The sequence below is a fragment of the Cupressus sempervirens genome, chromosome 6 (genome assembly GCF_028749045.1).
Source record: "Cupressus sempervirens isolate cs-2001-9-10 chromosome 6, ASM2874904v1, whole genome shotgun sequence".
In the NCBI taxonomy this organism is placed as follows: Eukaryota; Viridiplantae; Streptophyta; class Pinopsida; order Cupressales; family Cupressaceae; genus Cupressus; species Cupressus sempervirens.
In genome coordinates, this window is record NC_143123.1 from 27,748,854 (window position 1) to 27,893,032 (window position 144,179).

The 144,179-nt window shown below is 35.3% G+C and overlaps 1 protein-coding gene across 1 annotated transcript; it reads left to right on the forward strand.

The window, feature by feature from the left end:
• Positions 1–11,021: 11,021 nt before the first annotated feature.
• On the forward strand, positions 11,022–93,232 carry UCH3 (ubiquitin C-terminal hydrolase 3). The gene is made up of 9 exons (XM_089786488.1): positions 11,022–11,118; positions 13,530–13,661; positions 26,396–26,431; positions 26,517–26,622; positions 44,137–44,195; positions 44,309–44,383; positions 44,978–45,035; positions 92,245–92,321; positions 92,875–93,232. Exons 1-9 carry the CDS (start codon positions 11,047–11,049, stop codon positions 92,959–92,961), a joined length of 702 nt encoding a protein of 233 aa, XP_089642614.1. The 5' UTR covers positions 11,022–11,046; the 3' UTR covers positions 92,962–93,232.
• Positions 93,233–144,179: the final 50,947 nt, after the last annotated feature.

The following is a 144,179-nucleotide window of genomic DNA, read 5'->3' on the forward strand; positions in this document are numbered from 1 at the left end:
ATAATAATAAATAAATAAAATTATTAAATAAAAACTAAAGTTATATACTTAAGCGAATGTTTTTATATAAAAAATTATGTAAAATAAAATAAAATATTGAATATGTTTTGGGGCAGGGAAATTAACCCAACCTTGCATATGTTTTATGGCGGCTATTAACGTATGGGGGCCGCCTGCGATTTTAAATCGCACGGCTTCCTCCATAATGGGCGACTGTATTCACAGCGCCATCATTAATTACAAGCATTCAGCAATTTGTAAATCGTTATAAAGTTTTATATAAATTGTTATTATTAAGTTTTTTTTTTAAGTTATATGTGATTTAGTTTATATCAAAATTATTTATTATTATATATTGTTTAGTGTTAATTTCATGCCATTTAATGTATATTAAATATTTAAAAAGGCTTTTAATTTATGAGATGTTAATAAATAATTTTGGATATTATATGGAACTAATAGTTGTTTAATAATGATATATTTAAATGAACAATTATTAATAATGGTTTAATTAAGTAACTTAAATCGTAATCAAATTTTAAACTAAGTTATTATTAAGAGGATATGGGATTATTTTTATTTAATAGTCAATTAATTATTATTTTAATAAATGATTATAATTACTCTTAAGTCATGTTATAATAAGAACAAGATTGGGTTAATTCATAGGGGTCAACTATGAAACTTAGTTACTTGGAACATACATTAAAATGGATATTGGAACTAATTGGAATTAAGGATAAAATCATGATGTGATTACTTCTACTATAAGAACGTGAAAGGGAGTAATTTGTAAGGGTAGACTATGAGTTCTATTTGTTTTTTTAAAAAAATTATGTTCAACTAGAAATGGAAACCTTACATTAACTCAACAGTATATTATCAACCAATTTGAAATATGAGACTATTTACTTGAACTCAACACTGAGACTGAAACCCTCTTGTTTAACTCAAACTATGTGTTTTCTAATTCAACCAAATTGTGGACTGTCATATTATGTGTTCTTTGTACTGTCTATGCTTTGGGAGTTTGGGGGTTGTTTAGTTTGACCAGTCTTAGGTTGTTACCAGAGGCTCGAGGGTTATGTGTTTATGATGTCATGCTGATATCAGTCTCGATCTTTTATACCTGACCTTGGTAATGTGATGCTATGCTCTATGATGAGATGTATTTACTGTTGTTATTGCTTTCCAGTTTCCTTGTGTGAAGCTGAGGTGTATGTATATGAGATACTTGACTTAACCATTTTCGAGTCTCGATCAGTTATATTTGATAACCATTTTTGAGTCATCGATTAGTTATACTTGGGTTGCTTTCCAGTCGCTTTGAGAGGACTGATGCGTTTTGAGTGATTTGTTCTTGATGATGTCTTGTTGTGACACGTTTTGACTTGACTATTTTTGGAGTCTTCGATCAGTATTATGATTTATTATTGGGATACTTTCTGGTTGCTCGTTGGAGAACCATTGGATATTGTGACTTATCATGGATGCCTTTAGTTGCTAATAGAGAACTGTTGTGATCATTATGATTATTATTTGATGCTTATCAGTTGCTCGTCGAGAATTGATGTGGTTATTGTGGATTATATTTATGATGCTTTCCAGTCACTTGTATAGGGCTGAGGTGATTTTGTGATTTGTGATTTCATGAGCCTAGGGTAGGTTATCTATATGTAGTGTCAAGAAGTGGCTTGCAATGGGGGTCGGGGCCCTAAGTGGCTGCCAGGGTAACTCTTTGTAAGTTGTTTTAATAAGTGATAACATTTACACTAAATGAGAGTAAAATGAACCTAACAAGATTAATTGTATGTTCTCTCCCATGACTTGAGTGCTAGTACAGACTAGGATGGGGTAGAGAGAATGCTTGGTTACGACCTTGCATTCCGTAGTATGCCTCGTCAATATGAAAGGATACTAGTGGCCGCAGTGATCACTAGGGACCCGAGATTCCTTAGGGATTGCTCGGGTAACTTCTACGTGACTTTTGCGATGACACTTTCCCGCTTATATAGTAGATTCCTACGTGTGTCTTTGTGGTGCCTCTGGGTCTAGATGTCGATCTGTGTGTTGGAACCCGTTGAGTTAGAATACTTTTAGGATTCCTGGACTTAGAGAGTATTTGTTTTATGTGATTTGGTATCCTAGTTGGGACTTGAGACTATCTCCTCAGCGCGGTGGGAGTGGACCATTTAGGTTCCATGCGGTCGGGTGGTAGTGCTTTTTCACTCTTACCATTTGAGATCCGTCTGTTGCTACCATGTCTGGAGCTTCTTGGTATGCTTGTTTATCATATTTAAATGATTTTGTTTACATATGCTTTATTCTAGTATGTTAGATTTTTTTATGCATATGTTGTAGCATGTTTAGGTGTGACATCCCTATTATGATAGTACTGATGATCTCTTTGGTGGCTTGGGATGTTACACGTGGGGGATGGCTAGGACCCACGATGGTCTAATGATGCTATTGACGGTCGGGAGGAACCACACACTTAGATTAGTTGTGTTTTATGATAGATGGATAGTTGTATTTCATGTTGGATGTTTATATCTTTAGTGATGGATGGATGTATCATGTATGGTATATGGTTTCATTTATTTTACTGTACTTTGTATCATGGATTCTTGGAGGATGATGTATCTTTATTTCTACTTATGTATATTCTTTTAGCCTTTTATACCCTGTGACATGTACAGTGGATAATTGAGCATTCCGAATTAATTTGTCAAGAGGCATTTGGAACAAATGTATATTAAATGGACATTAGACTTTCTTATTATTCTTTCATGTGGATGTGGTAGTTGTTAGATTTAGAATTAATTAAATTTAAATGTGACTCAATGTCATGGGATCCTTAAGGAATGTAACCTGTTATGTATGTTTACAGTTGATTGTATGTTATTGCTTCCGCTACTATTGTGTTGATGTGTACGTTTACTTTCTTACTTTAAAAAAAAAAAATTTTTTGACAAACTTAGTAAAACTTTAGGTTAATTCTTTTGGATCCCTTGGCGGGGCGTTACAGTTCAAAGTTCTCTCTAAGTTGGTAGTTTTGACCGAGTCAAGAAACCTTACTGAGTTGAAGGTGTCTTTTGAGCATTAAAGACCAAATTGAGTGGAGGACAACTTGTCACTGAGCGAACATTTGTATGAAGCATTAATGAAAATCTTAAAAACAATTTTTTTTTAAAAGCAGGAAATTGATCGAATAATTTCACTGCAAATTTTTAGAGCTAAGAGAGAAGAGCAATTTCAGAGCTCCAAGCAATTTGAAGCAATAATTGTTGAAGTTTACTTCCATGTTCAAAGTTCAATTGAGCAAATGTCGTCTTTTAGCGGCAAGGTGAAAAAGGGTTCAAAGATGTTGATTTAAGGAGTTGATTGCAAGGCTCCTACATTCAAGTTAAGTCTAGCCACAACAAAGAACTTAATCCCATCAGAGCGTAGTCACAAATTCTTCCAAAGGTACTCCTTATTCATTATATCTAATCATTTTATCATTATTCAATTCAAGAACTGGCAACCCTAGAAATGAACCAGGCATTCAATGAGCTGTATGTGGATGGTGTTTTAAAACTCGAGCACAAGCATCTAGAAATGAAAGGTTTAACACACATTTTATATATGCTGAGGGATTTCCAACGGAAATGGAGTAGATTCATCTTGAGTCAAGTCTACGACATGAATTTGTGGTTGGATCATCCTATTTTAATAAAAAAGAAGATGATACATAGAATTACTGAATTGTCAATGTTGGACAAGGTGAAGACCACAAAAACCCTAGGTCGGGTTGAATTAGCTAAGAGAACTCTTATTGAGTGGGATGGTAGAGGCATAAAGGTGAATGGAGTAACTAACATGGAAATTAAGTTTGGCATCCATGTTATTGCACACAAGATATACAACTCAAGCTGTTTGAACAATATTTCCTATGAAGTTGTTGACTTGGCTTACAAGGTGGTAAAGAACAATTTATCCTTTGACTTTGCCAAGCTATAGTTGAGCCAATTCAACAAGAACATGGAAAGCATTCAAGTCTCAAAGAATAATCCATGTAAGTTTGGTTCTATATTGACTTGTTTATATTTTTATGTGCAAATTTTTTTCCCTTCAAAAGGAACTATGGTGTGGAGGAAGGATACAATAGTTTTATATCAGATCAATGAGTTTATAGCATAGATGGGAGAAAATTTTGAAAGTATAATGGATAACTATTTTTAATCCTTCAAAGAGAAAATGCAAGGTAGATTTAGAATACCAAGGAAGTTGGTAGAAGATTATGAGCAAGATATTTATTTTCTTGTTGACTGTGACAAGGTCCATATCTAAGTAGTCAGGCCTAGAGTGGCATGGGTCAAACCTCTGGGATATGAGGTCAATATTGATGACACTAAAGACATAATTGAAGCTCTCTTGAATGAGCTAGTAGATCCCAAGGCTCCATATTTTGGAACCTATGAGGAATTAAAGGCTAGAATTGAACTAGAAATCAAGCTTCCCCAAGCAGTAAAAAGAGGAAGAAAGAAGGAAGAAAAGATGCTTAAGGCCACTAAATCTTATAGTTCCCCTCTCTTGATAACTGAAGGACAAGGAGATGACCTTGGTGAAGAAGAAGGAGAGGAAGAAGAATCTGAAGAGGAGGAGCCTCCCAAGAAGAAAGGGAAAGTCATCATAACCAAACCTGCAAAGTCTTCCCTTGCTATGTTCACTAGAAGAGCTCAACAAAACCCAAGAAGAAACTAAAGCTTCAAGAGGATGAAGATGAAGCTAAACAGATAATATTTCAAAATATTTCCCCTACCTTTCTAGAAAGATTGAAAAAATTAGAAGGAGGAGGCATGGCATATTTCAAGTCTCTTAGGTATGACACTAGGAGCGCAGAGGAGAAGAAACAAATAGAGGATACCCTAGTGGCAAAAATGGAAAAATGGAAAAACTCTCCTAATGAGCTAAAAGCACAAGTTCCTGATGTAATTCCGAAGGAAATTGCACCAATATGGGAAAATGCAATAAATGTTGCAAAATACATTAGAGAATAGACCTTGGGACAACTCATATCGAGTCTCAGCGATAAGGAAGTAAATAAATCATTAAAGGAGAATGAAACAAAGCTGACACCGAAATTCAATGCATTACTAATCTTGTTAAAGGATATTGAGTCAGTTGTGAATTCCAACACCATAGCATGGAAGAATATTTATGGGCTGCACAAGCGTATTGATCAGGTTGTGAAAATTGATGATGGAGGTGTTGAAAAAGATGATGAAGAAATTGATGATATTGAAAATATGGAAGGAGATGATGCTGAAGGACAAGAGGATCAAGAAGCTACAAGAGGTGATCTTCTTAACATACAGAGTATTGGAGACTCAGATCCAGAGAAGATAGCGGTAGAGGGAATGTATTCTCTTCCCAATTCTCCTAGCAAAGCCTTAGTGCAACCTAGCTTAGAGAAGGCTTCTACTAATTTGGTTGAGGCAAAAAATACATCACCAAGCACCCAACCTATCTTTAGAGCAACTCTACCAAGTGCTACAATGAGTGAAGTGTCTATCATTGCATCTACCAAGCAGTAGGCTCCAATCATTCCAACATTAGGCATTATCGAGCTATAACAAGGTATTTCAAGCATTCCTACTATTAGTATTTTTACCCCTATATTTTTTGTCGTTTCTACTATTTCAACTATTTTTTCTATATGGAGTGTGTCCACAATAAGTGCAAAGACAGTTGAGGTTAAGCCTCAACCGAGCACACAAGTTAAGAGCAAAGGAAAATAAATTGTTTCTTTTGCTATTTTAATATATAAGGGTAAACAAGAAGAAATTGATTTGAATGAGGAAATTGTTATTCCAAATTGGGATACCTTCGATCTCACTCTTGAAGAAATAGATACCTTAGGTAAACTATGGAAAAAGAGGGCTAAACATAAAAAGCTCAGAGAAGAAAGGAAAAATCAAAATCAAATGCTTAAGGATATAAAAGGAATATTCATTGATGCACTAAGTATTGAGGTTGATGAGAAGCAACTAATTTTGGATCAAATTGTTGAAATTGTTTTAAGTACAATGAGGAGCTCAATGGATAAGAAAAACTTCTACAAAGGGCAGAAATAAAGTTTGAAAACAAAGTTTTGGAGAAGGTAGCACAGAAGATAGCTATTGACCAAGTAGAATTATCTACTATTCTTGTTGCACTTGAAACATCTGTAAATAATGTTGTTTCTCTATTTGTAAAGCTAAGTAATGTATCTAATTTTTCTAAGGAAATAAAGGATAAACTATCCAAGATAGATGAGGTCATGAAGACAAGTGCACATCAGTTGTCACTTGATCCTAATTACAGCTCTACACATTTTGTAAAGATTAGGTACTTGTCAGATCTTCAGGCAAAATTATTAAGGGAAGAATCCAGGATAAGGGCCACACTTGTAGATATTTAAGGCATGATCCTTCTCAACATGGATGCAATGAAAAAACATATTGCAAATGAAAAGACATTGGTCCATGGTAATAATTTCTCCATTGTTGATCATATGATGGAACTTTCAACAGAAGTGCAGATAGCCTTGCATGCATCAAAGGTATTGGAAAAAAATTGGGACAAGACAATGATAATCATTTTGAAGCTACATAGTGATTTCTTGTCACATTTTGGTATTAACTTGTAATTATTTTGCACCTTTGGCATTTATGTCAAAAAGGGGGAGAATATTATTGATAAAAGGGGAGAATATTATCATATTCTAGATATATGTATGGGGGAGTTATAATAAGAAAGGAAACACATGTACATATAACATAAAATATGTCTAAAAAATAAGTTTTGAAAAATAAAAAAATAGAGCAAGAGGTTACCAAGCAGCAGTTGCAAACTTCAGTCAAAACTGAGTTGAAGACCCAGATTGTGAACAAAGGGAGTTTTGACTTATATTTTGAGCATTCAAATTTGTGGTATGATAAGTGTTTTTGTCACTAATGCCAAAGGGGGAGATTGTTGACCTTATGGTCAAATCATTTGTCTATTAGTGACTTAACACTTAGCCAATTGGTTTCATTGCTACCAAGCTTATCATACTTCTAGCAATGTTAACCAAGTGTTTCAATTGCTACCGAGCTGATCAATCAGACTACAGTTCATAATGAGCTTCATAGTATCTAGCGAGCATCTGAGACAAAGTACAGTGTTAATCGAGCTCTGTAGTGTCTACTGAGCTTACAATGTTGATAAAGTGAAGTCAGTGTTGACCAAATTATGCAATGTCAACCGAGTAATTTAGTATCTACCGAGTTTCTTAGTGTTCACCAAGTCATATAGTGTTGATCGAGTTCCTACTACTCAAAGTGATTAGTATGGACTGAGCTTCAACATCAACCAAGTGCCAGAGTCTTCCGAGTGTTGACAGTTTTTGTTGAGTGTTAGAACATCACCAAGTTGTCTTTAGAACCTAAGTTACAATAGAGGGATGACTTAGTGAGTTATGATAAATTTGGTATTATAGCTGACTCTAGAAGGTAATTAAGTGGATTGGTATATATGTAATGTATTATATCATATCCAAAATATAAGTAGAATGTATGTGAATGAGTAAGAAGCAAATGAGTGCGAATTGAAGAAGGCTACAAGTAGTATAAGGAAAAGCAAAGGCTCATCTATCACAATAAGGTGATCATTGGTATTCAAAGGAATCTCATTCAACAAGCTAAGTTGCAGATCAAAGATCAACCACTAATTCATCATAACAGGTGCATCCGTCAAATCCTTTAACAAGGTGGACTTAATCGTCTCATTCCAAATCTCCTAACAAAGTGCATACTTCATTGTACGTTGTAAATCCTTTCACAAGGTGGACCTAACAATCCTTATTGCTCCTAACAGGGTAGATCACCAGAAGTGGTCAATTGTAAGCTTTAATAGGCTAACTTTATACTGCCGTAATAAAGCTTGTGGGTATCATCCCCACCCTAAATTTACTTTCTATTTGGAAGGTTTCCGGGTTACTGATATTGTGTCAAAGTGCTATGAATGTTTTATTTCTTTTAGTCTTTCATGCATGTAATTAGATTAGATTACATGGTGAATGTTTAATCAGTGAATTAAAGTATAAGTTTTATTGGTTCCCGATTCACCCCCCCTCTCAATCACCTAGTCTATACTACATTTCCAACACGTACACCTTTTCAAATTTATTTATTAGGGAGGGCCAACTATGGAGGGAAATTTATTGGTACTCCCAAAGTTTACATTCATATTTTATATTTTGGGGCCAAAATGCCTAAATAACTATATTGTTCACCCTACCCCTACCAATTGATATTGAGAAAAATGTTATAAATAATGGAATGGTTATGAAACTAAGCACAATCAAACATTCAACTAAATACACATTAGGAAAAACTACCAAAGTAGGTCTAAAATAAGTGTGAAATTATAAAGGGATACAATTTAGTACACCACAACTATGAAATTTATCAAGAATACTCTTTCATTGGAAAAACTACAAACTTTCTTCAACCTATGAACTACATGTCATGTCATTTATCAATATCTTCATCACTCATAGGAACCTTTTTTCTTACCTAAACCATTGCATGCTAATGCCACATCATTACAGAAAAATGTATACCACATTTTCTAGTTCTTTATGCACTTTCACAAGTGTTTTTGACCCATTAGAGCCTTTTTACTATTCATTATTACCCCATTTTACAAGCAATCATATTTTTGACATAATTATGAATCATATACTTACTATGATTACAATTCATAATATTTATTTACTTGATGATGATGCATTAATTTACCAATATTATTCTACATCATGTATATGCTTACCTTAAATTTATATATGGCATAATGTTTTTCCATCTTCTACAAATCCTTATATCTAATGAACACAACTAATTAAAAGGGGATATAACTTATTACTAAGAAATTCTTATGTTGATTTTTTAGTGATACTCATAGGTGCTTATCAAGAGAACATGCCAACATTCCTTGTGCATTATTTTATGACCATTGAGCATGGAGAGCATTATCACTATTTTTGTAACTATTTTTTCCTAACCACTTTTCTTCCTTTCTCCCTTGCAGCTATTGATAACAAGATTCATACTCAAATTGATCTTAATTTTGTAATTAGAACTTTTAATCTCATATTTTCTTTCATTTTCTAGGTTCCCACGAAGAGTGCACATCAAAGCATAAATCTACAAATATCAAATTTCATAAGACATGTTACTTTATGTGGCCCCTTGTAGTATCCCTTTATACTTGACTATTGACTTTACATGTCAGTGCTACATACATTGATATACATGATCATCCTAAGATTCATGCAATCCCAAATGAGGGGGCAATTTATGCAATGCACACACCAATAGCATTTTCCATTTATTTTTCACATATTTTGAGAGAATGGATTAGTATATATACATATCAACAAATGACATAGTCTTGTACAAGATCGATCCCCTTCTTGATGATCTTTACTTATCCATTTACACACATTTGAAAACTGTGATCCCATCTTATTTGCATTTACACATATTCCCTTGCATAATCAATATATTGCACCCATGCATGCACCCATCCCTAAACATTCAATTATCCATTCAATTTAAGTTTTTCCATTTCTTTGAGCATTTTTTGCATATGATGACTACGTGATGGATTTAAACCCTAACTTATTAAAATTCAAATTAAAGTTTTGGTCAACTCTTATATGTCCCCTTCATACCAAAGGTTTTTTATACTTATTTGTGTGATTTATTGCTATGAAATTGTATTGAAAGGTATTCAATTGCATCACACCAATCTAGAGAAGTTGCATGGCAAAAAATAATATTTTTATCCTTAATATGAGTTTATTAGGGGTTGACTTCATATAACATACCCACTATAAACATGCCAACAACCCTATTAAGGCACTTCTAAATAAAATTGATCTTGAAAGCATAGAAAAATGTAGAGTAAACAAAGGTAAACTAGGTGAACCAAAGAACATGACTATATTGAAACTAGAGTATTCTATAGATTCACATTCATGAAAATAATCACAATTGTGGAAACAACTCCTCATAAAGTGCATAAACTATTTGGATTCCAAGGTAGAGTATAGATATTAAAAAATAACTTTTAGTCTTTAAATATATAGGATTAGTGCCATATTAAAATTGTTCTTCTTCCTCCTTTTTTTTTTTGATCGGTAAGAGGCTGAAGCCAAGATAAATTATTATGTATTATTATTAATTATTATTTTATTAAGCATAAGTAGATTTGAACCCAAGACCTCTTCGATAAGAGGCTCACAATTTACCATTGTGTTGTAGGCTCTTGCCTCTTCTTCCTCCTAATTAGAAGAATTGTGCATGTAAATTAATTGAATAAAAAATAGCTTTACATTTGAAGAAGGAGAGTAATCTTACATGACACTAGTCCTACATGTTTAAAGACTAAAATTATTGTTCTTTATGTCTATATTCTATTTTAAAACCTAAATAGTGTAGATACTTTTCGAAGAGTCATTTCCATAAATTTGATTCTTTTTCATGAATATAATCTATCCTATAATATATCAAACTGTTTAAATTATTCTAATCATAATAGGCCTAAAACATAAGAGCATGAAATGACTAATATAATGTTGGAAAAAAACTAAATCACTTATATTTAAATATATTCCATCATATAATATATACAAAATGTTGTAAGTTATTCTTCCTTTAAAAAAATATAATAATAATAATAATAATGGGCCTAAAAGAAATCACCTAAATTAAATAAATTATGGTGTGTGATCATTCCCATTTGAATTATCGCAGAGGTAGGCGGGTCCTCGAATAATTCTGCTGAACAGCTTGAGCAAGCTAAGAATATCGTATATATACAAGAAACAAGTATCATTGTCGTTACCCAACCGTTGCCCTCAACAACACCTATCAATCTGTACACATGTCATTCAACGAGAATAGGGAAAGCTATATATATTATTGAAACCGATCGCTACCTATCAATCTATACATACTTTTGTTTTACTCTTAAATGGATTTATCAGAGAGAGAAGGCGGTAAGAGGTGGCTTCCTCTGGAAGCTAATCCTGAAGTCATAAATCAGGTACTTCTTATGATCGTAGGCTTTTTTAACACAAAAAATTCCTGGAAGTTTTCAACGCCACAAATAAAGTTGATTCTTTCCAGAAATACCATTATCATGCAATTGTGACTCATGCCCAGTTCATCTGTGGATGATATTTAAGCAATGGAAAATGGATTTTATCTGGGATAGAAGGAAATTATTCAAGTAGATTGCCCTTTATATTATTCTGTTGGCATCATCTATTTTTATATAGCGGTTTCAGGTGTCTTGATGTTTTATCGGCCTCTGGTTATTCAGCTGGAGACCATGTTGAATTTTTGTTTTCCTTTCCTTTCACTTGGCAAACTCTGTGTAAAGCTTTGGATAGCTATAACACAACGTGGGTTAAGGCTGGATGACCTTAAGATTTGTGAACAAGGTTTATACTCAATGCGCCCAATAAGTTTTTCACCGTAACCTCCCCACGTCTGCATGATTGATAGGTTTCCGGTTGTAGGGAAGGTTTTTCTCAACCAATTTTTTAACATGGTGTTGGATAGTTTTAAACCTTTAATGTGATATAGATATAGAATTAGATTGGACCACATTAATTCTTTTAAAACCAGGCCTCTAACTAATGTTGTGCATAACGATTATCCCTTACCCTCATTGCAACCTTTAAAAGGTTACCAATTGTTGTTTTGCGTTGGGTAAGTTGGATCACATTCATAAGATTTTTTTTTTATGGAGGTACGCCTAGCCTCTTTGGTTAAGAACTGAGGACTGAGGGGTATCCATTCTGCCAAATTCGTCCGGGGCACAATCCGAGTTCATCCCTTTTAGATGTTGGGGGCCTTGCACTCAACAAGACTTATCCCTGGTGGACTCTTTGCGAGCCTTTCAACTTCACCAGTAGACCAAGGGCCATTTCTCATCTATGCCTATTACCGTTAATTCTTTTAGGTGTATTAACATGGGGTAATTCTCAATTCTAATCATAGTTTTTACTTCACCATTGCGCAACTTTGGTATCAAATTGTGGTGAGGGAGGTTTTTCAAACCTGTTTCTTTCTCTTAGGATTGGATCGATTATCATGTCATGGTTACGCCTCTACCCTTTTTGAAATAGATATATTAATTATAGTGGTAAGCTCAACTTTCGGAATTTTAAACACATTTTTCTTGCGGAGAGTAATTTGTATGCTGTAATGGGCCTATTTAAAGACTTTCTGTGAAGTGTATCCTCAAACTCACTAGTGTTGATGAAAGGTAGATGCAATACTTTATCTTGAGTTTAGATTTCGCTCATTCTTCACATTTGTTCCTGGAGATGACAATTATAGAAAAACCCTATGCCTTTTTTTCCCTTGACATCAATTCAAATGCCATCCAAATATCTTTGAGGTGGTTGTGTTTCCATCCATCAAGTTGAAGAAATAAGCATGCACTCAGTAAGTTTTCAAGGAGATCTTTCTCTAGCATTCCCTGTGTAAACACCTCTTCAGTATGCCCAACAATTAAATCTCAGCCTCTTGAATTGAGTTTACATTGGTCAAAATCAGTTCTCTAAAACAAACTCAATCTTTGATTAGATCTCTTTTGGCATCGTAATTTTGAGTTCCATTGGTTATCCTTTGCCTTTATCTTTAAAATTCACCTTTCTTTATCATCGTTTTAATATTTATCTACTTTACATATATACAGATACTTGACATTGGGTTTTATTTTTCAACTGATTACTAAATTGACAATTAAGATGGCATCTTCCGGATTGAGATTTATCCAAAATCCAAATATTAGCAAAATGATTTTTTTAAAGCAAAAAGTGACAGAGCAGTACAATAATATTATTATATAAAAAACTAGTCCGGGGAGCTCCTCAGTGAAAGAACTAGAAAGATTCTATCTTGAATATCTTATGAAAATCTAGACATGAAAATTTTGATAAAATCTTTCATAACTAGATTTTCATAAGATTATGCCTCTTGGCTCGATATTTCAAGGGATGTGCCTCTGACTGCACCTTCCATCTTACATCCACAGGGACACTCGCTACATTCAATAGATGTTGACAGGAATATGTGCCTCATGTATATGATATCTTACATGCTATATAATACAAGTACCAATTGGGTAGAATCTTGACAAAGTTAGTTTAAGGGAACATTGGGTGCAATTGATTTTAAGAACAAGGATGTTTGTTCTTTATTAAAAATAGAATTCTTCCATGTCTGGGATGGAAATGCATAGCTTGGAGTTGTCACAACGGAAATTACCATTGTATTCTTTAGGATTTTTGTGTGTTGAGTGTATGAGAGGCTGAGATGTGGGAACACAACTATTGTTTTCTATAGTTGTTGTATGATTAATTGTGCTAAGTTGCTAACCTATCATAGGAAGGGCTTTGGCATCTGCATAGCTGATTTATTTCTCTTTATTGCATGTTGCAGTTTATGTGGGGCCTTGGAATTCCTGAGGAAGAAGCAGAGTTTTGTGATGTTTATGGTTTCGATGATGAGCTATTGGAAATGGTTCCCAAGCCTGTATTGGCTGTACTCTTCCTTTTTCCACTCAATCAAGCAGTAAGTGGATTTCCATTTCCAGCAATGAGTATTTAAATATGATTCCTATATTATGTGTTTAGCCAATGGCTGGTATTTTGCACATCAATGTCTTTTGAAAGATTCATACTCAAGCCTGAAGCATAAGCATGTTGAGTGAAAAAGCCAGTTTTTTCTGTTTAAATAATTAGTCCAGTTAGTACGATTGTTTGGTACCTGCTGTTTCTGAGGTTAAACGTCACAATATTCTCATTTTTCTAGCTTGCAGAAGCTTATGATGGTCTAAATACTGTTTGGTTGTAAGTGCTTGTCATTAATAAATTTTGAGATGCTCATGTGAACTGTTACTTTATCACACCAACCTCACCACATGTTAGAATATTGTTTATCTGCATCAGTAGAGTGAAATATTATTATAAAATTTCAATATTTTCTCAATATAAATGACATGTTGGATTTTAAGTATGCGGTTAGAAGGAATGGGAATCATGTTTTCTATACGCATGAAAAATGAAAAAGGCAGTTTTTAAGCCTCAAGACTTTCAAAAGATTTACAATATCTTGGTGCCAAATTTTTACAATTATTCTGATTAATGAAATTTTTCTGGGACCAAGAATCTCTCTCTCTCTCTCTCTCTCTCTCTCTCTCTCTCCCTGCCCTATGTGCATCCACAACTCTTTTATCTGTTTTGGACTGCTTTCCATTTCTCTTTGTTTAATGTTTTAGTTGAATCCCTATGTTTTGGTTTCAAAAACTCTTTAAATTCAAATGCAATGTTGTGAAGAGGATTGATTAACTTAAATTGAATAGTTGCAATTTACAATATGAAAGCTTTAACCTTAAATGGAACCTAGGCATGGATTAAGCTAGAAAATGACAAGTGTTCTTAACATTTGCTATGAGACAACATGACCTAAATATACAAAGACACTTTTAAGTTGAGCTTAAGTGCAGTGAAGTAAAAGTGGACCTTGATGGAGCCCAAATTTTTTTTGACCTTCATTAGGGTCTCCATGAAGAAGATGAAGACGATGAAAACACATGCATGACCTGCATAATCATTTTTCAAATCAGAGAAAACATTCATGAGTGATATTATGATTAAGTAAATAGCATGAAGGTAGCATCATCATCTATGGTCATGATTTGAAATGTTAAAGAGGAAAAGTTACTGTTACTATCAGTATCAGCATTAATGTAAAAATAAAAAGGGATTAGTGAATGGAGAGACAACATGTCAGCATATTATCAAGTTCTATTAAAGCACATGTCATGTATAAGGAGGTCATCGATATCCACTGTTGTGTATTAATTCAGTACAAAACAGAGATGGATGCTAATGATTGGTATTATCATGAACAGCCAAAAGGCAATGATATTGTTTTGAGAAGTTAAGTATGGAACATCATGGAACAACATTAGATTACAGTTGTACAGATCAGCCAGCATACCAATCAGAGTCTCATATATCAGATTCAAAATAGCTACAGTTGAAGCCATTATATACAACATTTACTTCATCTGTTCGTATTTACAGAAAGAATATGAATATTTTACTTGATATATATTTGTACCATGATTCCATTATGCTGAAGTACACCAGATATTACAAGTTTGGAAGCATCTGTAATATGAAAAAGAAACCACAGGTATATTGAAGAGCGAATTGTTGATACAAAAATCAGATGAAGACAATACACGTGTAGAGGCTGAAGAAATCACACAGCAAATGAAGGTTCATGCCTTGTCGTGTGCAAATTTTTTGGGAGGAAGTATCAGATTGCTATAAGATGGGAAGACAACTGCTCATCATTAGAGAAATTCTAATTGTCAATAATATCAGGGCTACATTGTATTCTCCTGTTGGTGCTGAATAATGGATATCAGGTTATGACACAACTGTTTAAATTATAACACATCAGCCCCCAAAGACAGACTTTTGTTGGATATATAGTAGATATTATATACAATGATCAACAGCATGTATTAGAGTTAGGTGGCTTTGATTTCATGTGATTTTGATCTCCCGCGGCTATAGTACCTCCAAGAATGATGCCCGACAGATATGGTGTCAAGATGCAAGACGCGTGATAGCAGAACCTTTAGCACCCAATTTTTGCAGGGCTTCCTGAGCAGTGGAGTTGTAATATCCATTATCAATTATTTTAAAATACTTTACCCCTAACAAATGGTTTGTATTCTTTGCAAGTCCATAATGCGTTAAAGGGAGTTTGCTTATGCGATAGGAATTCATATGTGGTGCCACGTAAAGAGACTGATAATTGATAAAACATCTCTGTTTGAAGTTAAATACCTGTTGTATATAGTAAGTGAGAGGAGGATGATAGGCCTGACAATTTAATTGTGAAATATTTAATTGTTTCCGTATTTATGTCTAGTTCGTCTCCATATCACAGGAGTTAAAGTGCATCCTAGACTAGTTTAAAATTGCATCATGTTAAGCATGGATGCTCCATGAAAGATTTTCAAGTTTTCATCATAATTCTCTCAAGGATTTTTCTTGTCTATATACTAATCAAAACAGCAAAGCAAGAGATAAGATTTTTTGGTTAAAAAATAATGAAATTTATTTCTTCTCAAAAGATCCTATTTATAAGGCAAGTGAAAATCCTGAATGGGAGATGAAAAGCAAGCACATGTCATGGGATGATTGTTTCATATGTACTAACGGATCAGATTTTACTAATGAGCGATATGATATCATATTTAGGAAATCCAAAGTGTTGAATGATCAGAATAAGGTATTCGATAGAGGAAAGAAGTGATGTTCACTTTTTTGGGGAGCCTGGGGTCACCCAAATTCACCTTGTATCATGTTAAGCATGGGTGCTCGGTCTGCTCCTCCAATTTGGGGGGCCTGGGGCCACCCAAAGTCACCTTGCATCATGTTAAGCAGGAGTGTCTTTGTTGTGGTTTTATTTCTGGCATAGTTATTTATTTTAAATTTCCGAGTTGAGATATTATTAAGTTGTGTCCATTATAATTATTATTATTTTTAATTCTACAAATGTTTTAATGTTCGAACAAGTGGATGGGTCATTATTGCATTTTAAACTTGATAAACATAGATATTGTGAAATATTTAATTGTTTCCATATTTATGTCTAGTTCGTCTCCATATCACAAGAGTTAAAGTGCATCCTAGACTAGTTTAAAATTGCATTCGTATAATTGATCCATCTCATTTGGATTATTCATTTGTTTATAGTTTAAGTACATTGAACTTTATAAAGTTGTACGTTTCAACTTATAATATTGACTTTGTTTGCCCATTTAATTAAGCACTAGTCTTTATTTTACTCTTGATTCATAATCCACATGCTAGCAATTACTTCATATCTTCCCCTCTGAAGAATTAATATATTCACTTGTTGCATTAATCTGTACTTATTTAAAAAACATTCATATTTTCATTTATTATTATTAATTCATAAATTGCAAGTTTGAGGTTTTCCATAATTCTTGCCATTTGGAAAGCTTTCATTGTATTCATGTTCTAACCAACCTGCTTTAAACATCTTGGATTTAAGGTTGTTGTCCAGGATCAGGTACACCCACCTTGGTTTTGCAGAGCCAGAAGCGCAGGGGATTTGGATCGCATTGATCAATCCCGTCAAGTTGGCCATAACTGGTTGGATATCCCAGCATCGAGTTGGCAAGACTCGTAGGATTCCCATCTGCAGTTTTGGGAACCAATAGACCTAATTAGTTAATTGATGATCAATTAATTAGTTAGCTGACTCTCCTATTTACTTCAACACCCTCCTCAAGGATGAGGTAAAAAACCTAATGGTGAATGCAATAAGGGATGCATGAATAGGTGAAGGGTTGCTTTTGTCACATAAGTTCAATCAGTGCCTCCTCTCCTAGAAGCAGGAAAGTGAGGATATGAATGCCCTAGCTCTTGTGCCATTGATGAAAGTCTGAAGGTAGAATACTATAAATTGTCTCCTCTTAGGAAAAATAGATCCACTGGTGATTGCAAAAGTCACTGCCATATATTGGAAGAAAAGGGAATGTAAACCCAAATCGTGTGAAGATTGATGTAGAACAAGCTTCAAAGGCAGTGATGATGTGCCTATCATAAAAGAGAGATGAATGTCCACAAAATAATCCTTTGAATCTACAATACGAGACTCACAAACAATGATGATGACGTGGCTATCATGAAAGAGAGATGAATGTCCTTAAAAAAATCCTCCAAATCTACAATATTAAACTCACAACAAGGACAAAGTGTCTGCAAGATACGAATTCTTGGTACCTATGTCTACAAGATGAGAATTTTGTGCTGTACTGCATTAATAGGGGCCATTGCTGTGGCGATACTAATCCCTGATTAGGAACAAGAAAAGATGGAGATTGCGTCTTGAGATGATAGGAACAATGAGACAAGCCTCTGAACCATCAGAGCATAATGATGAACACTAGAACAATTCACTTCAACATACAAAACCTATGATATACACAATCCCTTGGAAATAATTCATCATCAAAAGGTATGCAATCTGCATCAAGGGGAATGAGACAATTTGCAGTAGGGTCATTTGGGGATGGAGAGATATGAGGGTTTCTATAAATCTTCTGAAATCTAGTCCAAACTGTGCTATTGTGATCAACACAATCTCTGATATATACAATCCCTTGAAAATAATTCATCATCAAAATGTATGCAATCTGTATCAAGGGGAATGAGACAATCTGCAGTAAGGTCAGTTGGGGATGGAGAGATATGAGGGTTTCTATAGATTTTCCTAAGTCTAGTCCAAAGTGTGGTATTACGATCAACACTATAACAAATATTTTCTACAACATGGACAATTAGTTGGCTGTTGTTATACTAATAATTGTGTTTGGTTCAGCTAAGAGTCCTTTAGGATTAGGCAAAAGGTTAAGCCACTTGAGATGGGTTAGGATGCTGTTTTTCCAAGACATCTAATTATTCTTTTTAATGATGACTACAAAAGGATGTGTAGAACAACCAATGGTACCTCCTCAGATGATAAAATCAAAGACCAGCAGCCTCGATGCATGTAAAGTAGATCAAATGAAGTCATCTCATGCAAACAAATCATTCTCAAGTGCTAAGGTGCCAAGTTGTCCAAGTAAATAACAGAATGTGAAGTTATGAAAATTGGAAAAAAAGTATTTCAGGCAGATTCTGCAAAGAGTCCATGAATACATTTGAAATCCCTTTTAAATTTTGCAAGAATTGCTACAAATTGAGAGACCCTAGGTGAAGATTAAGTGCAACAAAGTAAAAGGGTGACCTTATGAATAAAGAAAAAACTATTGATTGTGCTATGCAGCCTTAAGAAGATAATTAATATAGAAAAGCAACATGTCTTTTGTATTGGTTAATCTTAGTTGGATAATTGCAATGTACAATAATGAATGCTTTTTAAAGCAAAAGGTTTATCTTAGATGAAGCCCTATGTGAGGATTAAGTGTAACAAGGGTGAGGATTAAGTCAAACAAAGTAAAAGGGTGACCCAAATAACTGATTGATGATTTATTATTCCAACAATCCTGAACTGTGCTTCAGAATTATTTTTACTTGTGGTGATTCAGCTATGTTCCTTAGTTCCCCAGTTTCTCAAATTCTCAAATAAGATATTATACCTTTTAAGTTTTTTGATACAAGGTTGCAACTTTCAGGTACACAATAACAATTTATCGCTATAATTCACTTTTCCAAATTATTAAGGGGAATGAGAATCTGCAATAGGATCATTTGGGAAATGGAGGGATATGAGGGTCTTGATGGATCTCCCAAAATCTAGTCCAATGTATGTGGGGACAATCAATGTCCAATACAACACACATAGTGTAATGATTAATCCTATAACAATTCACTTCTACAACATACAAGACCTGCGATATAAGCAAGCTCCTCAGAATAACCTGCATCAAAATGTATGCAATCTTCATCATCAAGAGGAAAGACAATCTGCTGTAGGATTATTTGGGAATGGGATATTAGGGATTTCATGGATCTCCCAAAGTCTAGTCCAAAATGTTCTCAATGTCTGTTATATAGCATTATGATCAATACTAGAACACAACTTTTTTGACATGATCTTATAATCATTGCAAGTTGATATACTCCTTAGTTCTTACCGTGTTTGGTTCAGGTACGAGTCTATAAAGATAAGACAAAAGAGTAAGCCACTTGAGATGGGTCAGGATGTTGTTTTGGTAATACACATAATTATCCTTTCTTGTATGGCCACAAAAGGATGAACTGAAAAACCCATGAATACCTCGTCACATGATAAAATTGAAGACCGATGATCTCAATAGATGTAAAGTAGATCAAATGAGGTCATCTCATGCAAATAGATCATTTCTAGGTACCAATGTGCCAAGATGTTCATGTAATTTAACCAGAATGCGAAATCACAAAAAATTGAAAAACATTACTTGGCGCAGATTTTGAAAAAGTTTCATGGATAGGTTTGAAGAGCTTTGGAATACCTTTCCAACATTGCAAGAATTGCGAAAATTTGAGATACGGTTAAAAATCGTGAGTTTGGAAGCCAAATATGATAATTTAACTTTGACATGTAATTATACCAACAATAAAATTTGATGATGAGACTTGCACCCCTTGCGTGGGGCAGAGCAGATCCAATGAGGAACAGTTAGAGGGAGGACTGCTCCATCCTGATCCATGTGTTTGCATGCAGGGAAAGTTATTCATTCTACTCAGGGGAGTGGATATCAATGGGCTCATTTAGGTAGATCGTCGGCTCTAGTTGCCTTGGCCGACTTAAGCACTTGGAAGTCTGGAATGTTATGGCCCCAGTCCTGTAAGTTTGATGTAGAGTCTAATACCCCCCTCCAGCCCATAGTAGATTTAGATTGAGTAGAGATAGGGGCAATGGGCAAATGTTGATTTCCCCACGTGTGTTAAGCTGTTGGTGAGGGTGTTGGGGTTGGAGTTTAGTGTGGGCATTGACTGAGAGTATGCAAAACAATTTTTTGGCAATATTTGCAAAAATCTGATATTCCCAAATTATATGCAAAACCAACTGTTTGATGATATCTTGTCTGTAAAAAAAACTTTGATACATGCCCAAGTTATAGCTGAAAGGAAAAAACAACTCCTTTGCCACTTACTAGGGCTTGAAGAGGGAAGCAAAGTGCATATGTCAATATCTTAATAAGAATATGCTTCTTTTTTTGTTTGAAATATTCTCTTGATCTTTGAGAAAAAGGCTAGTTTTCTGAAAATGCTAGTTGCCCAAAACTGCTAGATTCTCATAGAATATTCCTTTTTTTTGTTGTCAACTTTTAAAATATTACAAATGTCATTGAGTTGTCAAAAGCAGCTAGAATATGCTAGAAACCAGTTCGTATATTTTATGATGCTCAAAATATTCATTGGGCTTGTCGAAGTGGTTGGAGCTAGTATATTGTTGGTTATTTTGAAATGATTGAAAATTTGTTAGTCAATGATTGACTGATGCCTTGATGGAAAGAATAAAAAATAGAATTTTAATTAAAAATAGAAAATAATAAATTTAAACAATTTTTTTAGTTAAGTTTAATGAATGGTCAGAAGGCATGAGATGAAAAGTCGTGATTCCCTCAAACATGAGTAAAAGGGAGAGGAGAATGTGACTCTTTCAAAGAGTGGTAATTATGAAAGGTTGTGACTATTTCAAAGGGCCAAAATGATGGAAGGATAACTCTTTCAGAGAGTGGTAATTGTAAATGGTTGTGTGACCTTTGGAAAGAGGCAGCATGGTGAAGGGGTGTGGCTCCCTCATACTGGAAGATATAAAAGGGAGAAGGTTTCATTTTTATTTTGGGGCATATAGTATTATTCTTGAAGGCAACCATGAATGTGTTGACCCTTTCAGCAATTATGAATCAAGGCAATCTAATGAAAATGGGAAACTCAGAAGATAAAAGGCAGAGAATATATACAGAAGAAGAGCAGCAAATATGTTAAAGCAAAAAGCATCACTTATCAAAGAAGAAAAGATCAGATCATTGTGTAGCAAGATTAAGATACAATCAATATATTTATATTATTCTACAGCCCCTGTACTTGGCAGTGGATGGTGTATTTGCATGATAATTATTGGATTTTGAGTCTGATGTGGAATATTCCTCCTTGTTATTGATATAAATATTATAATTTTTTAACCTGCTTTCTATCTGTCTATGTATAATATGACACATGACAATTTTCTCAACAATTCTTATCCATTGGGCTATCTCATCTTGGAGGGGATACATGGTACAAACAAAAGGCCAACCCTACATGAAATCCTAAGTTAGATCATGACAAGTCTTTTTGCCCTATGCTATGAGACATGACCTAAATATAGAAAAGCACTCCTAAATTTTGATTGAATGTAATAAAGTAAATAGGGATCTAATTAATTGATTGATGATAAAATTTTTGGACAATCCTGAACTGTACTTCAGATTCATTTTTAGTCATCGTGATTCAGCCTCGTTCCTTAGTTACCCAGATTCTCTAGTGTCAAATAAGACATTCATAATTTATACCTTAACATTTTCTGGTATAAGGCTGGAATTTTGAAGTAATATATTCCTTTAACTCTTCCAAATTATCAAGTCTCAAGTTTGACATTTTATGTTTAGGTATTCTTTGAAATTTGACTTTTTTGTCACGTCTAAAATGAACTTGATCAATCATTCTATACTTGCTTCAAAAAAATTAATGAAGTTTTTCCTGCAAAATTTCTTCATAAACTTGCATAATGTGTAAGAAATTTGTTTTAAATTTTGTCACTTTTTCTCCCTTTTTTGTGAATTTTCCGAAGATATGGTTTAGTTTTGCAACATATTAATTTTTTTGGTAACTGCTGTTGGGTATATTGCAGGCTGCAGCTCTCCAGTTTGATTTATCTGAAGAAGCTACTATCCTTCCACAACCTTTGCAGCTTTTGCTGAAATCTTTTTATAGATATGTTTGTTGGAGCCAAACCCCTATTTTTTAACAAATTTAGTACTTCCACAGCCTATAGTGATCCTGAAAATGTAACTGTGTCAATATTTTCAAATTCAACTTTTTCCCTTTTTCTGATATGTATTACTAAGTGTGATCTGAAATTTTAGTTTTTAAAATCTTGATGCAGTTACACCCAGAAACATTCTAGGCACCCATCTCTTTTGTTGAAGTGGGTTTTGAATAAGTCATCAGTTTTGGTCTTGTTATTGTGAGGTCTTTATGTAAGGCACTCAGATCTTCTGTGAGGCCTGAGGTTTTGCAAAAACCCTATGCAAAAAAATTGAAAGCACCTTGTTCAAATAAATACAGTTTTCACTATAGTTGCCGTAGCTCAAAAAATCCTTTTAGCATAACTATGAAATTGCTCCAATGGAATGCAATATAGTTGTGCACTTATTTATATACTTCCTTGCCCTATTAGAAAACAATGTCACCATTCTACCTCCATATTCATATCCCTCTTTGCCTGTAACAGGGTTATGAATACAGTGTTTACAAGGATTGAAGGATGTAATTGTGGCTAAGATAAACAATGCAAAGGGTGCCAGCTATGGTAGACCACAACTCCTCACACCCATAGGAGAAATTCATTCCCTTTGCCTTTGTGGCAACCTCTGGCCTGCTACTGTAGGTGCAGTAGTCCCTTGAGCTGGCTCCTAATTGGGGACAACTGGTAGACAACTCTGCCTCAGATCTTGGCATGCCCTCTGTTTTCTAGTACAGAGACTCACTGAGACTTGCCAAGAATTGGTAAGTCCTGATCCGGGTGACCCTGAACAAATCTGAGGGGCCCAAACTTTGACTCGGCTGAGACTTGCCAAACTTGCTGAGTCTGAGTGAGTTTGGATGCGGAAACTTGGCGAAAATTGATTTTTTTCTCTGTTTATATCTAAGTTGCTGTATTCGCCCAGAAATCCTGAAATTCGACATTCGATTTGTTGAGATTCATAGTCGGTTTGAATTCTGTTCAAATTCGTCTGATGCCTGTGAAATTCCCTGCATATTCCTTGTTTCGGACCCTGGTCGATTTTTGGGGAATTTGTAGCAAAGGAAGGAACAGGTCTAATGCAAGCAGTTTCCGTTGATTTCGTTCAAGCAAACCCAACTGTGGTAGACACCAAAAGATCATCCCCCTTCGTTTATGCCCTAGAATTTGTAGCAAAGGAAGGAACAGGTCTAATGCAAGCAGTTTCCGTTGATTTCGTTCAAGCAAACCCAACTGTGGTAGACACCAAAAGATCATCCCCCTTCGTTTATGCCCTATCCATCATCAATAAATCTGGTTATACCAATATCTTCTTGATGGGAAATGGAGACTGCCATCTACCCCTGGGTGCTAATAGTAGTGGCTATATCCACAGATCCATCCTTCTTGAACTGGAGAGACCAACCTATCATCCGCTCGTTCATGCAGAGGAAGCTGTAATAGATGATTATATTAATTTTCGATTTATTTAAATTTATGTTGTATTTGTTTAACAATGTTATGGTGTATTTATTTGTTTGACAATATTAAAGCATTTCAGGGTTGTTTAGAAATAAGAGTATTAAAAAATCTATTTATTATATTAATATATTTTTTGATCCGTAGTATATTAATATCTAATATTTTGTATGTTCATTCATTAAATTATTATTTTTATTTATTGTTAGATTACTTTACTTTTATATATATATATATATATATATATATATAAATTAAAACATTAATATTTATTATTTGGTATGTTTATTTATTAATAATTTTATTTCAAATAATTTTATACTTCATATATATATTTATATATATAGATATAGTACGGATGAACCCAAAACGAACCTGAACTCAGCCCCAAAAAAATTTGAACGAATTTCAAACCCGAATGTTGAACCCGCATCCGAACTAGAATTCGGATTCCGAACCGGCAACTTAGGTTTATATCTCAAATTTTTGATGTTTTAAAATTTTTGGGTTTATGATTCCAAAATATATATGAAATGTAACGTTTAACTCCCCATCTTTGTCTCAAGTCAGTCTCATTCTCTTCACTTCAGTAGAATATATACATGAAATAGAACATTGAAGTATAAGTCGGTTATATTTTGGGTATATATTGTCAGGATGTTTCAGAGTGGTTTTGGATTTCTAGGAGTTACAGTGTAAGTTATAAGTTTTAGAAGATCTTATAACTTTTCAGACTTAGTCAGATATCAGTAATCAGCAAGGCTTCTATCAACAGTCTCTCACTTTCTCTGTTTGACTTACTTTATCTTCCTTGAACTCTATACCTATCTCTCTTCTTATCACTCTTCCTCTATCCCTGTTACCTCTCTTTATCTTGTTCTCTCCTCTCCTCCAAGATCTAAACCTATTTCTCTACCTTTCTCACCCTCAGACCCATGCAAGAGGTGCTACAACCAACCTTGTTTTGGTTTTCCCCAAACCCCCATCAAACTATAAGTCTAAGAAAGTAAAAGGTATGTGGTATATTATGATCGTAAAACTCTACATGATACATATCCCATGTTGCAAATCTTTGCATATTTGTAGTTTAAAAAATATTGTGGCTGCTTTATCATCCAGGACCTACATTAAATACATTTGTAGGAAGGATTGTTGCTCTTCTGAGCGGCTGAGCCATAGACTAGTAGTTTTTGTTTTGATATTTGTTTGGAACACTTGATGCCATGGATTTTGTATTCGACGAGTTCTGTATATATTTGAGAATATTTATATATCAGGTGTGCTATTTTCTGAAGCTACAATTTCTGTTTATAGTCTATTCTTACGTGATGGATGTAAAACTTGTGTATGTGATCAAATTAGCTTCTATTCAGGTTTATTTAACAAGGGGTGCATAATAAGTCCTGAATCTTTAAAAATCTCTAAATGATGAGTCTTGCAGAGTTTTGAGTCCCAAGACAGGTTACCATTGCAGAGTTTAGAAATTATAGTTTACATAAAATATATAGTACCCAGTGATTCATGCAGAGACATTATGAACAGATAGAAAAGAACTGACGTGAATTTCACATGGATGCATGCTTCAATTGCATAGTGTCTTCCCATATTCTCTTAGGATTCTTCAAAATGACAATAAAAGCATTTTTCAATCGAATGTTGTTTCGAGTAATGCAAGCCAAATGCAAGAGCACATGTTTTCATTGAGCAGATGTGATACTTATGCAAATGTTGCTTTGCTTGTGAGACGGTGTCCTCTTATCTAACTTGTCATGTTGTTATCTATTCTGAATTCTTGTTTGGGCTTTGGGTTCCAGTGTATACTATGACTTTGGTTTCTAGCAGAGTTTTTCCGTAAGGTTTTGAACATAGGTCTCAATTTTCTGAATTTTTTTGCCACCAGTTAATATTTCTAATAGTACAATCTTTGCAATATGTAACCATATGATCCCTTGGCAAATACAAACATTCTTTATTATTTTCTGAATTGGTGAATTTAAACTTTTATTTGGTCTTTCTGTATTTACTCGAAATTAGTTTGGCAAGGCACTTCATTTCTTTCTGGCGGATGTAAGTGTTTTCTTGTTTTGCTGGAATGTGCAATTGTTTCTTTGGTATTTGAAATATTTAAACGTTCAAGATCTCTTTTGTTATTTATGGGGCACACCTTGCTTTTTTTTGGCATTTTTGGCGTATTACATTCTTGAGTAGATTGTAAGTTGTCAATTGTGTCTATGCAATGATAGGAAATACTGGCAGTAAGTGAGTTCATATTTGATACTGGTTTTTAATGTTCACAGACTGAGGGAACCGAGGGAACTGAGGAAGGACAGAAGGTATTCAAATGCTACCCCATCATATTTCTGTAGACAGAATTTCATAAAGTTTTGGATAGTTAACTATCTTATACTGTAATTACAGGAATCGAGCAGCAATCTGTATTTCATGAAGCAAACTGTTGGGAATGCCTGTGGGACTGTTGGCCTCCTCCATGCTGTGGCCAACATTAGATCAGACGTTCATATGGGTAAGTTTTTAGAATTCTTCAAATATTATGTCTATGTTTAGTCATAATGTCATTTGTTTGTCATTAATAAGCCATATTTTGTCAATGACTGATATTAGATAATGACTTGTGGTGGCCACCACATGTATGCTTATTAAGCTTTCGCTGGAACTACCTAGTCTCAATTGCCATAGACACATCTGAGGGAGAACTGCTTGTCGAAAAGAATTAGTAACAACAATTTGTGGTTTAGTACACCTAAAAAATCTTTCCAGCAATGATATGTAGATATGTATATTAGAATATCTCTCATAATATCTTTCATTATTGTAGATTTTGTATATATTAGATAGTTTCTAATTTTATGATTTTTTCATAATAAAGACATTGTCTTTGTAACTCCCATAAATGGTAGTTTGATCATTCATTTAATTCATTGGTTTTTTTATCAATATTGTATTAGGGCGGGAAAAATAAATTTTCTTCTTTTTAAAATTTGAATGATTTTTTTTTCAGGCTATGAGCTTCTTGACTGAAATTTGAGTCATTTTTAACAGAGAATTGAAACTCGCATTTTGTTGAGGACTCTCAACTTTTTTTGTTTAAAAGAGTTTCACCCACATTTTTCAGACATGCGTTTTGTCCTACCCGAGTCCTTTACTCTGCAAAATCACATCTTCAAATGGTAGTTTTTTTGCATATTCATGGTCTGAAAAGTCACGTTTTCTTTTCACATGTCTATTTGACCTGTTTTTTTCTGAAAAAAATGGGTTGCCCTTGTGTTCATCAACGCTTTATGGTTATTTTCCTACAGAAATTGATCATATTTCCTTCCTTTTTCGGCTCACTTGGTTTCCTTGTTTGCCTGCGATTTGAAGATTTTTGGACCATTTTTTGCTTTTTTCTCTCTACAATGGATTTCTTGTTATTTAGAGCTCGTTTTTATGAGTTCTTAGCTTGTACAACCATCACCTTGGTCATTTATTATTGTAGAGGGTTCTTCTCTCTTTTGCGGACGGTTCTCAATTCGCAAAAGCTTCATTTTCTTAGTATTTGCAAACCTTCTCTTTAGCCAACTAGGCTTTTTCAAAATCCTTTATTTTTTTGTTGAATTCAAATTTAACCTATAGATTACTTTTAGTTTTTTCCAATGATTTTTGGGTCTTTGTCATATTTTTTTGCTTGGGGTTTGTCCTAGCAATGCCTCATCTTTATTTGAAGTCTGTACTTGAATCTACCTTTGTGCAATTGAGTCTGTGCATTGGGCTTTGCACTCTGTATGTTGCCTTTAGATTTTCTTGTTTACAATATGTCGAAAAATGTGTAGACGACTTTTGTAACCAAACATAATGTTTGAAGGCAATCAATGATTCAACACACAAATTACAACATATGAAAGCAACAACTATCTTCAAGTATCTTGTTTCGATGAGCTTATTTTGAGGAAATAGTCTCGTTCTATCGGAGTTGGACAAGATCAGGATAAGTTTGATGAGTGCTTCAGAGAAGTGATCTTGCTTATCAAGTTTTAGCTTTTAGTTATTGATTATGAGTTGCCACAAGTGCTATTCGGCAAGATAGGTGCAAAGATGTGGACTGTTTTGAAGGATCTCAATGAGACATCAGGTAAGTTTTTGTGCACCCTTCTTGAAGAACCAACTATTTTCTATCATGATGGAAGAGTGAATTTCCTTACAGGAGCATCTGACAAAGATAAGGCATATTTGAGTCAGTTAAAGACAATTGGTCAGAAAATGGAGGAAGAATTTTAGGGTAGTCATAACCTTGAAGAGTCCACCTAAATCCTACTACAACTAATGTTGGTTTAAAATTTCGAGACTTGTGCACCAAACAATAGCAGTAGGATTATTGGAAATAATACTTTGGTCTTTCTACCAAGTTTATAAATGCTTCTAAAGTCTTTCTATCAAGTTTCCTTGCATATCCACATTCAACCAAATACTTGATATGCTTACTATTGAACTGTAGACAAGGTATTTTTTAATGGTGAATATTTGTAAATTGGCTAATTTTAGAAATTTTTGGCTAGTAACTTGGCTAATAATTTAAGATTTAACGCAACCTAAATCGCCATATTTTTATGAATTTTAGCTTTAAAATATTTAAAATCGCTCAATAATTTATTTTATTAAAAAATTTATGTTCAAAGATTCGCCATAATATTTGATATATGATTAGATTTGATTTACCTAAATATTGTATATTGTTGGAGAAATTAAAATTAATTCACCAATAATTATCATAATTATTAGTTACTTAAGGGATATATCACCAATGTTTAGTTTTCATTATTGATTTAAAATATAATGTAATGATCCTCATAATAATCTAGGAGTTAAAAAAATATTCGATTTTCATTTTTAATATTCTATATGGTGACTAATGAAATTTCTATTATTATTGAGATTCACCAATATTTTCTGTACAAAAATTATGATTCCAAAATAATCGCCAATATAAATAATATTTAAAATTAAAAATTTGAAAGATTCATGAATAGAAATAATTTTCTTTTTTTCAAAATAGTGAAAGATTTGCCAGTATTTTATATCTTTTTTGGAGGGGGGTTTCTTAAAGAATACCTTGATTGCAGATACATTGGAACTTGAATTATCAAGATGGCACTCACCTAGATAGAGGAGGCCATGGGTAAGCAATGGAGCTCGAGCTTACCTTCTGTATCACACTTGTTGGAATTCTAGAGACTCTTGAATATCATCTTGGGCGTAACTTGCCAGCGTGGGATTTATTGAGACCATATCTCAAGATGGCATTTTTGTCAAACATTTGTAAAGTTCCTTGACAATTTTTGAAGTTTTATCCCTGTTTTTCTGCCTTAGGAATTTTGTCAAACAATTCCCTTGCAGCCTCAGTTTGCTGATGTTTGTTGTTTTGCTATGATTTTTGAATGCCAATGATATTGATGAATACAAATGATTGCAAAATAACTAATTGGAAATCAAAGTGATATGCAACTTCTTTTTATTATTTTCCAAATGCAAGTACATGAAATTCTGATGTAAAATGCACACCTACAGCCAAGAGGTATTTTCCCAAACACTTGGCATGCATCCTATGAATGACTATGCAATGAGACGTTTTTACAAACATTTGGCATACAAACTGAACAGCTGAATTAAGTTGATTTCCCTTCAATACTTCAATGTTTACAATGACTGAATACTTTGGTAACAAAAAAGACATATATTACTTGTCAAATGTATCCATCTACAATTGCCAAATGTAAATACCAAAAGAACCTGGAATAAGTAGCTTAGATGACATGCTTTTTAGCTTTGCTTTTTCGGACTGCTTTTTCAGCTCTGCTTTTTCGCTTTGCTTTTTCGGATTGCTTTTTTGGATCTGCTTTTTCAGACTGCTTTTTCGGCTCTACTTTTTTCGCTTTGCTTTTTTAGATCCGCTGCGAAAACTGAAACCTATCTCCTTGCCAACTAATGTCAAAAATTAGATGCACGGGCTGAACAAAAATTACTAAATATTATCTCCCAATTAATCACAAATGAATTGGCTGAATACCAATTCCTCCACTCCCAACTAGGGTTGATATCTCACAACTGAAATTGGCACCTTAGAGTCTTAAAAAACCCTCAGGCAAGTATGCAAGCACTAAGGCTTTCAGCACAATAGATGAATATGCAACTCAAGATGTGTAAAATGAACCCCCCAAAGGCTCCTTATAAAGATTTCACAAGCAACTCCAAGAAGCTTCTAGAGGAATCTAGCACTTTATTCTTTTAAGTGACTTTTTGATATTTTATTATGTTAGTCACTTTAATATTAAATTAATTAAATATAAAGTTACTTTTTAATATTTCATTATTTAGTAACCTTATAAGTAATTAATTTAATATATCTTTTCCCCCTTATTTCTTCCTTTTTAGCCTCCGGGGAAAATAAAGGCTAAAATAAAATAAGTAGCTGGTGCTTGTCAAAAAGGGGACATTACACATTTGTGTGCCAAGTCAATATTTCACATTTCCTATTGTGCTTCATCTATTAGATCTTGGCGTGCATGCTTGGGAGTCTTCGAACTCAAATGGTCATTGTGCTCTATTCATGCTCTATTTTCAAATTGGCGTTTTGAGAGGAGGCGTTTATGTTGGCAATAGAACAGCATTTTTAAATTCCTCTCCAGCCCACTAGTAAAGATTGCCACTTTTGACTTTGGGTGTCTGCTGTAATTGTGTATAAGGAAGAAAGTTTTAACGATTCTTTTCCTTTGTTCACTGTTACATTTGATATTCATCTATGACCATTTCACTTCATGAGGTGACATCTCATTGGGACACCTCATTGAAAAGCTGGCATGCTCTGACCACACTGCCATGTAATACTTTCACTTGGTTGCATTATTTAAAACAGTTGTATTGCTTCCTCCGCCACTTCACCGGTTTGAAATTTGTCATTAAAAGTCCAGCAAATCAAACTGAACTGCTCACATAATCTTGGCACATTCATGGGCTCACTTATTTTGCATGAATGCCCATTGAAGCTTTCCCTGCCAAACATGGTTGTGCCCACCATAACTACAGCTCCACATATGTTTGAGAATACCTCCAAAAAAGTAATTATAGATTTTTGAAGGTTAATGAGTTCCATCAAAAATATGTATTTTGTGAGGATTGCTTAACTTACAAGGTTAAGCAATCTTTCCATTTTATTTGTGTTCGACTCTTTCATTAACCTCATTTTTAAAAAAAAATAAATTTAAAATTAAAAAGAGGTTTATGAATCACTTGTAAACACACTTTTTTGAAAGATTCATTAAAAAGGGGCTCCTGATTGGCCTTTGATAGACTCTAATTCAGAACTCTTTTTTCAAAAATTCAAATTGCAGGATGGACCTGGGAAACAACCAAGAGAACTTGGAAACTTGACATTTTTATCTCATCGCAAAGTGTAAAAGATGAGGCTTTTGGACATTGGATTCACGAAAGCCATGAAAAAGAATGAAATTACATAGGAAAAAGAAATCCACAGGCGACTTCGGTTGACATGAACTAAAATTTTAAAATTTGATGGGACCTGATACTAGGGCGACAATGTGAAAGCCTCATTTTCTATACATATATCCATTATGTTTTGGTTTTCAATCCATGCCCTAAAATCAATGAGTGATTGTAGCTCTTTCCTCTGAGCACCATATTTCTCTGTGAGGTTCAGAATTGCTTTGAAATCGTCCCTCAAGATGCAGTTGCTGCTAAGACTTCTAACCTCGACACTCATCCAATTCTTATTATGATTTAAAGCTCCTATAACTTTCCTGGGATCCTACAACAATCCCAACTCAGTAGAAGCAACATTTGCACCAACAAAATCCCCCTTCCAGCACCCTATCTTTTTTCTAAAAGCTAGTGACTCAATGTTATTTAACTGTCTCTTGAATCATTATGATTTCTGCATTAGCTGAAAATATACAATGTTTAACGTTCCAGTTTATTACCTTCATTTGTTCAAAGTGCATTTAATGATTTTCTTCCCCTTTTCTTTTGGGATTTTGCAGTCAGGTTTAGGTTTTCCTATATCCAATTTTGATATCCCCAATTTAGTTGTGTTCTCTGAAATCTTACTATTAACATGGTTGCCTTCTGCTAATTCATCTTCTTTGAATTCTTCTGCCAACCCCATCCCTAATTTGGTCTTGATCCAAATTGCGTGCGGCTTCATTCTGTTCTGCCTACCATAATTCCATTAAATCTCTGACCAGCTATTGTTTTTCCAATTGGTATTCCTCAAAATCCTCAAGGGGAAACTCCTTATCACTGTCTAAATCAGATCCTATTGTATCTGTAAATTTCAGTCCTTGCCTAATATCTGTCCAACCTTCTATCTCATCCTTCCCCTCACTAATATCTTTATTATATATATGGGTTTGTGCAGATTTTCTGACTTAGTTGCTCTAATCTCTCAAATTGGGATCTTTCTTTTGTTTCTGTTCTGCATATTCGTTGTGTAGGAAAGCTACAGATTCTTGGTTTGTCCCATTCACCTTAGCTTCTGTTAAAATAAATTGATTATCAAGCTCTACCTAAAAAGCAATTGGGCCTTGTCGAAGTTGCTGTAATGAGACAATTTGGTGGCCTTAATGATTTTTCTTCTCTATTCTAGGCCTCCTATGTTTTTGCCTATCCATCAACTTCACTGTAAATCCCCCTTTATCATTGTTAAAGTTTATCAAAAAACCCGATGTAGTCAGCAACATAGATGGGGGGGGGGGGGCTAACATTTAGATTCCTAGATTTAATCATATTGTCAGTTGGATCATCCAATTTTCTTTCTTTGCTTTGAATTTTGCATCCCTTGCTAACAAATTACCTATTTTGCTGCTGATGATTTCTAGAACATTTGCAAATTGGTATTCTATTGGTAACTATCTAGATTTATCATTTTAGGGTTTTACCAAATGTATAATTCTTGGATTGGAATTAGGGATCCATCTAATGCATTGGAAACTGAATCCTTTAAAAAACCTTAAATTCCCGTGGAGATTCTCCTTTTTAACCTCTGATTTCTTACATATAATTGAAAAAAATGTTATCTTCAAGGGTGAAGACACTTACCCAATTGGGGAACTTTGTTTCCTACCATTCAACCACACGTTCAATGGGCTGACCCTTACGCATGAGGCAAAGATCCCTCAAGCTTTATATTGTTCCCACATTATTTTCAAAGCCACCTCATTTAAAAGACAAGAGTTGACCTTGGGTGAATTATTCCTAGTCGAGCAAAATGGGAGAACCCTTCATTTTGTTGATTGTGTAGGTGCCCTTTTGTACCTAATAGGATTAAGTTAACCCCAGCAGTCGGAATTTGAAGGTTATGAGTAGAAACCCTAGATTGTGTATGGATATGAGAGCTTATGTGATTATGGGCTTCTTGTTTGAAGCTCTCAATAGGAATGAGATTTTTGCCAAGAGCCAATCCCTGCCTCATCCTTTCAGCCATTTGGACATTCTAAGGAATCCTTGACTTCTTGCGTTGTACCAAGTTACATCCATCTCTTGTGTTCCCTTTATAGCGTATATTTTGAGAAAACTTATTTTTATTCATTGGGATTCTTTTAATGCCCAAACTGTAAGTAGGCCAGAGGATTTTTTCTGCATAAACAAGTGCAAAGCTATTTTTGTTTTCTTCCAATTAAATTAATATTTTCTATTAGTTATTATTATTTGATAATAAAAATTTGAAAATAACTTAATAACATTATAAAACAAGGCTTTGCCTTTATAATGTAGTTTATAATGTTAATTATTTAATTTTAGATTTTGAAGTAAAAAATTAATATTTTTTTTTGCAAACAACATACAGATCTATAAGATTTCCACAATCCATTAACATGAGTTATGATTTCTGGATTAGATTGTGTGCAATTTTTTACCATCAAAACTGCACACAATCTAATCTAGAAATCATAACTCACAAAACAACATACAATTATATTCATATTTAATTTTAAGTTTTTAATTAATTTTACATGATATAAATAATAGACACTACTACTACCAATGTTATAGTGGTGTTTAAATTATAAAAACCCCATTCCGCCTCCTTTCTGTTACTTGTTCACCCCCTCTTACATTTACGAGGCCATCAGATCCATGAGATGCAGCAGAGCGGCGGATGAGGAGGAGTTTCAGGCTGAACTCTTCAAGTTTGGTGTCTCGGTTCTAGGCCCCTATCTCTCTATGCTCTTTAATAGAGTGGTTTGCATTGGGTTTCCAGTTTCTTGGTCCAGGCATCCGATTCATCCGATTCACAAGACTGGTCATGACTCTGACCTTGGTAATTATAAGACCATTATGATTGGGCACACGTTTACCAAACATTATGCTATAGCCCTCAATGTTATGTTATCCAGAGAGCTTGATAGGAGAGGTTGTAGAGCTAGAGGGTCGGTTGGTTTTTGGGTTGACTACCAAACAATGGATCGCATTTTCACTTTATTGGCTATTATTGACTAGGCTAGACACAGATTGGCAAACGTTTACTGCTGCTTTGTTGATTTTCGCAAGGCTTTTGATTTTGTTCCTAGGATGGCTCTTTTTCAGAGGCTTCGTGTGATTGGGATTTCAGAGATTTTACTAACTGCTATCATGAGATTATACGAAATTGTGGTGGGTAGATTCAAGACTCCTGAGGGATTCTTAGTTCTGATCCATAGCACCATTGGGGTTAAACAAGGCTGCCCTCTCTCCCCCACTTTGTTTGGTTCGTATATTGACGAGCTTGAGGACTTCCTTATGAAGTCCTCGCTCCTAGATGATAGTTGCTACTTACACTAGGTCTTGATCTCCATTCTTTTTACAAATGATGTGGTTCTTACTTCTTCTCCAGAGAGTTTATAGAGGCTTCTTGATGGTTTGGCTTCATTTTGTGATCAGTGACAACTTGTGGTTAACTTGGGTAAGACTCGGGTTATTGTCTTTAATTGCTTAAAGACCTCTCATCTTCACTTCTTTCAGGTACAACAGATTGAGATTACTTCTTCTTATATGTATCTGGGAGTGAAGTTTTCTGGACCTGCTTCAGTATGAGATTGGCGATATAGTCCAGATGCTTGAGAAACAGTGTTTTAGACACCATTTTCAGGATACCTCATCCAAGTTATCCCTCTTGGACTCCCTTGTTCGGCTGACTGTTCTTTATTGCTCAGTGGTTTGGGGGCCTTCTCTCCTTGTTCTTGATTGGGCCTCGATTGAATGGGTGCAGACATTGCTTTTACGACGTATCATTAGATGTCATAGGTTCACTTCTCATAGTATCATTGTTGTGGAGTTCAGTGCCCATCCCTTTAGTCTTGCAGCCATATTTCATCTGATTTGGTTCCTTCATCGCCTTCATGGTTTTGCAAATTTGGTTGGAGAATGTGATAGATACTCCTACTTGGCGTATTCTTCTTTTGTTGCTATTGCGAGTTTTGATACTAGTTCTCGAGCTCGTTGCTGGTTTGCTTAGGCATCCTCTCTATTGAGTTCAATTGGGATTGATATTGACTGTCTCCCTCCTTATTAGTTCTCGTTGAATGCCCTTGCTCATCTCCTCCCCTCACGACAGGAGTTAAATGAGCATGTCAGATTGGATATCCACAGACAGTACATTATCACCACCTGGACTAACCCTCTTGGTGGCTTACGTCTGAGGATGGCCTTCTACGTTGAGCACTTTTTGGAGATCAGTGATGGGATTATTATTCCTCCTAATTACCTATCTCGACAGTGGTGTCATGCCCTGCTTATCTCTCTGGGGTCCTTTAGAGTTGGTTCTCACCATTTTTGGCCTCAGAGCGACCATCATATTGACAGTGAAGAACAAATTTGTAAGCTGTGTACTTTAGCAGAGGTCAAGACAGAGACTCACTTTATTTTCCATTGCCCTATCTTCTATGAGATCAGAGGGAGATTTTATTGTTTGTTCTAGGACCGTTTTTCTCTTTCAGCTTTCTTCAGTTACAGTGATCAGTGGTGTCTCACACTCTATCTTTAGGAGGCCACCCTGCTCCGTAATAGTACTTTATAGTCACTACTTCCTTACTGGCATATCTCTGATCATCTCGTTACTGCCTTTTTCTCACCCTTGTCTCCTTCACGGGGTGTGAAAAGGCCATTTAGTTCTACCATATCTACTAGTCATTCCAGGTTTGTCAGAGCCCATCGCAGTTTCATACGTCAGCGACACTCCTCCATTAGCTCACAGAGACAGATTGGGGCTCCTGTCCACTCGCAGTCTTATCCTTTTGTGACTGATTTCTTTTTGCCAAGGAAGGACTCCTAGTCTTTGTCTTGGCTTTCCTTTGCACCTCTCTCTTCCTCTTTTTGTTTATTATTGTTCACTTTTCTCGGACACCATTCGGTGCTCCTACTGTTGTCAGCTGTCTTGTCGTAAACTCTCAGTCTCATAGACCTTTTATGGTCTTTTGTTGGACATTAATATTATTATCTTATACTTTTACAACTACTTAGTACTATGGATTGAGTTTGCAATACAAAGCTATTTTATTTATTTTATTATTTTTCCATGTAGAATGTTAGGCAAAAGATAGCGAGGGTTATATCCACTATGGAAGTTGGTTGATTGTGATGAAAATAAGGCTAATTCAAAGTAGTAGAGATTTAGATGTGGATGTCTGATCTATAGATGTACCAACAAAATATGCTTGCAAGAGACCATACATTGGCAACTCAAACCCCAATGGAAGATTATTTGATGTGCAAGGCCGAGATGTGGTTGATGCAACAACTGCATGATTTTTCTATGCGAATGGAATAGTGTTTAATGATACTCTCTCACCTTTCTACAGCAAGATGGTCTAAGCTATCCATAATGCACCCTCAAGGTATAAACCATCTGGGTATAGAAAGCTTCCCACTACTCTAATCAATAAAGAAAAAACTAAATTAGATGAACAAATTGCACCAATGAAAAGAATGTGGGCAACAGAGAGCTGCAGTGTTGTGGTGGCTGGGTAGACAGATTTTGGAAATTGTCCATTACTTAATATCATGGTAACATGCAACGAAGGGCCTTATTTTTTGAAGGCAATAGACTGTTTAGTGCAACAGAAGAATGCAAGATTTCTACATACCCAGCTATATGAGGGCATTAAGGAGGTGGGGGCTACACATGTAGTCCAAGTTGTTACTAATGCTGCCCCTATTTGTAAAGCAACAGACATGTTGGTGCAAAAGGGTACCAGCATACATTTTGGACACTGTTGTGTACATTCATTGAGTAATGCACTCAAAGGCATTGCCAAGTTCCAATGAATTATAGATCTCATAGAAGGGGAGGAAAATATAGATTCTCATTTGCAACCATCAGCACACACAAGCCATCTATCATAATTTTGCCAAGTTGGAACTACTCAAACTTGCTGATAAAATTTTTGCTTCTTACTTCATTCTTCTCGAGTGCCTTTGTGATGTCAAAAGTGCTTTGTGTTCCACAGTTGTTAGTGATGCATGGCAGCTTGGAGACACGTTTACTCAACATGTTTCCTATACACTCACATTCATTATGACATATAAAAGCATCCGTGGTTGCCATCTCTGCCTGCATTCACACTTGTCGCTGCCTTTTCTTTCAAAATTTCCTCACTATCTGTTCAATCCTCCTCTTCAAACTGTTGAGGTTCTAAGGAGAGTGGTAGGAGGTCCAGTTCCATACTTTCCAAGTAGTCTGCCACTTTGGTGGCTTTGCAAATATAGTGGCCAAAATATATGCTAGTGTGCTGGTCTTCTTTGTGAAGCCATTCATTGAGAATTCTTTTAGTGTATCAACATAGATATTCTTGACATGCTTAAGCCTCACATTCTGTCATAATGTCTGAATATAGTTTCTTTTGTCAAGAAAGCTTCACTGAGTAAGTTTCTAAAGCACCAGCAAGAGATATTCTTGACTTGCAAGGCCTTGATAATGAATTAAGGAGTTGCCTTACATAACGATTGCCAAAAACTTCATTTGTAATGTACTCTTAAGATTCCATAAAGTTGGCTGAAGTGTCTGCCCCATTGCCAGAGGTTATTGAATGCTTAAAGCATATGCAAAGGGGAGTTTGAAACATGCAGTCTGTGCCAGCAGTTATTGGTTTACCTCTGCCAGTTCTGTCGAGATATAATTTTTTGCAAGCAGTGCCTAAGCTCCCGATTTAATGTTGCTTCTGTTATTTATTGTTGAACAAACCCATAATTGACAATTTAGTATATCTGGGTTAGAGAATTATTGATTCAAAAATGCCAGATAACATAAAAGAACACAAGTATGAAGATCTTTTCTAGGGGCAAACTCTTATGCTATGTGCATATCATTGGTTTAATGAGAAGTTAGATAGCTTCTAATGTTTATCTATTTGTAATCTATTGTAAATATTAGAATGCTTCTAATATTTAAGTTAGGCTATGGATAACTGTTAGTTTTCTATTAGCTAGAATAGAAAGTTTCTATTCTTTACAATCGTTTCCTAAGGAAACATTGTTTTATTCCTTTTATATATTGAGCTTTCGGTCTCTATTAATATCAAGCAAATATTTACCAAATACTTTGTACTATGGTATTAGAGCAAGGTTGAATATTTTTTTCAAAAATAATAATTTCTTATTGAATTTTTTTGACCTTTATTTTTGAAATTATTCTTTCCTTAATTTATTTGCTTCAAAATACCTAGTTTTGGCTAGGTTTTTTGATACTAGTGTTGCAAATTGTAACTGGAAAACTATTTACGAATTGCATTTTCCTTGATTTGTTCTTGATTCGCGTCTGATATTTTGCCAACCTTCATACGACCTGTTGCAGCGATTTTTCAGTCTCAGATGTGAGGTATTACTTTGTTGCAAACGAAGTTCTTGAAAATCGTGAGCCATTTTTGCAGCTACTTTGAAAAATCCTTTGTGCCTATATTTGCAACAAAACACCATTTTTTGGGTTGGATTCTTCATCTTTTGTGATAGCTAGGCAGGAAACCCCTTTTTGTGGAAGAAATCAGTCATTTTTCTGCCTACAACCACCATTTTTCTTGCAACTTTTTCCTTCCATGGCTGTTGACTAGGGTTTTGTTCAAAAACCCTAATTTTATGGCTCAAAATTTTTTCTGATTTCAAATTCTTGGTGGGTTTTTTGAGAGCTCAATGGGTTTGTCATTAAATTTTTTTGGGTGCTTTGATTTATGTGCTAGCCGATTTGAATATTGACAACATATTCTTTCTGGGTTTTTTCGAGCTCTCTTCTGGTTACCCCTTCAATTTTTTCAGGTCTTCCATTTTTGCCTCAAAGTATGTGCTTTTACAGATTTTCATGCTTTTTCATTGAAAAACTTGCTATGGCATCTTTGACTAAAATTTTGCTTGAGAGCAATTCAAAATTTAATGGTTGAAATAACGCACTTGGAAGTAGCGGATAATAGCAATTTCCAAATATTGGAATAGTGATCGGATTGTTCTAGGTGTTACACAGTGTTCGACTGCCCCAGGTATTGATTAGGATACATGGGATTTGAATAATCAGGAGGCGGTGATGCATATCAAATTATTTGTAGCTCTCTTAGATTCCATCCGACAAGACAACTCTCGAGATATGGGTGCATCTCAAGAATCTTCATGAGACTTCTGACAAAAGTAGAGCTTTCTTTTTGAAGAACACTTTGTTTTCTATTATCATGGATGAGCGAACATCGCTCCAAGCTCACCTGAATAGGATTCAGAAAAACCGTGATCAGATGCTTGTCATTGGTTGCAAGATAGAGGAAGAGGACATTGTGGTCATAACCTAAGGAGTTTACCCAAGTTCTACGAGCATTTTATGGAGACTCTCAACATCACATCTACTGGTGTTGATCTGAAATTCACATATCTCTGCACTCTTCTGCTTTAGCAAGATCAGTGGAAACAACAGTTCCGTAGCAGTTTTAGCTCCACCTTCATAGAGCAAGCCTTTGCTGCTAAATCCTTTTAGAAGGATAAAGGCAAGTCTCAGGAGTCTTCTTAGCAAAAGTCCTTTGCTCTAGCTTCAAAAGGCTCCCGGAAGAAGAATATTCAATGCAACTATTGCCATAAGTTTGATCACATGGAGCTTGAATGTCGGAAACGCTTAGCTACCCAATCTAAGCAATCAAGTTTGCAACCCAAAGCGAACAGTGCAGAGCATACTGAGCAAAACAAATCTTCTTTTTACACCTTCATGGCTAAAAGACCTGCAAATCATGTGAAGTCGTTTGCCTGGTACATTGATTCAAGTGCCTCTCATCATTTAACCCACCCCAGAGACTGTTTTATTGACTACCGGCCTTATTCAAATTCTGTTATTTTTGGTGGCGGAGAAGAGTACACTATTGTCGATAAAGGCAATATTCAAATTGAGTTTGTTGGGAGGAATCTCATTTTCCTTGATGTGTACTACATTCCAAGGATGAAACTAAATTTGCTCTCAGTCTGTCAATTGTTGTGACACTCTCCACAATTGGATGTCACCTTCAATTCACAACAGTGTACCATCACTCATAGGGCAACTCAATCTATTGTTGCAATGGGTCTTAATGATTGTGGTCTTTTTCGACTTACAAATTATGGTGATTCTTGGGACTTAGCTATGACTGCTCAACAGTCTTTTGTTAGCATACTTTGGCATTAGTGGTATGGGCACTTAAATGTGCATTATCGCTCTCAGCTTGCTCGAAATGAGCTTGTCCTCGAATTGCCAGAGATGTGTGTCAGGCTGGGAAGCAACATTGCACACCTTTGACCAATGGCACTACATGGCAAGCTTCTCAGGTACTTCAACTTGTTCATGTTGATATCCATGACCTTATGGCCACTCCTATTCTTGGGTCCAAGTATTTTTGGTTGTTTGTTGATGATTTCAGTAAAAAAATGTGGGTGTATTTTCTTAAAAAGAAAGCAGATGCATTTATTGTATTACAAAATTTTAAACCTTTAGTTTAAAAAGAGTCAGATAAATTGGGAGGGGGGAGGAATTTGTTCTAATGAATTCTCTAGCTTCGTGGATACTCATGGCATCAAATGCCAATTAACCACACCCCACACACCATAGTAGAACCGTGTACTTGAACATGGCTTGATCCATGCTCGAACACAAACATTTTCTGAAGAAGTTCTAGGTAGAAGCAGTTAACACTGTAGTTTATCTTTTGAACTGGTCACACATAGTGGTGGTCAAAGGTAAGACTCCAGAAGAAGCTTGGTCAGGACGTAAGTTTAGAATCAGTCACCTAAAGGTTGTTGGCTCTCTTGCTTTTGTTTGGATCCTTGATGCGTCACTCACCAAGTTGGATGTCAAGAGTCAGAAACTCATGCTTGCTGGATATAGTAGTCTTGACAAAGCCTATCACTTGATTGACACAGAGACATCCCATCTCCTATACAGTCGTGATGTAGTCTTTGATGAGTAGCAAGGACCTTTCATGCCTGTTTCTCCTGTTCTTGGTCTAGCAGACCAACTTATGAAGGCTCATGATTTGGGAGTTTGACTTCCATTAAGTCCACCTGATGGGAGGGTTCCTGTAGCTCCTGCAACTCTAATTATACCAGTGATCCCTGTACAGACATCTCTAACTTCTCTTGCAGGATCACCCAAATTTCTAGATGCTTCACCTGAGTTTGATCCAAATTCTTTTGTTGAGGAACCTAATCATAGAGCATCTCCTAATACTAATGTTGGTCATTCTCCTCTTTGGCCTAAGTGGTGGACTAAGACATTTGTTGATCTTGGTGATGACGAAGTCATTGATGGGAGAACTGCTCAGAAAAGAGCAAACCTACAAAGTTAGTTAACTTTGCTCTTATGACCAACATTCACAATGTGTTTGAACCTCAAACATATTATGAGGTTAAAGGAATTCCAGAGTGGGAACAGGCGATGACATCTGAACACCGGAGCCTGGTGAAGAATAACACCTAGGTTCTTTCTGATCTTCTATCAGGGAAGGAATCCATTGGTTACAAATGGGTTTACAAAATCAAATACAAATCTAATGGTACTTTGGATAAGGACAAAGTTTGTTTAGTTGCAAAAGGCTTTTCTCAGCAACAGGGCATCGATTATGAGGAGACCTTTGCTCCTATAGCAAAGATGAGCACAATTAGATTAGTCCTAGCCATGGTAGCACAATTTGGTTGGAAGGTCCCTCAGATGGACATCAAGAGTGCTTTCCTGAATGGTGATCTCCACGAAGAGGTCTACATGACGCAGCCTCTTGGTTTCAAGGTTGTTGGTAAAGAACATCAGGTTCTCAGGTTAGTGAAAACTCTCTATGGTTTGAAGCAGGCACCTAGGGCATAGTGCGTGAAAATTGATAAGTACCTCAATGATCAAGGCATCCAGAGGAGTTCTTCAAACTCAAATTTGTATATGAAGACTACTAACAATGACATCATTCTTCTAGTCATTTATGTGGATGATTGGATCGTCACTAGTAGTTTGATATCTTTGATTCAGGGAATCAATCAGAGTTTATGCTAGTCTTTTGATTTGACTAACCTTGGGCTCATGCATTATTTCCGAGGTGCTGAGGTTTGGCAACAGTCTTCTGGTATATTCATCTCGCAACCCAAATATACTAGGGCTCTCTTAGGCAAATTCCGCTTGCAAGATTGCAAGTGTGCATGTACTCCCGTGGAGAAAGGTCTCAAGTTATCAGCCAAGTCTAATTCTCCTCCCATTGATGATACCAAATACATGCAACTAGTAGGTAGCCTTGTCTACCTCTCTGCTACTAGGCCCGATATCAACTTCACAGTTAGTTACATCTCATGTTTTATGACAGCTCCTAAGGCTGATCATTAGATGGCGGCAATGCGTGTGCTTCGTTATGTGAAGAGCACTACAAATTATGATTTCTTTACTCTCCGAGTTCTAATCCTAGACTTAGTGGGTTCACAAATTCATATTGGGCACGCTCTGTTGACGATAAAAAGTCAACTTCTAGATATCGGTGTCGTCACATGGACCAGTAAGAAGCAACAGGTCTTTTCTCTCTCCTTTACAGAGGCTGAATACAAAGGGACGGTTAAAGTTGGTTTTGAAGCTGTTTGGCTTCATTGGATGCTTGGGGATATGCAGATGTCACCAGCAGGGCCAACCACTTTGTTTGTTGATAACGAAGGTGTTATCAAATTAGCACGGAATCCAATCTTCTATGAACGAACCAAGCATGTTGATGTTCATTGTCACTACATACGACAGCTAGTTGAAGACGGGACAATAGACTTGTAATATGTTCTTACAATGGATCAGATTGTAGACATTCTCACCAAGCCTCTTTGGCCTTGATAAGTTTGTCAAATTCAGAGGACAGCTTGGTGTTGTGGATAGATTAACCATCAAGGGAGGGTATCACGATAATAGATAGCATCTATTATTAGTTAATGGTTATGTATTTGTAATCTATTGTAAATATTAGAATTTTTCTAATATTTAAATTAGGTTGTAGATAACTGTTAGTTTTATATTAGCTAGAATATAAAGTTTCTGTTCTTTATGATTGTTTCCTAAGGAAACATCGTTTCATTCTTTTGTATATATTGACCTCTCGCTCTCTATTAATAGGAAGCAAATATTTACCAATTACTTCATAATATCCCCTAGTATGGTTCTCACCTTTCATTAATGTATGCTTGCTTTATGCTTAATGCAATATCAGACAGGCTTTTGTGCTTTCAACATCGGATGAAGTTTTCTTGCTTGCTTTCCCTTTATTCAATTTGGTTCATCTTGGTTTAAATTTTTAACTGAGGATAGTGTTTCTAGTTTGCTATTTATTGAACAAAAGAATTTGCTTTCTTATGACTTCTATTGAAAAATATCCTTGCAAAGACTTACTATAATTGTGCCTTATTTAATTGTGCTTGAAGTGTTGCAGTAGAATTTCTATTATGATGAGAAACTCTTGTCCTATGTCTTCCTTCTAATGTGCCATTTCACACATGAGGTGAGAGATATGCTGGGTTTAATTAATTAGAATTTTTTTTTTTGCATTTGCTTGTGCAGTTACTGGATCCTATTTTGATAGATTCTTTACATCGACTGCAAATATGAATGCTGAACAGGTGTGGTAATTCATATATCTCAATCAAAGATTGTTTTGAATCTCTTCTTGCAAGAAATAGTGCTTTTAAATTTTCTTCTGTAGCATCTGAATAAGCACTTTCTGCATTCACAGCGTGCTGAATACCTTGAGAAGGATACAGAATTGGAGGATGCACATTCAGTTGCAGCTTCTGCGGGCGATACTACTGTATGCCATAATTTCCCAGTTTTTGGGGATCTTGATATATTCATGTTTTTCTTTAGCAATTTTGCTGCTATAACTTTACTATGGACGTGAATTTCTTTAAAGGATTTTATATAAAGATAGAACACAGAAGTACAAATCATTTTCTGTCTACTTTTGATAATGTGTTTAAGTTCATTCTTCCTACATGTTGAAATATCTAAATAATCCTATTCTATTTGACATAGCATAAATAGAATTATCTGATGGATTTAATCTGTTGACCGAATAATTTTGTCTTTCTGGTAAACAGAACTGATAATTATATAAGGCATGGATTCTCCATTTATTATAATTTAAAATATCATTTTCTATTTTGGCTTATTAAGGTTGACTGACTAGTGGAGTGCGTTTCTTGTATGTCTGATTTCTTGAACATGCATTTGTAATTTTCAACAATTTAAAAATTTCTCCTGATATGTGAGATTATTCAACATATTTCAATTGCATAGAACTGTCTTTGAAGTTGTGTAACATAGTGTTAATGTTTCTTGTGTAACATCATATGCTTTTCATGTCCTTTTAAATGCATAAATTAATTCAGCTTCAACTCTGCAGGCTCCTGATCTGAGTGTGAATGTGGATTTGCATTTTGTTTGCTTCACTTGTGTAGATGGTAAGTTATTCTTTTTATTTATGCTTATTTTTATTAATCTCTCTGTATCTACATGATTGGTATATTTATAAGATTCTCCCAAAGCAAAATATTTATGAATTCAAGTTGTGACTCTGCTAAAATCCCTGTCGATCTCAATTTATAGAGAGAGCTGTCTTTTAGAAAACTTTTGAAAATTAAAGCTATCTTCGACATGAACTGCTACCATCCTACTGGGCATATGAATATATAAGGTTGCCAATGTTCAATGAAAAAAGCCTCAACAAAATTGTTTATGGATTCTGCCTCCTTGGGTGGTGCATATGGTGTATTTTCAGAACCACAATAACATCAATTCTATATAGTTCTTGGCTGAGAATGAGAAACATCAGAATTGTACAATTTGTAAAATAGGGTGCAACAAATGACTATTTATATTGGTAGAGATATCAGGAATTAGTAAGCTAAAATTCAATTTATCCTAAAGATATCATTTCTGTTCAGATAATAAAATATTATTCCAAATGAATCAAGAACTTTTTTGCATCATTATGCTAATCAGAAAATGCAATTCCCTTGGCCAATTATAGGGCAATTTTTTACCAGATTTAAATATATTTGCTCAAAACCTTATAAACCCTAAATTATGTCAAGTTTTACTAGCTACAATGACTCAGTATTATACTTAAATAGATGAACCTTAATCTTTTCTATTGGCAAACACAAAAGTTTCCTTATTTCATTTCCTAATAAATCAGCTACTCTGTAATGACAGTTTTATTAAGTAGGCTTGTGTTTCTGTTCGCTCGGTCTTTTCTATGTTCATTCCTATTGAAGTTGAGTTATCTCCTGTAGAGATGGAGAATATGCATGTGGGAGAGGCTAGGGTCTGACTTTTTCTTGTGCGTGCTCTCTCCTATTGTTCCTATTGAGGTGGAGGCATCTCATTTTGGGAGAGTTTGGAAGCTGCTTTCAAGGAATCTTTGTTGCTCTCTTTCTGGTCTTTGGCTGTGAGCTGCTTCTGCTCTTTTTATTGGGACTGTTGTTCTGCATGAGAAGGGGGGTTTGGAAGCTTTTCAGAACCCAAATGTCCTGTGATTTTAATGGTTAGTCTTTGTTGTATGCTTGGTTCCTCTTTTGCTGATCCTATTGAGGTGGATGCATCTTCTATTGAGGTGGAGATTGGCTATGCTGGAGAGGTTGATAGTAGCTGTAAAGGGGTTATGCTGCCTTTTTCCTTAAGGTTATCTTAGCCTTTTCAAGACCTACTGGCAAAGTTATGGAAGACTGTTTAAGCCTTTTGTTTTGTGTTTTTGGGAGGTTGTGTTGTTGCAGCTTGTGCTTTTTTTGATTAGTCTCTTCTATGCTGCAACTGATTAGTTGATTGTTGGGCTGCTGTTGGTTTGTGTTCTATCTTTTGTAGCTTTCTGTTTCTGGGCTTTGGATCCCGTCAAAATCTGTTTGTATTGAATTTTGGGGCCTCTTCAGAATCTGTCTTACCGCTAGTAATTGTTTTAGTGATTCTGTATTACAAATGAAGCTAACAATGGATATAGTTAAATTTCAGACTTAAAATATCGTTTCCCAGATCTATCAAAACTTTGGATCTGTCATGTTATTTACAATAGTGATAGCAGAGATGTCAACTTGTTTTCACAAAGAAGGGTAAAATGGCAAAACTTGCTTTCTATTAGTTGAGCATAAAACATATAACATTATATTGCTACAGATGTTAATTTTTATGATCAGGAATGTAAGCAATCAGATAAAACAAAATATATGACAAAAGAACATAAAGTTTATCCTGGGACAACCCTTGTACTGGAGAGGACAAAAAACCAGCTACACCAAAAGATCACTTTATTAAATAATAATAGGAGAATTTACAATGTGCACAAACTGAAGAATAAAATGAATACTCGTCAGAGTCTGCAGATGCTTAACCATCAATACATGGCATTCTCAGAGTCTGCAGATGCTTAACCATCAATACATGGCATTCTCTAAATAATGATATTTAACCCTGCCACAGATATACTTTCACAAGCAATACTCCTGTAATAGCAATGGAAGTTACATACACTGTAATAACTACAACAAACACTCTAGCTAATCTCAGAATAAGAGCCCATGACAATCAATGCTCATGATCATATCATCCCCAATAGACAGTGAATAATCATGCATGATAGACACCGAATGATCACCTACAACAGTCACAGAATACAAGAAGAATACTTCTAACTGTTACCACAATGCCTTAGACTCTACAGAATACTAACTCTTCACTGTGCACTATACTTTGATAAATACTTGATGAACATCTCCAGAAAACAATCTAAAACTGAAATGAAAAACACACAATGCTGATCAGAATTCTTGCTACACTCTCCCACTGATAACAACACACTCCAATAATCAACACTAATCACTGACTTCAAAAGAATGAACACACAGTGTGTAAAATTGATCCCGACACTGATTAAAATAGCCAAAATCAAAACTCAGATTGCTGTAACACAAGATTATTAGACTTTAGCCCAGAAATCAGATAAACAGCAATAATGGATAACCAGAAAAGATGCAAGAGACACAGAAGTATCCTGGGAAAACCCTTCTAGAATGAAGGGAAAAACCCAGCCACACAACAAAAGATTACTTTATTGATCATAAAAGTTCAAAATGTACAATGCCTATCGCTAAATGCGGTATATATAACTTAAGGAGAGACTCTTCACATTCCAACCGAAGGTCTCGCCAATATCCCAAAACGTGACCCTATTTCAATTACAACTCTTCATATTTCCATGCCTTAACCCATGTTGTATGACACGTCATTATACTTAATATTACAATTTAATCACAAGTTGTCTTTTCAGCCCAACTTGACTATAATGGTAATAACGTCCATATTTCCAGAGATAAAGATCTCTAGCATAGCTACAATCTTCAACACTCCCTCTTAGCCAGAGAGAGATCTTTAGCTAATCAATCACACAAGGCTACAACCAAAATGTCAATGATAAAATTTGATCAGATGGATCCTATAAAATTTCATTGAATCACTCAACATAACAACCTTGCAGAAAACATAGACAATTTTCATGATGTTTTTATGGAATCTCTCAACATGAGACTAAGAGAACAATTTACTCATTGTTAATAATCACAGAATCACTCAACATGATGGATTTGTAAGAGTTTTAGCTAAGCCTTTAATTATGGATTCTCTCCACGTGATGTCATCATGGATTCTCTCCACATGATGATCATTCCTAGAGCGGAAGAGTTATCATAGCTGATTCTTACAATCTCATTTATTCACACAAGAATAGAAATAGGCATAACAAATCAAGATTGATTTCAATTTAAGTCTCAAATTTTACAAATACCACAAGTATCACAAGCATATATGAGATTAAAGGGGATTCCATAAGCACTCCTCCTTAATTATGAAGCCTTCCTCTAACGCTCAACATCTCCTTCTTAATTAAAACAACCTATTGCCTTTCTTGTTGCATCCCTTTGAGGCTAAACATCTCCCTCTAAATATGTGACATCAAGCAAATATCTTTATCTCGTTGCTTCCTGCAACAGAGAGAGATTATTCAAAATTCTTAAAATTAAATAAATATGCCAACAGAAAATACATGATTTTTACTCGAATTCTTCAACAATTTTTTCATTTAATAATTTCATTCACAATATCAAATGTCTTCATTACCAATATGAAGGAATCATCAAAGCATAAAACTAGAAAATAAGTGAAAACCTATCTCTTGATTTTCTTTTCAGATTTGATCTCCATGATCATGCAAGCTTTACACTTGATTTGTCCCTCCCCCTTATGCAATCTGCACAACCTTTTTCATCTGCAATATTGTGTGCTATTTATACAGGGAGCAATGTTATAGAAGATGAATCTTTGTCTCTTGACTTTTCTTCTGACAGACAGTTCTCAAAACAATGAGCTGACGCCATCAACGGTCACATGCCATTATCAAATAGAATAGAGCCAAAATGAGAACAGTAGTTGGAAGGTGTTAATTGAAAAGATCAATTTGGTGGAGATAGAAACTAACTAATATACTGTCCTGATTTCTTTCTTGAAACTCTGATATTAAATTTCCCTTTCAATTCAATGATGTGATCGAATGGTGAATATTAAACTTCCCTCGAGAGCAGATCAACTTCAGATGATTGAATATATATATCACTGATAAATTACTGAATAATATGAATCATATATATATATATATGCACAAAACTTACTGATCGAATAGGAGTGGATGGGACACTGAAATGTATTGATGACTGTGTATTACATTGCCTTGTATTGATGTTTTCCATCAGTTATCGAGAGTTATTAAATAGTGTGGAAGCATGCCCACGTAGGGTCATGACCCTACATTGGCACTGCTGATTGTAAGATAGTTGATACTTAACTTTATCAATTCTTTAACAAATCAACATGACAATAAAATGATATATTAATATATGTTGATGTTATATATATATATATATATATATATATATATTACTTATGGAATTTGCTTCAATTCACTATGAGGCTAATTTCTCAACACTCCCTCTTTAGCAAAGAGGGAATTGAAACAATTATAATAGAAGATTAATTGTAAAGTGTGGTCTATGAAAGATTTATGTCATGGTGTCTGGCAAGATCGGGCCCAAAGAACCATAACAAATTGATTTTCATTGTGTTTAGCAAAATCCGGCCCGAAGAACCATGACGAGTTACATTTTGGTGTTAGCAGATAGATCAACTATTAATAAGGTTGTCACCTTACAATAGTGACCTTACACATATGAAAGATCGTCACCTTTCATAACACAAAATTTGCAAACAATCTAATTTTCAATTATTCATGAATATATTAATCTACAAATATATTTACAAACTTGTCATGCCAAGTTTACCTTTGAAATACTCTTTTTTCAACCTTACAAGAGGCTTGGTGAAAATGTCAGCATTTTACTCATTAGTGCTGATATAAATCAGTTTGATGACATTTCTGTCAACCATGTTTCTTATGTAATGTTATGGAGTCTTGATGTGCTTTGATTGTTTGTGGAAGATAGAATTAACAAAAAGTTTGATGCAGCTTTGGTTATCACAATGAATCACTATGGAACTTAGTTGCTTTCCAAAAAGTCCAAATAATAGCTTTCTCAATTATATTGTTTCGCGATCTCCCATGGAGCTTTCCATATATTCAACTTCGGTGGAACTCAAGGCAACTGTTGGTTGTTTTCTACTGAACGAAGATATCATTATTGATCCAAGACTGAAGCAACACCTTGTAGTACTCTTGTGGTTTATGGAACAACCAACCCAATCAGATATGTATCTTGTGGTTGTGGTTTGTGGTTTATGGAACAACCAAGACCAATAGTACCATGTAGATATCTCAAGATATGTTTAGCAGCCATCAAATAAATCTTCTTTGGTTCACACATGAAATGACTTAAAAACATTGGTGGCATAATAGATATCAAGCCTAGTGTTTACTAAATCCATAAGTGATCTAATGATCTCTCTGTAGAGAGTGGGGTCAATAAATTTTGAATTCACAACTTTTTCTTTTGGCTTGGGGAGTTTTGTTTCCATCAGAGTTGCTAGAGGTTTGCAATCCATCGTACCAAATTTGGTTAATATATCAAGGGTGTACATCCATTGATTTATAAAATTATGGTCTTTCTTTTGACATACTTCTAGATCCAAAAAGTAGTGTAGTAGGCCTAGATCCTTCATTTCAAATTCAGCTGCAAGATTTTGTTTGCATCTTTCAATTAAATGATCTTCACCTGTTATTAATAAGTCATCAACATATAAAACAAGTATTAACATGTCACCATTAGATATTTTGAAATATATGTTAGGATCAGCTTCATTTTTGGAGTATCCTAGTTTGGAGAGGTAGCTATCTATCCTTTCATACCAAAAGCTCGTGGTGCTTATTTGAGGCCATAAAGAGCTTTCTTTAGTTTTCATGCATATAGGTTCTTATCTTTTATAACAAAACCTTCAAGTTGTTAGATATATACTTCTTCATTAATGACACCATTCAAAAATGCGGTCTTGACATCCATTTGATGTATCTTCCATCCTTTGGATGCTGCAATTGCAATAATTGTTCTTACTGAATTGTATCAAGCAATTGGAGCAAATGTTTTCTCATAATCAATGCCTGCTTTTTGAGAGAAACCTCGAGCAACAAATCTTGCTTTATCTTTTTCAATACTATCATTTGAAGCATACTTGATTTTGTATAACCACTTTGATGAAACAATTGATTTGTCTTTTGGCCTAGGTACGATATCCCAAACATCATTTTGTAATATGGATTGATATTCTTCAACCGTAGAATCTTTCCATGCTTGACAAGATAGGGCTTCTTCAACAGTTGATGGTTCAGATTTTGTAAGCTTAATTACTAGTGCAATGTAACATGATTTATTTCTAGTTTTCTTGCTCTCTCTGGAGATTTCATCTGGTTCAGCATCATTTTTTTCCAGTCATTTTCCTTGCCCATAATGGTCTTTTCTTGATATTAGAGATGTCTCTATTTTCAATGTCTGGTAATAGTTCATTCTCTTTTGATATGTTCTCCCTCTGATTTTTAGTTTGTAGATTTTCATCTAATTTTGTGATGGGCTCTCTTCTGTGCTAGTGGATAGTTTTAAGACAGCATTTTCTTCAAATTTGACTTCTTTGCTGATTTCAACCAATCTCTGCCCAAGTATATAAACTCTATACCCTTTGGTGTTTTCACTATACCCAACAAATATTCCTTTCTTCCCGGATGGTTCTAACTTGGTTCTCTTTTCTTTAGGTATGTGAATGTAAACAAGGCAACCAAATATTTTGAGATGACTTTGGTGAGGTTATATTCCTGTAAAGGCTTCTTTAGGGGTTATGTTTTCTAGGATTGAGTGTGGGCGTTTGTTTTGAATATATACAACAGTATTAGTGACCTCAACCTAGAATGAGAAGTGTAAATTTTGATCATGAAGTATGGCTTTTGCTGCTTCAACAATGGTTCTGTTTTTTCTTTCTGCCACCCCATTCTGTTGAGGATTATAAAGTATAGTATACTTCCTCTTAATCCTAATAGAGGTGCAAAAGTCTTTGAAATTTTTATAGGTGTATTCACCACCATTGTCTGATTTTAGAGTTTTTATTCTTTTTGACATTTGATTTTCCACAATTGCTTTGAACTCTTTAAATTTCAATAGAACTTCATATGCTTCTTTGACCTTTAGAAAGTAAATCCAAGTTTTCCTAGAAAAATCATCAATAAAGATTATGTAGTGTGAGTATCCTCTTAGAGTAAGTGTTGGCATAGGTCCATAGAAATCAATGTGAACTAGTTCTAGAGCTGACTTAGATTTGTGTGCACTTGGAGGAAAATATTTTTTTACGTTCTTTCTTAGAGCACATCCTTTACAAATGCCTATATGTTTTGAATTGAAGTTAGGTGTTCTAGTGGTGATTTTTTCTATATTTGGTAGTGTATTGAATCCAATATGTCCAAGCCTTCTATGCCATATTTCATTAGGGTTTGTTACTTCATGATTTAGAGCTTGCTTTTGGATGCTACACAGTTTATATAGGGTTCCATCTCTAGATCCTATGGTGATAGCATTCTTGAGGTTAGAGTTTTTAGGCCAGTACAAAACTTTGTCTTCATTAAAGGTGACTTGATACCCTTCATCTGTAAGTTTAGAGATGGAAACTAGATTCCTTTTTATGCTAGGAATGAAAAGAACATCTTTCAAATTTAGAGTAATCCCAGTTTTTAGTTGTATAGAACAAGTCTCGGTTCCTTTTACTGGATAGGTGGAGTTATCTCCAATGGTGACTCCTTCATTGAGATAATTTTTGAAAGTTCCAAACTTATCTCTGAATCACATTATGTGACGGGTTGCGCCACTATATATTATCCACACATTTTCGTTGGATTTCACCTCACTTGATAGAGTTGGGTAGAATAATAGATTTTCTTCCTTCTTTGTTTCAGCTAAGGAGGCTAGAATTTTTTTTTCCCTTTCTGGACAAAGTCTGAAGATATGTCCAAATTTCTCACACTTGTAACATTGAACTTTGGAGAAGTCTTTTCTATTGTGATTAATATTTCCTTTTTGTTGATCATTTTACTTCTCTTATGTTTAAATGTTCTCTTCTTCCCTTTGTTATTAGAGACTGAGAAAAGACCTTGATTTTCTCTCTCTTGATTTGAAATGATCCCTCTAGAAATTAGTCTTGATTCTTTTGAGGTGCAATCATTTTTAAGTTGATCAAAAGTCGGTATTGAAGGTTTGCTGACGACTTGGATGAATGCTTCCCAAGATATGGGTAGTCCTCTAAGTGCTATCTTGGACAATTTTTTATCTTCTACTTTGTTTCCAATAGAAGATAGTTGGTTCTTTATTTCGGAAATTCTTCCAAAGTAGGATGATATTGACTCTCCTTTATTCAATTTTATATTCATAAGTTGATTTTTTTAATGTAAGCAATCTACTTGAGTCATTGATCTCAAATGTATCCTTAATTGTTTTAAATACTTCAAATGTTTTCTTGAGATTTGATATGGAAGGAAGAATATGATTTTTTATAGAATCAACAATTATTTTCCTTGCTTTATTATTTCGCCTTTTCAAAGTGGCCTTTTCTGCCTTGTCTTCAGGTATTGAAATTTCTGTTTCGATGAATGATTCTAATTCCAATTTTTTTGCCGATTGTTGTAATTTGAATGTTCCATGAGAAGAAATTTGTTGCTTCTTCAAACTTATCCTCGACTCAACATTGTTTGCTATGATGTTTATTTTAAGAAATTAGTTTAGCAATCTCTCTACCAATTTGGCTTTGATACCATGTTAATTTAAAAGATCGATTTGGTGGAGATAGAAACTAGCTTAAATACTGTCCTAATTTCTTTCTTGAAACTCTGATAATAACTTTCCCTTTTAATTCAATGATGTGATCGAATGGCGAATATTAAACTTATCTCAAGAGCAAATCAACTTCTATTGATCAAAGATATATATCACTGATAAATTACTGAATAATATGAATTATATATATATATATATATACACACACATGCACAAAACTTATTGATCGAATAAGAGTGGATGCTAGATTGAAATGTATCGATGAGTGTGTATTACATTGCCTTGTATTGATGTTTTCCATTAGTCATTGAGAGGTATTAAATAGAGTGGGAAAAATGCCCACATAGGGGCATGACCCTACGTTGGCACTGTCGATTGCAAGATAGTTGATACTTAACTTAATCGTTTCTTTAACAATCGGACTTGACCATAAAATGATATATTAATATATGTTGATAGAAATCAATGCCTGATATAATATGCACAAATATATATACATATACATATATATATATATATATATATATACATATATATATATATATATATATATGTATACATATACATATATATATATATATATATATATATATGTATACATATACATATATATATATCAGGCATTGATTTCTATCAACATATATATATATTACTTCTAGAATTTGCTTCAATTCGCTATGAGGCTAATTTCTCAACAAAAGGCAAGGAGGCATCTAGACATAGACGGCTTGACATAAGGCTAAATGCAGAAATGAAACCCAAAATGAGTGGTATACTGAAATCTTCTTCTTAGACCTCGACATCTAAACAAATGTTTGTAGTTTTTCCTAAATCACCCCAAAATTATAATTGGGCATTTTGCATAAGAATCGATGACCAGAGCCTACAAATAAGAGTTGATCCCAAATTTGCGAAGATTTATTGGAACATGGATTAAGCTACCCTACGGTAATCAAATAGCGGAGGAGACAAGATCAAATTGTTGGAAATATAAGAGGAGTGATTGAGAGGGAAAGGGTGAATTAGATACCACAAAAACAAATCCAAGATCACCTAAGATATCAATACAATTCAAAAGAAAACTCTACTGAAACTAAAATACTGCTGTAACTCAATTAACACAGGAGCACTTGGTTTATATTAAGAATTATTGTCACTCGGTAAACACTGAAATAATCACTTCTTAAGATGTTTAGGGTGTTTAACCTTAATTAACTTAGTTGCAGAATCATAAAGCAAATAACATGAACACAAGAGACACCAAGATTTTGTTACAAGCTAGAGTTGTCGTTGCACCAAAAGATCGACCTATTAATGCCGGATACAACCATTAGACTTATAGAACACAAAAGGCGGTTAAGCCATGTCATGAATCCCGAAGGGGAACGTTAGCGGTTAGTCCAACAATCTCCCCCTCAGTGTTACCCGAGGAGATTCGAACCTATGACCAAGCCCTGATACCACTTGTTACAAGCTAGAGTTGTTGTTGCACCAAAAGATCAACTTGTTAATGCCCGATACAACCACTAGACTTACAAAACACATGAGGTGGTTAAGCCATGTCATGGATCTCGAAGGGGAACATTGGCAGTTAGTGCAACAAATTTAACGTGGAAACCCGATTTGGGAAAACCCTCAATTGTAACTAGTTACTTTTTTCACTCTTTTGAAGTGAGCCTGTTAGGAGCCAACCCTATTAAAGGTTACAAAACACACTGTTAGGTATGAACCTGTTAGAGGATTTAGTTCACCCTGTTAGGAGTGGCTTTGTTAGAGGTCTTTAGACACTTCAATCTAGAAATGCCACCTTGTTAGAGGATTTGGCAAATAGCTGTTAGGCTAACTCTGTTAGGAGATTTGATTCACTGCTGCAATTATTAGAGTAACAATGATTTGGCCTAATTGCTGATGCAACTGTCTTTGTTGATTTTAGATCTATGTTTTGGCTTGAATACTTGATCCTCCTTGATCATAATGTTCTTTGCAGCTCGGTTAACTCGGATACTCTGATATACTTCCAATTTGCTTCCTTGATTTATCTTTTTAATCCCATGCTTCTTCGCAATTCAATCCTCAACTTGACCTTATATTTATATGTTTTACCGTGTCAAGTCAGCATGAATACACTTTCAAACAAATGAAATTCATCCCATGAGTCGGCTAGAACTAACCAACAAAACTGTCAGATCAAATATACTGATAAAGAAAAATCCTTCGTTAGCAGACCCAACTCGGTCAACATTAACTCAGAAAACACTTTCCTTCAGACTTCCTTTGGTAATCGAGTGAGCTCGGTTAACACTGGTTCCATGCTAACTTTTCTTTGGTAACCGAGTGAACTCGGTTGACACTATCTTCTTGCAAGCTCCCTTTGGTAATCGAGTGAGCTCGGTTAACACTGGTTCTATGCAAACTTTCCTTAAGCGACCGAGTGAGCTCGGCATATACTGATTGCTCGGTATATACTTGACATTTGTGTAACATCAAAGACAACATACAATTGAATGATTGTATGCAACACAAATAGCAAATTCAAAATCCTATGATACACTCTACTCATCTCCCATGCTTCTTCCTTTTATCTCTATTGATATCAAAACACCAGATGATGTCGATATACAACCTTAGAAGATAGTGAATGTTTATTAAATGAAGTTTTGCCTCCCATATCAAACATAATTATAGAGTAATATACATAGAATGTGTTACAAAATGGTATGGTAACATCACATCAAGAAACTCCCAACACTTTAACTAATCAAGACTTCACAAAATATAGGAATAATTTGCGTGTTAGAAGTAACTATCAAGAAATTCTTGAAGGGATAAAGAAAGTGTATTTGAACCATAGCAACAATATCACATCAGATATGGATGCTATTATGAATGTTTGATAGTGAACTAGAAATAAAAATTTCCTAATGCCTAGAAAAATAGGATTTCCAAGAATCTCCTGTGGCCCATTTGTGATTTTCATCATGAGAAAGCTAGGAGCTTTGATGGAAATAATTTTCGCTTCTACATCCTTTTCAAGTGACTTAGCTGTTGTGCTCTCCAGGAGTAATCAAGTGTTACTAATCTTGTTCTAGAAATTTATTTGTGTGACAAAATTTTGAATATCATCAACCACTCCTCTTCATCAATCGTTATCTGAGATAATGGCTTGCCTTGTAGCCTTCGCATAAAACTTCATGATTGATACACCTCTCGTGCAATGGCATGCTATTGACCGTACAAACATCAGGAAAAATAAACCAAATATAGAAAAACTTTTCTTGAAGCAACCCAACAAAAGGAAGACACGAAGGACCTTGAATTCATATTGCATACTAAAAAAAATTGACATTACAAAAGAGAAACTTCAATGATGTTCCATAACTAGCCTTGGTTAATACGGCGACAAGGAAATGAAACCAAGGACGTGGAAACATAAAAGACAATGATCGACACATGCTCAAACGTACTCCACGATACCAAGGATATCGAAATAGAAAAGCCAGTAACACACACCTAAATGCATACAACATGGATAGAAAATGAAAGAAACCCAAAGTGCTCATAAACACGAGCAGAAACATAGACACAATAGATACTTTGTTAATGATGGAAGCAGTTCAAAACAGAAGACCATCCAAAAAGAGATCAACTTCCAGCAAATCAAAATAGAGAACAAATATGCTATATAGGAGAAGCAACTGACCATCAAATGGAAAGAAGAAAACATACCCAAGCATCATAAATAAAGAAAAAACTTTTAAAACTGCAAATACAACATTATTTTGAGAGCTGTATCAATTTTGGCTCTAATACCATGTTAGATTTTAGCCCAGAAATCAAATAAGCAGCAATAATGAATAACCAAAAGTATCCTGGAAAAGGCCTTCTAGAATGAAGGGAAGAACCCAACCATACAACAAAAGATTACTTTATTGATCATAAAAGTTCAAAATGTACAATGCCTATCGCTAGATGCGATATATAACTTAAAGAGAGATACTTCACATTCCAATCGAAGGTTTCACCAATATCCCAAAACATATCTCTTTATTACAATTACAACTCTTCGTATTTCCATGCCTTAATGCATGTTGTATTACACATGTCATTATACTTAATATTACAATTTTATCATAAGTATCTGTTAATATTTGGTAGTTTTAGTTGGATAAACTATAGTGCAAATATATATAATATATATATATTTTAAGTGTGATATATAATATATATTAATTATTAAATATATGAGATATTTATTTGTCATTATATTAATTGAATTCTAATGAATAGACATGTCTTGTGAAGAGACATGTCTATCCATACTTCATCATCTATTAGAGAGATGGCTGGCATTTGGAAAGTACATACCGAATATAATGGCAGTACTATTACATTTGCAGCAGATCTGAGAAACAATAACATGGTATCAGGGCTATACTGCAAATGTATGTAAAATATGCCATCAAAAGGAGAACACTTGTAATAATCCAACATAAACAATTTTTTACCTCTTCTGCAGCAGCGAAATTCTCTCAGAATTGGTAGCAAAATAAATCCTTGAAAAAGCAGCAAGATATCTCTTCATTTGGCAGTGGTGATTTTTGACAAGTTCATCATGAGGGGCTTTAGAAGTAGCGATCTTGCATGTGAAGGGGCTGATTTCTTCAAAATCTGAAGGAAAATGGCAAGAAGAAAGAAAAATCTGGGCATGCATGTTGGTGTCATTGATGTCAAACATGTTGATGTGAAGATAGAAGATTTGTGTGCAGAGAACTATTTGAGAAAATAGACATTGACATTCATTTAGTCGTTTTCAGTCGCTTTCAAGGCACTGTATCTTGGTTCATTCTCCAACAAATCTCCAGTAACAGGTGTTGAGTATGGTATAAATTTGTGTTAACATACACACACTCAGGTTGGACACTTACAAAGGAGGACCCAATAATATTTCATTTGTCTTATTTGACACACAGTCAAGCAGCTCTTTGTTAATATCATTTGTCTCATTTGACACACAACCAGGCTAGATAATCTATTGGCATAGATCCTAGTAGATAAATGATTTTGAAGGATTTTAAAATAAAAACTTTTTGCTTTTGTTTTTGTTTTTGTCTTTTTGTGTAAATAAGCTGCCTGTATGCTAGCCCGATAGATATTGGGTATATATGAGCACATAAAAAGAAAAAGAAAAAAATAGACCATTAAAACTTTATCGCAAGATAATAAAGAGAAAAGTAAGAAAAGACAAATAAAGGTTTATGGGTGCTGTCTATGTGGCAGCCTGAGAGAAATAATAAAGCAATCTTATTAAAGTTTTTGGTTGTGCTTATCAGGGGAAATCTATTACACAGTTATCATCAGATTTAATAAAGTATTGAAACGATGGCGTCAGTTCATATTTTTTATGACTCAAACATTCAATGTCAAGCGTGAGAAATGAAATGTTTAAGCATCGTGTCCTTTGGATTGAAACTGCCATTTCCTTAAGCATATTTGTTAATATTAATATAATTGGTATGCTAACCATTCATAGCTGAATTGAGTCTGATAGGTAATTATAAATATCATTCTGGAATGATGAAATGAATGCTTCATTGACGTGTAAGAAAAACTCCGAGTCAGATGGAAATGAAAACATATTTCAAGGTGATGTAAAAGCGAAGGAGGAATCAATGATACAAAATTACGAATGATGCTGAACTTAGTGATTTGAAGACAGATAAGGTATATCATAACAATTTAGTGTCTTGTTGCTCATACACAGAAAATCTCTTCTAGAATTGGATCTACATATAAAGATAATCAGTCTGCAATTATAGAGTCCTCATTTTATTCTGATTGAAACAATTATGATTCTGGAATTTAATATTGTAATAAGATCCGATTCAGCTTAAAAGTTTATATAAATTAAGCTCCAGCCTTGAAAAGGATATCAGTATACAGAGTTGGGATAACTTACTAAATGATTATCAAGTCTGTTTTATCAGAAGTAACAATATAGAGAATTGGAGTATTGTTGCTGAATGTTTATTAGATCTATCAGATGTTTGTTTCTGTGTGATACAAAAGGATATGAACTGTGATTGACCTTCAAAGTATTTGAACGATGTAACTGGTTAGATGCTTAAAACTTGTAGAGTTGTTGCTCAAATTGAAAGAGTTGTAGCTCTGAAAGTAGGGGTTGTTGTTGCTTGAGTTGAAGCCCGTAAAGTGTAAGTGACGAGTTGACTGAGATTGGATAAAGATAGTAGATCCTAGCAGTCTTTGTATTGGTGGTTTTTCTCGAGTTGGGTTTCCACGTTATATCTGGTGCAGAGTCTTTTGTCAATGCTTCTGTATTTACTTTAATTACTCACAAAGTAAATCGATCAGTAAATTAAATTGATTAAAGATTTTCCACACTACTAATTCACCCCCCTCTTAGTAGTGTAATTGTGTTCTTCAATGCTCGAGGATGAAAATTGATTCATGCTTTATATTTCCTATATGGGCTCACCTTATGAAAGGAAATATTTGAAACAAAATGACGAAAGCACAAGGAATTCAGAGGTCTAAATGTTGATGAACTCAAGCTTCAGAGGGAGCAAATGGGTTCAGTCATCTTGTGAAATCTCAATCATAGTGATTGAGAGGGAGTTTCACTATTGAAGGTACAACACTTATAAGGTAAACTTGATTTAATTGGTTATTATACTAATGATATCTTTTTAATGCCTTATGAGCCCTGTGTAAATCGTGAGGAAGTGATGCTTTCAAAATGATTATCACTTGTATTTGTTGATGTTATTGGAAAATGACAATCGTACAATAACTTAATCTTCTATCATGATAGACATCGTGTGATGGCTGAAAGAAATCATGATAGATGATTTCTAGCATGGTGAATTCAGTTCCTTAAATAGACCATGACCTTCTAGATTGTGAATATTCCTATGGTAAGTGCACATTACCTTTGAACAATTTAGAGTTATGGTGAATATCACGAGACTTGATATCTTGGTCAAACCATATCTCTGATATCATATTGAGATGATATCTAAAATTGGGTATCACATGTTAAGTGATTCCTCATATCATGAGTTAGGTGATATGTAAAATTGGGTATCACGAGTTTAGTGATTCCTCATATCACGAGTTAGGTGATATGTAAAACTGGGTATCATGTGTTAAGTGATTCCTCATATTACGAGCTAGGTGATATGTAAAACTAGGTATCATATATTATATGACACTTCATATCATGTGTTATGTTATCACAAGATATGTAATATGATTATACCATTTATCTTCCCTAGCTAAGAGGGAGTGTTGATGTTTGTAGCATTGATCAGATGTCATATGAGTTGACATTCTAGAAACCATTAACTACGTTGAGGTAATATGTTATTCATATTGTGTATGAATCTTGTTTATCCTCTCTAAGCTAAGAGGGAGTGCTAATATTTGGTAGTTTTAGTTGGATAAACTGTAGTGCAAATATATATATATATATATATATAATATTAATTATTAAATATATGAGATATTTATTTGTCATTATATTAATTGCATTCTAATGAAGAGACATGTCTATCCATTAGAATGCAATTAATATAATGACAAATAAATATCTCATATTTTTAATAATTAATATATATTAATCTCTCTCTTAATATATATATATATATAGAGAGAGAGAGAGAGAGAGAGAGAGAGAGAGAGAGAGAGAGAGAGAGAGATGGCTGGCATTTGAAAAGTACATACTGAATATAACGGCAGTGCTATTACATTTGCAGCAGATCTGGGAGACACTAACAGTGTCCTTTGCAGCTGAAGGTGACCATAGCGGTAATAACGTCCATATTTCTAGAGATAAAGATCTCTATCGCAGCTACAATCTATAACAAATATAATGAGGCTCTTTGTTTTCTAATTGATGCAACATGTGTCTCTTATATTTCCAGCCTTAGACGCGTCAGTTGCCAAAAAACAGACACAGCACATGTCTCTTATAATAGCAACAGTTATGCAAGCGTTAGACCTTTCGCTTGCCAAAAGAACATGCAATAAGGCTCTTGGATAATTAACAAGCATACATGCACATGTCCCTTTGAAGACTGATGTTACAAGATGTGGTAAAGCATCCACTGTCTGACTCTTCGCATGCTCTGCTGTGACCTTTTGACTGCAGACAAAGAAGGCGCTCTTCATAGTCTTCGAAGCTTGTCACCAACGTACATGACTTTGGTTCAAGTAGAGGAAACAAACAGCGAGGAAGGCTCTTCGCAGTTTGCAAAAATAGAAAATAAGAGTAGACAGCAGTAGAGAATTATCATCACATCTAGAACAGAATGCTGATGCTTTCATCTTGGGCAAGGAGAACATCTCCTGCAGCTATAATCATCAACAACAAAAACCGACAACCAAAAACACTCTTACAAGCATGACAACTTGCAACTCAAATGGATTTGACACAATAGAGAAACCTGACTTTGGAGGTGAGATCAGCTTTTCAACCAAAGGATTTTTGTCCTAAATTGACAGGTTCTTGACTGCAAGCTTAGATGCTTGAATACAAGTGGTCAAAATAATTTCGAGCTATAGTTATACTTAAATTTCTTAATAATCCTTCTATGAAGACCTTAGACCCCTAATATAGTAATATCCGTAGAAAGAATTTTAAGATTTGCATTAATGTCCTAGAACACTAGAATGGTATCTTGGTGAGAATGCCTATTCCTATTAGGCATTGTTCTCCCTTGGCTTTGTTAAAGTTGTAGCTTCAGTCAAATTGATTTGATTTGATATACATTATTGATATTGGTAAATCATCATTTCCTACATATACTTATCCATGTTAAATAATATATATAATATTATATAATACATATATCTATATATATATTATTGTATATAATATATATATTGTTATACATATTATTATTTATGTTAATAGAAAATTATTAAGTGATGATTACACCATAGAGACATGTCTCTTCTCATAATTATATGAGATCCAAATCTGCATTTGGAACACATCAATTACAATGGCCATGTTAGTACTTTTGTAGAAAATGATCCATGTTACTCAACATGGTATTAGAGCCAAGCTGCAAGTGTAAGATAAGAAATAAAAGATAAAATGAGAAATGGAATTTCCTTATGAACCTCTTATTGAAGATTGTGATTGTAAGAGATATTTGCATATTTGTAATTGCATTAGTATTATGGTCGAGATAGTTTCTATGTACTCTTTGGTGTGTTATCGTTTCCATTTCTAAGACTCCAAAGAGTCTAACGTTAAATTACTAAGTTTTAAATAAAAATAAAAAATTGGGGCATTCGTTAGAAAATGTAGGGCCATCAAATTGGATAGAAGGAAATATAAAAACCAACGACCAAAGTCTTCATGCCTGAGAACAAGAAGGGTAGCACTGAGAAACTATATTATATATAAGACAAACATTACCACCAATATGGAAGGATTGGCATCATCAGAGAAGACGAATAATGATCAATCATAAGTATGAAGGAGAGTTGACTAGTTTGATGAATCTGAAGCCACAGAGACCCACTGTTTTGATCAGCGAAACCAAAGAACAACACAACAAGAAGTGGCGGACTCCCATGACTATCAACCAGTTTGATCACACAATGTTTGTGACTACAGATGACTCCGAGTTTCGAGATATTGTACAAAAATTGACAAGAATGTCAATGATGCAGAATAAGAATGCAAAGTTGTTTGAAAAGCCTAATGTTTTGATGGCCATAGCCATGAGACTTGTAGTAAACAACTTATGTGGCAGCACACGTTCATGGATTGAGTCTCTCATGTATTCCATCCGTGAAGATATCCCTCTTATATGTGGGACTTCTAAAAAAAAGGAGTCAGTGAAAGAGTAGTGAAGGATGTAGGGAACCCTATTATGGACTTCAATGATGGCGTAATTTTTCTGGATCTGGTGGAGATCCTAGATAAGACATGCTACACCATTGATTGGCATCAAACAACTTATACTAAATATACAAAGCGAACCCACCACATCTGATGTTAGAAAATTATGATTACAACCGAAGCTAAGGGGATATACAATACAACATGATAAAGAAGGGGGCAAAATATAATTCATTCCCCATGTATCTCAAATCCATTTGTGTTCAGCAGGTGATATGGGCAGTTTGATAGTGCCCATGAAAATACAACATTCAAACTAGTAAAAGGATGTCCTCCACAAAATGACTAGAAGAGGGGCATTTTCCAAAAAATTTAATGAACACTATTGATTAGGAAATAAGTAATAACCAAATGTTGTAACGTCACCGCCGATGAACATTGCGATACATCATCCTTGATTCGTCTGTGGACATTGTGACAATTGATACGATGATAAATTGGTTTGACTTGAATGAGTTTTATCCATAGGTACAGTGGGACAAAATGAGTCAAATTGGTAGAATGTGGAGCACAGATCCGTTGGCGGGAAAATAAATAAAGCCCAGAAGAGGTGTTTAACAAATAATTTCCCGATCACTTACCATGTAGGACAGGTGGGACCTACTGTCGTTTGCTAATAGAGTTTTAGTCATTAATTACCTTTGGCAAATGGAGGCTTCCAATCTGAAAGAAGCAAAGAGCAGGCGATTTAAGTATTGGGAGATTACATTGTTTTTTAAGAAGAGCAAAAGGGAGTACAAAGGCCATTACCATTCTCAACCCTATCACATCAGTTTTGGTGGTGAGTGAAATAGGCTCCACTTGATTACTTGGAATCTGTCAAACATTTGACGTGCATGAATATTAGTATGAACTAGCAAATAAACGACAAGTCCTCAATATCATAGGAAAGAGATAACTTCTAAAACAAATAAGGTAAGTCAAATTAAAGATATCTGAAAGTCATTTTGCGGGTACCACAAGGATTGGAAGTAAGTAGAATGGTTTTTTATTTTTTTTGTTATGAATTTGTTTTATATAATTCATAGGTAGATATAGGTGGAATAATACATATTTGATATTATGACACTTAAGAATATTTGAAGTGATATTTTATAATTAATATAAAACATTATGTATGGAAAGATTGATTCAAATGGCAGTATCATAATAGGAGATCTAATTGACATGACTATGTTTTTTATAATCTTTATAATTTTGGTATGTAAGATAATGATCTCCATTTGATCTTGACCAACATGACTGAGATTAAGGATTCCCCAAATATTAGAATAATGTAAAAGATATAAATTAGAGGAAGTATTGATATTAGTATAAAGAGGATGATGAATCAAGAAGTATAAAAGATTGCATCAAAGATGTTTATCTACATATAAGTATTTTCCTTGAGTATTACATTCATCTAATTATTGTAATCTGCCTCTTATTTGTAATTCTACACGTACTATAAGAATTAGTTTCCTTGATCTTTTCCTTCGAGAATGTTATTGTAGCAAAAAGAGGGAGATTGAGATTTAGAGAGAAAATGACATTTCATTAGAGCAACCTTAAAAGAGAGGAAGCAAATAGAGGAAACATGTATTTTGAAGAGTAAAACATATACGATCTCCTTAAAACCAAGGTAAACCCTACTACATGTCAAAGTGAAAGGTGAGAAATATTCTACAAAGAAACTACAAAAACCCTCTTGAAATTGGAAAATCAGATAGAATCAAGCAACTGTACAGAGGGGACTTTACATACTCACACCAAGGAGATGATGATACGAGGAATGATAGCAATGATGGATCATGCATGGAAGCAGAACTTCAATACATTCCTCTAGATACGTACTGCATAGAACGAAATTATTGCTCATGAGAACTAAGTATCACTAACAATGTTGATGGAATGAGTGTGAATTTTACATTGGAGGGGGGGGGGGGAGAATAATAACCAATGTTTCATTCCCATTGGTTGACAAATGTTTATACAAAGACATCATCTTATTTGATACATATGGACCTTCGTTGGAGCAACCTGTATCAAGAACTGTTGGTGTAAATATGTATTTACTATTTACACTTTACTTAGGTTAATGCATTATTTTATTATTTATTTTGTGAAACACTTAGGAGTTTGCGTACTTTCATGAGTTGTCAAGTTGACAACACAGATGTAAGCAACTCTAATTCAGCACATGGTGTCTACAACACTAGAGTTGGCATCATTAACTGAGTTGTCATGTAGACAACACAGTTATTCACACTCCTAATTTAGCACATGGTGTCTACAACATAAATTTGCATGCTACACCTTTGTAGGCTTATTCTCTCATCATCGCACTTACTCTTGTGCTTAATGGAGGATAACCCATATTTGGTGGACATGTGTCGAGTTGTATGACTTATCATGTTGCTGATTCCTAGGCATTCTAGATGCATCTCAGAGGCCTTTATATACAGGCACTCCTAGTGTACTTTCACATTGAATCGAATACATATCGATATTTTGATCATACTCGTTCTGGTCTACTGTTGTGCTTGTGCTTGAGTTCTTTGATCTTGGGTGAATTTTGCCCTATGAAAAATTCTTACATGGTATCAGAGCCTAGAGAATTTCTCTATACATAGCTGTTTGAGACCATTGTTGCTTCAACACCTCGGCCCAAATCCGGAGTACCACAGAAATTGGGAGCGTCTAGAGCTAGAATAGACTTCACCATTGTGTCTGGAATGTCAATTCGGTGAAAATTGGCTATAAATTTGCCTACCCTAGGCTAAAGTCGATTGTGAGGCAATTTTTTTTGCAAATCGGCACCCGAAGGCCTTGATTTGCAAGTTCAGGTATGATCTTTTAGATCTACAATTTTAATTTTTGGATCTGATTTTTTCTCTGCTTTTTCAGATAGAATTTTTGAAAAAAAATTCGGCCAAGCGGCCTTGTAGAGAATTTTTTTTTTTGTCCAGGTATCAGGCAATCACACCCTAGCCCTATACGATTGTACAAAATATTCCCTACGTAGTATATTCCTTAGGCAACTTTTTTTTCGCTGACGTCAGCCAGACACGAAGTTAAATTTCACGACAGTTTGACCGTCATTACTAGGCATTTTCTAACTGCAGCGACAACTGTTTGATCGTCAAATTTAAGCATACAGTTTTCTGCCCAGACCCCTCTTCAAATGCATCTTTGATTTAGTAACCCGACTTTGAGAGGCCATAACTCAATCATCCATTCTCTAAATTAGTTGCAATTTTTTTTGATTTTGGGTAGAATTTCCTGAATTTTTTAGTGATGGTGTTCTTTTCTGGTTTTGGTGCAAGGATTTGTTAGAAATTGTGTTTTTTGGCGACTATACTTGTTCAATCTTTCATTTTGCAACTTCAAACGCTCCGTATGGGCTCATCTGAACACATTTTTAGGTTTTGTTTTTTTTGAAAGTGCATTATTTTTTGTCTACTTTCCAGATCTGTATTCAGATTCTAGGGTTGTGTGGACAAAAATCTCACTTTCAGACTTAGGGCCTTTTCTGCATTGTATTGCTTTGATTATTTTTCAGAATTGTTATACATTTGAGTTATAGTGCTTAGTAACATATTTGAGCCTCAACATGCAGTTGTAAAAAGCAAAATCAGAAGTCCACTTTGTACATTTTGACGAGTGGCCTATTGTACATGCACTACCCATAAAGTGCCAAAAGCATTTTTTTGGGGGGGTCTTTTAATTGAGTGAAAAGGGGGGGTGTGTATTGTATTTTTTGTCTCTCTTGTGTGCTTTTTTCATTTTCTGCATTATGGGTTCGCCTAAATGTCCACTTCTAACTTCACGTAATTATTCTACATGGAAAGATATTGCATGGAGTAGACTAATGGAAAAAGGTTTAAGTCTTTATGTTGATGTTACAATACCCAAACTGACTGATGCTACAGAACTTGTTGATTGGAAAACCAAAGACCAATAGGCTTTAGGAATTATCAAGAATTGTGTACATAGAGATCTCTTCTTCCACATATCCGATTTCAAGGAATCCAAACCTGCATAGGACAAACTTGAATCACTGTATGATAAGGTGGATGAGGAAAAGGGTTTTCAGATTGAGAGCGATCTACTTCTATTAGACCCAAAGAACTTTGACACAATTCAAGATTACATCAACAAAGCCAATGAGTTTAGGGCACTACTTAAAGATTGTGGAAATCCCATGAAGGATGAAAAGTTGATTCATCACAACCTGAAGAGGCTACCTTCAAAGTATGCTTCTTTTGTTTTGAGTTATAATGCTCACAGGTTAACTATGGGAAGTGCTTTCCAAAAGCCTATATTTGATTCTTTTGCAGAAATGTTGATTCTTGAACACACTCACTTGATAGATTTGGGACTTCTCACGACATCAAAGACCAAAGCATTTATGGCTAGTTATGAGAACCAATCAAGTCAAGGAGGAAGAAGTTCCAAGAGGAAGAAGAAGAAGCAATGGAAGTAGAAATCACAATCTGAGACACAACAATCCTCCCCACAGCAAGGCAATTCTTCTTCCAACAAGAAGGGACGTAATGAAAAAAAGGATAAACTTTTTTGTGCATATTGCAAAAAAGCCAAATCATGATGAGCATCATTGCAAGACTAAGATAATCGATGAGTTGGAAAACCTACTCAAGAAGAACAAAATTCAAGTGCCAAGTACTTTCAAGGATTCAACTCCTACCACTTCAAAGGGAAAAGGGCAAGCACTTATGGCAAATACAAGTTCTTCAATGGAATGGATTCTTGACTCAGGTGCCTCTTATCATATGGGTTCTTCAAAGGGAGATTTTTCTTCATTGAAGCAGTCACAGGTACTGCACATCTTTGTGGGAGATGATACAAAAATGGAAGCTGAAGGGAAAGGACAGGTGGAGATGGAAAATGGGGAATTCAAAGACGTTCTCTATGTTCCAAACCTAAGCTTTAATCTCCTCTCAATTTACCAAATCACTCACTTTGGAGATGGCAACAAAGTTCCTTCTAGATTCAGTGAAAAGATGATTCATTGGTTGCAGTGGGGAAAGTCAATCATGACAAGAGACTTTATTCCTTCTCCCACTTTGTGCTTAAGTCTCCTTCACATGCCTTGTTAACTCAATCTGATCCACAAACCAAATTGTGGCATGAGCGGTATGGTCATCTTACCTTCCATTATCTTCAGCAACTTTGCACAAAACACATAGTTAAAGGTCTACCTAACATCAACTTTTCTAAGGGTGAGTGTTCATCATGTTCAGTGGATATGCATCTCAAGGAGAAGTATGATAAAGGGAAGTCTTCAAGAGCACCAGTTGTTCTTTAGTTGGTTCACATGGTACTAGCAGGTCCTTTTGCAGTGACTTCAGTCAGCCAAGGCCGCTACATCTTTACTTTCATTGATGACTTTTCACACTTCACATGGGTTTACTTCCTTCATCATAAGAATGAAGTAGTTGATAAGCTTCAAGCCTTCAAGAGTCATGTTGAAAAGAAATCAAGGAAAGCCATCAAGGTTCTTCGGATGGACAATGAAAGTAGATATGTGGACAAAAGACTTAAAGACTTTTGCAAACTTGAGGGAATTGATCTTCAGAATTCACCAGCATTCAGTCCACACAAGACATATATTGCAGCTATGAGGATCCGAACTCTTAAGTCCATGGCAAGTTGCATGATAAAAGCCAAGTCTCTTGATCCTACAGTACAAGTCGAAGCCATTAGTAGTGCCACTCACATACTTAACAGGTCTCCTCATAATGCCCTAGACGGGAAGACTCCTTTTGAGGCATGGTGCGGCAGAAAACCAGTTGTGAGTCACTTCAGAGTCTTCGATTGTCCAACATGGGCAAACCTTTCTTCCATGGGATGCAAGGCAGCACCTAGGCCTTGTACTTTGATCGGATATGAAGACGGTGTGAAGGCACACAAACTTATGGATCCAGAGACACATGAAATCTTTGTGGAGAAGGATGTTCACTTTGAGGAAAGTTCACCCAGCTTACCCTCTAATCCTCTCCGCACTTAATACACTGTGGAAACTGATAGTGACACCAGTGATAATGCTTCAACAGATTTAGACACGTGGGGTTCTATTGAACGTTGCAGCAAGAGGTCATGACATCAGCATAGTCCACACGCATATATTGCCACAGTGATAGGTCCAACACAGTAGGGTACACCTTGTTTTCTAGCTTCAGCAACAGGGGATCACTACATGGCAGAGATTGCAGGTTTGTTCGTGGAGTCACACATAGCAGACTTGGGAGACATCCTTGATGATTTACATCTTCTCTTTGATGAAGATGATCCTTCTACAGTTGTTGCGAGGGCTCACTTTGACCCTCATGTCCATTCTCTACATGATCGATCTTCACAGGTTGACATGATTGTGGATCCTTATGAACAGCAGTTGTCGGAGGTCTCTTTATCAATTGAGGACACTATTAGTTCTTTAGAACAGGTTCTACCTACATCCTTGCCAGATCTACATTTGTTCTTTTTAGCAGTGTTGGAAGAGGCAACCATCAACATCAACACAAGGACCCGTGAGCAGGTTTCAGGGCCACCATACATCTTCTGGATTGTACCTTTGCCAATGTTTCTTCCAAAGGGGAGGAACATCATTCAACATTCATGGACCAGCTTCTACCTTGGAGCGGCTTTCACTGATCAGCATTCTTCATTTGTTGGGGGGGGGGGGGGGACTACCTTGTCTCTCTTCCTCTTCTTTCTTATGGGGGGGACTTTTTCCTCTTATGAGGTTTTGTTCTTCTCATTCTTCACTATTGTATATACTTGATGTATGTCGTAATGAGGGGTCTTGATTACTCCACATCCATCCATGCATCTTGTCTTTTCATCTCTCTTTTTGGGGGAGGGTTTTTTTCATGAGGTTTTCCCTCTTTCTCTACTTTATGAGAGATTGCATTTCATTATGTGCATGGGTACCTAACATGGCCTAGTAGCCGTGACCCATTATGCATTTCATCCTAGTTTTTGTAAGCTTAAGGGCATTCCCCTAAGTTGCACTTAAGGGGGGTGTTGGTGTAAATGCATATTTACTATTTACACTTTACTTAAGTTTACTTAGGTTAATGCATTATTTTATTATATTGCATTATTTTATGATTTATTTTGTGTGACACTCAGGAGTTTGCATACTTTCATGAGTTGTCATGTTGATAACACAGAAGCAAGCAACTCTAATTCAACACATGGTGTCTACAACACTGGAGTTGGCATCATTAACTGAGTTGTCATGTAGACAACACAATTATTCGCACTCCTAATTTAGCACATGGTGTCTACAACATAAATTTGCGTGCTACACCTTTGTAGGCTTATCCTCTCATCATCGCACTTACTCTTGTGCTTAATGGAGGATAACCCATATCTGGTAGACATGTGCTTGGTTGTATGACTTATCATGTTGTTGATTCCTAGGCATTCTAGATGCATCTTAGAGGCCTTTATATACAGCCACTCCTAGTGTACTTTCACATTGAATCGAATACATATCGATATTCTAATCATACTATTTTTGATCTACTGTTGTGCTTGTGCTTGAGTTCTTTGATCTCGGGTGAATTTTGCCCTAAGACAAATTCTTATAAGAACATTAATGTGCAAATAAGTATTTATCATCCTTGAGTATTAGATTTACTTGCTTCTTATAGTCTCTCTCTTATTTGTAATTCAACACATACTATGAGTTATTTGCCTTGATCTTTTCCTTTGTATCTGAAGTTGATCTTGCAGGAAAAGAAAAATGACACATTAGGCAGCTTATGATAGTAGCTTAAAAGAAGTTGTGATTAGGTTGGATAAAGTGAGGCTCTTGAAGCAAATATCTTGATGATGATTAAGAGGGAGTCTGACACTTCTTCAAAGGCAATATAAGAGTTCAGAATGTTGATATTCAGAGGGAGTCTAAAAATACATGGTGTGACTGCATGATTTTAAAATGGGCCTACCCATGTATACATCATGAGGAAGTAACAACTTGTCACCAAAAAGTCGGAAGATTGATATCAGATTCAGAGGGGGTTCGATATACATCCTTAAGAGAGCTCTAAGGGAATAACTAAAGGATCTGACTTCCTAGGATCATTCTTCAGAGGGAGAATTTTGAGGTGCAATTCTTTGTAAATAATATCTTCTCTATGAGGAGTTCTAAGTGAAATTCCTTGTAATGCACTCTTCTCTGTAAGAGATAATTGATGTGAAAGCCTTTGTACCACCCTCTGACTTGGTTCATGGTGGTGACTATTTCGCATATGATATGTAATGAAAGGTGATGATCTTTCATGTGTGTAAGGTCACTATTGTAAGGTGACGACCTTATCAATAGTTTGATCTATCTCTTAGATACACCACATTAACTTGTAGCACCTAAATGTGTTGGATGTCTAGGAGCAAGAGTTATCATAGTTCTTTGGGCTGAATTTTGCCAGACATCATGATAACCCAACTTATCATGGTTCTTTGGGCCGGATTTTGCCGTACACCATGATAACCAACTCATCATGGTTCTTTGGACGGGATTTTGCCAGACATCATGATAACCAACTTGTTATAGTTCTTTGGGCCAGATCTTGTTGGACACCATGACATAGTTACTATTATAGACTAGACTTAAGGTGGTGTTTAAGCTTATATTAAAGTTATGGAAATTGTTTCACTTGTGTGTTATGAAAGATGAGAAATTTAGCCTCATAGTGAATTGAATATCATACTGAGATGATATATCTTCGTATACTTGAGAGCATAATGTGTTCTACAAATCCTCCCTAGCTAAGAGGAGTGTTAAAGTTGAAGCTTCAATCGGATTGATTTGATCTAATATACATTATTGTTATTGGTAAATCATCATTTCCTATATATACTTATCCATGTTAAATTATATATATATTGTTATACATATTATTATTTATGTTAATATAATATTATTAAGTAATGATAACACACCATAGATACATGTCTCATCTTCATGAGACATGTCTCCTCTCATATTTATATGAGATCCAAATCTGCATTTGGAACACATCAATTACAATTGTCATTTTAGGACATTTGCAAAAAACGATCCATGTTACTCAACGGGCTTGTATTTGGAATAGTGACATGTGGGCCCAAATGCGCTCTGGAAGCATGGGAATGCTTTTGCAAATTTGCAACCTATAAATGTCCTACCCAATAATGGTGAATGGAAGCCAAGGTTGTCTTATTTGTTTGTATCGTTGGAGGTACATATGTATCTACACCCAAAATATTAAATAATATTTCTTGGGTGAGAGAACACCATTATATAGAAGCCATGCATCAAATCCGGCATTAATGGTATTCTTGGGTCTTGTTAAATTTGGTGGCCAAATGACACTGAAATCTGCCTCCCTCTCAATTAACAATTTTGATTTTGCAATTCAACCTAACTTGGCCATATCTTAATCATTCAAACTCCTTTTGAGATTTGATTTTTGATTTGAGGTAGAATTTTTCTCAAGTTGCAATCAGTTTTTTTATTTTTGTGTGCCATTTTTTTTAAAGTATTGGTGATTTAATTGATCTCTATTTAAAACCTAAGATTTGAGCTTTTGGCTAAATTTGACATCTACATGTACTAAGGTCAATTATGTTTTTTTCTTGGGCATCTAATCATATGGAGGTATTTTGGTGCATTCATTCGATCTGTCTGCTTGTGGTCTTCATTTTCATGGATCGTTCTATGGTTTCTTCACTAGCACCTTATAAGTATGCAACTTGGCATCAACATGCATGGAATGCCTTAATAATGAGTCTTGGATATTCTCTATATGTTGCCTACTTGAAACTACAAATGATGATAACAAGGTAAAATTGATGATTGGATGTACCAAAGGCTTGGATGTGTTTGTAGCCTTGTTTCACAAGGTTTGGTTAATTATTTCGAATTGAATCATTAATCACTCCCGTGAAGCTTGGAAAATACTGAAAACGTTCTTTGGACTACAAATGAATACAAAAGCTATCAAATTGTTAATCAATTGATGAGCCTTGTCCAAATAATTGACAACATCCAGGACTATATCACCAAGGTTAATGATCTGAGCACAATGTAGAGAATATGGAGTTGGAAAAAAGGACATTCAGTTGTGCAATGCATAAAACAAATAAGTGTTTTTAGATTTGTTTCTTTTTTGTCTTGTTTTCATATTGACATGTGAACTATGGAATCCACATATAGTACAGATTTATAATGAAGCTTTGAGCTTTGATCCAAAAAACTTTGACAACATCTAGGACTATATCACCAAGATTAATGATCTAAGAGCACAATGTAAAGAATGTGGAGTTGAGAGAAGAGCGTTAAGTTAGTGTGCAATGCATAAAATAAACTAGGTCTTATATGTGTTGCTTTTTTCTAACTTTCATATTGATAGACAAACTATGGGATCCATATGTGGCATACCTCATTTTTAGCTCTTTTTTGAAATATTAATTCATGACAACAAAATCTTATATCAGTGGCTCTGAAAATGTCACACAATTTAGGCATTGTTGGTTAGTCAAGTGAAAGAATGGAAAGAATCTGATTTGAAATTGGAGAAATCAAAGAACAATCTGCATACAGATTAAGCACAAAACAAATCCTCTTCAAAGGGGAATACATTTTAGAAGAAGACAACTACATGTGCATATTGTGAGCAGCTTGGACAAGCAGAATATTCTTGTTGTAAGAATATTGATGAATTGAAACATCTTCTTAAGAAGAGCCACATTGATCTACCTTCCATAATATTTGATTCAAATTATTATTCTCAAGTAAGATGTCTACTAATTAAAAAAGTCAAGTACGTTTTGCTTCTACATCACTTAAGAGAAAAAGACAAGGTCTTTGTGCTTGTATAGGACTTGGATTAGGGAGGCAGCTTCTAGACTTAGGAGCCTCTCATCATATGGCTTCTTCATAGTCTATATTCTCTTCTTTTCAGCCTTGTGCTGTGTCACCTAGTTTGATATGGCAATAATATATAGATTCATTTTATTGAGAAGGGATGTATTGATATTGGGGATGACACTTTCAATGATGTCCGTGTGTATTCATTTGTCAAACAATCTTATTTCAATCTATCAAATTATCCATGGTGGAGTTGGGAAGTATGGAATTCACTTCTAATTCAACCATCAGTGGAGACTTGGAGAGGAGAGAGATTATTACTATTGGGGTGGTTGATCATGCATCTCAGTTTTATAACTTTTTAGATTTTGCTCCTAGTGATGGTTTTAATCATTTGGTTGATGATCACACTTTTAGTGTGGACCATGGCTTGGAGGAAAATTTTGGGTACTTAAACTTGAGTACTTAATCTTTGCAAACGATCTCCTCCATATATGGTTTCTTCTAATGATGCTCGTGGTGCTACAGTCACACCTACTTGTGATTTACTGCAGGATGATATATGTTGTCTCCCAGATGTGGATGGATTTTAGAAATTGAGGAAATATATATCAATATTTTGATAAGTAGGAGATAATTTCCACAACAAGTCAAATTGTGATATTACTATCAGGAATTAAGTTTTGGGTTTAACCATGGAGGAAACTCCGTAGTTAAGCACGCTCAGGTTGGAGTAGTACTAGGATGGGTGACCTCCCAGGAAGTCCTGGTGCTTCACCCCTTTGAGCATCACCTAGATCCAATGAGTGCTAAGTGTTCCATTTATTATCATGAGAGATAGATTCATGTTGAATCACTACTCATGAAACATGGATGAATGAGTTTGACTCAAAATCACACAGTTAAATCTTGATAGCAATATCACAATTTGACTTCTTGTGGAAATTATCTCCTACTTATCAGTTGATGAGCTTAAGGGGCTTTCTAATGAATGGTTCATAAGGCACAACACTTGGTGAAGGTTTTGCAAATGGGGTTGCAAGCTTTGGGTTTAACCATGGAGGAAACTCTGTAGTTAAGCGTACTCAGGCTGAAGTAGTACTGGGATGGGTGACCTCTTGGGAAGTCCCGGTGCTTCACCCCTGTGAGCATCACCTAGATCCAATGAGTGCTAAGTGTTCCACTTATTATCATGAGAGATAGATTCATGTTGAATCACTACTCATGAAACATGGGTCAATGAGTTTGACTCAAAATCACACAATTAAATTCTGATAGCAATATCACAATTTGATTTGCTATGGAAATTATCTCCTACTTATCAATTGACGAGCTTAAGGGGCTTTCTAGTGAATGGGTCATAAGGCACAACACTTGGTGAAGGTTTTGCAAATGGGGTTGCAAGCTTTGGGTTTAACCATGGAGGAAACTCCGTAGTCAAGCGCACTTAGGCTGGAGTAGTATTCGGATGGGTGACCTCTCAGAAAGTCCCGATGCTTCACCCCATGAGCATAACCTAGATCCAATGAGTGCTAAGTGTTACATTTATTATCATGAGAGATAGATTCATGTTCAATCACTACTCATGAAACATGGGTCAATGAGTTTGACTCAAAATCACACAATTAAATGCTGATAGCAATATCACAATATATCGATCTTATCTTTCATGTTGATAAGTGTAAAACAGTTAAGGATGCTTGGGATAAACTTCCTCAATTATATGGCAAAGTTGATGAGATTGGGGGATACAAACTTGATAATGAACTCACAAATTTAGATTCTAAGAACTTTGATACAATCCAAGATTATGTAACTACCAAGGCAAATGAGCTAAAAGAACAACTCAAGGATTATGGCACTGTTAAGAAGGCTGCACAATTGGTCTTTAATTTGTGGAACAAGCTTCCTTTGGAGTATGCATCTCTTGTTTCTAGTTTCCAAAATCATCGGTTGACTATGGGGAGTGCCTATACTACACCATATTTTAATTCATTCACAAATATGTTGATGTTTGAACAAGAGAACTTGACTACAATGTTTATTCTTAAGGCATCCAAATCAGATCCTTTGGTGTCTAGTTAAGAGAAAGGGTCCAACAAGAAACAAAAGCAATCAAGGCTTGAGCCACACAAGGATAGAGCACAATCTTCCTCTCCTCAACAAGGAGATCCTACATCCTCTCCTAAGGGAGAAACAATTAAGTAGAAGCCTACTTGTGCATATTGCAAGAAGATAGGACATGAAGAATGACATTGTTGTAAGAAGGATATTGATGAATTGAAGAATCTTGAGAATGATAGAATCAGTTTGCCTTCGCTTCTTCCACACAACTAGAATTTGATAAGGAAAATAGTCACACTTTTGTGAGAAGTAAGAACAAAGGAGATGCTCTTTGTGCTTGTACAAGTTGTAATGTTCCTGTCATAAAATAAACAATTAATCAAACCTTTGTTAATGGGTCGATTGATTTAGTATATCTTTGGACTCATTTTATTTAATTGTTTCCTTAGGTAGGTGTGGCCGTCAGCTATCTTTGTACACCCTCAGAAAGGTTTCCCCGACGAGTATTTAAGCACATGTAGGTAGTGGTTGGTATGCGATTTGATTTATTATTCTCGATACTGCGAATTCCCATTGGGATTCTCAATTGTTTGCCATTTCGAAAGTGAAAGATCTTCCCTACTTGGCTCTCATAGTTTCGGTGGGATTCAATACTCATGCTAAATTGTCTGTATGTCTTGGCTCGGATTTGGCAAATCAGAGAATTATTATTATTTGCAACTATAATATAGATTGGGTACCAAATTGTTTTGGTGTGCATGTTCAATCTTTATTGTGTATCTTACTTATTAGATAGGAGACTATTAACTTCCTTGCAAGTTCTTCTCTCCTTCTGTTCCCCACCATATACCATTGTGCATCTCCAGGTGCACTCCGTACGGCTGACCCTACTACTATACAACCTTCCTTGCCTCCCCCATACATCATTACACACCTCCAGTTGCACTTCGTACGGCTGCCTCCTGCACCGTACGGTCATCTTCCCCACACATATGTACGACCCTGTCCTTCCCCTACTGTACAACATAGGTGACTACCGTACAACCGTCTAGTTGCTACTGTATGACCCACATAGTGGCTTCTATCCTATCGTACCTTCCTCTATTCTAGGTCGTACGACCCCCCTATTGCCTCCTTGTATGACTAGTCTGCTCACATCTGTGCGGTCATTCTGTGCTTCCTATAACTCGATACTGTTTTGGGTTAATACGTTACGAACAAAACATTACACAAGTCATGATTTAGGGAGATGGCTTCTAGATTCAGGCTTCTTTGCAGTCTATGTTCTCTTCATTTGAGCCTTGCAACATGTCATCTATTTTGATGGGCAATCATGCATACATGTATGTGATGATGCGAATCTAGAAACATGAAAATATGTCATCAAAGAATTGCCCTGTAGAAGACTTAACTATGATGCCCCTAGATTGGAATGATCCAAGGAAAAAGAGAATTGCTCCCCTCCTTGGCCTTTGATTGGAGGATGTTGCACTACGAGTATAATAGGTGGACAAATATCTTGTGTTCCCATATTTTGCTTACTATTTTTTTGAAAACTTATTTAAAAGTTTGTAAAAAAGAATTTATTACTAAAACAAATTTGAACTAGTTTAAATTTGAAGTTTAGAACACTAATTTGATGCCTAATCATTATCTTTCTATGCAATTCTCTATTTTATACAGAGATGTGAATAATTAGGGCTCATTCAAAAGTGATTGTGTTTGTCATATCCATGGTATTTACAGTGTCATGCCCCCTTGTCATAAATTATGTTATGGACCAAAATAACTATTACCTTCCTATTTCTTGGTCTCATCTGTTGTGCGTGCACTCTTCCTTCTTTACCCTTTTGTCTATCGAAGGTCCTTGATGTCTCTAAGTATGGAGACATGTTAGTCTTCCAAGTGTTTGTCAATTGCCAAAGGTTTGGAGTTCCTCATCTAAGCATTCCTTCCTATCTAAGTTTGACTTTCTGACTTAAGCATCTTGGCGTATCATTTTGGTGTGTTCAATGATTGATCAGTCATATATACTCATGAGCATTTGAGACTTTTTTAAAAATAGGCAATTTTATTTTAGAAGACATTCATTAGTAGAGCAACCTATCGTAGCTCCTCCAGGAAACATATAACTTATGGACTCAGTGCATGGGTGCAAGGTGAAAATCCTACAACTTAGGTTAGAATTCCAACCCTATAGGGTTCCTTATCTTCACAATAGAGAACTTTTGCAGATCCTAAAAGACATTCCCCAATGCCTTCTAGATACATCGACGCACACGTGGCATTATTTCAAGCATGATTAAGGGAAAAACAATATTTTTTAGGTATGGGCATTCTTTGCTGCTTTTTAATCATGAGATGTTGGCATTCTATACAGTTTTTGACATTATTTATGGGTGGTATGGAAGGATTGTGAGGAAAATATTTTAGAAACTCTAGTTGGAAAGGCATTTCAAGGGCTTGTGTTTAAATACATAGATTTTATGGAAACCTATGGATCCCTATGATTGTAGGATGAAACTCCTTTTGATCATGTTCATTAGAGGATGAAACTCTTTTGGTTGGAGGACGATCTCATAGAGATCATATTAGAGACTTGATATTGGTGGCCATCGGTTGAGTTGAGCTTGACTGATTCACATTGAGTCGCGAATGTGCGGTGTAATGCCCCATTGGAGATCCTTGGAACAAGGATAAACAAATGCTAACATTTATTTTTTTAAAGGTAAGATGCAATAACAACAACTTAAACCAGAAAGAAACGAAAGACTAACATAAACCAAATGCCAAAGATCCCCAAGCCTCACTACTTACCAACTTAGAATCCAAGATCACACAAATCATGAGAATACCCAAAGGAAATGTTCTATTTAAACCCAAATTAGAAGTTCCTAGCATGGTTAAACATACATGTCCATTTCTAACTAACCAAAACATAATCAAGAATAGTAAGCAAAGACTCTCAAACGGTCATGCATAAGACGAGGGCTCATGGTTACAACCACTCATCTACTAGAGTCCATGCTGAAAGACAAATGTTGAACCCTGAAATTTGGCTAAGTCTAAAATCCCGTAAACTGAAGAAACTTGGAATCTTTATCTTAACTCCTAGAGGGTTGGAACCTATCTCAAATGAATCATCGCATATATAAAATATATCGTAAGTATAAGTTAAACAATATATTTTATACACCCCGAAACTGAAGGGTCAAGGTACAAGGAGCAAGAACGTCCAAAAGGGTATCCAAATCACCTTCCAAGACATATCGGTCAAGTTGGAAAATACCCACTGTTTGGCCAAGCAGGTCTTCCTATAGGACTAGTATGATACTTTCCATAATGCAGTACATTAGACTTCATAATATTGGTACGATACTCATCCAGTACCGTACAATAATATACAAAGTACCATGACGATACTTGTCTAGTGTCATACGATAATCTTAAAGAGGTAGTACAATACTTGTCTAGTATTGTACGATAATCTTCAAAGAAGTAGTACGATACAAGGACAACATACAAAACTGGCAAATCTAGAAATACTCAGAAGGCCAATCGGGCAATTCAGAAAACAAAGTAGGGTTAGATCCTCCACATCAGGGAGTATCGGAACCACCAAAGTCGAGGAGTGATCACTTGGAAGCATAAAACAGATCAAATAACCCTAACATACCAGAATGCCAAAATAATAACATCTATCCATCTAAGTCAAGCATCATAATTAAAAACATGAGCAAAAGCAACATCACAATGAAAAGGAATGAGGAATCACAAGATACTATCTCAAAGCATGATATCAGAAGAACATAAATCAAAAGGGAAACATACTCTAGAAACCATGGAGAATCCAAGTAGAGCACCAAGCTTCAGTGCTAATTGAAAGAAGGCCAACTTTGTTCGTCGATCCCCAGCAGTGATATAGGTAGCTATGCTTCCCAACCACGTAGAAACCATAAGCCTACTCCCGCTGTGCTGATGGAGATAGTGATCCAACCTCAAAAGACAGTACAATCATCCAAGGCTAACACTCACACCAAGCAGAGCAAGGGACTAAAACTAAGATCATGAGACAATGCAATACAACAGGTCCTAGATAGACACTCTATGGGATAACTATGCAAGGACTCTAGAGTGTAGTCGCTTGGCATCGAAAAGGCCAAGCTAAATGTGGCATGGTAACACGCTTACCTTGGGAGGCCCAATACCTAGTGTGGTAACACACTCACTTAGGAGGCCCATCACCCAATGCTCTAACACACTCCCTCAGGAGGCCCAACACTTATCTTATACTTACATGTTTTATTACCCAAGTTATTAATTGGTTATCACTTGCTTAAAACCTCTTCAAGGTACCTTGTCGGCCACTTTCAAGCTTGGGTATGTGAGAGAAGCCACTCCACACGTCTACCCTACATACCCATGCTCATCACATGATGAGTGATCATAGGCAATGCAATTCCCAACCGGCCTAAATTTGGGAGTTTAGGTCTCGCAAGATCTTATCATATGCATGTGCATGTTGTAACAACCTCTTTTGCCAGGCCTTAGCTAACAACTAGCATATCATCGAAATACAGTTACTATTTCACATTGATGAGAAGGCAGTTACAACAGTTATCTTACTTATTTGGACGAAAGGGATTTACAGTTGCAAACATTTTAACTGAAATATCATATTAACAATTGAAGGAATAACCAAATAAAATTAAATTGGATTTTTTAAGTTTGCAATACCCTACATTCCCAAACCGGAATTTGGCCTAGGGAATCCTCTGCAAAACCTTTGGTTAGTCCACATATACTATTTAGGGCACAAAAGTTATACCACTATATCATAATAACCAATACCATTTAGGGGCAACATAATCACAGTAGCATCTCATTTTCCATTGCCAATAGAAGATATGTTCATATTCATTATTCATATAAATGAAAGGCAGATATAACAACTATCTGGTAAGCCTATCCCATGCATGCAAATACATTTCACGTTCACTTGGAAAATCAATTGATTTAACTATTTCCCAAATACATTAAGAGGAAATGTTTTCCGATATTAATCAATCTAACATATCTTCAACTTGTAAATTCAAATTCAAGAAAGTAAGATACATGATTCTAATAGATAATTGAATGCATAACTTATCTCTAACTTATGCATGACTTGGCATTTGGTGGAGAGGAGAAGCATTGTCAAGGACTTAACCTCCCAATTGTGGACTCTTAAATATCCCCACACAATCTCAACGGAGAAATGCCCTTCCTACTCGGAAATTGACATGGGCACCCTATCTAGCCACTGAGCATCCTGGTATTAGAGTATCAACCCACTGCTCAACTAGAGAGCAAGATCTAAACTTTGGCCTACCATGAGCTAACTTGGTCTAACATTTTTAAGTGTTCATTTACTTCCGTTACTGACATTCAATTTATTCTTGTAGGGATACCTCTCTTCGCCCATTTATACTCGACCCAACTGGTCTTGGGTGCATCCTAGGAGATATGCCAGTATCTATGTATTCTTTATCAATCAGAATTTATGAACACGAATTTGATTCTTATCTCAACTAGTATATGGATAATACCACTGTATAAGTCAAATATATTCTTTGTGAAATATAAAGAAATATTCTTATACCATCTTTCAACATTAAGCATTGTACAAGTAATTGATCAACAAACAAAATGAAGTCTCTTCGGGTTTGAATTTATGAGCCTGTACTAGCACTTGACATGTATGGAACAAGAATGATTACATAAAATGGAAAACAGAGCTGATGTCCTATCAGAGTTCTTCATACTCTCGAGCCTTGGTTTTGGCTACAATACTTATATAGATCATGTATGCATTTTACAAAATGTTTCATCTGAGCATCCCAGCATTAGAGTATCAACCCACCGCTCAACTAGACAACAAGATCTAAACTTTGGGCTACTATGAGCTGACTTGTTCTAACATTTTTAAGTGTTCATTTACTTCCGTTACTGACATTTAATTTATTCTTGCAGGGATACCTCTCCTCTTCACCCATTTATACTCAACCCAACTGGTCTTGGGTGCATATCCTATGTATTCTTTATCAGTCAGAATTTATGAACACGAACCTGATTCTTATCTCAACTAGTATATGGATAATACCACTGTATAAGTCAGATATATTCTTTGTGAAATATAAAGAAATATTCTTATACCGTATATCAGCATTAGACGTTGTACAAGTAATTAATCAATAGACAAAATGGAGTCTCTTCGGGTTTGACTCTGCGAGTCTGTACTAGCACCTGACATGTATGGAACAAGAATGATTACATAAAATGGAAAATAGAGCTGATGTTCTATCAGAGTTCTTCATACTCTTGAGCCTTGGTTTTGGCTACATTACTTATTTAGATCATGGATGCATTTTACAAAATGTTTCATCATTCCTTGTAGAATCTATCTCAGAGAAAGCAATGTAAGAGACGTACATATAAAATAAGAAATAAGACTAGTCGAATGATCTCATGACCTGAGATTGTTAACTTTGGATTTGATGTCATGGTCTAGCAATATGGCTCTAGCATGGAAATACTATCAAGTGCGGCCGATGCTGTTATCAAGGTATCTAAATGTGATCCTTAAATAACGATGTTCTCAAAAAAGAAGGTGCAATGGAAAAAGAGGAAGTTTTGGTTTAGAGGAATTGAATGAGGAAAGACAATGAATTTCGAATGTTTTACTCTTGCCGTGGGTAGAGTAAATAATATCTCCTGCAGCTTTAGTCACAAGAAGGAATTCGATCAATACCAATATCGGTTATAGGAAAATTTTCATTACTTTCAAAATTTTAAAAGAAAAATAAAGCTGATATGAAGGTGGCAATGCTTATCGATATGAAGCCAAAATTAAGATAGATTATTCTTTCTTATGATTTCAAAATCAATTATAATAAATATTAATATATATATTATATATATATCATGGTTATGAGGAGACCTGTCTCCTCACTAAAAGTCATGTCTCAAAAACTGAAACACGTCGCAGAGACTTTTCGCGTCTCTTGAGACCTCAAAAAACATGACAGTCTTCTTATCCAAAAAGTGAAGTCTCCCCGAAATCTCTTGAAAAAATATAAATGTAAAATATAATATTAAATAATTTTATACATTTTAGTCCTCATTTTAATGTTTTTAATGCAAAAATTAAGACCAATGAGATACAATATTGTGATTATGTGAGTTTTGTAATATTTGACTCTATATTAATGTGACATTACTATTCTTATTTACTTTAGTCTTTCAGTTTTACAATATTACTATTTTCAAATTTTGTATTTAGTATTACTCTTTAAACTATTAAAAAAAATTGTCGTCTCCAAGTACCCCCCGTCTCCTATTTTTGAAAAATTGCCGTACCAGTACTAGTACCAGTACCAGAGACCTCCAAGTCTCCCCGTCTCCCAGTGACTTTGATATATATATATTGTCATTATACTATTAGATTTTCGCCTATAATTGTACATACATTTACATATATCTATATGGGTGTGTAATTTTGACAGTACATATAATTCCTTTTTATCATCATATTCTCTCTAGGTACGCACGCATATGTGTCTATCTACATGTAAGTGCAATTCATAGATATTACCTGTCTGAAAGGAGAATGGAGCATAAAGTATTGCAAAAAGTCTTGCATGAACTTGTAAAGTGTCAAGCTGAGCTTTCTACAGCAATTACACAATTGGAAACGATTTTGAAAACAATAAAGTCAATGATGCCTACCCTAACATACATATATATATGAAATTTTTTGACTCAGTATATATATGAAGTTATAATGTTGACCACTTCCATAGTCTCAAAATAAAATAGAGCTAATATTTTCTCTGATGTTATTAAATGTTTAAAGTTTCTCTTGCTTTAGGAATCGACTAGGTAGCTCATGATTGTCCAACGTACACTCTTGCTTGTCTAGCCATTTTCCTTAGTCATAGTGGTTCACAACTCATACCTATTTTCCCAGTGACAGTGGTGCCCCCCCTTGCCCAATTCCTTTCTGGCAATGCTTCCCCCCCCCTCAGTGTGCCCCTACTGAAAATAAATTCTCACGAGAATATCATATTTCTTAATATAATCACAATTACTATAACAAGTTATTATTCATAAATCATCATAACGGTTAACCACTTTCACTTACCTTGATGAATAACCAACTTCCGCGTATTTCAAGATAACAATATAATAGCATCATAACGACTAACTAACATGTCATCTTCCTACGAAATTATAACGATTAACCATCTTACCATTTCACATGATCATAAGTAATTTTACGTGTCAACTAACTTCACATGAAACCTCAATGGCTATATGAGCATTATTAAAGTGAGTCAAAATTTGGGATGTAACACACGTACATACTCATGTGTGGGCACAACTATCCACAGTAAATCAATGCTAAACAAGGGTTGGATGAGAAAACAAAAACACCAAGTGTGTAGAACTCAATCCACCTAGCATATCCATTTGACACAAATCCCAATGCAAACTGTTAGAAGTTGTAATCTTTCCTTGGTGTGCTTATAAACCAAGGTTAGAACTCCTTTTTTTATGTTGTAATATATTAGGATATAAGCCAAGGTATCCTAATATATTTCTTTTTTGTCCTTTTTCCACTACATCTTATTTTGTCATCTAGTGGAATATGTGAGGACAAATATTTATTGTAATTTCTAATTTTAGATTATTCCTCCTTAAGAGGAATCTCACACTTGTCCTCACACACTTATGAATGGTGGCATTCATAGACATGGGAGTTACATTCTAACTCCTCTCTCTCATCTCTATTTAAGAGATGAACCTCTTCTCTCATTTAACAATGAGGTTTCTTCCTCTTCTCAATTATTGTATGAGCATTGCTCTCTCTCTCTCTCTCTCTCTCTCTCTCTCTCTCTCTCCTCCTTCTTAGGCTTTTCATGCCTCATTCATAATGTCACAAGGGGTTTTCTTTGCTTTCCTCTTTCGAAATATCTTGTCTCATGGTGTTGGAGCTTGAAGCTGTCTCTCTCCTATTTTATGGTAATATCTTTTCATGCATTTACTCACTTAGATTCTTTCCTGGTATTGCTTCTTTACAGATTTCTTTTTCCATTTCTAACATGGTATCAGAGCAGTTTAATCTTTGTTTTGAGTGTTTGCATGAAGGTACGATTCGAAGGAGACTCTTGAGAGAGATTTCACTAATTTCTTCTTTAATCTTCTTAAGATGGAACAAATTGATTTTTTTTTGGATTTGGCTGGTTTATCGCCAGACCCGATTAACTTTTGTGTGCTCTAATTTGTGCAGGTTACTTCTTATTTTATATTAGTTTTTTCATTTAACCCCCTTTGGCAGGCTTGCCGCCAAAAGGTTTTCCTATCTAGATATCATTTTTTTTACTCTTCTTTTGATATATTGTTGATAAAGGAATTTTTTTTTCCAATTTTTTCCTATGCCTAAAATGTTAGCTGTGCTTGCAAAGCTCGCAGGCTGTAGAACTATTGTTCTTGAGTTTTTTCTCTCTCTCTCTACTTTTTAGATTCAGTTGTAACATTTTTTTTAAAAAGGAGGCTCATCACTGCCTTTAGTTGCATCACCCAGAAACCATTGGGTGCAGGGGAGGCTTCAAATCCCTGAATAGCGATGCCTAAATCATGAAGATGATGTGCATACTCATAAATGTGCACACACATTTGTGATAAAAATTGCAATCAGAAAATTGTTTATGATAATTACAGCTGTGTATGCAGAGTAAGTGGTCAGGTCTTCCCTCTAACACCAACAGAACAGCTTGCGGTGAGAGGGATTGTTCGGAGGAGGGTTAAGGCAGATCCTGCCGAAGCCTGCGCTCCTCTATGAGAAGATACATTTTCATGAAGAAGACGGGATGCGATGATACATTCATCGCCTTTTGAACGCTCATTTTCTTTTTTTTTTGGAAACTTTTCCCTATCTTATGTAGCCGAGAAGAGCTGTGAGATTGGGATGGCGGAGGCGGGAGAGAAGCTGGACTTTGTGGTAGAAATCCGCACACTTCAGTGTAAGTAGAAAAAATAGTCAGTATAGAGGTTAAAAGAGTATCCATTATCTAGCAGGAAGCGACACCCCATGAAAGAGCCATGAGAAGCATGGCGCCTTCTTCTTCATCCTTGGCCATGGAGTTCCTCATTACGCCATATCGGAGCAGGTCTTTCCTTATTCTCTCCATCTGCCGCCACCTCCTCAACGCCTTTCCCGATCGATTCTCCTCCCCGACTTGTGTAGAATCGGCCTCCGAATGTAAGCTGCAGCTCGACCGCCTGCCATCAATCTTCTTCAACTTCTTCCGCTGATGACGATGGATTTGCTCCCTCTGCTCTCCAGAAGATGGATTATGAATATCCCTTTGCCTCTTGCGCTTACTCTTAGCACTTGATGTTATTGTATTCATTGCTCTTGCACGACGGTGAAATGGGCGGCATCGAGGGAGAAGATGGGCGGACGCCGTTGCTTGACGGACGCTTTCCCATCTTCTTATACCTGATTCGGCATGCGTTACAGAGCGTCTTGGGACCCTGCGGGCCATTTCTCCAGAGACGAGTCTTGACGGTCTTGCAGTCGGCGCACATTTTTGCGGTAACATGTCCGGTAATTTTGTTTTCATCTGCCATTTATAGGTGATGTTGCCTGCGAACTTAGCAATAAAGTAAGTAAGCTTCAGACTTTGAATCTATTAATAGATTACTGCTGCCAGTCCACTTTATAATCTGTATTTATCTCGCATTGAATGCATTCAGTTTCTACCCATATATTCCTGATATGCCAGTACAGCTCATACTCTATTATGAGTTTGAACCATTTTTTTAATTCATTCTCTGCATTCTCTATCAGAGACCTTTTTTAACTTTTTTTAGTATACTCTTATCTGCGAGATCTGAACTCTATCATTATTTACTAACCTTTTTTGCAGGGTTAGTTGTAACAAATTTTACATGAAGGTAATTACTCTTAAAAAAGACAAAGGGGGTAATCATTTTTCTAGTATCAAGCTATCATTTAATAATTGTAATTGTGTGATTTCATACTATGATATTTTAAGTATATTTATTCAAGTATATATGGGTGCACACATATATACCAAGATAAATATATCAGCTATTATAATTTTCATACCCATGTTTACCCTTAATGGAGTTTTATACCTGATATCTATATTTAGTTGATCTTCCTTAAATATTTACTTAATTGGATTATGAGTAATCTTACACATTTGCCTTCATTTTAATATTTTAATGTGCCCATAATTGCACTATTATGCGTTTATAGCATCATTCTATGCCCATGTTGGCACTTTATGGTTTTATACTATTGATATACATGATTTATATGATTTTTTTTTGAGTTGCATAGGGAGCTTAATATTTTTTCAAGGTTAACTATGTAGGTCCCCTCAGTATAACTGATACATAGTTTCCTTATCTGGCCCATGGAGTATCCCTCCATCCTATATTGGTATGCACTCATTTTATATGGAGTTTCCCTCCATTTGATCCTATCTGTTCCATTTTGATAGGATAATATTTTTATGGAGTTTCCCTCCATGTTGTTCCATCTTTGCTCCTCAATGAAGAGAATGCTATTATTGGAGTTTTCCCTCCAAATTCAGATAATTTGATCCAATTTGAAGGCAATATGTTGTTATATCCTCATAATCCATTCTTTTGATTATCCTAACAAATCATGATAATTCTAATTTGATCAGCATGTCTCTCTTTTTACTTTATTTTCATATATTAATGTGATAATGATCTGCATACTTTATTGCTTAGATCATGAGTCATGCATGTTATGGATTGATCACCCATTAACTTGCAGTGGGATGATTCATTAAGTGGACTGTCTATATCCACGTGATTGATGCAAGATTGATGCAAGTATCATTAGTTGGCCTTGTCTGTGGTCATTTGTGCATTAGTATAACATACTTTTCATGAGAGCATTGATCAAGTTTTTACTCAATTTGTCCTTGTTGACAATTTTTTTGAGCATATACTTTATCTTTATATACTCTATGTCTCTATGAAAATTTTCTTATCCTTATTCAAAAGGATTTCTAATTTGAATATAAGAGGAAATTCTACTTGTGGATAGTTGTCTTGTTTTTGTTATGTTTTTCAGGTGATCCATCAAGGAACCTTCTCGAAGATGTGTCTATGCTTCCACTTGATCACATTCAAAGGACTCATGTACTTCTCTTGGATCTGCAAATGTACCATATGGCTTGAAGACAATCAAATTACTTCATATTGAAGATTAAGTTGCAGATTTTTGTAAAAATTATGGGTTTAATACCTTTTGATGTAATTTCCCCAAGTAAAGATTAAAGGGGGGTGTTAGAAGTTGTAATCTTTCCTTGGTGTGCTTATAAACCAAGGTTAGAACTCCTTTCTTTATTGTTGTAATATATTAGGATATAAGCCAAGGTATCCTAATATATTTCTTTTGTCCTTTTTCCACTACATCTTATTTTGTCATCTAGTAGAATATGTGAGGACAAATATTTATTGTAATTTCTAATTTTAGATTATTCCTCCTTAAGAGGAATCTCACACTTGGCCTCACACACTTATGAATGGTGGCATTCATAGACATGGGAGTTACATTCTAACTCCTCTCTCTCATCTCTATTTAAGAGATGACCCTCTTCTCTCATTTAACAATGAGGTTTCTTCCTCTTCTCAATTATTGTATGAGCATTGCTCTCTCTCTCTCTCTCTCTCTCTTCCTTCTTAGGCTTTTCATGCCTCATTCATAATGTCACAAGGGGTTTTCTTTGCTTTCCCCTTTCCAAATATCTTGTCTCATGGTGTTGGAGCTTGAAGCTTTCTCTCTCCTATTTTATGGTAATATCTTTTCATGCATTTACTCACTTAGATTCTTTCCTGGTATTGCTTATTTACAGATTTCTTTTTCCATTTCTAACACAAACAAAGTAAACCCATGGTCAAATTGGAAACCTAGCATTCATTTCAAATCCACCACCGAAATTAATGCCAAGAAATACCCAAGAAAGATAGGTGGCAAACAAAACCAGGCAATGTAAAATCGCTCAAAAACAAAGGTTGTTAAAGATCGAGAAAATTAAAATCCTTTTCCCAAATGGGGATAAGACCTCCAATAAAAACTAAATTTCATGTTTGTAGGTAAAAGCGGCCAGCATAATAGTATGAATTTCTAATTTAAAACACACAAAAAGCCCTAATTACTGATTCCCGTCCAATCGGGGCAAATGAACTTATGAAAATGGAGGGGAACACTAGTTCTCATCCTCTAACTTAAAGCAATTGAAAATGGAATAAAAGACAAGCCAAAACTATTAAATGGGAAGGCCTTACCTCACAACCAAATGGGCTAAAATGAGAGCAAGTGCCACAAAGTAATGGAGATGCCAATAGCGCCGAAATGCTCGGCGAAAGAGGAGTTTCCTACTTCAAATCCAACGAGCCTACTCTCACATTGATCCGATGACCGTAGCTCTCACAACAGACAAATTTGCAAATTGCTCACAAAGGGGTTGGAGGATTTGCTCCAAAAAATTTCAATTCAAATGTGAGAAGCGAGTAGTAGTTCACTTTTTGACCTTGTATGCACTTTTAAACAAGGCGACATATAGAAAGGAAAAGAATAACATAAATAAACTAAATCCCTTATAACCTAGATAAATCAGGTAATTTCAATTAAATGGAATCCAACTACGACAAATTTGTTGGTAATATAAAAGTCCCATAATTAAATCGCAATATTTTAATAACTTCCGTGACTAATGCAGATTCCTAAATGCACAGACACTCATAGTTCTAATCACAAATGCATGATGAATCCGGATTTACCAATTAACCGAAGGGTTTATTATTTTCATTAAACATGATGCATTGCTCATACAAGGACAACATTGGCTAGTTATGAATGGCTAACCACTATCTCCACATGCCACTAGGGATATAAGTCCTGTGCAATAAATAACACGATCAAGCATAGATGCACAATAATAATATAGCCGAAGCAACAGTGTGCGAAATCATGCAGATATAATCAAAATAATGTCAAATCATAGAAGCGTCTCAATGAACATAAACACGAATATCATAAAGTGTCATCAAACAAAATAGGCCATGTTATAGAATGCAAACACGGGAGGCACTACACGGTGTAGAGCCCACAGTCCATCAAAGCTGTTGTAGTAGAGATAGTAATAATTTCATGATCCTATGGATGTAAGAAAAACCTGTAACTTGTGTTTGTAACCTGTTTTGGAATAGGTTTTGGGTGGTATTAATGAATGCAAATCAATATTACAATTTGGGTTTATTAGGTATGGTGAATGTTTTAATCTACAGCTCATTTTGTTTGTTAACCCAGACTGTAATACTAGAATTAGGGTTGTTGCAAGAATGAAAGAGTAAATGCTAGTTTGTTGGGTTTATTAAAAAATAAAATGTTGAAATCCTAAAATTAATTATCCCAAATATATGGTCTGTGCTTGTTTCTGTTGGGAACTTCTTTAATGGTGTTCTGTTACTGTTGTGATATTGCTTTTTTGTTGCATTTTTTTATGAGATGGAGAGTCAGCAACCTGGTAACCAGCCCCTAGTAACACTCGAGATTTATCTGGAGTGGATGAGCTACTATAACTCACCTGCAACCTGGGGGAGATTGAATTGTATTTATGAATAATACATAATATTTTCTTATTTATCTTACATAGAGCATACAACTACTTTTCATGTATTGTATTGATTGAAGAAGTACGGCCCCAAACCTAGAGGTTTGTACGTTGTAATATTAGCCCTCAGAACTCAGGGCTATCTCGAGCCAAACTATGGAAAATTTTAGATTGTAGTTCAGACTTACTATGACCGTGCCATTCTTGCTTTTTCAATGCAAGTGAACATTTACTTACATTGTCAAAATTGGATTGATTTTTAATTTGTATCTCACTGGGAATAGGGCAGTACTTGTACTTACTACTCGTTGCAATCAGTGGTCATATATGTTGTCTTGTTTAAAGAAGCATATATAATGGAAGATATAGCCTACAAATACAATGTTGTCAAGAGGCATCATAAGTGCAGTGACCATATTAATAAATGGAATGGATTTTCAGTCTGTTAAATTATGCTTGAATTTATCAAGCATATTTACTTTAATTTTTGTCTCAGTAGGAATGGGGCAGTATTTGTACTTTGCAATTAGTGGTTGTATATGTTGCTTGTTTAAGAAGCATATGTAATGGAAGATAGCCTACAAATGAAACGTTGTCAAGAGTCATCATACGTGCAGTGACCATATTACTAAATGGAATGACTTTTCAGTCAATGAAATTTAACTTTAATTCAGCAAGCATATTTATTCATTTTTGCTTTAGTTTCACTGACCCCAATTTTTTACACAGGTCAATTATATGAATTAGATGGAAGGAGGTCAGATCCTGTCTGTCATGGACCCAGTTCACGTGAAACCTTTTTGAAGGTGAGTTTAGGGCATACATTTTTTATTCCAATGGGATGTTAAATAAAAAATGTTATTGAAGTGCTGGCCAAGTATAAACAGGTCAATGAATCTAGTTAGTCGTGTAATTTTTCTATAATAACTAGGCTATCAGGCCTCCCTGCAAGTTAAAAATTCAGGTTCTGGGTAATCCATAATAGCAACCTTGTGTGGTCAAAAGTTTTTCACCTCAATTGACAGTAGATAGACTTGGCATAGTGATCAAGAAACTATCAAGATGAAATGTAAAGTTGCTTCAGAGTTCCGCTTTTTATTTAGCTCTGATGTCTGGGTTTCGCATAACCTTAAGTTTTTTTTCTCTCAACCTGGCCTCAGATTAGTTATTTGTCCTGTCTGAGCATCCAGAGATTTGTTTTGAATGCCTCTGGATTAGACCAGGGTAGTCTGTGTACATTGGCTAATTGCAACTTTTACCATTACAGGACCCTGTTAAAATCATTCAATTTTTTGATATTTGCTGAAGTTGCTTTATGATATTTTGTTTTATCCTTAATTGTGACTTTTACCATTACAGGACTCTGTCAAAATTATTCAAAATGTTGTCCAGAAATGTCCTGATTCTGTCAATTTCAATGTCATTGCACTGTCAAAGAAAACCTGAGCCTGGATTAGAGAACGGTGATGATTTAAAGATGCTGTTTTGTAAGATGTGAAAACAAGATCTGGAGGTAGCTTTAATAGTTTGAAATGAATTCTGTGGCTGGGCAGAGTGCTACATAGTTAGAATTTGAGCAGCAAGCTACGAAATTCGAAAATTTTGCAACATGAAAATAATTAGTACTATTATTTGTGTATAAAAAATGTGGAATTAATCCATGGAAACTCTTATAACGTGTAGGAATTATATTTTTTAATAAATGAATTATTCAATAGATTTTACTCTTTTTAGCTTAAATTTTGTGATCCGTGGAAGCATTTCAAATTACTAATTGTTAACCGACAAGCTGGAATTATTGCCATCCTTCAGACTAGTAAAACAGTTGGCATTTCAGAATTTTCGTTGATCATAAGAAGCTTAGATTCTTCTATTGACTCCTTGAAAGAAGATTTTAATATTTTTGCCGAGACTCCAAGCAAATTATTCGTGTAGTCCACTTAAAGTAAATTCTTTAGAGCACAAGATATACTTCTAAAAATTTGAAAAAGTTTCGTGCCACATTTACAGCAAAAAATTGAAAGTAGATGGCCAGGTAATTTGTAAGATAAAACACAGTATAGTCAAAGTTAGCGACATGAATTATTATGCAACTTTTGCATTTACTTTTATACTTTAAATTTTCAGCATTGAAAAATGTAATGCACAATGATATCGAGATACTCAATGTTCTTGTAAGTCCATACTGTCTGCATTTTTCTTCTATCATTTTTTTAATTTCAATATCCTGTTCCTTTTGTAATTGTTTCTCGTAGCAATATTAGAATCTGTGATATTTTTTTCTTCAATTCATATTGTAAGATTAACCGGTTTACTGCCACTCACTAAAGCACATTAGTCAACTCATTTTGGTATTAAACAATTTGGTATTATTGACCATTTTGGTCTTGGCCAAACTTTAGACATTCTGTAAGTGTGTGCCTTGCATTCATGCAATCTGTTGAAGAGGTGCTAGTAAGATTAGGTTTGGCTCTGCCATAACATATTTTTATTGCAATCATTAAGAATAGTTGTGATAGGAAGCATATATGCTCTCATCTTTCGAGTCTGAGATATAGGTGATTATAAAGTGATGATAGCATAGTTGACTATAAAGACGGACATATGAGCCTACCACCATAACATAAGCATGCAAACAATGTAAATCAGTCCACAAAAACCATTTCCAACTTTTATCAGAAGAGAAGAAGAAAACCATAGGCCAGATGCTGGGTACGACTTTTAGATGCATTGGGAAAACTTGAATTTGGGCTTGTTCTTGTTGATGAGTTCAATGACTCTAAATGAGGCCTTTAAGCTGGGCATTTACTTGTTCATGAGATCTATGACTAGATGAGGTCATTAAGAGGGCATTAGCTCTTCAATTTACTCTTCCAAATATAAGTTTCTAAAGAAGAGTTAGAAGGCATGCTATTAGCCAAAAAGTTATCAATTTGTTATGGTTCTTCAGGGCGGATCTTGCTAGACACTATGCCTTAAATCTATGATAGACCACACTTAATGTGGTGTTCAGATCTTGTATTATAATTGCTTTAATTCTCTCTTTGCTAAAGAGGGAGTGTTGAGAGATTTAGCCTTATAATGAATTGAAGAAAATTCCATATGTAATATATGTTAATATGTGTGTGCATGCGTGTGTGTTGATATCCATAAATATGCCATTCTAGGAATATCACATTGAGATGATATATCTCCATATGCTTGAGAGCGTGTTGTGTTCCATAAAAAATCCTCCCTAGCTAAGAGGGAGTATTAAGATAGCTATAGTTGGACTGATTTAATCGTAAAATACAATGTTGATATATTATATATAATACATATGTTATATTGTGATTTATATTATTAATATATATTAACTAATAATGATTAATCATCGAGACATGTCTCTTCATGAGACATGTCTCCTACTCTTATATTTATAAGAGATTGGGCTCTGTATTTGGAACATACCTATAACAATGGCAGTATAATTACATTTACAAAAACCGATCCATGTTACTCAACAAAATCGAGTTGTGGGTCAAGGTATTGATGCAAGTCGTGACCTTTAGTATTTCTTGATGCGTTTTCGATTTGTGTTGAGACCTGTGAAAATCATTTGGACATACATATAATAGTAGCACTAAGGCTTACATTTTTAGACTTGACATGTTCTTGTATCATGCAAGGTTCCTTTGTCCTTTGCTTGATTGTTTGTAGACTACTCCATGTGTCACTATTTTGCTTAAAATAATTGCTTTTGAACATCAAAGTTGCTACACCAATTGAACCTAAGCACTATAAAAAATATTGTCAAATCTTGTCAACCAATTCAAAACATCAAGTTCAAATAGATTCCCCTACACTGCTTACTAGAGAGAGTGTCATCATAAGACTTTTCTAGCTACGTCTCTAATGCTTAAACTTGCTCAAAATGGGTCTAGGTCTACCCACTCTTGGTTATTTTATTCTCATTAGTTTACTACAACATTCTAGGATTTCCTTTTGTTGAAAAGTAAACTTGAGTTACTTGACTACAACTTTGGCTAATCGATTGTATCACTTGTCCACATCCTTTTTCTTATTATCTCTTTTAAATTGTTTTATCTTATCTATTTTATTTTTCATTAGTGTCATACACATGGTATTTACCCATAAGTTGGGCATCTTGTGACAAGTTATCTTTGCTTTTAAAATATCACTTTGGACAAGTATATATTTTGCTTACCTAGTTTGGAAATCAAGAACAGTCTAGATATCCTATTAGTGTCCTTAATTTACATTCATGCTTGAATTTTTGTCTAAAGCTATGGGATTCAAATCTTTTTCGACCAAAGCTCAACCATGTCTAGATGATCTTGGATTCCTTGATGTTGTTAAGAAAGTACATGGCATGCACCCTTAATATGAGAAACTATAAGAGACAACAAAAAAGATGATTATTTTCTCCTTCGTTTCATTAAGAAAATGATAGATTTTCAATCTAACTTTGAAAATTGGTAAAGGAAAGAACAAAATAATCACATGGGCTTTCCTTACGATCTCTATATTTGTATGACTTCAAAATTATTCCATATTCTTCAAAAATGAAAACTCCAAAGTATGATAATCCTATTGATAACAATTATTCGATTGTATATTTTCGTTGATGTTCCACAAATATTATACTCTAACCAAGCACTGCCAGTTGGAATTGAATTCAGAAGACTCCAGGATCAACTGAGCATAAGTTCAAAAGAAGTGAAGTTCAGAGATTCTTGTGTAAACCAAGTTAGGTTGGTTACTAAAGGAGTTTAGTATAAATTGAGTCAAGTCGGATACCAAGGAATTCAATTGTAATTGAGTGACCCAGTTTTAGCCGGCCTATTGCAGATTAGTTTTATCTATTAGTTGGTTTATACAAGCCAACTCAGTGGATGTTATTTGATTATTTGAAAGGGAATTCAAGCCGACTTGACATTGGAATTCATATATATGAAAGGTCAAGATGTGGATTGAAGAATGAGTGAAAGAAGAGAAGAAGACAAGATGCAAATAGAGAAGGATATCTGATTTAGAGAAGAGTATCCAAGGAGCTATAAAGATTATTCTGATAAGGGAGGATCCAAAGGATAAGCCAAAACAGTGATCTAAATCTACAATTCAGTTTCTTCATCAATCAAGTCAATCATTGTTACTCTCAAACAACTATAGCAGTGAAGAAATCTCTTAACAAAGTTGACTTAACAGTCATTTTGTAAATCCTCTAACGATGTGGCATTTCTAGATTGAAGTGTCTTAAGACCTCTAACAAGGCCCACTCCTAACAAGCTGATTTAAATCTTTTAGCAAGGTCACACCTAACAATGTGTTTTGTAATCTTTAACAAGGTTGGCTCCTAACATGGCTCACCTCATAAAAGTAAAAAGTTGTAACTAGTTGCATTGGTGGTTTTTTCAAATTGGGTTTCTACATTAAATCTTGGTGTTTCATGTGTTCATGTTATTTTCTTATTGCTTTATCTTTTTGCAACTAAATTACTAAAGGTTAATACACATCATTATCTTAAGTTGCTTTCTTAATCAAGGTACAGTGAATATCTAGTTCTAATCGAGTTGTGAGTTTAAAAGAAATTTGTATTGACACCTAAGGGATTTAGAATTGTTTTTGTGGTAATTGATTCACCCCTCCCCTCTCAGTCACTCCTCTTATACTCCCAAAAATTGGCATAAGAGCTCTTGTTGCTTACAGGGAAGGTTTCAAGGACCTAAGCTAAAGATCAAGATGTCTTACAAAAGAGAGATTCCTAAGCTGAACAAAGATAACTTCAAAGCATGGCAGGATCTCATGAAGCTGCATTTGAGAACCATTGGAGATACATGCCTAAAATTCCTAGAGATCTAGTATGTGTCACCTTCTGATCCTTTGACTATGGATCAAATGGTAGATAAAAAGAATCACAACACAATGATGATTGACATTCTTCTGCTCTCAATTATGTTGAATATGATGAAGTCAAATATTGTCCTATTGCTCATGAAATGTGGAACAAGCTACAAAGGATCTATGGAGGAGATGACAATGTGAGGAGGGCCAAAGCAGAAAGTTTAAGAGGCCAGTTTGATCAGATGAAGATAAGAGAAGATGAAAACATTGCAAAATACAGTGAGAGAATCAAAGCAATTATGAGTGCAATCAGAGCTTTAGGAGGAAAAATTGAAGATGAAATAGTAGTCAACAAAGTATTAAGAACTCTTCTTCCTATTTATGCAATTAAAGTTTCAGCTATTTAAGAGATGAGATGTGATCCCAAAAGTGATATAACTTTGAATGCACTAGTGGGAAGGTTAACAACTTTTGAATTAGACAACTTTGATAACTATCTTCTTGGATCTCATAACATAGAATCAACATTCAAAGCCAAATTTAATCTTGGTAGAAAGGGAGGAAACTCAAAAGGAAAATAGTCTAACAATGAAGAAGAAGAACAAGAAGAATTTGATAATGACCTTGAAGCTATTGAATCCCTACTTGTAAGAGAGTTACCAAAAGGAAAAGGTAAATATAACGGAAAAATTCTATTGATTTTTTTTCTTGTGAAGAAGTTGGTCACATTGTCACAAGGTGTCCACACAAGGAAAATAAAGATGACAAAAAATCCAACAAGTTCAAAGGCAAGAAATATTTCAAAAGCTACAAAGACGAAAAAGACAAAGGTAAGAAATCTTATTATATTGCTAAAGATTATGATAGTGATAGTGAAGATGAAATGGTATATATTTCTATTAAAGATGAATTAGATGATGAGGATAATGAAAAGATGACACTTATTTCTCATGTTAGTAAGAATGACACATGGATAATAGATAGTGGTTGTTCTCATAAAATAAATGGTGATAAAACTAAGTTTGAACACTTGGAGCACTTTGATGGTGGAAGCATTAAATTTGGAAACAATGAACCATGTTATGTGAAGGGAAAAGGTTGCATTGCATTGATTGATGGAATCAAATGTGATAATGCCTACTGGGTTGAAGGACTGAGACATAATCTTCTAAATGTGGCACAACTGAACAACATTGAATTCAAGGTAGAATCAATGAATGGGAAGGTCATGCTTCTGGATGGTAAAGGAAACCTATTTGGAACTAACAATCAAACAAAAGGTAATATATTCTATCTAGATCTAACTGATAGTTCATGCTTCTTGGCACATATAGAGGAAAGTTGGTTATGACATAAAAGGATGTGTCAGGTAAACTTTGATAATCTGGTTACTATAAGCAAGAACATAAGAGTAAGAGGTATTCCAAATATGAAGAAACCTAAAATGACCATATGCAAATAATGTCAAATTGGAAAGATGGGTAAAAGTAGCTTCAAAAGTAAGAATTTCAATACTGAAGAAGTCTTGGAACTAGTTCATACAAATCTTTGTGGACCAATAGATACAGAGAGCTACATTGGAGACAAATTCTTCATTTTGTTTGTTGTTGATTATTCTAGGATGATGACAGTAATATACTTGAAGGATAAATCAGAAGCTTTTAAAAAATTCAAGTGGTATCTAGCTAGAGTTGAGAAAGAAATAGGTAAGAAGTTAAAATGCTTAAGATCAGACAGAGGAGGAGAATTAATCTCTAATGAATTCAATGAATTCTACAATGAGAGAGGAATCAAAAGACAGGCATCAACACTTGGTACATCTTAGTAGAATGGCATAGCAGAAAGAAGAAATAGATCCATCATGGACTGTGCAAGAACATTGATGATAGAGCAAAATGTTGCAACCAAATATTGGAAGGACTCACTCAACACAACAATTCATACCTTGAGCAGAGTTAACTAAAGAAACGTATAGATCAAAAACCTTATGAGTTATGGTATGGCTATAAACCTAATGTATGTTATTTCAAAGTATTTGGAAGAAAATGTTATATCCTAAAAGAGTCAAGGAAATGAAAGTTTGATGTGAAAAGTTGATGAAGGCATTTTCCTAGGATACTCCAACAAGAGCAAAGCATATAAATGTTTGAATCTTGCTACTCACAAGGTTGTAAAAAGTGCACATGTAAAAATTGATGAGTTTGCAAAAAAGAATCAAGAACAAAGCAACAAGGAACATGAGGATTATAGAAACTTTGTTTACTTTAAGCTTGACACTTTAACCAACATTTAGCAAATTACCCTACCCAAGTCACCCGAGTTTGGAGTGTCAACCGAGCTAAATTCGGTGTCAACCGAGTTGCGGCCAATGTAACCTGAATTAGAGACAATTCAAACCGAGTCTTAGACAAAGGAATCCGAGTCACAGCTTGTGGGAACTGAGTCTCAGATAGCAAAAACAGAGCAAGATTTGGAAATTTATAAAACCTTTGTGTTAGATTGTGGTGACTGATCAGGGAAGTACTGTACATACTCCATAATTTCTTGGTGGGGTTCGGGGCTTAGGGTTAAGGATTGTTTCATTGTGTGGTGATGCAAAAATTGGTTTTTGCGGTGGTATCGTGCTGTAAGGGATTACGGATTGTAATCAAGTTGTCATCACTGGATCGTAATAATATCAGACTTGTTGTTTGGTGGACGTAGCCCAGGGATTGGGTAAACCAAGTTGAATCTTGGTGTTTTGTGTTCTTTTCTATGTGATCTATAATTTTATGATATTATTTATATTTGCATGTAATTGTTGTTTTGCCCTTGGTTTAATCCTAACAAGTGGTATCAAAGTAAGGTTATTTTTTAGTTATCCTTTGTAGGAAAGTCTCACGGTTGAGTGGGAGTGTCACGGTTGAGTGAGAGCTATGGCAGACGAGGGTGAGTTGAGGGTTGAAAAGTTTAATGGGCAAAACATTCAATTATGGAAGATGCAAATGGAGTACTATCTTTATTAAAAGGATTTATGAAAGTTGTTGGAAGGAAAAACCAAGAATCAAGGCTCTATGTCAAATGACAATTGGGATCTTTTGGACAAAAAGACACTTGAAAGCATTTGATTATGCTTGGCACCATCAGTGATATTTAATATTACAAAAGCGAAAACAACAGAAGAGTTGATGCAAACGTTAGTGAAATTGTATGAAAAGCCCTCCACTTCAAACAAGGTATTTCTCATGAAGTATTTATTCAATATGAAAATGATAGAAGGTGGATCTGTTGCAGATCATTTAAATGAGTTTAATACTATTACTAGTTAGTTATCTTCTATGGGTATCAATTTTGATGAAGAAATTAGGGCTCTCTTGATTTTGTGTTCTTTGCTTGAAAGCTGGAATGGCTTGGTAATGGCTGACTAATTATGTTCTTGGATCCAATACCCTAAAACATGATGATGTGATTGATGTTATTTTGAGTGAGAAAACTCGTAGGAAAACCTCAGGTGGATCTACATCAAGAAGTGCTTTGAATGCACAAAGTCGAGGCAGAACGACTAAGAGAGGAAGTAATTCTAAAAATCATGAGAAATCAAGAAGAAAGTCAAAGGGGAGGAGGTCTCAATCAAGAGGATCCAACGACTGTTGGTACTTTGGAAAACTAGGGCATAAAAAGAAAGATTATTAGACTCAAAAGAAAAATGAAGGAGATAAACTAGATGGAGACAAGGAGGCAAATGTGGTAAGTAAAAAATCCAAAGAGGATGCTTTGCTTCTATCTTTAGAAAGTGTTGATGATTCATGGGTTTTAGATTTTGGTGCTTCATTTCATGCTACACCTCATAGAGATTATTTCATTATGTCCAAGGGGAATTTGGACTTGATTATTTGGGGGATAATGAACCTTGTCAAATTGTTGGAAAGAAAAAAGTTAAGATTAAGTTGCAGAATGAGAATCTTTGGCTACTACATGAGGTATGACATGTTCCAAGGCTAAGTATGAATTTAATTTCAGCAAGGAAACTTGGTGATGAGGGTTGTGTAGTTACTTTTAATGATAAAAATTGGAAGGTTTCAAAAGGTTCCCTTATACTAATAAAAGGTGTAAAAGTATGCACTTTATATCTTTGTACAGGTCATATTGTTCCTTCTATTTTAATTGTTTCAAAGAAAAATGAATGTTTAGGAATAGTTGTTGCAGTTGAGTAGGGAGGACAAATAGCTGCTGTAGATTCTGATACAACATTGTGGCACGATAGACTTGGGCACATGAGTGTGAAAGGTATGAAATTACTTCATTCAAAAAAAGTTTTACCAGGTCTAAAATGTGTTAATATGGATTTCTGTGAAAGTTGTGTAAGAAAAACAAAAGAGAGTAAGTTTTGTGAAGACTAGGAGGGAAAATAAAAGGAAGAAATTAGAGCTTGTGCATACTAATGTATGGGGATCATCTTAGGTATCTTCCCTTGGTGGCTCTCATTATTATGTTACATTCATTGATGATGTAACTAGAAAAGTATGGGTTTATTTTCTTAGACAAAAATTTGATGTATTTCAAACTTTTAAGAAATGAAAATGTTTGGTTGAAAATGAGATTAGTAAGAAATTAAAATGTCTTGGATCTAATAATGGTGGTGAGTATTTTAGTTATGAATTTGAAGATTATTGCTCCACTAATGGTATTCGCAGATAGAAAACTATTCCAAGGACTCCACATGAAAATGGAGTGGTTAAACGCATGAACAAGACTATAATGGAGCATGCAAGGAGCATGAGGTTGCATGCTGGGCTTCTTTTTTACGTGGGTGGAGGTTATCAATACTATTGTATATTTGATTAATAGAGGTCTCTCTACTCCTTTAGGTTGTGGTATTCTAGACGAAGCATGGACTGGTAAGATGGTGAGTTATTCTTTTCTCAGAACCTTCGGTTGTGAAGCATTTGCTCACATAGATTCAAAACATAAAACCAAGCTGGAAGATAAGTCAAAGAAATGTGTATTTTTTGGATATGGCATTACTGAATCTGATTATAGTCTTTGGAATTTTGAAAATTGTAAAATTGTAAGAAGCGGGGATGTCATATTCAATGAGAAAATGTTGTACAAAGATTTTTTGCAGCAACATGAGAAGAAAGAAGATGATTATGTAGTTCTAAATGATACTCCAAAAGATGATGTTTTAGCCATTCTTCATGATGTGCAACAACTGCAACAATAAATACCACACACACCAATGAATGTTAGATGGTCAACAAGGCTAATTAGACCTCTATAAAGATTTTCTCCCTCTTTGTGTTCTATTTTACTTACTGATGCTAGTGAACCTGAATGTTATGATGAAGTTGTGTAGATGGATACTAAGATTCAGTGGGAGTCTACAATGAAAGATGAAATGGACTCTTTGTAAAAAATAAGACATGAGATTTATGCAAGTTTTTTGCAGGTAAAAGGCCTTTACATAATAAAAAGAAGAGGATGGAGGTAAGAAAAGATTTAAAGCTAGATTAATTGTAAAAGGATTTGCACAGAAAAAGGCACTGATTTTGATGAAATATTCTCTCTTGTTGTTAAAATGACTTCTATCCATATTGTTTTAAGTATTGTGGCTACTAAAATTTGCATTTAGAGCAACTTGATGTTAAAATAGCCTTCTTTCATAGTGATTTGGATGAAGAGATATAAATGGCTCAACCATAGGGATTTGAGGTTAAAGGTAAGGAGAACTTAGTGTGCAAATTAAAGAAAAAATTTATATGGCTTGAAGCAAGCACCTTGGCAATGGCATCTAAAATTTGACAATTTTATGCATGAGCATGGATATAGTAGTTGTCATTCAAATCATTGTGTTTACTTTAAGAGGTTGGATGATGACAACTACATTATTTTATATTTATATGTTGATGATATGCTTGTAGCTGGGTCTAACATGGATCACATTAAGGGGTTGAAATGCCAGTTAGCACATGCATTTGCTATGAAGGATTTGGTGGAAACAAAACAAATCCTTGCTATGAAGATTTGTTGAGGTAGGAAGAATAAGAAATTAACACTATCTCAGGCTGATTATGTTGAGAAGGTGTCGCAACGTTTTTTTATGAAGAATGCTAAAGCTGTCAGCACACCTTTACCTAGTTATTTGAAATTGACTAAGTAGATATATCCCGAGACACAAGAAGTGGAGGATAAGATGTCCAAGGTATCCTATGCTTCAGTTGTAGGAAGCTTGATGTATGTTATGGTATGTACTAGGCCAAATATTGCACATGCAGTGGGAGTTGTTAGTAGGTATATGAGTCATCCAAGAATTGAGCATTGGAATGCAATTAAATGGGTTCATAAATATTTGAGAGGAACATCCAATAAGTGTTATGTTGACTTTGGGGGCTCTACTATTGACTTATAGGGCTATGTTGCCTTAGATTTGGCAGAGGATATTGATACCAGGTAGAATACTACAAGTTATGAATTTACTGTTGGTGGGGAAGCTGTGAGCTAGGTTTCTAGTGTATAGAAGGTTAATGCTTTATCCAATATAGAGGCGGAGTATGTTGTTGCTACAGAGGCAGCCAAGGAGATGATATGGGTTCAGTTCTTCTTCAAAGAATTGGGACACCCTTAGAAGGATAATTATTTGTTTACAGATAGTTAAGAGTGTCGTTCATCTTGCGAAGAATTCAACTCTGCATTCAAAGACCAAACACATACAATTGTGGTACCATTTCATTCGGTTAGTTTTGGATGATGGACGATTAAAGCTAGACAAGATACATACAGATGATAATCCAACAGATGTGTTTACATAGGTAGTAACAAGGGAGAAGTTGAACTCCTCTTCAGCTTTGATTGGTCTTCTAGACTAAACATGAATAAAAGCACAACAGAGTCCAGGGTGGTTTGATCCAGTGGGAGCCTCATGGAGTAGTGGCATAGCTACAGGATCAGTTTTCAAGTGGGAGATGTTGTTCAATGTGGAGCTTGATCAGCCCCCAAGTGGGAGATTGTTAGATTGTGGTGGCTGATTACTGAAGTACTGTACATACTCCATAATTCCTCCGCAGAGTTCAGGGCCAGGCCAGGCCCCAAGTGGGGGTTTTGGGGTGGTAGCCCCCAATGCAACTGGGGCTATAAGTTGCAGTTGTCTAGGGGTTTGGGGTCGGAGCCCCCAAAAAAAATAAAAATTTGGGTTCTATTTTATCAGGATTTTGGGCTGACATGTAATTATTAGTTATAATCCTAAAGTGGTAAAAATACTTGTATAAAAGGGCTTAGGGTTAGGGATTGTTTTATTATGTGGTGATGCAAAAATTGGTTCTTGTGGTGATATTGAGTTGTAAGGGATTATGGATTGTAATTAGGTTGTAATCATTGGATCATAATAATATTGGACTTGCTATTTGGTGGCCGTAGCCCAGGGATTGGGTGAACCACGTTAAATCTTGGTGTCTTGTGTTCTTTTTTGTGTGATCTATTATTTTTTGATATTATTTATATTTGCCTGTAATTGTTATTTCTATCCTTAGTTTAATCCTAACACTTTGAGCATGGTGAACCAAGTCAATCCAATCCAGAATCTAGAAGTAAGATACCTGTACTTGCTAGATATGCCAAAAGGCATCATCCACCTAAGAAAATTATTGGAGGTTAGACAAGAGGCACAATGACAAGGAACATAATAAAAGCTACATGTTTTCTTACTAAATTTGAACCTAGAACTATTAAATATGCATTAAAAAATGAAAGTTGGATAGAGGGAATGAATGAAGAGATTGAGAAAATTGAAAGGAACAATGCTTGGACTCTTGTTCCTAGACCTAAGGACAAAAATGTAATTGGTACAAAGTTGGTATTCAGAAATAAATTGAATAAAAATGGCAAAGTGTCAAGCAATAAGGCAAGGCTAGTGTACAAAGGATACACCCAAGAAGAAGGCATAGATTATGGAGAAACATTTGCTCCTATTGCTAGACTGGAAGGAGTCAGAACACTACTTGCATATGCTGCATTTAAAGGATTCAAAGTGTATCAAATAGATGTAAAATCAACTTCCTTGAATGGAATTCTAGAAGAGGAAGTTTAATTGGAATTTCCTTGAATGGAATACTATAGAATGAATAATTTTAGTATTAACCAAGCTACTATAGTTTACATCGAGCACCTGATGAATAATTTAAGAACATGTAGTAATGACTAAGTAAGAACAGTGTTAACCGAGCCTGGTATTAACCGAGTGAAGTCTAATGTTAACTAAGCAACAGAAAGGAGGAATTGTTTTGAAAAGAATTAATCTGGGGCCGATATTTGGTGAAAATAAAGATTGTTTAAGAAGTTTTCAAGATAAGGATGGAGTTAAACATGAGATCAAAAAAGATGGATAAATCCAAAGAGTATTTGATGAAGGAGATTTGATGATTTGAATTGAAGCACAAAGTTCAATGTGAAGACATGTTACCCGAGTTTCTAGATTCAATGAATCGAAGTCAGATGAAGATCTGACAATTGTGGTTAAGCGACAAAACATGGAAGAATCTTGAGAAGAGGAAAAATGTTTTCTATTTAAGCAATGAACATGTTAATTCCTTTTGATCAAGTTGAAGAAGGAAGGTGATAGCCAGAGGATAACCAACATGAACACATTGTGAAGATCAAGCAAGAGAAGCGCTAAGTTGATGTTTTGTTGAGTTGATCATCTAGAAGAAAGCAAAAGGAAGAAAGAGGATAAACACATAATAAAGATAGAGTGAAATAAAGATCTACATAGGCATAGGTAGTGTTAAACTAAACAAATCATTTCATTGCTACTCTCTAACCATTTTTAGTAGAAAAATATCTTAACCAACTAGACCTAATAGTTTTATTTGTAAATCTATTGTGTAGTGACATTTTGTTGAACTCTATAGATATTTCAGGAGTAATAAGGTATAGATGATATTTGGTGAAAATCATCTAACAAGATCACATGAATAATGTGTATGTAACCTTTAACAAGGTTGGCTCCTAACATAGCTCACTTCAAAAGAGTAGAATTTTTGGGTTGTCGGTCCTAAGTGATTTTTCCCTTAACATGGTTTCCACATTGAATACTTGTGTCAAGTTGTGTGGATGTTTATTGTGTTGCATGTTATTTCAAGTTTACTATTTATTGTTGCAAATAAGTATAAGCTAAAATTTTACTCTAATACTCAGTATATGAAGTTAACTATTTGTTGATATGTTTAACAAGCTAGTGATCTAAAAGTTAAAGAGTTTAAGTTTGTGGGAAAGTGTTTAAAAGCATGTAGAATAATTGGTTGTAACTAATTCACCCCTCCTCCCGCCCCCTAGTTATCTAACACTGTCCACTCTCCTTCTATCTCTCTCCCATAAATCTCATCCAAAGCATAGAACCTTTTCCTCCATATATCTTTAAGTTCTCTACCATCTCCCTTCCATCACCATATTAACATCTTTGAGCATACCTTTTAGCGGCCTTAGCCTATCATGACATATCATTCCACAAGACGAGCATTATGTAAAAAGAGAAAGGCTTGATTTCTTTCCAAAAAATATAAAAATCTAAATAGGAAAACACAAAAAAGAAAAAAAGAAAAAGAAAAAGTGTCTTGGTGAAAACGTGGTAAACATGCACCTTGGTAGCAAAAATCACTACTGCATTTGGGCCCAAATTGCGACAGTTACCTGTTGCCCAAGCGATAGTACCACGAATTGGCTCCCATTAGACGGGCATGAGACTTTTGTTGTCATAAATTGCGACGGTAAGGGGTTTCGTCACAATTGTGATAGATAAAACTTTCATAACTTGGAAGAAGGCAAGGGTAAGAGTTTATCTTCACATCGTCCCAATTGCGACAATATATCATTGCAATTACAACGACTCAAGCTTCCAATTTGTCATCGCAATTGTGATGATTTTGCGATAGTTGTGTTCTGGGAGCAACAACTATCCATCAAAATAGGCCATCACAAGTGCAATGGGTTTGGGATAGTTATGTTGTGTGAGCGACGACTATCTATTAAAACAAGTTGTTGTAATTGTGATGGGTAGTTGAATTATTTAAATAAAAAATCCTTGCTTGTCCAATGAGGTCCTTTTACTATTTTTGGTTTCTCTGTCAGTTTTGAAGGATATGCTAGTCCTTTACTGCTATTGAATCTAAAACACCAGGAGATTGACTCATATTTTGCAGAAGTTATGTCTTTGCTTTTGTGGAGTCCATTGATGTTAGCAGCTCAAACATTATCTTTTTTGTGTTTCCCAATGCAATAGATATGCTCTAGTTTCTTTCTTAAAAGGGATTTGAGATGGATAGTGGAAGAGAGGACTTGTTAGAAAAGGTAAACAATGAGTATAGGGTTGGGATGTGTGGGAGTATTTAAGAATGTTAGCAACACAATAGATGGAAAAGTAGAGCCCATGTTGCAAAAAGAGGAAGGAATAAGAAAGGTAGATTTGAGAAGATTATCAAAAATTTTGTTGTAGCAGTGAAGATCAAATGGCTCCTTATGAAATCTAAACATGTTTTCCACCATGAGTTGGCATCACTGTCTAAGTTGACAACATGGAAAACCAGTCAGATTTGCTTCATCATTGTCCTTGTTACTTAGATAAATTTTCCATGTACTTTGTAGCTCTAGACCTATTTTACTTATTCCTTGAGCATGTCTCTTTCTTGTAGCTCAAACGAAATTTTCATGTACTTTGCAGCCATATACAACTTCTGGAAAGAGTTTTGCATTCAAAAACTGTGCTCTTTTCAATTTGTATTACCATTTGTTATTATACCAATTTTAGTGTATCCATTATTTCATCTCATTTAATCTACCAAGGCATTAGTTGTATTTCTTAATGTTAAAATATATTAATATTTGGGTGCTCAAAGTTAAAGTGGATGACTAGCTTCCTTGCCCATTTACTTTCCCTTCACACCATGGATACAATTAAAGAAGGGGCTAGTTTCAATTGTTATGCATCCTTAATGGGTCGTGTCGCATGGCAATCAATAGGAAGAGAAACATTTGACAGATCACCTGTCAACTCTTCCCCACATTTGTTAAATTAATTATTTGACACAGTAGCACTTATTGTATGTTATGGATGATGTCAAGCTCACCCAACTTCCACGCACACAAGGACTAACTCCTATCGTTGAAGGTTCTAGATCCATAAGTGGACCTACTAAGAATGTGATGAGACAAGTATCATGGTGAAAATTTGTTGATAAGAAGCAAATTTGAAAGTACAATTGAACCCAATCAATGGAAGCATTAATTCAATCCCCTATTATTGATGTTGTTCCTAGGCAAAACTTAGCATTATAAGCATGAATTTGCAATAGAGGGTCAACTACTAGATATAAGAAACATAAATAACTTAACCAAAACTAACCCAACTAATGAATTTTTCATCAAAAAATAATTTTCTTCTCATGTTGTTTTGCATCTTTTGTATAGGTTGTGATTCAAGATTATCTATAGAAAAAAGGCATTTGATATGAAGCAACATAACACACATTTTGGAAGAAGACTATATTTTTATTTCATTATTTTTGAAGGAATTTAAAAGTTCATATTAAGGGAAATGAAAGAGACGATTTTTCATCTCTCTTTGTTTGACAAACATTTTAACTTCTATAAAATGTAGAATTTCATGTTGTTAAGAAGCAACAACTAATGGCAGCAAGGTTGGAGAGAGAAATTACAGATTTATCTAGTGAGTTTCATAAGGAATAGTGTAGGAAATCAGCTTGTGAGGAGAAGAGAAATAGAAGAAGAAAAAGTATTTTGTGGGTGTATTGTAGATGTTCAAGACAGCCACAATATAATTTTTTTAGATCAGGAGCTTCTAGATTCATTGCTAGATTCAGTTTATATACTTTTCATTGTAGAAAAGTTGAATTTGGATGATCAAACCATCATAAGATTAAGAAGTTCATATCTAATTAAAAGCGTATCAAGAAATGAAAAATCTCTCTCCAATTCTAATCTACAAAAACTTGTGTTATCAATTCATTGCAAAATGATGAAAAGTAAAGAACCTGAAAAATTGTTGCTTGAAGGCTTTCACATATATCGCCCTTTTTATGATTCTTGGCTTTCACAACTTGATTTAGAAACTTGGCACAAAACCTAGACACAACTTTACTTGCACAATAACTTATGTCAGTAAAAAAATTTGTGAAGCAATGTAAATGAACCCCAGTGATGAAACAATATTAAAAAAGAAGAAAATGTACGAACAATTTTGATATATAGAAGCAACATAATTTTGAAATAAGAATCAGAATTTGTTTATGATTCAAGAACATTTTTCCTGAAACAATAGATTACTTGATTTTAAAAATATTGTGGAAATTATTAATTGAAATAAGAAAGACCTAAAAGCCTCTCAATGTTGAGGTAACACACTAAGGAAACTAATCTGATAATTGACTATGCAACAAAAGAACACATGCACAAGATTCTCAAAATTGTTGTAAATTTTTAAATAGTTTACATATAAACATAAGAACACACATATGTAAAATAGTTTACTTGTCAAATAGATCACTAAATTTGAGGCAATCCCATAGAAAGCCATTCTTTTGAATACTTCATACATTGCAACAAAATTTCATAAATCAATGAGTTTGACTTTTAAAAGTGCACATGAATTCTAATAGCAATATCATAATTTGACCCAATTCAAAGAATACCACCTACTTATCATGAATATGTCAATTAAAACTCTATAGAACACCTTTCAATTAACTAAACTTGCTAATGAAAAATTTTAGATGTGAATGACATCATACCATTGATTTGATAAACTTGTGAATGTCACTTTGAATCGAGAATGCATGTGTAGTTGTGTGCTATATGCATGGACAATAGGTAGAGCTGAAAACACCTACCACGTTTAAATTTATTTAATAGGTCTATTAGGTTTTTAAAATTATAGACCATCATGAATGCTAGAACTCTAGTTGCTATGGAGTAGAGAATGTCCTCAGCAAGCCAACACATAGAAAGTCTTGATTTGCTTGCATACTGAAGACATTACCCTTGCTTATAAGAGTCAAAGTTACAATGTTCATGATGTTCTATAACTTAAAATAACCGATTAAAGACCTCTAAAAAAAATGAAAACATGTTGGATTTTTTCAGCTCCACTAGATGTCGCATGCATATGAATTGAGATTGCATATTAAACTATGGTGTCCTTTTGGATTGCCTGAAACCAAGAGATTCACATAGTTAGTTGTCATGCAATCATAGGTTAATGTTGAACTTCACTTGGTTTCGAGAATAGTTTAATATTTTGTACTCATTAGGGCCAACCACATGAAGGTGGAAGCTCATTTGCAATCCTCCCCCCCCCCCCCCCCCCCCCCCCCCCAAACATCTAAAATTCATTCATTCTATTAATAAAATGTAAATTCATGAATTATCACATGATACATCTGTGGATCCATCCCAGGCTCCCATTTTTGCATCTGTGTTCGCAGATGACGACTTTCCTCCACTGCCTTTAAGGTCTGCTGCGGTGAATGGTGTTGTTGGGGGGAGGGGTAGAGCTTCCTTGTGCCTTCTCCTAATGGTGTCCATCTTCCTCCTGACACCACCCCTCCTATGGTTAATGTTGATTTGGCCCTAGCCAGCATCTCTATGGGTACCCCTGTTTTGGCCTCATCTACTAGTCCGCAGGGTTGGGATTCTTCATATGCTGATGTGGCCGCTATTGAGGCTGGATTGCACAACGTTTCTCCTCCCGTAGGTCTCTCTTTCGGGCTTTCTCATTCTCGAAAGGCCTCTCCGGTGAGTGTCTCTAGCCTAACAAGGGTTGTTTTAGACCAAGATATTGATAATGAAATTTTTACTACGGCAGAGGAGTTCTTTTCCGTGGTTGCTATTTTTTGATTCCAAGGTTTCTAGCCCTCTCTTTCTATTCTTCATGCATGGATCTTCAACCATTGGGAACTAATCTTAGACAATGGTGTTCAGATCTTCTCGATTGCTAAAGGTTTCTTCATTGTCAAGTTTGCATTTGTTGAGGATAGGAAGACTATTCTGTCTAATTCTTTCTCATGGCAAGATGGTTTCCCTCTCATGGCCAAACTGTGGCATATGGATTTTGACCCACTCAAGCAGTCCTTCAACAAGGTTCCTATTTGGGTTAGGCTTTTGAATCTCCCTATGCATCTTTGGCTGGACTTTGTTTTGGAATCTGTGGGGAATGCTATTGGAAATTTTTTGTTTGTGGACTCGGCTACTTCTAATATTCTCCATTTGACATGTGCACAAATTTTTGTTGAGTTGGATGTCTCAAAGGGCCTCCCTCAGAATGTCTGCTTGGCCTCTTCATGAGGCTCTTAGACCCAAATACTAGATTATGAAGGTATCCCCTTCTGCTACAGGAAGTGTCATATGACAGGTCTCTTGGCTGCTTGTTGCTTTTTTGTGAAGAAAAAGCTGAGGCATCCTCCTTCCTGGTGGCACGGGGCCTCCTCCGAGCACTATACAGTGCACAAGTTTGATCCTAAGGATGGCTTTTCCCCAGTGGCTAGTTCTCCTTCGGTTGACACTTCTTCAGGGACAAAGGATGCTATGGATGTCTAACCTTTAGGTATAGATCTTGTCCCTTCTCCTGTCCCTGATTTGGCTACTTTTCCTAGTCCTGGTAGGGGCCTATCTTCTTCGGTTCCTCCCAAGGAGATTGATCTGTTGGGTGCTTCTGCTTACCCTAGCCTCCTCTCTTCTTTAGGGGCTTGGCTTGGTGAGGCAACAAGGATGGAGAATGGATGGATTGCAGTAAAAAGAAAGAAATCTAAGCCCTCTTTTCCTCCACTAGATATGATTCTTAGGTCAGGAAAGGGAGATTCTAAATCAAAGGGAAAATCGTGAGCTCCCTTGTTGTGCCTAGTTTTAGGAGATGGAGCCCACTGTTGGTTTCTTTGGCTCCTAATTGGATGTCTTGATTGTGTTGGTGATAGGATTTTTCACCATGGTTACCTCTTTTCCTGGAGGGTAACTGGATCCATCTTTGTTTCTGTGCTTATTGAAAATCCTAAGCTTTGTACAGGGTTTCAAGCACGCTTCAAAACATGTTTTCCTTAATAAAAAACATTCATTAATACATAAGTTTCATTAGAACATTCACATTAACATTAAAGAATTGTTAGGATTAAACCACAGACAGAAATGACAATTACATGCAAATATAACCAATATCAAAAAATAATAGATCACATAGAAAAGAACACAAGGCACCAAGATTCTACATGGTTCACCCAAACCCTGTGCTACATCCAGGAAATAGCAAGTCCAATATTTTTATGATCCAGTGATTACAATATGTAATCCCTTATAGCTCAATACCATTGCAAGAACCAACTTTCGCATCACCTTATGAAATAATTCCTGGCTCTAAGCCCTTTTTATACAAGTATTATCCACTTTAGGGTTATAATTAATAATTATATGTTTGCCCAAAATCTCAATAAAATAGGGCCCAAATTTATTTTTTCAAAAATTTATGAAGTATGTACAGTACTTTCCTAATCAGTCACCACAATCTAACAATCTCTCACTTGGGGATTGATCAGGCTCCACACTAAACAATAATCTCCCACTTGGAGACTGATCCTATAGCAATACCGCTACCCCATGGGGCTTCCATTGGATCAAACCACTCTAGACTGTGATGTTCATTGATTGCTATTTAGTCTAGAAGACCAACCGAAGTTGAAGAGGAATTTAGCTTCTCCCTTGTCACTACCTTGGTAAACATATTTGCTGGATTTTCATCTGTATGTATCTTGTCTAGCTTTAACTGTCCATCCTCCAAAGCTGACCGAATGAAATGGTACCACAATTGTATGTGTTTTGTCTTTGAGTGCAGAGTTGAATTCTTCACAAGATGAATGACACTCTGACTATCTGTAAACAAATAATTATCCTTCTAAAGATTTTCCAATTCTTCCAAGAAAAACTAAAGCCATATCATCTCCTTGGCTGCCTCTATAGTAGCAACATACTCTACCTCTATAGTGGATAATACATTAACCTTCTGTAACCTAGAAACCCAGCTCATGGCTGCCCCACCAATAGTAAAGACATAACCTGTAGTACTTCACCTAATATCAATATCCCCTGCCAAATCTGAGTCAACATAGTCCTGTAAATGAGTAGTAGAGCCCCCAAAGTGTAAACATTTATTGAATGTTTCTCTCAAATATATGAGAATCCATTTGACTGCATCCCAATGCTCAATTTCTAGATGACTCATATACCTGCTAATGACTCCCATTGCATGTGCAATATCTAGCCTGGTACATAACATGGCATACATCAAGCTTCCTATAGCTAAAGCATAGGGTATCTTGGACATCTTATCCTCCTCTTCTTGTGTCTTGGACACATCTCCTTAGTCAACTTCAAATGACTAGGTAAAAGTGTGTTGATAGCATTGCAACACCTTCTCCACATAATCAGCCTGAAATAGCATCAATGTTCTATTCTTCCTATCTTTGCAAATCTTCGTACTAAGGATTTGTTTTTCTGCCCCTAAATCTTTCATAGAAAATGCATGCGCTAACTAGCATTTCAACCCCTTAATATGATCAATGTTAGACCTAGCTACAAGCATATCATCAACATATAAACATAAAGTAATATAGCTGTCATCATTCAACCTCTTAAAATAAACATAATGATCTGAATGACACCTATTGTATTCATGCTCATGTATAAAACTGTCAAATTTCAGATACCATTGCCAAGGTACTTGCTTCAAGCCATATAAAATTTTCTTCAATTTTCACACTAAGTTCTCCTTACCTTTGACCTCAAAACTCTATGGCTAAGCCATACATATCTCTTCATCCAAATCACCATGAAGGAAGGTTGTTTTAACATCAAACTGCTCTAAATGAAAATCTTCAATAAAAACAGTATAGATAGAATTCATCTTAACAACAAGAGAAAATATATCATCAAAATCAATGCTCTTTTTCTATGCAAATCCTTTCACAACTAACCTGGCTTTAAATATTTTCTTACCTCCATCCTTTTCTTTTAACCTATAAACCCACTTATTCTGTAAGGCTCTTTTACTTGCAGACAACTTGCATAAATCTCATATCTTATTCTTCAGCAAAGAGTCCATTTTGTCTTTCATTGCAGACTCCCACTGAATCTTAGTATCGACCTGTACAACTTCATCACAACATTCAGGTTCACCAGCATCAGTAAGTAAAATTGAATACAAAGAGGGAGAAAATATTTCTAGAGGTCTAATTTGCCTTGTTCACCATCTAACATTTACCTGTGTGTGTGGTATTTGTTATTGCAATTGTTGCACATCATGAGGAATGGTTGGAACATCAGCTTTTGGAGTATCATCTAGCACTACATAATCATCTTCTTTCTTCTCATGTTGCTACAATAGATCTTTGTACAACACTTTCTCATTGAATATGACATCCCTACTTCTTACAATTTTATGATTTTCAAAATCCCAAAGCTTATAACCAAATTTATTAATGCCATATCCAACAAATACACATTTCTTTGACTTAGCTTGTAGCTTGGTTCTGCTTTCATAATCTATGTGAGAAAATGCTTCACAACCGAAGGTTTTGAGAAAAGAATAAGTCACCTTCTTACCAGTCCATGCTTTCTCTGAAATACCACAACTCAAAGGAGTAGAGGACCTCTATTAATCAAATATACAATATTATTGACAGCCTCTGCCCACATGTATAAGGGCAACCCATCATGCAACCTCATGCTCCTTGCGTGCTCCATTATAGTCCTGTTCATGCGTTCAGCCACTCCATTTTCTTATGGAGTCCTTGGAACAATTTTCTGTCTAGAAATACCATTAGTGGAGCAATAATCTTCTAATTCATGACTACAATACTCATCACTATTATCAGATCCGAGACATTTTAATTTCTTACCATTCTCATTTTCAACCAAGCATTTTCATTTCTTAAAAGTTTGAAATACATCAAATTTCTAAGGAATTAAACCCATACTTTTTTAGTTGCATCATCAATAAATGTAACATAATAATAAGAGCCACCAAGGAAAGATACCTGAGTCGGTCCTCATACATTGGTATGCACAAGCTCTAATTTCTCCTTTTTGTTTTCCTTCCTAGTCTTCACAAAACTCACTCTCTTTTGTTTTCCATACACAACTTTCACAGAAATCCAAATTAACACATTTAAAATCGGGTAGAATTTTTTTTGAAAAAAGTACTTTCATACCTTTCTCACTCATGTGCCCAAGTCTGTTATGCCACAACGTTGTATCAGAATTTACAACAACTATTTGTTCTCCATGCTCAACTGCAACAACTATTTTTGAACATCCATTTTTCTCTGAAACAATTAAAGTAGAAGAAACAAGATGACTTGTACAAAGATATAAGATGCCTACTTTCACACCTTTTGCTACTACAAGGGAACCATTTGAAACTTTTCAATTTTTATCATTAAAGTTAACTACACAACCCTCATCACCAAGTTGCCCTACTGAAATTAAATTCCTACTTAGCCTTGGAACATGTCTTACCTCATATAGTAGCCAATGATTCTCATTCTGCAACTTAATCTTAACTTTTCCCTTTCCAACAATCTGACAGGGTTCATTATCCCCCAAATAAATAAGTCCAAAATCCCCTTGGACATAATCAATGAAATAACCTCTATGAGGTGTAGCATGGAATAAAGCACTAGAATCTAAAACCCATGAATCATCAACACTTTGTAAAGACAGAAGCAAAGCATCCTCTTTGGATTTGTTACTTACCACATTTGGCTCGTTGTCTCCATCTGGTTTATCTCTTTCATTTTTCTTTCGATTCCAACAATATTTCTTTTTATGCCCTAGTTTCCCACAGTACCAGCAGTCGTTTGGTCATCTCGATTGAGACCTCCTCCCCTTTGACTTTCCTCTTGATTTCTCATGATTTCTAGAATTACTTCCTCACTTAGAAAATAATGATCACATCATCATATTTTAGGGTACTAGATCCAGGAACAGAATTACTCACAGTCATTACCAAGTCATTCTAGCTTTTAGGCAAAGAATACAAAATCAAGAGAACCCTAAGTTCTTCATCAAAATTGATACCCACAGAAGATAACTGACTAGTAATAGTATTATACTCATTTAAATGATCTGCAATAGATCCACCTTCTGCCATTTTCATATTAATTAAATACTTCATGAGAAATACCTTGTTTGAAGCGAAGAGCTTTTCATAAAATGTTGCTAGGGTTTTCATCAACTCTTCTGTTGTCTTTTCTTTTGTAATATTAAATGCCACCGATGGTGCTAGGCATAATCGAATGCTTTCAAGTGCCTTTCTATCCAAAAGATCTCATTTGTCATTTGACATAGATCCCTAATGCTTGGCTTTGCCTTCCAATGGCTTCCATAAATCCTTTTGATAAAGATAGTCTTCCATTTTCATCTTCCATAACTGAAAGTTCTGCACATTAAATCTGTCAACCCTCAACTTACCCTCATCTACCATCGCTCTCACTTAACTATTAGACTCCCACTCAACCATGAGACTTTCCTATAGAGGATAACTTGAAAAAAAACCTCACTCTGATACCACTTGTTAGGATTAAACCATAGACAGAAATAACAATTACATGCAAATATAACCAATAAAAAAAAAATAGATCACATAGAAAAGAACACAAGATACCAAGATTTAATGTGGTTCACCCAAACCCTAGGCTACGTCCACCAAATAGCAAGTCCAATACATTTTATGATCCAATGATTACAACCTGATTTTCCTTATGAAGTATGAACACTACTTTCCTGATCAGTCACCACAATCTAATAAACATAAGATTCATTAGAACATTCACATGAGCATTCAATAGAACATAAATAAAACATCTAGACATAAACATTAGTCATTATCAAATAAGTTACATAAGTTCACATGAATCATTTTTTATTTTGTTTTTTATTTTTTGTCCTTCCCTATATTGTTGCAAAGGCATATCCATGTCATCATTGATATTTCTTTTCACTCGTGGATGTGATCTTGATGTCCTTTTCAAAGGTGTGTCCTCTGCAATAAAAAATAAATAATTAAATTTTAAAAAATTGAGACTTTAAAGATTTTAAAGAACATTGTAGCACTCTTTACCTTGTCCAACCACATCATCTTGCCCACTAGCTTGGACCTCAACAAGCTCATCATGAACAACCTTTGCATCCCCTACAACTGTAATACAAGATGTTTTCTTAATCCGAACACATATTATAGTTAAATTTGTATTATTACACTAAATTCAATTTAAAATGTTTACTTTTATTAATAAATTAGAAATAAAAAATTGATTAGAAAATATATACCTTCAGTACTACGATCCACATTTGAATCGACACCTTCATAGTACTCGACTGATGTATCAAGATTGACAGGTTGTAATCCAATGTAAATAATTAGTGCACTTATCAACAATATTTACATATAAATACAAGACAAACACTAAGAAATGTTAATCATTCATTTTAATACATATAAATATTCACTTTAATATTTTGAAAAAAATATAATTGGTGTTCCTTACTTAAAAAAAATACAATGACATATTTTTGGAACTTAATATCAAATACAGTAATTGTTAAAGTATTTAATTTGAAATAAAAATCAACTGGCTTATTTACCTCATCGATAGATCTAGCAACAGAACCTTGTGCACTCATTGCTTGGAGTCATTTAGCCACAACTATATAGCCTCATTTGTAGGCTAATTTCTTGTCCTCTTTAGAAGTTTCTTTTTTAAAACTCCATGGCCTACATTTTTGCTTGGTATCATGAATTTTTTGTTGTAATCAATTTCATCAAAGACCTAATTGTTTACAATTTATATAATTTTTCATTTAATTATACTTACAATTCATGCAACAAGTTTTGAATATCCACTCGAGCCGAGCTTGTGTTGTCTATGCTTCTATTTTCTTGTTTCGGTTGCCTTTGATGTGTCAGGCAACCTATGTGAAGTTTGAAATATGTTAGATCACATAAGTATCAAGAGTAATTATTACATAATTTCATTCTTAATATTATGATATACCTTCTTTCCTCAGGTGGTACCATTTCTCCACCATGTATTGTTTTTTTCTCAGTGGCATCCCTTTTAAGATTCTCCCACTCAATAATAGGAATTGGGGGGGCACTCATAACAAGGGTTATTTTTCATTTGGGTCTTGTAGTTGTACCTAATTTACTTTAAAGCTTGGTCCGCTTTCTCAAGAAGCCTAAGTCTTTGAAAGACGTTGGGTCCAAAAAGTGTTGTCATGGCATCAATGAATTTATCCTTTAACTCTTTAGTTTGCAAACTTCATCTTTTAGGAAAAGAAAAAAAATTGTTAGATTAATAGATGAATTGAAGCTACCTTTTAATTTACTTGAAGAAATTGATAAAAAGAAACATGATCTAGAAATGAAATCAAAATATGATACATTGTATGTATGGTTAGCCAAAATATATGCAAACATTCATCATTAAGTTTTTCATGAAATAGATTATTCCCTGCAAAATAATATTGGGATTAGTAGTTATTGCAAGGGACTACATGAGAGGGTAGTGAATTTGATTATGACTATAAGATTATATAGTAAAAGAAAGGATCAATCTTTAAAGTACCTGGAAGTTGGGCTACTCTCATGAGAAGACCATCTTCATTGCTAATGATCAATTGATCACAATTATTTAGTGTTCTCGTACATCTAACACAGGTATACCTAGGAATGTCCTCATTGCCTCCTGCATAAAATGAATCCAATATTACAAAATACCCCTTAAGAAATAATAGTTCAAGTGAAATAAACACATGAAAAATGAGAAAGAAAAAGAGGAATCTACTTACCAATAGGCACTGCCACTGAATCTATCACCATGCTACGTGTTGTTGAATTTGCAGTCAGCATTACCTCTTCAATTATGTTCCTTGTAGTAGGCAGCATAGTGAACATAGGATCTATGGTAGAAGCTGAAAAATGAGATTGTTAGACCACAATAAAACAAGATTGTTAGAGCTAGTAAAAAAAAATTTATTCAAGCAAAACACAAGTGCAGGATAGAACATGTGATGTACTTGAATCACCTAAATTATCATCCTCTGGGGCATCACCCTCAAACTTCTTCAACATCTTATGTAAAAATAACACATGCATTTTATTTAATGACAAATAAAAGAGTATACTATAAAAACCATTATTAAACTTTTGTTGTAATTAAAAACTACATTAATACTTACTATATATGTCTCAACAAGGTGCATCGAGTTATCCTTTGTCTGTTGTAGTTCAAGAGTCTAAGGTTGAGTTGATGTCAATTACATTAACCTTCTTCCTATATCACAAAGCAAATTTTGCACTACAACCACAAGATCAGCGGCTAACACAAAATCAATTAGAAATTCATCTAGCTCATTTTGTAGCTCCTTGTGGACTACTTTTTCCTTTTCATTTTCCTGATCAACACTCATTTGCAAAAACAATATTATTAGCACTATATTTAAAATCAATCTAAAATAGTAGTGAAGAATAAAAATTAATAAAAAATATGCATTAACATATTTTTTGTATCTAATTTGTATAACAAAAATGAGTCTTACTTGTTGGAAAGAAGAAATCACTTGAGAACCATCGCCACCATGCATATCTTATGGTTGTTGATCCATACTATAGCCCTGTATTTCAAAAAAAATCATTGAGACATGTTAAAACATTTGTGTTATTGTTCTAAGTTAGCAAAAAAATATAAAAATTTAATGGTGTGTTGGATTCATTGATTGGAGTTGATTTTAAATGTGTATAGTACGTACCACCTTGTCCATGATAGTGGCTTTGTTTGTATCTATGTGATTCAAATTGTAATCAATAAGAAGCTATTTGCCTCCACGTATTGATTTTATTGCACATACAAATACATGATTTCCTTCACATGCCTCAAATATGCAATTGGGTCGCTTCTTAGTTAACATAGGTTGTGTACTATATATAAAACCTACAATATTCCCTGATGCTTTTGGCCTTCCGTCAATGTGTATAGCTATTGTTTTACTTTGTTCACTAACTTTTTGTTGTATATAATTTTCCACAAGTGCATACCTACACATACTTTTTTATATCTAACAATCTGCATCCAACTATTGTAATCATAGTAAGGTCTAACGTACTCCATCAATTCAACAACCTTATTTTCAAAGACCTTTATGCCATCCGTGGAAAATTGGCCCAAACCATGTAATGAGGATGGTGCTATGCAATATAACCTCTCTCCAACACAAAAACTAGTGTTTATTGGAGGAAATTCATCGATGACCCATTATTTCTACAGATGTTTGTACCTAAATGACACATTGGAGTCACCTTCACTCTCATCATCATAAGAACATGACCCCCCTTGAGCAAGGAAAAATTTCATGCGCTTATTGAATTTCTTTCTGATATTTTGACCTCGAGTCAGACTCCTTGATTTAGACATACTAAAGGTCTCACTTTCTTCTTCCATTCCTACATTTTCCTCGTTCAAGGAAGACAAATCTTAAAAAATACCTATTTGGTGGTACTTGCAGTCCATGAAATAAGAGAGATAGGTGACAATTAGAGAGATATTTTACAAATGGTAAAAGACATTAATCTCTATGGGGTGTACTGACTTATACTTGATGATCCATGAGATTGTGTGAGATGCTCATGAAGGGCTTTAGGTTTCTGCATATGTAAATCAATTGTCTAATGTTAGCTAAAAAAATTATGATACATATACTCAAAATTACATAGAATATTATCATGACATATGAATTATAAATATTAAAGGTACATGAGAAGTTAATCAAATTAATCATTGATTTATCAAGGACTTAATATTGAATAGCATAGGCATTGATCACATAATTGTACATTTCATTATTCTCATTGATAATCAAACCCCCTCCAATGTTAGCTAATCAAAGCCCCCACCCCCCATCGTTGATATTATTCTTCTTCCATCTCATCATCAAAATCTTCGTCGTCAATGACATCATCACCACCACTATCATCGTCATCATCATCATCATCATTGTTACCCATGAATGGTCCACATTTATTTCTTGTATATGATTATGGTATTTTTTAAGCCGCTATAAAAAGATGGTCTCCTATCGAAGTCCCATTGTGAACATTAACTAGTTCGACATTCTTTATTTTTCTCTTGGTCGAACAAGTCTCTAAACTTGAACATTGAACACTTTGTCAAAGAGCATAGTTTCCAATATATCACTACTACTGAACTTGGACATTGAATTGTTTTGTAGTTCAATTTTTCATGTTCACTTGGTCATAAAGTCTAATGCCTTCAGTGCCATGTGTCTAGGCTAACACATCAGCAGAAGCACAATTTTTACCAAATCTATGAAAAATATATGTATTAATTAGGAGTTAAAAGTAATGATGGTAAGGCATGTCGTGGCACATGTGGAACTCGAATGAGCTTTTAATGATTGAAAATACTTGTCCTGTCACCAGTCTTCCTAGCCATCTGCATGCTTTAAGTCCAGGTTTTATGTTTTAAAAGGAAGCCGCCTTGTTTTCATTTCTGTTCCATTTCTACTTTTAGTAAAGATTATTTTGTCTCGGCTAGATATACGCAATGGTAGCTTAAGCATTCTATTTCAGAAAGCTTGCATGCACTTGGCATAGTGAGTCTCTAGCCTTTTATTTTTTAGGTGTCTTTTCTTTGTTGCATTATCTTAAGGGTTGTGATTCTTTATGTTTTGTTTCATTATGGTTAACCTTTCTGTAATGGTTGTCACAGTCTACCCTAAGTTACTTGATAAGGTTAGGTGGTTTGTTCTAAGTAGTGTCATGCTTGACATTGAAGATACTTTCTTGGCAAAAGAAGATATGGGTAAATTGTTAGCTAGATTTGCAAACCCAAAACCTGGTTCCATATCTTAGAAAGTCTCAGATAGTGGTTTTTTGCAAGTGTCTTCTTTCCCCAAAGCTTTCCCCTATCCTAAACTAGTCCTAGCATGTAGAGACAAGTATGATGTAGTCAAAAAGTTTATATGTGCCTTTAATCGTGAAGTCCTAGTGTATGTTAGTCGAGTTTCCATGATGGGTGCACTAAGTATCCCTCTGCACAAAATCTAGGAGGACAGGACTATTAGTTCTTCCTACACACAATTCTCCACAAATGTCACTAAATTCAATAATACCATTACAAAAGGTTGGCTTTTCAAATTTGAGAGAGGGGCTTCTCGCCTTCTGTGTCCATTGATCAGAGAACACATGATCCCTAATATTAAAGATTTTATTACACTGTTGAATAGAGTGAAGGGGAACCCACACACTTTTCATTGGGAGAATTGAATATACTTTTTCATTCAGACAATCTTGAGAGAAAATAAATTCATTGATTGGGTGGATATCATAGTTACTAGGCTACAAGAAGAACTTTCTCAAGCTTCTAAGATTTCTAGTTTTTATATGACTTTGTTAGTGTAAATAATTAATTATTATTATAGTTTACTTAAGTTTACTTAAGATAATGCATTTTTATATTAGTTTTCATGTAGACACTTAGGAATACGCATAGTCATATGAGTTGTCTTAGTGACAACACAAGAATTAGCAACTTATTAGAGCACATGGTGTCTACAACATCTCTTCATGAGATACACCTATGTAAACTTATCCTCTCATCATCGCACAAACTCTTGTGCTCAATGGAGGATAATCCACTCTTGGTGGACATGTGGGTAGTTGTGATGTTTATCTCTTTGCTAACTCCTACTCATTCTAGTTGCTTTTATATACATACACTTCTAGTGTGAATTCATCTCATATCCAATCATCAGATATCCATCATCATCTTGATCATTATTGAGAATCTCATTTGATCATCATTAGTCTCTCTTATGCCTTCTCTTGAGCTTCTTGATCTTGGTGTCATTTTTTTCTAAGAAAAATTCTTACATGGTATCAGAGCTATACCAAATTCTTACATGGTACTAGAGCCTTGGGAGCTTCATTGTATAGCCATTGGAGAGATTATTTATTTTGTAGGTCAATATTGAATATTTCTAGTACAAATTAGATATTGGCATTATATTCAAAAGGTCAAAAAAAACCCCCAAATCAACTTTTGTTTCACGAAAATCGAACATCTGAGGTGAAATCTGGAGTCATTTAATTTTTAGAAGTGCAACAGTGGCGATTCAGGAAAAATAATTACAAATATAATTTTCAAATAGCAATATCTCCCTCACACGAACTCCTTTTTTGATCAATTTTTTATTTTGGGGTAGAATTTCATGATCTACACATTGGTGCAGGATGTTTGAGATCTTTGTTCCTGAATTTTTTTGCAAATCACAAATCCCAATTTTTATAACTTCAAAGGCTTAGTTTGGGCTCATCTGGACACATATTCAGGTGCTATTTTTTTTTAGATTGTATGATTTTTTGTCTACTTTCTAGATTTAGTATCAGTTTGGAGTAATTTTGAGTAGACATAGTACATTCAAAGTTTGGTCACATTGAGGTCTTGTGTCCTATCTTGTTGAGTCTTATATAGCTTCATATTTGTTGTTGTAACCAGCAAAATTAGAAGTCCACTTAGGCCCTAAATTGGCAAGTGGCCATTGTAATCACACTAAATATAAAGTGTCAAATCATGCATTGGGGGGGGGTGGCGGGGGGTTCTTTTATTTCTTTTTTTCATTTTGGGGGTGCATACATTATTTGATCTCATGGAGTCATAACAAAAGTGTCACTTTGGTTTAAGATTCAAATTAACAAAAAGGAACTATTAGAAATGAAGTCCTTTGATGATCGATCATCTAAGAGAACATAAGAAAGTGTTTCCTTATCTATATTCGAAGATATTTCGACCTAATAATAGCTGAGGACGTCTTTCTCTTCTTCTTTGATTTATGTATAATAGTATGAGTAAGGAATCTTTTGCTCCTCTTAGTAAGGCAAGTAGTCCTCATGAAGTTTGGATATGGAGATACACGAGTCCCTCCATTACCAGAGGACATTCTACCTCTAGTCACTCTAGTTGTGGTACCTACAACTCCAATTGAGATCATACCTCCTGAAGCTCCTATTGCTTTTACTGATCCAATTTCAGCCACAGATGCTCCTAATTCAGTGTAGGAGGAAATACCATATCTTCCTATTATAGCTTCATGGGATGACTTCCTTCTAGACATTGCAATGTTGTTTTTGGAGTCTTAAATTGAAGATGTGGGAGACATTATTGATGACATCCATCTTCTCTTTGTTAAGGAGATTTCCTCTTCACTTTTTGCGAGGGAACACTCTGACCCTCAACCACTTGATCTTTCTTTTAAGACTAACATGATTGTGGACACTTCTTTTCAGCAGTTGGAGGAGGACTCTTTTACTTCAAAAGAGACATATCACTCTTTGGAGATTGTATTCCAGTTTCCTTAGACATCACATCTTTTGCAATTCTTCCTACTAGTTGGGGAGCATTCTCTACTAAACCTATGACACCACTTCTTCCTACAAGGAGGAACATCATTCATTTTTCATGGTGCATCTTCTTCAGTCATCAAGGAGCTTCTTTCATGGGTGTGCATTCATCATTGAGGGGAGGCTACATTTCTTCTCTTCCCATATCTTCCTATAAGGATGATTCCTTGCCTTTGGAGTTTGATTCACTTTCAGACATGGACATGTTACCTTATTTGTCACCTTCTTTTGGGCATCCACCAGATTGGCTTGTGGCATCTACATTCATCAAGGACTTGTCAACATATGAGAAAACTTCAAAGACAATATCCATAGCATACTACATATGGGTTCCTCATCCATCTTCCTATCCATAATGGGAAGTATACTTGCACCTATACTTGGTGTATCTTCTTCCTAAAGGGAGAAATGTCTTTTGTAGGCATTGGATACTATTTTGTCTTTATGACATCCTTGCAGGAGATTATTCAATATGGGGGGATACCATCATGTATTTTTTCTTATGGGGGATATATGCTTATACATGCATGATGTATGTCATACTAGGGGGGTCTTGATTACTCCATCCTTGCATGCATCTTGTATTTCTTCATCTCTTTTTTTGTAGGAGGTTTTTCCCATGAGGTTTTCCCTCTTTCTCCATTTTCAGAGAGATTGCATTGCATTGTATGTAGAGCATTACATTTGTACATGGGTACCTAACATGGCCTAATATCCAAGATCCACATTGCATCTTGCATTTAGCTTTGTGAGCTTAAGTGCATTCCCCTAAGTTGCACTTAAGGTGGGGTGTTAGTGAAAATATTTAATTATTATTACACCTTACTTAATTTTTCTTAGGATAATGCATTTTTATATTAGTTTTCATGTAGACACTTAGGAATATGCATAGTCATATGAGTTGTCTTGTTGAAAACACATGAGTTAGCAACTTATTAGAGCACATGGTGTCTACAACATCTCTTTATGAGATACACCTATGTAAAATTATCCTCTCATTATTGCACAAACTCGTGTGCTAAATGGAGGATAATCCACTCTTGGTGGACATGTTCTTAGTTGTGATGTTTATCTCTTTGTTGACTCCTAGTCATTCTAGTTGCCTTTATATACAAGCACTTCTAGTGTGTATTCATCTCATATCCAATCATCGGATATCTAGTATCATCTTAATCATTATTGAGATTCTCATTTGATCATCATTAGTCTCTCTTGTGCTATGTCTCCAGCTTCTTGATCTTGGCATCATTTTTCCCTAAGGAAAATTCTTACATGGTATTAGAGCTATACCAAATTCTTACAAACCTCCTATTTATTTTATATCTAGCTTGTGGTAGAGAAAGAAAGGGTTTACCACACTCAAAATGGAATCCAAGCATGCCTATTTATGAGCACTACCCCCTCTTGCAGAAGAATAAAATCTTTGAGGGTTTCAAATTAGTTCAAGACACTTTCCTTGCTAAATTGGTGTTTGAATTGCAAGGGAAAGAATGTGAGGTTGACAAAGGAAGTCACTCCATTGATTGATATTTATACTAGTTTCTTTAATAAATTCCCTGATGGGGACACAACCCAAGAACAGAATGGACACAACAGAAAAAGAGAAATTGTATTAACTAAAAAATAAGCTAGTACATTCAGTATAGAGAAAATAAACTTCAAAACATGCCCTAAGGGTTTACAATAGCATAAATGTGGAGATAATTTCTCCTTTCATTACCTCCTCTCAAACTCCACTCCGAACTGCCTTTACAATGTCTAAAATCTCCTTAAATAGACCCCGGAGGGTTAAGGACTAGGAGTACATTCTAGAAAGTGCTAGTAGGCATCCACCAACCAAATAGAAGGTTCCAAAAGCTGCGTAAGAAGTCGACGCAAATCTAGAAGAATCCAAAAATGGTAACCGAACTTCTGGGAAGCATAACTTTTGAACCGTAGCTCCGATTGACGAACTATTTACATTTTTGGAAAGCTCTCAAAGTGCTCTATATCCCTATGGACTAGCTTCACTCGTCCCCCATTTTTCAGCCCTTTTTGAGGTCATTTAATGCCCCTAACCTGACTTTGAAGCATTCTTAGGAGGTCTCCAAAACTCAAAAAACTGCAATAACTTTCAAACCGTGGGGCCTTTTGACCTTATTCTTTTTCTGGAATGCTCTAAATCACAATTACATTCATCTAGCCAATTTACACCTCATAGTTCACCAAAATGATGGCTCAATTATATACTCCTATTTTTTTGGGATTTACACGAATATTGATAGTGGAACTGTGAGAGTTGGAAACTTTATTTGACCCAAATGGGTATCCAAAAATAAAAACACATGAAACAGAAACTAAGTCTAAGTATTTTTTTTGGGTGACACAAGATTGCCCTTATACCTCTGGATGCTCCTGCATCAAACACCTAGGGTAGATTGAAAAGTGACCCTGTCACTTTATGAATGGTAGAGGAAATCCCAAATGGGAAACCTCAGCTGCTGAAATCCAAGTTGAGTCCTCAATTGGCCATCCTTTCCACTTCAACAAATACTCTTCATACTGCCTATTTCTGGTACTCCTACCCACATGATGATCTAGAATGTCTTCTATCTCCTCCTTCTTAGAAGCAAGAATTGGACATGGCTCTAACATTGGCTCGTCATCTGCACCATCATCATGATACTCTGTTAAGTCTGCAATGTTGAAAATAGGAGAAATGTGAATACCATCCGGCAGCTCCACCTCATATGCATTTCCTGAGTCATGTTTCTTCAAAACTTTGCAAGGGCCAAATTTCTTCATTTTCATCTTGTTGTAAGTATCGGCTAGAAATCTTTCTTTTCGTAAGTGCACCATGACTAAATCTCCTACTTGGAATTCCTTATGTCTTCTCCTTTGGTCAGCCCTAGCTTTATACTCTTGATTCATCTTGGTAATGTGTGCTTGAACCTCCTCATGTAGACACTTGATATGTTCAACAAATTCATCAGCTTTAGCACTTGTCCTCTCCCCTTGTTCTATCTTCCTTAGCTCTGGTGCAGTCCTTGGGCTATTCCCATATATAATTTGGAATGGTGATTTTCTAGTACTCCTATTTATAGAGTTATTGTAAGCAAACTTTGCCTGTGGTAGAATCAAATCCCATCCCTTGGGCTTATCCCCAACTAAACATCTCAACAAATTGCCTAGACTTTTGTTTACCACTTATGTTTGGCCATCAGTTTGCGGGTGATGCGTGGAACTAAATTTTAGGTCTGTTCTCAACTTTTTTCACAATGTCCTCGAGAAATACCCCACAAATTTAGTATCTCTATCAAAAACTATGCTCCTTGGAAGACCATGTAGTCTTACCACCTCTTTGAAAAACAAGTCTGCAATATGGACAACATCGTGAGTTTTGTGGCATGGAATGAAATGTGCCATTTTGGAGAACCTATCAACCACCACAAATACTGAGTCATTACCCCTTTGTGTCCTCGGCAATCCAAGAACAAAATCCATATTTATGTCCTCCCATGGCTTTGATGGAACAGGCAATGGCTGATATAGTCCAGTATTGTGGCTAAATCCCTTAGCATCTTGACAAACTTGACAACTTTGTACAAACCTTTTCACATCCTGTGACATTTGAGGCCAAAAATAATGTTCTCTCAGAATGGCAATGGTCTTATCTCGACCAAAATGTCCTGCCATCCCTCCACTGTGCTTCTCCTTAATCAGATTTTCCCTCGTGGAACTCTTTGGAATGCACAATTGACTACCCTTGAACAACATGCCATCCTGAATCAAATAGTCTAACCACTTGGTTCTATCTACAGCAACAGGCTCTTTACAAGCTTTCCATGCTTCAGCAAAATCAAGATCCTCAGGGTACAAATTCTTGAGTTCATCAAACCCAACTACTTCAACCTGCATTACTGTAAGCAACAACTGTCTCCTACTTAGTGCATCTGCAACCCTGTTAGATTTTCCACTTCTATGCTTCAACACAAATGTATAACTCTGCAAGAACTCTACCCACTTCATATGCCTCTAATTCAATTTACCTTGGCTATTTAGGTACTATAATGCCTGATGATCAGTATACAAAAAAAATTCCTTTGGCAATAAATAATGCCTCCATTTCTTGAAGGCCTGAACTATTGCATATAACTCTTGATCATAAACAAAATACTTCTTCTTTGCATCATTCAATTTTTCACTAAAATATGCAATAGGCTTACCTTCTTGGCTTAATACAGCCCCAATAGCGTTGCCACTAGCATCACAATCCACCTGGAACACTTTTCTAAAATTTGGAAGTGCCAACACAGGTTGTTCTGTCACCTTCTTCTTCAGCAATTCAAAACTTCTCACAACTACTGCAGTCCATTTGAACTCTTTTCTATCCCCTCTTATTGTATCAGTTAGGGGTGCACATATGCCACTAAAATTCTTAATAAGCTTCCTGTAAAAACTAACCAGACCATGAAATGATCTTACCTCAGTAGCAAACCTTGGAGTAGGCCATTCCAAGATGGCTTTTACCTTCTCCAGATCCATTTTGAGACCTTCGGGTGATATAACAAACCCCAACTAGACTAACTCCTTTTTTGCAAAGATACACTTCTTTAGATTAATTAACAATTTCCCTTCCCTTAGCCTTTCAAGGACACTATGAATATGCAGTAAATATTCTTCCAAAGTCTTGCTGAAAATTAAAATATCATCCAAATAGACAATAACAAATTTTCCCAAGAACTTCTTAAGTACCTCATTCATGAGCCACATGAAGGTGCTTGGGGTGTTTGTCAATCCAAAGAGCATGACTAACCACTCATAAAGACCCTCCTTGGTCTTGAAGGCTATTTTCCACTCATCTCCTTCTTGAATCCGTATTTGATGATAGCCACTCTTGAGATCTATCTTTGTGAAGTGCTGAGCTCCACTCAAGCAATCCATAAGATCATCCATCCTTGGCAAAAGTAACTGGTACTTGATGGTTATCCTATTTATAGCTCGAGAATCTGTACATATCCTCCACTCTCCATCCTTCTTTGGTGCGAGTACTACAGGTACTGTGCATGGACTCGGGCTCTCTATAATCAAGCCCTTCCCTTTTAGTAGGAGTCATCCTGTGAGCAACCTTGTTAGGAAAACTAGCTCCTGGAATCAGATCTATCTGATGACTGATTTGCCTTACTGGTGGCAATCCATCTAGAACATTATCAAAGATAATATCTCCAAACTCCCCTAGTAAATCTGAAACTTCAAGTGGTAAGGAATCAAAGCATAGCACATATGCTGATGTTTCATGCCATCTAAAAACTTCCTTTCATCAACAAGACAAATCCTAGCACTGCTACATACCTTTTCACCTTCCTTTTTCATGGGCTTCAATTTGTGGCGAACTCCATCCTTTGTCAGAGAGTATGTGTTTGCATGTCCATCATGTACTACATGTCTATCAAACTACCATGGTCTACCCAACAATAGATGGCAAACATCCATCAGAATAACATCACAGAGAACTTCATCATGGTAACTCCCAATTTTGAATTTCACTAAACATTGTTCACTTACCAGGACCTTATGATCATCTTTTACCCAAGCAATCTGATAGGGCTGGGGATGTTTCTCCCTCTTGAGCTTTAGCTTAGAGACCATCTCTTTTGATACCAAGTTATCAGTGTTTCCACCATCAATGATCACGTCACAACATTTATCCTCACACTTGCATCTGGTATGGAACAAACTCCTCTGTTGTCCTGGTTCAATCTCACCACTTAATAGGACTCTTTCATTTACCAAGGTCTCTCCTCTTTCTGCATCCTCTGAATGTGATGATTGTGCATCCTCATCCACATGAGCAACCCTAGCTTGGTCCTCAGCTCTCCTATCTGTCCTTCCTTGTCATTGAGGGCATTCAAAGGCACGATGACCTTCTTCATTGCAATGGAAATAGGTACCACAGAAGCCTCCTCTTCCTTGTCCACGTCCTCTACCTCTTCCTCTCTGATTTCCAAATTCTTGACCATGGGAGCGGTTGAAACCCTCATTCCTCTGGTTCCTGCTAATACCCACATCTTCATTTTTCTTTTGGGTTTCATTGCGGCCTCCAGATGATCTACCGCTTCCCCTTCCTCCTTGACCGCACCCTCTTTGTCTTCCTTCAAACCTTTTATTCAGCTTCTCTTCAACTCGTACGAAAAACTGGTATGCCTCTTCAATGCTAGTCATTCTTACCAGACTTAATTCCTCCTGGATGCTAGGTCGCAACCCACTGATATAACGAGAAACCTTCTCCTTATTTGCTTTTGCATGCCCTGCTCTAATCAAAAGTCGATAAAATTCCTCTGTATATTCTTGGACTGATCTTCCTACTCGCTTTAACCCATGCATCTTCTTAAACAAATCAAGCTCGTAGTCCACAGGAATGAACTGCTTCTTCAATTTGTCCACCATGCAGTCCCATCCTGTGATCTTCTCCTTTCCTCTTCTGTTTCTTTCCAATTGAACCTCTTGCCACTAGATTTTGGCATGGCCTTTCAGTTTGGCCTTTGCAAACTTAACCCTATCTAGGTCCCTAATATCCTCATACTCAAAGTATTCTTCCAGTTCATTGATCCAATCGATCAACTCATCTGGTTTCAGATTTCTTGAAAATACACCCACTTCAATTGTAGGTCTTTTGCCAAACTTAGTAATGGCCCTAAAAAGCCTTTCCTCTACATGATTCAGAACTTCCCTGTCAAATTCCCCTTCTAGTCGCATTTCTTCTTCTTCATTGTCATCCTCACTGTCGTCACTTGTGGCAACATTTGCTCCTCTACGGAGCTCCTCTTGTAATGCCTGTACCTTCCTTTGGAGGGCTCTAACCTCATCAGGATTAATAGCTCTGGCCCTTCTGCCATGCTCTCTTCATGGAGGCATCTTCTAACTCAAACCCACAACCACAAAGTCCTGGTGCAAACTGCCTCACAGTCGGCGCTCTATCTACACGCTCAAGAAAATTAGCTCTGATACCACTTGATGGGGACACAACCCAAGAATAGAATGGACACAACAGAAAAAGAGAAATTGTATTAACTGAAAAATAAGCTAGTACATTCAGTATAGAGAACATAAACTTCAAAACATGCCCTAAGGGCTTACAATAGCATAAATGTGGAGATAATTTCTTCTTTCAGTACCTCCTCTCAAACTCCACTCCGAACTGCCTTTACAATGCCTAAAATCTCCTTAAATAGACCCCGAAGGGTTAAGGACTGGGAGTACATTCTAGAAAGTGCTAGTAGGCATCCACCGACCAAATAGAAGGTTCCAGAAGCTGCGTAAGAAGTCGACACAAATCTAGAAGAATCCAGAAATGGTAACCGAACTTTTGAGAGGCATAACTTTTGAATCGTAGCTCCGATTGACGAATTGTTTACATTTTCGAAAAGCTCTTGAAGCTCTCTATAGCCCTATGGATAGGCTTCACTCATCCCCTATTTTTCAGCCTTTTTTGAGGTCATTTAATGCCCCTAACCTAAATTTGAAGCATTCTTAGGTCTCCAAAACTTGAAAAACTGCAATAACTTTCAAACCATGGGGCCTTTTGACCTGATTCTATTTCTGGAATGCTCTAAATCACAATTACATTCATCTAGCCAATTTACACCTCCTAGTTCACCAAAATGATGGCTCAATTACATACTCCTATTTTTTCAAGATTTACACGAACACTGATAGTGGAACTGTGAGAGTTGGAACCTTTATTTGACCCAAATGGGTATCCAAAAATGAAAACACATGAAACAGAAACTAAGTATAAGTATATTTTTTTGGGTGACACAAGATTTCCCTTATACCTCTGGATGCTCCTGCATCATTCCCCAAGATCACCTAACTCAAGATCAAAGGATATGAATAAAATCCTTTGAGGTTACCTCGTCACTGCCTAGATTATTTTGTGTTGATTGAGATATGTAGACAATTGGCAGATGTTGACAAGAATTTTAAGACTCAGAAAGGTTTTGGTTACACCTTCCATGTTGAACTTGGGCACTACAAATATAGGACAATCCAAGACACCCTTAAATTTAAAAATGAGATTAGATCCATCAACCTATTAACCTATTTTACAAGACCTAAATTTGAAAGTCAAGAGTTTTCCCTAAGGTACTTTGAGCTAGGTTCCTCTACTCTCCATGTTTCCCATTTAGAAGATTTCTAGGCTAACTGTAAAGATGATTTTGAAGTTTGGAGGAGGATATGGTCTAGGTTGTTGCTAGAAAAAACCAAAGATTTCAATCTCTTTCTAGGTCCTTTTGGGGTAATCAAGGAAGGACATGAAGAAGTTGTTGACTCAGCTTACATTGAGGAAGTGGAAGCTTACCCATTGCCAAAAAATGATTGGACAATGCCAGAGGAGGATGACCTGCATACAAGAACCCTGCTTGTCCTAACTAGATTAAAACAATGGCTCATAAGCAAGAAACAATCAAAATCAGTGGCTCATGGTGTTCAAAAGGTTCATGCTAGTTCTATTTCACCTTTAGTTGTTCTCAGTACTAATGAAGTTGTTCCTTCTCCTGCTATAGGAAAGCTAAAGTCAAGTGTTGAACTTGAACACTTTGTTCAAGATTCAGTTCATCTCCCTCCTTCCGTCAAGTGGACCCATTCTCATAGTAGAAAGAAGCAGGAGAAGATGAGTAGCTTGAAGGAGACTCATAATAAATTAGTAACAATAGAGCTTGACTTAATGGAAGAGACAAAAGGAACAGGGGAATCCCTGATTGGTGAGATGGAACAAGGGAGTCAACAAGTAATAGAATGGGCTAACACTTTAAGTGCAATGGCACTTAGTTCATCTCTTGTGTTAAAAACTCCTCCTAAAGGGAATCCTTCTATCCCTAATTGGTTCAAGTTATCAGTGAGTAAGATAAGGAGCATAGTGTCGTCAAATCTCCCGAAGGATGATATGGTTAGAAAATTTCTTGGAAAGGCTCCTAAGGCCAAAAGGGAAAAGATTGAAACTATGTTGAATATTGATGAGAATACTAGGTAGTGGGTAGTGGAGGTGATGAAGCCAATGGCTAAGAAAGGTACAGATAAAATACAACCCCAAGATTATACAGCTAAGAAATTTATCCTTGGCCATACCTCTAAAGATGGATATGAAGATATGGAGTGCAAGTAACTCCAGGGTTTCCCAGCACATATGGAAAGATCATAGAGATAAGCAGGAGCTAAATAAATCATTGCAAAAAGTGGTCAAATACATGCATGAAATTTAGAGCCCAAATACATAAGCTTTGCCTACCACCATTTCTTTCATTGATGTTGAATCTCCCCTGAATAAGAGTTTTATTAAATAGGTCAAAACGGATCATTCCATTTCCCAAGCCTATGGCGAGTAGTTGAATGTAGTTCATGCCCAAGTGACCAATTATTTCTCTCACTTTACAAATACCAATGCAAGAGCTGATAAATTGATAATAGCCCTAGAATAAGAGATGAACACCTGGGAATCCAAAAAGATTAAATGGAATGAGTATGTCATTAACATCACAGAGGTTCAAGAATATGGAATTGAAAAGTTCTTGAATGAAAACTCAGAATCCAAGTTTGATGTTGATTTTCTATTCATCGCCAAGTTGAATCTGGAATGGAGGATCATTGTGATGGAACAGGGATTAGAAGAATGCTTTGAACTTCTAAAGGAGGTGGGGTGTTTGAAAGAAATCCTAGAGGATGATATCAAATGCATTGATGTCAAGGTTATGGGGAATGAAGATCGAAACAAAAAAGCCTCAAAGGAAGTGGAAATAGCCTTTTTCTCCAAGATCAAACTATTGAAAGAAACAAGTGAGGTCTTAGTCAAGGATTTAACCATCATCGCCAAATCAGATTCTATGATGATCATATGCACCAACCACTTGGATGTACAAGAAAAGAAGCTGGATAATATATGTAGGATTATGAAGATGTGGAAGCTTTGCCTGGAGTACCTAGGTTTCTCGCAATAGGAGGAGTTGGTTGGTTTCTTCATAACGCATAGAGTCTGGAAAGAAAACAAAGGTAGTTGCTCTAACTCTCAAGATCCTCGTGCCAATGCTAGTGATACAACTAGAGCATAGGAGATGATAGAAGAGTCACCCGCATCATTTCCCTATTTTTAGTTAACTTTTCTTTAAGACTCTTTCTGTTTAAAAATGTTTGGGATTCCTTAAGGAATCACCTCTTTGAAATGAATTAGAAAAGCCATGCATGGCTATATATGTAATATTTTTATCGATCTAAAGGGTTGGCTCTTTGGACTTAGTTTTTTCTTCTGCTAGTAGGTTTAGTTGTTTACTTTTTGTTGAACAAACAATAAAGTTAATGACAATAGAATTGATCATATGGTTATTTCTAGTGCATTTGTTTGATAATCATGTGGTTTTCTTGTTGGGTGATGGAATTTGTGTGAAATTCATTCATGTATAAATGTTGTTTTCATTAACTATGTTGAAGTTTATTTCCTTTTGTTTGGTTTGGTGAGCTTGATCACAAATCTAGAATTTAAGATATGTGTTGTATGGCATATATGGAATGCTAATTGTTCAATCTGTGACATTCTTTTATGGTTATGAAGGGATGTTTTTACTTTCCTTAAGTTCTTTCAAGTCAAATGAATAACTATTATAATTCATTTATAATAAGAATTGTATTGATAAATTATTGTAGAAGGGAGATGTGCCTTTGAAACATAGAGAGTCTATACAAGTTATCAAACCTCATATGTGATGAAAGTTATTTTTCTTCTTGATATAAACTCAAATAATTGGGAGGAAAAATTATTCACCAAAAATCATCATCATCATCGTGATCAATAGAAGCATCATCATCATGATCATAGTAGCATTCAGAGTAGTAGGAGCACCATCGACTAACTCTTGATCATGATCCACTTCTTCCTCTTCATCAGTATCTTATTCTTCTATCGCATTATACTTTATTGGCCTTCCTCTTGGATCATGTCTAACAAAAAATGACCAACCTAGTTTATGTGGAAACTCTAAGTAAAATACCTGCTCACATTGGCTTGGAAGAACATATGGCTCATCCCCAATTGATCTGATTTAGGATCTTATAAGATTATGGCTTAATCCTAACAATCATATTTAATTTCCTGATCCAAGCAGTAAATGCATGGCTATGTTCCTTAAACCATTGAAATTACAAAGAAGAGGATTAAAGAACTGATATAGAGGAATTTTAACCAATTACATAAAATTAATTATTGCTTTAACTGAAGCAAATTAACGTAATTGAAAAATGCAAAAAAGAGCAACATATAACAACTGACAGAAAGAAATGAGAGACAAGAGGCACAACACAATTTAACCTCTGAGTTTTCCCTGTTAGGACTACGTCTCCGAGTCCAGCTCCAACTAGTGGACCGATCCGATTAACTCTGAATCAAGTATAATGTGTTTCAAATTCAACCCCTTGTAGAACAACAACATCACACTGCTCTGTTGTTCAGGACTGAAAACACATCCTCCAAATTTTCTCTCTCCTCTAGAATTAAATTGCACAAAAATCCTCAATATTCCATTAGCATAATGCTCTCAATAATTTTTTTCACAATTCCTCTATCGAATTTTCTATCAATTCTATATGTTCAAAATGAACCTACCCCACCTTTTATACAAAAAAAAATTGCCTAAAATGGCCCAAAAATAATTATTGTATAATTAGGCATTTTAACCAAATAGGTTTCGTAATACCCCCCTTTTCCATTTTTATATTTTGTCATTACATTCATTTTTGGGGCCAATTTACTAAACAAAATAACAAAAATCCCTATTTTAAGGGTGGCGGTTGGGTTGTTAAAACTTAAATAAAACTGATGCCTATTATATCTTTGAACATGCAAGTGGCACAGCGGTGCTTCAGATTTTGTTACACCCACCAGTCATGGGTTTGAATCCGGTGGGTTGTCTTTAGTGGGGCTTAGGTAGTAGTTAAAGGATAAGTATTACATTTCACATATTAGTTTTGAATACAAATGGTGGCCGAACGGCCACATGCTATTTTTGGAAGCCAGTGGCCATAGGGTCGAACCCCCATCCAACCACCTACCCATCGTTCCAACGTCCATGCTTGCCACATGGACTGTTTGCCACCTTGTCTTCCTGGGGTTATGCCACATCAACATGTCAGCTTCCCAAATCAATATCTCAATGCCACGTGGGCTTCCTTGCCATACATGTGGCACCATACATTTTTTGCTACATAGTGCCATGTGTCAACACCTGATTGGCTCGTGTGCAAGCCACATCATTTTTTTGCCATGTTAGCATGCTAACATCATCGTACGATCATGCTAACATCATCAACCCTCTTTGGTCAACTAAACTTTGACTGAGCATATCTTTCACATACAAGCTTCGATTTTGACGAAACAAACATTTTTTAAAAGCTCTTGACGAGACCTTCATTTTGATGTTGACTTTGACCAATTTTGGAGAGTTCAAAAATTTTCCTTTTTGATGGCCTTTGACCAAAGTTTGACCAACCTTTGACTGGTTATATCTCGAGCATACAGACTCCTTTTTTGCCCGTTTAAGTTGTGTTGGATTCAAAATTTTGAGGACTTTAATTTGGTACTGATTATTGGAGTTTTGGAGATACTTCAAAATTTAGTGAAAATATCCTCTGGATCAAGCCTCCCCACTGAAAAGAAGCCTTCAGACCTCCAAAAGTTTATTTTTAGATAGAATGCAAATGAGGACATGTTTGCCTTACTTGTCCAGTTTCACCTATACAAATTGCTGGAATTTTGAATTTCTAAACCATCACACACATTATGAAGAATGACATGACACTATTAATACAACCAACCATACATCCACCAATTTTCACTATTACATCCATCACCCACATAGTAGCAACTAGTAGAAGTAGAAGCAACAAAACTGAAATAACTAATGAAATGGAAAAATTATCAACTTTTTGGACCTCTCGTATAGAAACATTACTAGAAAATGAACCTATCAAATCCTTTTTTACCATCATTGGCTGAAGACTCGATTCTGCTTGCACTTGATCCTGACTAGCTGCTATGGACATGAGAGTCAATTTACTACCTACATTTACGATCATTTTCAAATGTCTTGCATTTACAATCGATCTTGCATTCTTCAAGCGATGAGCTCTTATAATATATTTAATTTCATCTTTAAAGAAATGATACTTGTTATGTTCCCTATAGAAGATAGATTTTCTATCATATAAGTATGGGCTACCCAACATAATCCCACAGATATCAAGTGGAACCACGTCAAACTCAACCTCGTCTAGGAATTTAGATGTTATTGCAAATCTTAACTTACATCACTTAGTGACTCGCAATCTATTATCATCACGTAATGTATAAGGTCTCTTATGTAGCTTGGTTTCCATTCCCAATTGTTTAACAACTTCCTCTGAAATTAAATTAACTTAGGAACCACTATCTATTAATGTGTCAATTTTAGTGTTCTTAGAAATCACCCTTATATGAAAAAGTTCACACCTTATACTATCTTCAGGAACAACATGACTTTTTGAAGTGGAAGCATATGAAACATTAGTGGTAGAATCAACATAAGCTGTACCTTTCAAACTCACAGTTGATATTGTTGCTTCATCACTAGAATATGATCAAATATCTTGAACAATAGCTATAGACTTTTTCTTACTCTTATGATCCTTAAACCACTTTGGTTTTAATTTTGGATGCAATTTCCAGCACTTTTCTTCTGCATGTCCTTTCTTTTTACAACGTAAACACATAGGCTTGTCACCTTCCTCTTTCTTCACTGTGGTTGCCTTCTTTCCTTTCTTGATGCTGTCAAGGGGAGAAAATTCCTTCTTTGAACTGAAACTCGTGTTTCCTCCACCTGCTTCAATATGAGTCGCTTGAACATATACTTTGTCAAAATTAGAAGGACTAAACATCAATATCGTATGCTTCTAATACGAATGCATTCCACCTATATACTTTAACAAAGTATCTTGCATATAAAGAGGAATTCCAAGAGTAAGTGCCTTCTTTCTAAAAACCTGGGTATACTCTTGTACTGACTATCCTTTACCTTGCCTTAGATTTTGCCAATCCATAATGGCTTGTTGCATATAACCCAACAGACAAAATTGTTTCTTCAAAGCAGAAGTAAATTCATACCAAGATTAAATGATTTTACTATGTATAGCAAGATCATCTTGGATCTTACTCTCCCACCAGACTAATGCGGTACCTCCCATTCTGAGAGTAGCTAGCTGAATTTTGGAAGAATAATCCAAAATCTTTTGAACCCTGCAGTACACTTCAATCTACTTAAGCCAATTATCTAGTTTCTCTGCATCCAATTCATCACTATATACAGGCAAATCAAACTTAACATCCAGTTTTAACAAAGGCACATTAACTTGCTCAGGTTTCTTTGAAGAATAAGTAAACAAAGAATATGGAGAAGATGAAGAAGATGATGAAGATGGGGATGAAGGTTCAGGAGGGTCACTACACCTCCTACTCCTTTACCTTTCGCATCTTCTGATGAGGATTTTGCTTCCTCCTTCTTCTTAGCTTTATTCACTTTCCTCAACTGTCGTTCATGTCTCTCTTGGAGAAGAATGTCGACCAAATCCTTTAACTCCACAAAAGATCTCTAGAATGCTTCTGCATCAAATTCATGAAAATTCTATTCAGATGCCATCTTTGATCAAGGAAAAGTCCTTCTTTTCCCAATTTTTGGATTTAACTCTACAAGTTCACCTTCTCCTTGTTTCAACTTTAACTTGGTTAACATTCATCACCTGCAATTTCTCTACAAAACGAGCTCTAATATAAAACTTGATATGTTTAAGATCTTATAAGATTATGGCTTAATCCTAACAATTAGATTTAATTTCCCGATCCAAGCAGTAAATGTGTGGCTATGTTCCTTAAACCATTGAAATTACAAAGAAGAGGATTAAAGAACTAATATAGAGGAATTTTAACTAATTACATAAAATTAATTATTGCTTTAACTGAAGCAAATTAACGTAATTGAAAAATGAAAAAAAGAGCAACATATAGCAACTGACAAAAAGAAATGAGAGACAAGAGGCACAACACAAATTGATCTCAAAGTTTGCCCTATCAGGACTATGTCTCCGAGTCCAGCTCCAACTAGTGGACCGATCCAATTAACTCCAAATCAAGTACAATGTGTTACAAATTCAACCCCTTGTAGAACAACAACATCGCACTGCTTTGTTGTTCGGGACTGAAAACATGTCCTCTAGATTTTATCTCTCCTCTAGAATTAAATTGCACAAAAATCCTCAATATTCCATCAGCATAATGCTCTCAATAAAAAATTTCACAATTCCTCTATCAAATTTTCTATCAATTCTCTCAATTCTATATGTTCAAAATGAACCTACCCCCCTTTTTATACCAAAAAAAAGGCCTAAAATGGCCCAAAACCAATTATTGCATAATTAGGCATTTTAACCAAATAGGTTTCGTAATACCCCCCTTTGCCATTTTTATTTTTTGGCATTACATTCATTTTTGGGGCCAATTCACTAAAGAAAATAACAAAAATCCCTATTTTAAGGGCGGTAGTTGGGTTGTTCAAACTTAAATAAAACCAATGCATATTATATCTTTGAACACGCAAGTGACGTAGCGGTGCTTCAGATTTTGTTACACCCGCCAGTTATGGGTTTGAATCCAACAGGTTGTCTTTTAATGGGGCTTAGGTGGCAGTTAAAGGATAAATATTACATTGTGCATATTAGTTTTGAATACAAACAGTGGCCAAATGGCCACAAGCTATTTTTGGAAGCTAGTGGCCACAGGGTCGAACCCCAATCCGGCCACCTGCCCATCGTTATGATGCCCATGCTTGCCACATGGACTGTTTTCCACCTTGTCTTCCCAAGGTTATGCCACATCAACATGTCAACTTCCCAAACCAATATCTTGATGTCACGTGGGCCTCCTTGCCATATACGTGGCACCATACATTTTTTGCTACATAGTGCCATGTGTCAACACCTGTTTGGCTCATGTACATGCCACATCATTTTTTTGCCATGTCATCATGCTAATGTCATCATATAGTCATGCTAACATCATGAACCCTCTTTGGTCAACTAAACTTTGACTAAGCATATCTTTCGCATACGAGCTCTGATTTTGATGAAATGAATGTTTCCAAAAAGCTCTCGACGGGACCTTTATTTTGAGGTTGACTTTGACCAATTTTGAAGAGTTCAAAATTTTACCTTTTTGACAGCCTTTGACTACCCATATCTTGAGCATACAGACTCTTTTTTTGCTTGTTCGAGTTGCGTTGGATTCAAAATTTTGAGGACTTCAATCTGGTACTAATTATTAGAGTTTTGAAGATACTTCAAAATTCAGTGATAATATCCTCTAAATCACCAACTGGCTCAAACAACCTTGTATTAATCATTGAAAATCCATTCTCATGATCAATAATAGTTTTGTGATGATCATTTTGATTGAATCATAGTCTATACCATTTGATGATGAAGAGAGCTAATTTGAAGGAATTAATGTCACAATGAAGTATATCAACCAAAATTCCATAGTATCAATTTTGAGATTCTCAAAGATGTAAGTCATTTCTAGATGAAATATTGATCACCTAGAAGACTACACTTATCCTAGAATCAAGACACAAAAGTGTATAAATATGAGACTTTACAATATATTACTTGTTTGATATATTGAATAAATATCATTTCTTACCTCATGCATTTTCCAAGATCATATATCACTTGTTTGATATTATTGTCAAAGTTTTTTGGGAGTGATAGGGATAGCACATACCACAACAATTGTCAATTGATCATTTCATTCTTTTCTAACATGATACAATGAAAATTGAATGTAGTTTTATAAATATATTGTAATATTGTTGATGTATGATTGAAAAGATTATTTGAATGGAAAGATTGTTGTAAGAAGACTGTGTGTTTTCAATCATTGTTTTGTCACCGATGTCAAACCTGCTATATGTTGGTAAGACAATTGCTTATATGTTTCAAGCACTGTCACTTAGTTGATTGACGAAGAGGATTTGATTAACAAGATGTAACAAAAGTATGTAGAGGAAAGGTTAAGTTATGATTATGTATTGAAGTGCAAGAATCAGTTAAGACAGTGATAACATAATGTATTGATGATCTACTTGAGGTTACAAAATGATTGGCTACACTTAGAAAGTTTAGAAGAATAAGGTTGGACAAAGTTCATTTGCTAAGCTTGACTAAGTTGATAGAAGGTGTCGAGCAGAGTTAGTGCAAGCCGAGCAAAAAGTCAGTAGGAGTCGAGTGAAAAAAAATTCTAGTGGATGCTGAGTAAGTTAGTAGGTGTCGAGCAAGATAGTAGAAGCTAAGTGATTTTTAGTTGATGCTGAGTGATTTTACAATAGATGTTGAGTAACATAGTATGTGTCAAGAATTAGTAAATTGATAATGTCAAGTTGTTGCATTATGAAAAAGATCGAAGATTCATCAAATAAAAGCTGACAAGTTTATTTTCTTGGAACTTGTAAATTAGGAGAAAGATAAGATTAATGAGATGGAGGTATAGAATCTTATGTAAACTATTTTGGAGGAAAATTCAAATGGATTCTAGGAGAAGTTTCTAGAGAAGACAAGATATGGGGTAGATACATTGTATCCTACCTAATCCATCGAAAACCCTAATTTATTGAGATGGATAATGAGTGGGAAAAAGAATTCTAAAATCCCTATATGTAGGGATATCTGGTCATGAAGCAAAGAGGTTAGAGAGTTTTGGATGCAAAAAATCTAATAAGGAGAAGGAAGAGAGTTTGCTTCATCAAGTGACCCAAGATAAGAAGTCTGCAATGGAAAACTAAGCAAAAAGGCTTAAAGAGAATGAATGCTTGAAGGGTGAACAAGCTATCAAAGATGCAAAGATTGGAAGCCAAGCAGAGTTGAGGACTAAATAATGATCTTTAATCTATAAGCAAGGTTGTAAGTTGTATCAGATCAAAGCTCTACTGTTACTTTCTAACAATTATATCATATCAAGGTAAATCCTTTGAAGAAAGGTTGACTTAACAGTCATTGGAAAATCCTTTAGCGGGGTGGCATTCCAAGTGAATGGCCTAAAATCTTCTAACAAGGCTCACTTTCAACAGGGTGATTGAAATCCATTAATCAGGTCACATTTAACAATGTGTGTTGTAACCTTTAACAGGGTTGGCCTTTAACAAGGCATCACTTCAAAAGAGTGAAAAAGGAGTAGCATGTTACTGGTAGTTTTTTCCAAATTAGGTTTCCACGTTAAATCATTGTGTCAAGTGTCCTGATGGATATGTTGTTTTTTATGCTTTATATTTTTGCATTTTAATGTTACAGTAACATATCAGTTTTGGTTAACACACAATGAATGCATGCATGGTTAAAAATGATATATGGGTTCACTAAATTGTGAAAAGTTTTATTTTGTACATCTGGACCTTGAATAACTGATTCACACACCCCTCTTAATTATTCTAAAGAATTCTAATAGTTGGTATCAAAGTGCAGTTGCTTAAGAGGATTAGTTTCAAGGTACTAAAAGCTTAAAGATCAAGATGTCAAAAAGAGAGGTACCCAAGTTAAATAGAGATAAATTTTGTGCATAGAAAAGTTTGATGAAGCTACACCTTGGAGGACTTGGAGATTATGCACAGTCTTGCATTTTAGTAGCACATGTTGATCTAGCAGGAACCCTAACTGCTAAAGATTTGAAGAAAAAGGAGCACAATCAGGTTATGTTGGAGATTGCCTCTACCCTAAGCTATGTTGAGTTTGATGATATCAAAGACCTTGAAAGTGCAATGCAGATGTGAGATGCCCTAGACACCATGTATGGAGGAGACAAAAATGTTCAAAGAGCCAATTTAGAGAGCCTCAGAAGTAAGTTTGATGACACGAGAATGGAAGAAGGTGAAAATATTGCTCAATATTGTTGCTAGAATAAAAGAAGTTGTTAGTGCAATAAAAGGTGCCACTGGTAAAATAGATGATGATACTATGATTAGTAAAATCTTGAGAATATTTTTGCATGTGTATGCCTTTAGAGTGTCTACAATCCAAGAGTTAAGATGTATTTCAAGAAATGATCTAACCCTTGAAGGTCTGGTAGGAAGACTCACTAATTTTTAGTTATCTAATTTTGACAACTATAGACCAGAGAGTATTGAATTAGCTTTCAAAGCCAAATTATTACTAAAGGATTCTAAGGAGGTGAGGCCAAAGAAGAAGAAAAGAAAGATAAAATATGCATCCAGTGACAACAATATAG

Excerpts from the sequence above, each read along its gene's own strand:
- UCH3 (XM_089786488.1), top strand. The coding sequence starts at position 11,047 with ATGGATTTATCAGAGAGAGAAGGCGGTAAGAGGTGGCTTCCTCTGGAA. Across the intron at positions 13,662-26,395 it reads TTTTTCCACTCAATCAAGCA|ACTGAGGGAACCGAGGGAAC; the intron begins GTAAGTGGATTT and ends TAATGTTCACAG. Across the intron at positions 92,322-92,874 it reads CACGTGAAACCTTTTTGAAG|GACTCTGTCAAAATTATTCA; the intron begins GTGAGTTTAGGG and ends TTACCATTACAG.